This window comes from Ceratocystis lukuohia (genome assembly GCF_044167205.1).
Source record: "Ceratocystis lukuohia strain C4212 chromosome Unknown Supercontig4_pilon, whole genome shotgun sequence".
NCBI lineage: Eukaryota > Fungi > Ascomycota > Sordariomycetes > Microascales > Ceratocystidaceae > Ceratocystis > Ceratocystis lukuohia.
Window position 1 is genome coordinate 2054883 of NW_027263523.1, and position 108417 is coordinate 2163299.

Here is a 108417-nt window from a genome sequence, read left to right on the forward strand (position 1 = left end):
AGCAGTAGTAGTTTTCCACTAGCTGTTTTGTATTCTCCAGGTATTTAGTATGTTAGGGTCTGCAACCCATAGAGGCTTTTGCCTAGGACCTTTCCCTTAGACACAATCCCCCTGAGACAACCTATCCATTCAGGGCCTGTCTTAGATGCAATCACTGGAAACAGCCTATTCATTGGGGCATGCCTTAGACACAACCACTGGAAACAGCCTATTGCAGTTTAGTACTGAATATGGAAGGCAGTGAAGGTGGGTAGAAACGCAGGGGTAAGTGAAGTATTTCACCCTGCTCACCAGCACAACCTTCTAGATAAACTCCTTTCCCTCCTCATCAATCAATAAAGATTATATACAAATCATAGCATTGTGCCTCACCCATAACACAGCCTATCCCTTGGGACATGTCTCAGATGCACTGGAGACAGCCTATCTATTAAGGCCTCTCTCAGACAGTCCCCCTGGAATGGTCCCAGAGGTCTAGACCTTCAGCAAGAAGCAGCACCTCTTTCCACCAGTATAAAGTAGTGTAGAACCCTCCACCATCTATAGTATTAGTTAGCTCTTTCTTCTTCAATGATTATTTCTATTCTTATGCCAATACATCCTTTTGTTTGATTCACTCCTTTACATCACAATCATACCTCTTGCTATTTGAGTGACACTAGCACCACAAGGAATTCACCACAGAACACACAGAACACACAGAACACACAGAACACATGGAACACATAGAACATATAGAACATACAGAACACATAGAACACATAGAACACATGGAACACACAGAACACATAGAACACATGGAACACATAGATCACATAGAAGACATGGAACACACCCTACAATGAACCCCCAAGTGCCAGAGAATACCCCTGAGGCTTCTTTCATAGAAACAGACCCCCTAACAGTAGCTCAAACCATTGTTCTAGAGTTAGTAAATGAAGTAGTCAAAGCCTATATAAACTACCTCTGCTATATTATATAGCTCTAGGCTGTAGTTAAAGCTAAGGGACAGTTATTCATGTAATTCAAACACCTCCTAGGCTTGCCTATGTTAGGGTCTGCAACCCATAGAGGCTTTGCCTAGGGCCTTTCCCTTAGACGCAATCCCCCAGAAATGGCCTATTCATTGGGGCATGCCTTAAACACAACCACTGGAAACAGCCTATCCATTGGGACATGTCTCAGACACGCTGGAGACGGCCTATCCATTAAGGCCTCTCTCAGACAGTCCCCCCAGAATGGTCCCGGAGGTCTAGACCTTCAGCAAGAAGCAGCACCTCTTCCCACCAGTATAAAGTAGTGTAGAACCCTCCACCATCTGTAGTATTAGTTAGCTCTTTCTTCTTTAACGATTGTTTCTGTTCTTATGCCAATACATCCTTTTGTTTGATTCGCTCCTTTACAGCCTATGTAGAAGACTATAGGGAGCACTACATACTACCCTAAGATAGAGGCCCCTATATTTAAAGGGGATCTTAAGGATTTCCTAATATACTACTAATACCTCTAAATAAAGTAGGAGGTTGATAAGGAAGTCCTAAACACTGATAAGGAATCTATCACTATAGTAATTAATAAACTTAAAGGACCTACTACACATTATACTATTGTATAGGTCTAATGCCTAGATATAGCCTACCTCCTCTTAGGAGAATCTTTCCTGAAAAAAATACATAATAAGTATTATGACCTAATATTAATAGGTAAGGCCTACTATACTCTACACTAACTCTACTAAGGAAATAAATCATTTGACACCTACCCATAGTGGTTTGAAGAGCTCCTATACCCCTTAGGTTATAACGAGTTCAATAACTACTAAAAGATTAAACTCCTAAAGGCTTCTATCTCCCTAAAGATTATAGATATCTTATATTACTATTTTATAATCCTACCTAAGGAATATAATATATAGGTACTATAGGTCTAAGAGCTTTGGCAGGAGATATAGGTAGTTGACTAGTATAAAGCCTACTATATAGCCTTAGTATTATCTTCTCATCCTAGCCTATTTTAGAGGGCCCTACTAGCCCCTAGAAAGCCTCCTATAACTACTAAAGGAGAAGACTATATAGACTAGATATAGATATATATAGTATATAACTCTAAAGGTAAATACTAATGAGTAGTCTAGGTCTTAGATAAAGTCCTTACCTAATACTACTAGGATAGACTATATTTCCACTATAGGGCCTTAGGATATACTATTAGTAGCTACCCCTATACCCCTACTATTCATCTATTAGAAAGAAAGGCTTAGGTGTCTTCTATAATAGCCTAGCCCCCTTTAGTTATAGACTCTAATACTAAAGGTTTAGAAGATGAGTCACCTGACCTATAGGCTAGGACCCTAGGAAAAGAGTACCCTCTATAGATAGTTACCTTTAGAGGAAAGAGATACTACTAGAAGAGCTACCTATATATTATAAGAAATTAGAGGTTAGAGGTTCCTTAGAAGTAGATATAGTAGTTAATGGATTCTATCCAACTACTACTTTAGTAGACTTAGGGAATATAATCTCTATTATTATACCTGATTATATATGTAAATAGCTTGACCTATATAGATCTACACTTATTACTCTACTCTATCTAGCCCTATTTAATGACTAACCTACTTTAATAGTAATAGAAGTCATATACTTCCTTATAGACATTAGTAGACTAGAGGAATAGGTTTTAGCTCTAGTCATCCTAAATATAAAATAGAATGAAATCCTTATTAGCTACCTATAGTATAAAGTGTACTTAGCTATGATTGACTACAAGTATAACTGACTAATTTTCCCCTACTTCTCTATTCCCTACTCCTCCTAGGCTAAGGTACTAGGGAGACCCTAAGAGATCTATATAGTATAGGTATAGAATAATATATAAACTATAGTATAATAGGAAACCCTAGAACACCTACTAGTATTTATAGTATCTCTTAAAGATATTAACCTAGCCCTTTACAAGTTAGCTAAGGAGGAGGGACTAGTTGACTTAAGCTAGGTAGATAAGATTCCCCTATAGGTGACCCCTGATAACTATATTACTTTTAATGCTGAAGCCCTATATATACACTGACTTCCCCCTTTGAGAAAGGGAATGAACTATAAGATCAACCTCATAGTTCCTAATAGTAAGGCCCCCTAGGGCCCCCTATATAAAATATTACATAAGGAGCTACTTATACTCTACTAGACCCTCCTGAACCTATTAAAGAAGAAATTCATCTGAATCAGTAGCTCTACTCCTACTGCCCTAATCCTATTTCTCTAGAAACCTAGGGGAGGCTTATACTTCTATATTAACTACTAAGTACTGAATAAATATATAGAAAAGGATTATTTCCCCCTTCCTAAGTTTAATAAAACCCTATATAGAATCTATAAAGTATAATAGTTCACTAAGTTCAATATAGTCTTAGTATTCTACAACATCTATATTAAGCTAGGAGATAAGTGGAAGACTATATTCTACACTAGGCTAGGGAGTTTTGAGTGGAATTGTTACAGGCTGTGTGCCTACAGTCAATATGGATCACAGAGCAAGGAGTGCATAGACAACTGGTGACCATGGATGACAAATAGTGCAGAGAAAACTCTGCTAGAGGGAAGCAAGAAATACAAATAGGACAATAGGCACTTAGTTTTAGTTTTCTCCTTCCTTCTTTCTTTCTTCAGATTTTTCTAAATAAAACACTTTACAGTATTTTCATTGAGCAATCAATGTCAAGCACTAGTAATAATTTAGAAAAATCTCATTTATCATTTTCTTTTACTTATGACTCCTGACTAAACATTTACTACCCTTTCTGTATGCCCCCTAAAAAAAAATATCTTCAATGCCTTTTTTTTTAGCTACCTATCTATATGCCCCCCCCCCCTTTTTTTTCAAAAAAAAAAAAAAAAAAAAAAAAACCTAGTTTTCTTTGACTACCTTTTAGAATCATAGACCCTATAGATGTGAGTAAAGAAACACAACCACCCCTAATGCCAGCTCTGCCCCCTATATAAGCAAGGCCTGCCAATGCTACTCCCCTACTAGTGCCCCTAATAGTACATATAATAGTTCTATAGGACTAACTATGACAAGTTCTCTGTCATGGTACACTAGTGTCTTCTGCATGACTGTTACAGTACACTAGTGTTCCTGCATGATGTAACAGCACACTAGTGTCCTTTGCATAACCACCATCTGTCATAGCATGATACTGTTGTCCACATGACCACTGTTTCTGCATGACCACTGTTCCCACACTACTTTAGTGTTCCCTGCATGACTGCTGTCCTGCTTAATGCTAGAGCCTCACTCACTGCTACCAGCCTCACACCCCACTGTAGATCTTGTCAACTACAACCTGTGTAGATATATAGACTAGATAGAACCTCCCTCTATTACCTGAATGTTGCTCCCTAAGCATATCCTCATCTCCTACCCTGAATATACTGAACTTCCTGTCCCTGTCTTCTGTCCTGGTATCTATTACTATCCTGAATATCCTATCCTGCCTGTCCTCATCCCTGTCTACCTGTCCTGCCTGTCCTGTCTTTGAGCTATTGGGTTAGTCTCATAGAACCTTCCTGCCTGCCTATGACATTATATTGCTTCCACCTATAGACACTGATGAGATGTCTACCCACCTAGAACCCCTGATTATGCCTGATAGCTTTGAGAGCTTTAGTGAAGGGGTTACTAACTACACTAGTGCTTAGTTTGAATATATCCACTCCTTATTTTCATATACTGATGAAAAAGAACAACTGCCCCTCCACCAGACCTAGATGCTATAGACCTGTCCTATCAATGCTATGCCTCCTACTGAGAAAGGGGTGAATGCTACCATTACAGAATAAAGGGCCACCTAGTAGGCCAGTGCCTATAACCTGATAACTGACAGCTCTGCTTAGCTGCACTATCCCCTTCCTCTACTGCTGTGATACCCCAGGTCTCCTGCTCCCACCACCACTATGACTCCTTCTCATCCTTCCACTCAGACTGCCCTAGTGATAGACTAAAAAAAAGGAGCTCACCTGGAATAAGCTGCCCCTAGGTAGAACCTCCTGGCATAACCCTGAACTAGATTATTCATATCTCAGCCACTGCTATACATAGTCTTCTAATTGAGGAAGAATACAATCAGTAGTCAGATCTTATGATCCTCCCTATAGAACTGTCTCTTCAAGACTATTCCTTCCTGACATATACCCTGACTGACTATAGTGTAGAAGGAAAAGCCTTCATTGATGCTACCTAGGTATCCCTGCACTGAATTCTGACCTACCCCCTCCATTCTCTATTTGGAATCAAAGTATTCAATGGAAGAGAAATGGAAGCTAGAAAATTGAATACTGCTGAAACCACTATAATATTCCTGGAAAGCCTGAGAAGCTTCAGGCCTTACACAATGTCCCCTATAAAGATCAACCTAGTAACTTACCCCTATAACCCCTGGCCCTTCATAACTTGAACATTATCCTGATCTTGAAGGAAGGTGCTATTGCCTATTCCTACCAGTCTACCTATTGACTATTTGTAATGACACTGGAAGAAATCAATTGAATCCTGAACTGTCCTGACTCCCTGGACTCTACAAGTCCCTAGAAACCTGAACCCTTTTCCCTACCTACTGAATTGTCAGATTTCATTAATGTTTTCTCCCCTCATGAGGTGGAAAAACTACTACTACACTGACCCATGGATCACTATATCCCCCTGGTGGAAGGTGTGAAACTGCCTTTCAGGCCCCTGTACTCTATGTCCTGAGATAAACTGAAAGCCCTCTATGAATAGCTTAATGAAAATCTCTGGAAAGGTTTTATCTGCCCTAGCTCCTCACATATTGCCTCTCCTATTCTATTCATAAAGAAGACTGACAGAGGACTGTGTTTCTATATCAATTATTATGCCTTGAATACTATGACTATCAAAGACTAATACCTACTGCCTTTAGTCAAGGAAACTCTAAACAATCTATATAGAATACACTACTTTTCCAAGATTGATATCATCTCTACTTTCAATAACCTCTGAATAACTACAGGAGAAGAATACCTGACTGCCTTCTACACATGCTTTAGCCTCTTTGAGAGCCTGGTCATGCTATTTAGACTGATAGGAGCCCTGTCCTCCTTCCAATGATATATCAACTCTTCCCTAAGAGAATATCTCAACCTATTCTACATAGTGTATTTAGATGATATCCTGATTTATAGTCATACCTGTGAAGAATACACTGAATACATCTATATAGTCCTTGAATACCCCTATACTACTGGATTATATACCTAGGCTCCTAAGTGTGAGTTCTACTATACTGAAACCAAGTTCCTAGGCTTGATTATTAGCTATGATAGTATTCAAATAGACCTAGCTAAGGTCATAATAGTATGTAATTAGCCTACCCTGAAATCCCTGATAGATACCTAAGCCTTCCTTAGCTTTAGTAACTTTTACTACTACTTCATTCATGACTTCTCTAGCTTAGTCACCCTATTGATATACTTAATAAAGAAAGATATCCCTTTTGTATAGGATTCTACCTGTGAATTAGTATTCTAAACCCTGAAAGACCACTTCTCCTCTACCCCTGTCCTAGCCTATTTCAATTGGGATAAAGATATCATCCTTAAGACTAATACATCTAATTATATGTTAGCTAGTGTTATATCCTAATATAATAACAATAGTAGCCTCTACCCTATTGCCTTCTTCTCTAAGAAGCATTTAGCAGCTGAGTGCAACTATGAAATCTATAATAAAGAACTCCTAGCCATCATCTGCTATTTCAAGGAATAGTGTCCTAAACTAGAAGGTACCCCTTCACCTATGAAGGTTATCACTAACCACTGAAATCTAGAGTACTTCATGTCTATGAAGTAACTCAACTACTATCAGGTCTATTAGTCTGAATTCCTGTCCTGATTCAACTTCTATATCATTTACTACCTAGGTAAGCTAGGTGTGAAGCCTGATTCACTCATACACCAGTCAGATGACTTACCTAAGGAGGGTGATGACTATCTTCTACACTAGAGCTAAACTATCCTGAAGAATCATAACCTACCTGATACTAGCTGCTAGACTCACCTGAATCAGATTGTCCTACTGATAAATCTATAAGAACTCTTCTGCACTATATATGATTCTGACCCTATACCCTATACTACCTTAGCTATAATCCTGAACCCTAAAACAAGCTGCCTACTCATACTCACCCTAGCTGAGTGCTCAGAGTATAAAGACTACTTATATATATAAGACCACTTATACATTCCTGAAAGTAATGCCCTAAAACTAGAGCTCCTCTACCTATACTATGACTCTCCTGTCTCAGGACACCTAGGTCATTCCAAGACTTATGACCTCCTGTCCTAGGAATACTATTAGCCTGGTATAGTAAGATACATCACCTACTAGGTTTACTAGTACTATACCTACCACTATACAACACCCTTCTATAATAGCTAGAAAGGCCTGCTTCACCTACTGCTAATTCCTAAGAGAGTATAGTATAATATATCCATTGATTTTATCACCTACCTGCCTAAGAGTAATAGCTATAATACTATCCTTGTGATTATAGACTAGCTAACTAAGATATATCATCTAGTTCCTTATTATAGTAACTGTAATACTAAAGACACTGCCTATCTATACCTGAAGAATGTCTAGAAGTTATATAGCCTTCTATTGACTATTATCTTAGACTGAGGACCTTAATTCATTACTGAATTTTAGAGGTGCCTGTCTTAGTCCTTGAGAATTGAACTAACCCTGTCCTCTACCCACCACCTAGAAACTAATAGTCAAACTGAAAGAATGAATTCAGTCTTAGAATAATATCTACATGTGTATATAGTATATCTACAAGACAATTAGGAAGATTAGTTACTACTAGCTGAGTTCTCTAGTAATGCACATTACTCTGAACCCACTAATATTTCCCCTTTCTTTATGAATTATGGATTCCAACCCCAGATGGGATTTGAGCCAATCTCTGACCTGCCTAATTCCACCTAGTCCTGAGACACTACTGCCTTCACTGCCTGAATGGAAGAGATAATAGAACTGACCTATTCTGAAATAGTAATGGCCCAAAACTTCCATGAAGAGCAGGTGAATTAGTACTACTAGCCACCTCACCAGTTCTAAGTTGATGACAAAGTCTGGCTTAATGCCTAGACAATTCAAACCACCTGGCCTCAGAAGAAGCTAGACTAGAAGAACTTAGGACTATTCTATATCTATAAGATCATAAGCCTATATACTTATAAACTTGAGTTGCCTGCCTCTATAAGGATTCATCCTATTTTTCATGTGTCCAAGCTCTAATACACTAATACCTCTAATCCTATCCCTAGTCAAGTTTATTAGAGGTGACTGATAGATGTGTTGTATCTTGAAAGAGTCTCTAGGAGATTAAAGGGAAGAAGAAGGAGGAAAATGTGAAGGTAGAAAGAAGAGGAGGAATAGCTGTTAAACTTGATTTATTAGATATCTAGTTAGAAGAATATATGGTGGAAAGGCCAACTATTTATGCATTTTCAGTCAAGTCTTTTGGTAGGTCTGTAGTCAAGACTGAGTTCTCCGAGGTCAGTGATTGTGCCATTTAATCTGCTGAAAGTCATTGCTGAGTCTCAATTTCCTAAAGTTCTAGATGAGTCTATCAAGTCCTTCAGATCCTTCAGATCCTTCAGATCCCTCAGATCCTTCAGATCCCTCAGATCCTTTAGATCCTTCAGATCCTTCTAAAAGAGTGGGGTAGAAATAGGCATGTGGAGGAAAAAATAATTCTGGCAGTAGACAGGTTTGAATCCATGACTTTCAGAAAGAACAGAACTAGTTTACTAACTGAGCCTTGAGACTTTTCTCTGGATTTGTTAGAAACTAAGAATGTAGATTTCATATAAGAAGTATAGTCAGTTAGGAACATCTGGTCCTAAAATACTAACAAAGTTCATCCACCTCTACCTCACATTGAAGTAGCTAGACAAACTGAGTACAAAGTTGAAGAAGTCTTGGACTCCTTCTGGGAACACTATGGCTATAGACACCACCCCCACTTGAAATATATTGTTCATTAGACTAGCTATAATGACCTAATAACTGAACCTACTGAATACCTGGAGAATACAAAGCAGCTAGTGGAAAACTACTACTGCCATTACCCTGACAAGCCTGGCCCCTAGGTGAACCCTCCTGGTTACCCTCTTGGCATTGATGGAGCTCTGCTGTAGAGAGGGGGGTACTGTCATAGTACACTAGTGTCTTCTACATGACCATTACAGTATACTAGTGTTCCTACATGATGTAACAGCACACTAGTGTCCTTTGTATAACCACTGTCTATCATAGCATAATACTGTCATCCACATGACCACTATTTCTACATGACCACTGTTCCCATACTACTTTAGTATTCCCTACATGACTGCTATCCTGCTCAATGCTGGAGCCTTGCTCACTGCTACCAGCCTCACACCCCACTGTAGATCTTATCAACTACAACCTATATAGATATATAGACTAGATAGAACCTCCCTCTGTTACCTGAATATTACTCCCTAAGCAATATCCTTGTCTCCTACCCTGAATATACTGAACTTCCTGTCCCTGTCTTCTGTCCTGGTATCTGTTACCATCCTGAACATCCTGTCCTGCCTGTCCTTGTCCCTGTCTACCTGTCCTGCCTGTCCTGTCTTTGAGCTATTGGGTTAGTCTCATAGAACCTTCCTGCCTGCCTGTGACATTCTCCCTCCACTGAATTGTTTTGAGGGAGACTGGCTGAAATATATGTGTTAGTGGTTTAATATAGAGAACAAGTTGAGTATAGATGGGAATGCCCTAGGTGACCCCCTAAGTCAAATTACTTACTTATTCACATACCTAGATAGTAAGGTGAAACTAGGCTGCCTGTTACAGGACTTGTAAATACTACTAAGTTTGCCGATTGATGACTTTATTGTCAGATGAGGAAGAAAGGAAGAAACTATCTAAAATGCTTGCTGGCCGTGTGTCCTTTACATGTCCTCCCAGGTTTCATGCCATCTTTGACCATCTTCCTCATTTAGCCTAGCTCCTCATCTTCTGCATCTCTACCCTGTAATGCTGCCTCCTATATATAAAGAACCTCTAGTAGAGTCAAAACCCTAGCCCTTTCTCCCTACTAGAGTACTTAGATAAGATATATAAAGATCCTACCACTACCTAGTAGAACTTGGCTCAGCTATAGTAACCCTAGGGAAATAGGTCTTTCCAGGACTTCTTCCTAATATTCAAAAGCCACTTAGCCTAAGCAGGTAGGCTTAACTGGCCTGACTAGTCTAAAATCATATATCTTAATACAGTGTTAAACCTAACCTTAAAGGCTCTCATATCCTTTATGAATATTAAGGGTATGACATTTACTTAATACTATAAGACTACTATATAATGTTCTCTAAACCCTAAAGGGCTCTAGGTCATACCCTGAAGCTTAACTATAGTACTACTAGTAGTACCTAGAGGTAAGTCTATAGATTAGTCCTATATGTATACAAGTAATACACCTAGGGCTAAGCACTAATGACCTACCTATAATGTGAAAGGTATCCCCTATACTATAGATCAGGAGTTATAGGGAGGGTATATGAAGTAGGTGATGAAGGAAGAGTTAGCTATATACTGAGCAGCTAGAGTCTACCTATAGTGTATAAGACCAGGGTGTTATAGGCTGGGCGCCTATGAGAAGGTTGAGCAAGGGTACAGGAAAGGATCATGTGAAGGGGAGACATGTCCTTGGCAAATCCTCACAATACTTCAAGAGGGGGAACACTCTAGTTTTTACTTCTTTCTCTTCTTTCTCTTTTCTCATTAGTTTATTTAACAATAAAATGCTTTAAGGTATACTTCTTGAGACATCAATAGCTAGCACCAGCAACACTAGTGTTGATAGGAATTGTATTCTTTATTCTATATGTTCTATGATTTTCTTATAGTTTGAGTCTTTATTTATCACTGTGCTCTATAGTTCTCCTAAGTTTAAGTCAGTTTCAAATAGGTTTCTAGTTTCCACTCCTGTCAATGTAGATTCTTCTGTGATGGACTATTGTATAATCTCAGTGTATTACATTTCCCCTAGGTCCTAACTCTCTTTCCAAAGGCATTTAGTTCTACTTTCATCTCTTTCTTCCTTATCAAAGAATTCATCCTTTCTCAATAGTATGTCTAGTACTATAGCTAATTTTCCTAGATAGTGAATTGTAGTGAATGTTAGTAGTGACTCCAGTTCTTCCATCCACCTTATTTACCTTTCAGATAGTAGTTGCTTTATTCTGAAGTATTATAGGTTTTTATAGTCTATTAGTAGTGTGAACTTTTCTAGCCCTCTTAGTTCTCCTCTCCACTTTCTTACTACCTCTATGACTACTAGAAGTTCTTTGTCATATATACTATAGTTCATTTCCATTGGGGTCATCTTTCTAGAGAAGAAGGTGATTAGTTGTTTTACTACTTCTGGCCCTTAGTTCAAGACTATGCCTATTCCTACTCCTGAAGTGTTAGTCTCTAGCTATATTTGTACTTCTGGATCCTAGCTTGCCAGTATATCTCCTTTCACAAAGGCATCCTTCAGCTTAGTGAATACTATTTCCTCTACTTCACCCCACTTGAATAGTATGTCCTTCTTCATAAGTACTACTAGTAGTGCTATCAATTCTATATAGTCTTTAATGAAGTCTTAGTAGTAGTTAGTAAAACCTAGGAAGCTATAGACTCCTTTTACTATTATAGGCTATTACTAATCTTATATAGCTACTACTTTCTCAGAGTCTATTTTAATACCCTTTCCTACTATGATGATTACACCTAAGTATTTGACCTTTTGCACTTTAAATTCACACTTATCAAGGTTAAGTCTTAGACCTACTTATTGAAGTTTCTATAGGATACTATAGACTTTTTATCTATAGTCTTCTAAAGATCTATTAGAGTATATAATGATATTGTTAATATAGGCTAAGGTATAGCTATCTAAGAACTTATCTAACACATAGTTGATGAATCACTAGAAGACAGAGGTTCTATTTGTAATACCAAATAGTATAACCAGTAATTCATATGATCTATATTATATATGAAATGCTATCTTCCACCCATCCCCTTCTACTATCCTTACTTAGTGGAAAGCTACTTATACATCTAACTTAGTGAGCTACTTAGCTTATAAGATTACTCTTAGAGTTTCTTGGATCAGTGGTATTAGGTAATAGTCCTTTTTAAGTATAGTGTTCAGTGCTTGATAATCAATACATAGTCTTAGGCCTCCCCCTGGCTTCTTCATGAATAGGACTGGGGCTCCTCCTACTGAGTTACTAGGACAGATGAACCCTTTTTCTATCAGTTCTGTCAAGGTTTTTCTCAGTACTAACAGCTCATCTCATGACATTTGGTATAGTAGGGACTATAGTAGTTCTTTTTCTCCTTGAAGATCTATTTTCATATCTAACCAGGGTCAGTGGGGTAGTAGTTCTTCATTTAAGTGTGTAAAGGTGTCCTATAAGTCTATGTATTATGTTAGCAGTCTTTCACACAGTTCTACTAGTGATGTTTCAGGTTTCTTCTTCAGTGCTTTGTTGATATCTTCTATACTAGCTATGAAGATTTTTGTTATATTATTACCTTTTCTCTTGGCTATTCTCATCATCACAGTGAATACTTATCTATTGACTACACTTATTTTCATTTTTCTATTATTCTTTTTTTTTAATCTTTCCTCTCTTACTCTAAGTTTTTCAACCACTATATTACTAGAGTAGATAATCATTCTATCCTCTTGTGTAATGATCTATGGATCATGTATAGTTCAGGCCTTACCCTCACCCCCCCTTTCTCTCTCTAGCCCCTTTTCCTTACATCTTCCCCTAGTCCCCCCACCAAAGTGCATCTTTCCTAATGTACATACAAACCACTTGACCACTATTATTAGCATAGCTCCCTTTAGTTTCTTTTAGAACTTATTGAGTTCTTCTTAAATACAGAGCTGTTATACAATTGAATCTTCTTGTATCTCATGAAGCCTTACATCTTGGGGTATATAGATAGCTCCTTGCTTTTTGATCTATAGCAGCCTAAGTGTCACATTGTAGTCATTGCTAGGTATAATATATATAAACACTTCTTTTTCTTCATAGCCTTTAATATTAATAGATATATAGGCTACTTCCTTAATCACCCCTCTACTTCCTATTACTCCTTTCATTATATATACTAGGATTAGCATGTACTTTAGTTAAGCTTATTTTATAAATGAATCAGATACTATATTATATATAGATGAACTAGGGTCTATTAATATAGTTATCATATTCATATCATTAATCGGGACTTCTACTAAAAGAAGACTATAGTCTATTGTTTCTTTCTATTCTCTTAACTAAAGTTTAGTTAGATCCTCCTCTTAGTGCCCCTGCTCATGACTTTATATAGGGTTCAGGCTTTTCCCTGATCATCTACCACTGAGGTTTCTTCCAGTAGTAGTGTATTCCATTCCTTAACTGTAGTGTTATTGACTTAGGTATGAATAGGGGCTGGCCTTCTTACTGGTTTCAGGGGGCAAACTCTGGCCTAGCATTTAGGTCATGTATAGTATAGGCAGACATTTGCCTGGTGTCTTCTAGACATGTCTTTATTACTGACCTATTTTATGACTCTACCCCTGTACTTATAGTTGTCTAGTAGCCTAGGGCTGGAGTTTTGTGTTGTCTTAGGTCTCAGGGTAGAGTAGGACTATATATAGTTCAAGTCAATGTCTATTAGGTCACTGTATTCTCTTAGGATCTTATTATACTAGTTTAGGCTACTAATATATATACTGAATTTATTAAGGTTTTTATTTCTCAGGATATTTATATACACTTATCTATAGATTTTGATTTCTTCCTCTAGTGTTTTGCCTAGAGCTATAGTGAGTATATAGTATATCACCTTCCTATCTAGTCCCTTATAGAAGGCATCTATCTTAATCTCCTCTGGCTATACCTGTCCTCTAGCCTCCTGTAGTAGTTTGTAGAAGTCTGTTATAGGCTGGGCACCTATGAGAAGGTTGAGCAAGGGTACAGGAAAGGATCACATGAAGGGGAGACATGTCCTTGGCAAATCCTCACAATACTTAAAGAGGGGGAATACTCTAGTTTTTACTTGTTTCTCTTCTTTCTCTTTTCTCATTAGTTTATTTAATAATAAAATGCTTTAAGGTATACTTCTTGAGACATCAATAGCTAGCACTAGTAATAATTGTTAAATAAACTCACTTTCTTATTATATAGTATTTTAATATCTACTTTTATCTCTTTGATTATTTACCTCTTTCATACCCCCCCTACACTATGGAAAATAATAATATAGAACTATACTATAATAGCTCCTAAGACTTAACCTTTTATTCAAGCTAGTCCTAATTTCAAGGACTACCTACTATAATGATAGCTACACCTATAGTAATAGGTGCCTGACCTCACAAGCCCCACCTACTAAAACCCTAGAAAACCCACTAGCTCCCTAGCCTCCCTAGATCATCTATATATAACTATATCCCTAGCAAGTACTCCTACTATTATATATATTTGAAGGAGACTATAAAAAGTACCTAGACTAGTGCCTAGACATAGTAAATAAGATCCTTATAGATAGGGAAGCTATAGGTATACCTTTAGTATAACTTATTTATATTGTCTCTTGCCTATAAGGAACTACTAAGGCTAGCTGCTATAAGTTCACTATAAGGCTCTAGAGTGAACCTAACCCATAGGTGGCAAAATTGTTCAAACACCTAGACAAGGTCTATAAGGACCTAGCTATACAGGACTATCACCTAACTATATTGTAAACCCCCTAAGGCAATACCCTGTTCTAAGAGTTCTTCCCTGTGTTTAAGGGTCACCTCTCATAGGCTAGAGGTCTAGTCTAGTATAAGGATATGAAGATTACCTAGCTGATAAATATTATAAACCTAGACCTATATACCCTTATATCACTAATAGGAATAGAGGGCCTGACCTTTGACTAATACTGTGATTTAGCAATGTATTATTCAATGAACCCCAGAGGCCTGAAAATAGTCACTAGGAGTAATCAGCCTCTACCCCCTACTATAGCTAATAGAGAACTAATGGACTAGATATACTCTTATCTAGTATATTCCATATAACCTACCTATGACTCATTTAGAAAGAAGTTTCCTACTAATTAGGAACTTAAAGGAAAATAGGTAAAATAGGTATTAGTAGAAGAAATTATAGCCTGAAGAGCTACTAAAGTGTATTTATACTATACCTACCCTAGGTATAATACCTCTAGATACCCCTTATCAGTAGTGATCAACCTATCTAGACATACTAGGGCAAAGGTAAACTCTACCTAAGTCTAGTCATAGTAGAAAGCTCTAGAGGTAGAAGACATTGTAGAGGACAGAGAGGAATTAAGTATAAAGGTGGAAAACTAATGTATATAGCTGAAAAGCACCTGTCATATAAGACATGAGAATAGGAATAGATATAGTTTGAAGATAAAATGACTAGCTAGACCTTCTAGACCAGTGTAATTATAAACTCCTGATATACAATCATAGTGTTGATAGATAATAGCTATAACTCCTTTACTATAATCAATGAAAACACTGTTTCCCTCCTGAAACTAAAGTATATTAAGATAAAACCCTATACTCTTAAAGGTATAAATAGAGAGTTAGTCTTAGATATAGTGGTATACTTAGACTTAGACATTAGTAGTGCCTAGACATATAGAGCATTTACATATATAGTACTAGGCTAAAGTGAAAAATTAATTCTAGGAACACTATGGATTAAATAGAATAGTGCTATAATCTCCCTAGATAGCAGTATCATAGAACTCCATCTCCCTAGTATAAGCTATAAGGTTTACCCTATCTCCTAGTATAATAAAGTGGAAAAACCTAAGGTAATCATAGGAGCTATTATAGTAGCCTAAATACTAAGAGATAGATATAGAGTATATGAAGGGGAAGAACTAGTGGTTTTCACAGCTACCATTGTAGACATCAAGAAAGCCCTATAAGTCAAGAGCAAGACAGACCTAAAAACAAAAGTTCTACAAATGTACTAGAAACATTTAGGAGTCTTTGAGGATAAGTAAGATGAAGAAATCCCCTACTACCTAGGAATCAACTTAGAGATCCACCTAGAGAAAGATGAGAATAGTAAAGAAAAGTGAGCTCCCTAGGGCCCCCTCTATAGCATGTCATAGGATGAACTGCTAGTCCTGAGAAAGACCCTACTAGAACACCTGGACAAAGGATATATATAAGCTAGTTAATCAGCTACTATAGTACTAGTTATATTCACTAAGAAACTAGGAGGGGGTCTATGGTTTTATATAGACTATCATAGGTTAAATACAATCACTATTAAGGATAGATACCCTCTCCCCCTTATATATAAAACCCTCTGCTAAGTAGCTAAAGTATAATAGCTAACTAAACTAGATATATATACTGCTTTCTACTGTATTAGAGTGAAAGAAGGTGATGAGTAGAAAATAGTATTTAAAACATACTATAGCCTCTATGAGTAGAGGGTAATGCCCTTTAGACTTTCAAATAGCTCTATAGTATTCTAATGCTATGTTAACTAGGTACTAAGGAACTATCTTAATAACTTCTATTTAGTATATATAGATAATATTTTAATTTATATAAATAGGATAAAGCAAGAGCACTAAGAGTATATACTAAAGGTGCTAGCTGAACTAGAGAAAGCTAGGCTCTAACTAGATATAGATAAATATGAGTTTGAGGTTAAGAAAACAAAGTACCTAGGGTTCATTATAGAAGTGGGAAAGGGTATTAGTATAGACCCTAGAAAAATCAAAGCAATTACCACCTGGGAAGCCCTAAAGACAGTAAAAGGAGTCTGATCCTTCCTTAGATTCATAAACTTCTACTAGACTTTCATTGAAAACTTTATAGAGCTTACCACCCCCTTAGTAGAGTTGATAGGAAAGAATAAGCCCTTTATCTAGAGTGAACACTAAGAATAAGCCTTCTAGATACTGAAGGACTACTTCTGCTATAGAGGTTTACTAGTAGGATAGGACCTAGACCTCAAGGCAGATACAACTTGTTGCCGGTGCTAGCTATTGATGTCTCAAGAAGTATACCTTAAAGCGTTTTATTGTTAAATAAACTAATAAGAAAAGAGAAAGAAGAGAAAGAAGTAAAAACTAGAGTGTTCCCCCTCTTTAAGTATTGCAAGGATTTGCCAAGGACATATCTCCCCTTCACATAATCCTTTCCTATACCCTTGCTCAACCTTCTCATAGGCACCTAGCCTATAACATCACCCCCCTCCTTTCTTAGGATAATGTCCTCTAGTTATAGGCAGTCTATTATTTTCTGAGATTAGGCCCTATTTAGCTTCCTAGTGGTCTAAAGCTTCAGTGTCTTTGATGTTGTCTAGGGGTACCTATGTTGGGTCATCCCAACCCAACCACTTTACCAAGGCTTTTCTAGTACTTCCTTTTCCTCAGGCTCACACTATGTCCTCCACTGTCCATTCTTCCTCTCCATCTTCATTCACTATGCCTAGGGGTTCCTCTGGCACTTATTACTGACTGGGAAATAGGTCTTTTATAGCTTTTTCTATATAGTCTACATGGAATACATTATGTATTTCCTTAGGGACATCTAGTTTCACTGTCAGGGGAGTTAGTATTCCTATGACTATGAACTTACAGTATAACCAGTCTAGCTTATAGGATATTCTTATCATCTAGAGGTTCCTCATAGTGAGCTAGACTTGATCCCTAATTTAGTATAGCTCTATAGGGCATTGAGGTTAGTCTTCCAGGTATTGTTGAGCTACTGCTAGGGCACTGGCTATCAGGTCATTTGTGTCTACTATACACTTAACTAATACTTCTACCCATCTATAATTTGAGCCTTCTACACTATGCTCTCCTTCTGGAATAGCCACTTGGACTAGGTCTATATAGTACCTATAGCTTATAAAGAAGGGGCTGATGTTTACTCATAGTGCTGATGGCCAGTTATTGATAGCTAGTATAGCTGATAGGAGTAGCTTATCCCAGTCTAACTGTGTAAAGTTGATAAATACTTGTAAATAAGCCTGGATTTCCTGGTTTGCCCTCTCTATACCCCTATTTGACTATAGATAGTAGGCTATTATTAGTTTCTACTCAATCCCTAGTAGTTTATATAGGTGTCTCTAAAAACCACTTGTGAATTAGGGTCCTCTGTCTGAGATGATGGAATCAGGGAGGCTATAGTAGCTATAGTGACATTCACTGAAGTGAGTGATAACTATGTCTGTCTAGATGTTTAGTAGGGCTCATAGAGTAATACTTCCTATAAGCCTATTAGTGATGACTATGATATATTCATTACCTGTGTTATCATACTTTAGGAGGGGACCTATAAAGTCTATTGAGACCTGTTTCCATTGTCAGTCAGGGATAGGGAGGGGTTAGAGGATGCCTTACTTCTTCTGTCTCTAGACTTTTCCTTTGCTATAGATGTTACAGTTGTATATAAACTGCCTGGCATCTGAATTTAAGCCTGGCCAATAAAATTGCTAGCATAGGATCTTGATTGTGCTATCTCATCCTAGGTGGCCTATCACTCAGCTATCATAGGCTTCCTGTAAAAGTCTAGTTCTCAGGGGTTTAGAGCTTGGTATCTATAACCTGTTTCTATAGAATAGATAGCTATCTTTCTCAGTAAAGTCTCCTAGTTGTCTACACATGTCTTTAGGCATTTTGGTGGAGTCTTGATTTCAGAGGGTATTCTAAATAGCTTCTATGTCCCTGTCTTCTTTCATAGCTTTTTCCTATAGGTTCTAGAGGTCTGCTTTTTCAAATAGGTTGTTTAGGGCTTGGGTAGGTATTACATAGAGATAGTTGACTTAAAGGGGTTTCTACAGTTGGAGTTCTCACCCTTCTTTCAGATCTTCTGGTTCATCCTGTTCTCTCCTGGAAAGTGTATCAGCTACTTGATTGAGGTATCCTAGGTAGTGTATGACCTTGAAGGGGGGAAGGGATTATAAGAATTCAGACCATCTCACTTGTCTTTCATTTAGCAACTATTTCTTTACAAAATATTCTAAGTTCTTATAGTCTATAATGAGGTTGAAGCCTATAAGGCCTCAGAGCATTAGATACTATTCTTTGAAATAGCCTATCACTCCTAGTAATTCTTTATCATATATAGGGTAGTTTTGTTTAGCATCATTTATTTTTCTAGAGAAGAAGGTGACTAGCAGTCTATTCTATGAGAGACATCCTCTAATACTAAAGCCAGAAGTATCACTCTCTACAACAGTTACATCTACCTCAAGGTCTAGGTCCTATCCTACTAGTAAACCTCTATTGCAGAAGTGGTCCTTTAGCATCTAGAAGGCTTATTCTTAGTATTCACTCCAGACAAAGGGCTTGTTCTTTCCTGTCAACTCTACTAAGGGGGTGGCAAGCTCTATAAAGTTTTCAATGAAAGTCCAGTAGAAGTTTATAAATCTAAGGAAGGATCAGACTCCTTTTACTGTCTTTAGGGCTTCCTAGGTGGTAATTGCTTTGATTTTTCTAGGGTCTATACTAACACCCTTTCCCACTTCTATAATAAACCCTAGGTACTTTGTTTTCTTAACCTTGAACTCATATTTATCTATATCCAGTTAGAGCCTAGCTTTCTCTAGTTCAGCTAGCACCTTTAGTACATACTCTTAGTGCTCTTGCTTTATCCTATTTATATAAATCAAAATGTCATCTATATATGCTAAATAGAAGTTATTAAGATAGTTCCTCAGTACCTAGTTGACATAGCATTAGAATACTATAGAGCTATTTGAAAGTCTAAAGGGCATTACCCTCTACTCATAGAGGCTATAGTATGTTTTAAATACTATTTTCTACTCATCACCTTCTTTCACTCTAATACAGTAGAAAGCAGTATATATATCTAGTTTAGTTAGCTATTATACTTTAGCTACTTAGCAGAGGGTTTTATATATAAGGGGGAGAGGGTATCTATCCTTAATAGTGATTGTATTTAACCTATGATAGTCTATATAAAACCATAGACCCCCTCCTAGTTTCTTAGTGAATATAACTAGTACTATAGTAGCTGATTAACTAGCTTATATATATCCTTTGTCCAGGTGTTCTAGTAGGGTCTTTCTCAGGACTAGCAGTTCATCCTATGACATGCTATAGAGGGGGCCCTAGGGAGCTCACTTTTCTTTACTATTCTCATCTTTCTCTAGGCAGATCTCTAAGTTAATTCCTGGGCAGTAGGGGATTTCTTCATCTTACTTGTCCTTAAAGACTCCTAAATGTTTCTAGTACATTTGCAGAACTTTTGTTTTTAGGTCTGTCTTACTCTTGACTTATAGAGCTTTCTCAATGTCTGTAATAGTGGCTGTGAAAACCACTGGTTCTTCCCCTTCATACACTCTATGTCTATCTCTCAGTATTTAGGCTACTATGACAGCTCCTATGATTGCCTTAGGTTTTTTCACTTTGTTGTACTAGGAGATAGGGTGAACCTTATAGCTTACACCAGGGAGATGGAGTTCTATGATACTGCTATCTAGGGAGATTATAGCACTATTCTATTCAATCCATAGTGTTCCTAGAATTAATTTTTCACTTTAGCCTAGTACTATATATACAAATGCTCTATGTGTCTAGGCACTGCTGATATCTAAGTCTAAGCATACCACTATATCTAAGACTGACTCTCTATTTACACCTTTAAGAGCATAGGGTTTTATCTTAATACACTTTAGTTTCAGGAGGGAAATAGTGTTTTCATTGATTATAGCAAAGGAGTTATAGCCATTATCTATCAACACTGTGATTATATGTCAGGAGTTTGTGATCACACTGGTCCAGAAGGTCTAGCTAGTCATTTTGTCTTCAAACTACATCTATTCCTATTCTAATGTCTTGTGTGACAGGCACTTTTCAGCTATACACATTAGTTTTCCACCTTCACACTCAATTCCTCTCTGTCCTCTATAATGTCTTCTACCTCTAGAGCTTTCCACTATGACTAGACTTAGGTAGAGTTTACCTTTGCCCTAGTGTGTCTAGATGGGTTGATCACTGCTGACAAGGGGCATCTAGAGGTGCTACACCTAGGGCAGGTGTAGTACAAATACACTTTAGCAGCTCTTCAGGCTATAATTTCTTCTACTGATACCTATTTTACCTATTTTCCTTTAAGTTCCTGATCAGTAGGAAACTTCTTTCTAAATGAGTCATGGGTAGGTCATATGGAATGTGCTAGATAAGAGTACATCCAGTCTATCAGTTCTCTATTGGCTATAGTAGGGGGTAGAGGCCAACTGCTCCTAGTGACTATTTTCAGGCCTCTAGGGTTCATTGAATAATGCATTACTAAATCATAGTATTAGTCAAAGGTCAGGCCCTCTATTCCTATTAGTGATATAAGGGTGTATAGGTCTAGGTTCATAATGTTTGTCAGCTAGGTAATCTTCATATCCTCATACTAGACTAGACCTCTAGCCTATAAGAGGTGACCCTTAAACATAGGGAAGAACTCTTAGAATAGGGTGTTGCCTTAGGGGGTTTACAATATAGTTAGGTGATAGTCCTGTATGGCTAGGTCCTTGTAGACCTTGTCTAGGTATTCAAACAATTTTACTACCTATGGGTTGGGTTCACTCTGGAGCCTTATGGTGAACTCATAGCAGCTGGCCTTAGCAGTTCCTTATAGGTAAGAGACAATGTAAATAAGTTGTACTAAAGGTATGCCTATAGCTTCCCTATCTATGAGGATCTTATTTGCTATGTCTAGGCACTAGTCTAGGTACTTTTTACAGTCTCCTTCAAATATATATAATAGTGGGAGTACTTGCTAGGGACACAGTTGTATATAGATGATGTGGGGAGGCTAGGGAGCTGGTGGGTTTTCTAGGGTTTTAGTAGGTGGGGCTTACAAGGTCAGGGCACCTATTACTATAGGTATAGCTGTCATTGTAGTAGGTAGTCCTTGAAATTAGGACTGGCTTGAATAAAAGGTCAAGTCTTAGGAGCTATCATAGCATAGTTCTATGTTATTATTTTCCATAGTGTAGGGGGGGTATGAAAGAGGTAAATGATCAAAGAGATAAAAGTGGATGTTAAAACACTGTATAATAAGAAAGTGAGTTTATTTAACAATTATTACCAGTGCTAGCTATTGATGTCTCAAGAAGTATACCTTAAAGTGTTTTATTGTTAAATAAACTAATGAGAAAAGAGAAAGAAGAGAAAGAAGTAAAAACTAGAGTGTTCCCCCTCTTTAAGTATTGTGAGGATTTGCCAAGGACATATCTCCCCTTCACATGATCCTTTCCTATACCCTTGCTCAACCTTCTCATAGGCGCCCAGCCTATAACAAAGGGTACAGGAAAGGATCATGTGAAGGGGAGATGTGTCCTTGGCAAATCCTCACAATACTTAAAGAGGGGGAACACTCTAGTTTTTACTTCTTTCTCTTCTTTCTCTTTTCTCATTAGTTTATTTAACAATAAAACACTTTAAGGTATACTTCTTGAGACATCAATAGCTAGCACTGGCAACAAAGTCCTAGACATAAACTTCATATATGTCTCCTTTCTGCTTCAGGGTGTTCAGCTTTATATGTATAGCATCTATATATCCTAGGTCTTTGAACCTATTGTCAAGGACCTTCTATGCCTCAGCTTCCATTACTCCTGTTGCCAGTGCTAGCTATTGATGTCTCAAGAAGTATACCTTAAAGCATTTTATTGTTAAATAAACTAATGAGAAAAGAGAAAGAAGAGAAAGAAGTAAAAACTAGAGTGTTCCCCCTCTTTAAGTATTGTGAGGATTTGCCAAGGACATGTCTCCCCTTCATGTGATCCTTTCCTGTACCCTTGCTCAACCTTCTCATAGGTGCCCAGCCTATAACAACTAGTCCCTCTAGGCTTAGCATAAGCATTAGACTATTCAGTGAGAGATGGCATTATATACCACTGACATGTAATATAGACACTAGACTATAAAGAGCTAAAAGGGGAACTACTCAAGAGGCATCACATTGACCTAATATCAGGACATAGGGGCAGGGATATAACAATAGTAGCACTCTATAGATAGTTTTTCTAGCTAAAGATGATAGAAGACATCAAATGACTACTGAGAAATTACAATTAGTGTAGTAGAATAAAACCCTAGAGAGAGAAAATCCATAGGTTATTGACACCTCTACTAGTTCTATCCTAGCTATAGCAAGGAATTTCTATAGATTTCATAATACATCTGCCTAGAAAGTTCACAGACCTACCTATAGTTACATACTGACTCATAGGTAATATCATTTTAGTACCCCTAGAAGACATAAAAACCATGATAGTAGTCAATACTATCCTAGCTAATGTATATACACATCATAGACTACCTAAATAGATCATTAGTAATAGAGGTCCTCAATAGGTAGGGGAGTTATAGAAAACATTCTATAAAACCCTTAGGGTTAAGAGAAGACTATCAATAGTATACTACCTATAGACAGATAGTATAACTGAGTGAGTAAACTAAGAAGTTCAGATCTTTCTATATATAAGAATAGCAATAGACTAATAAGACTAGGCTAAGTGGATCCCAGCAGCATAGATAGCCCTCAACAACAGGCTATAGCTAAGAAGACATAGGGTAAGCCTATTCTTTCTTACTCATAGCTATAATATCACTCCTATCTAGATATATAAGGAAGTCAGTACAAGTATAGAAGGGAGTAAAATAGTAGATGTAGAAGCCATCAAGACTAAACTTAGAGAATTAATAGAATAGGCCTAAGTCATTACTATAGATATATAATAAAACATGGAAAGACAAGTAAATAAGCACTACACTATAGTACTAATATTCTAACTAGGACAAGAAGTATAGCTAAAGTTGAAGAATATAAAACTCAGATAACCTAACTATAAACTCAACTAGCTCAATATGAAATATAAAGTAATAAAGCAAGTAGTACTAATAGTCTATGAGCTAGATATACTAAGAGGGATACACCTAATATTTCATATAGATCTACTATAGCTAGTAGGAGAAGACCTATGGCTAGGACAAAATATAGACTCTGATAAGACAACCCTACTCTTTAATGAAAAAGGAGAAGAAGTATAGCTTATAGATGATATCCTTTATGCTTTTGGAAAGAGGAAAGAGAGGGTAGTATAGATAAAGTGGAAAGGGTTTGAAACACTAACTTATAAACTAATTGACAATGTGATCAAAGACAATTTAGAAGCCCTATACAGTTGGGAAGTGAAATAGGGACTAATAACCAAAAATGATAGACCTAAAGAAACTTACCTCACACTAATAGGCCAACTGAAGAGCAAGTGGAAGAAGAAGGAAGGGGAGGAGAAGGAGAATGATATTACAGTTTAGTACTGAATATAGAAGGCAGTGAAGGTGGGCAGAAACACAGGGGGTAAGTGAAGTATTTCACCCTGCTCACCAGCACAACCTTCTAGATAGACTCCTTTCCCTCCCCATCAATCAATAAAGATCTTATATGAATCATAGCATTGCACCTCACCCATAACATGAGTAGTCTTGAAGATACTCCTCATTGAAGACATAGGAGGACATATATTCAACACACTAAGAAGTGAAATGAAGGAGGAAGAGGAGAGGCTGATATAAGGGCTATACCTGTATGTGTTAGGGCAATGCCCTTAGTCCATGCAAGACCCCACTACACAGAGTCCACCTATAAAGAGCCCCTCTCCTGCCAGTATAGTCTAGCTAGTTATTCCCTTTCATCCTTAATACATGTTCTTTGAACCTCTGAACCAGCTACAATGAAGATCTTGTATCCAACCCATGACAACTAGTGACCATGGATGATAAATGGTGTAGAGAAATCTCTGCTAGATGGAAGCAAGAAATACAAATAGGACAAAAGGCACTTAGTTTTAGTTTTCTTCTTTCTTCTTTCTTTCTTTAGATTTTTCCAAATAAAATGCTTTACAGTATTTTCATTGAGCAATCAATGTCAAGCACCAGCAACAGGCAGGGCCTGAACCATACATGATCCATAGATCATTACACCTAGCCTATAACATCTTCTACAACTCTACCTGTATTACATCCTAACAGTGGGAATCTTGCTGTTTAACATAAACTACCAAATGAGATTTTCAATAGGAACAATAATTTGTTCTTCATCACTTTAATGTGAACAATGTGGAAAAGATGAACACCTTTAAATGCCATTTCTCTTTTCAATTTATTGAAAAACTTTCATTCACTACACAAGCCTGATCAGTCTACCTGATAGCCTCCTGGCTAATTAGTACTGCTTACAGCAAGTCTAATTTATAAGTTAGTATTTGCACTTTGTCCAGTTTTGAAATATCACAAACTTACTTCATTAAATGTTCCATGAAGAACTGCAGAGAAACGTCATCTGTAAAAATAGTTTGTGCATTTTGTGCACCAACACCACCATATGAGCTTGATGTATGAGTTGTTGAAGGGTTGAGTTTTGATAAAAGGAAGCGTGCCTGAGAGCCTCCTGCATCACACACAATGAATCGGGGAAGTGGGAACCGATCAGTGATTAAATCCTGTATAAATAGTTAGCAAACTTGTCATCCAAATTTCAAAATGAGAAGTCCTCTATGAGCTTACCCGCGCGTCTTCTTTAGGTTGCTCTAAGAGAGCAGCAAAGTTTTCATATCCTTCCTGATCCTGGTACCCAGCCTTACGCCATTCTGCAATGGTCTCTCCATGGAAAATTAGGATATGGAAAAATGTGTCAAGAAGCAAAACATGAGTAGGCTGGATTGATGACGAATCCAGCAAAACAGGCCGTGCGCCGTCTTGGTCGAATGTGTAAGAGTCCAACGTCGGCTGGATCATCACTAGCGAGTTGCTCACATCCTCATGATTCAGAACATGGCGGTAGAAAGCAGTTTCATCCGGCGAATTATTGAAGACCTGCAAGAACTGACTGCGGCGTAGATGGAACATAAACTGTGGATAGAGAGTAAAGTTCTTATCTAACCTGAAAGAGCTTGGATCATCTTTGCGGTAATCAGCAAATCGGGAGCAAAGTCGAATAAGCATACGATCTACCCATCGTAGCACATCAGGTCCATCATCAACTTCTGCCTTGAAGATGGCAATTCTTGACATCAATACAGCGGCAGCCTCCTGGTCAAAGGATTGGCCGATTGCGGGATCTCCAGCCGGGCCACTTAACTTCCGGGAAATGGTAGTGACTCTCAGATGATATTGACCGGATGAGTGTTGATAATAGGTCAAAAACTGAATGAGGCCTTGCTGGGGTTGTTGGTGAACAGGAGCATTGTTCTGATTGGCGATCTCAAAATAAATACCATAACTGGATGTCGGATCGATACCACACATTTTCCAAGAGCAAGTGTTGCCAATGCCACATTCAGTCTCGCCAACAGAGCTGGATTTCTTGTTCAATGATATCGCATGTCCGATCAAGCCAGTAACCTTCAACTCTTTAGTCGTAAGAACCTCCAATACAGCATTAAAGCCCATGAGGAAGTTATTGTCTCCGTCCTTTTCGAAGACTCTTGCAAATGACTGCTTGAACATAGAAGATGTGAAGCTATCGGTAAGGATGATATGGCCGCCTGTATTGTTGCAGAGCCCCTTCATTTCAAGAAGGCCAACTTGATCCAAACATCCTGCGAAGACATCGATGATGTGGCCATTATGAGCCGAGCGTTTAGCCAAGGAGTCGTAAAACTAGATAGATGATTAGCTAGCCGTATTGTAAATCCCCAGTCGACAAAGAAAATCGAAATTACCTTGATAGCCTTCTTGTAATATTTAACATTATCACGGTCGATGTCATGATGAGAACGGACAGTTTCTCTTAACTCGGGACCAACAACCATGCCAGGTCCCTCTGTAGCTGGGCCAGCAGCAAAAAGCATAATTCTTCCACCGGCATTTTGGAATGAAGTTTCGAGTAAGCCAATTGCAACACTGAGCGCAACGCCGGTACAACGGAGGCTTCTGCGATCATTGGCGACGGGCCAAGGATCGCGCTGCAGCTGCTCCAATGCCTTTGTAAGATGGAATTCACACTGCTCAACAGGCATAAGAAACCGGGATGATGGGGCCATAGGTGCAGGGCGTCCAGGTTGAGAAGGCGCAACTCCTACACGACCACTAGGCGAGTTAAGTCCCAGCATTTCCTGGACTTGCTTAGCAGTGTAGTCCTTATTTCCGCGGAAGACATAGGACTTTGCACATTCTGTGTAGCCGATTTCGTGAACTTGGGTCTTTTAAAATGATATGATGCGTTAGTTTTTATATTATCAGCGAATTATACCGTAAAACGGACATACCATAGTTCCAAAAGTAATCAGACCAACTAGGGAGTTAGGCGGAAGAAGCCCAAGGCTCATGATAAGGGATTCTTTAAGCGCAGCAAGATCTTCTTCTTCCTGGCATAAGTCAACCAGATAGAGAAAGATCGGGGGAGCGGGTGCCGGTCGTGACAGGCGGTATTCAATTGTAGTGTTTGCATGATGCAGTTCCGGGGGAATAGCATCCCGAGTGATATCTTTATAATGCGATGGAAGCTGGTTGCGTGAAAGACAAAATGGGCACACCCAAACGCGTGCTCTTGTATCAACAGTGCTATTGATTTTCTTTACATCAGTATTCAAGTGCCAGAATTCTTTTCATTTGCGAACATATTGGTCAATAACGTACCAGAAAGGATTCAGAACAGCTCGGCAAGGCTGTTTACAAGTCAAAGGTTCAAATTGAAGAAGAGGGGTTTCTGGCTTCTCTTTTAGAGGAGTATAAACTGCACCTATAGGAACAACAAGACGAGAAGCTTCCTGTCACCAATGTAAGTCCAAAAGAGCTGATTAAAGCATGTCGGCCGATAATCGCGAGCTTACCATGCGAGTGCTAGGTAGCACGTTCCAACTTAGACGAACACCATCACGATCCTCTTCGTTGCTCCAATGCTCCTTCAACGACTCGTAATCCATGACGACAAAAGGACTAGAAGCCAAAAATGAGATTGTTATTAAAACTGTCGAGAGTTTTGAGAAAACAAGAAAAAAGAAGAAAAAATTGCGACAATTCCGGGAAGTAACAACTTTCAATCAACGATGGTATCAAGAGTCAAGTTACAGCAAGTTCAAGTGTTGCCTACACAAACTCCAGACAAGGATGTTTGTTCCCATGTAAACATAAAGGACAGTTAAACGCTTTCTCACACACCTGCCCCACGCCTTATCTTTCGCCTTATCGAGGAGGAGGAGCACAGGATGCATATTAGACATTATTAGTAGGTATTTCAGCATAAGGTTACATAATCCGTCAGCCACAGCCCTGAGCATAATGTGGCTTAGCACGCCCTTCAGCCTCAGTGCGTGTATCTAGGGCTACTCGCTTATCGATTGCGAATGCCAAAAATTCAGCCCACACAATCTTATTCATATTTCCTATCTCTACTTCTGTTGATTCCTCTAGCAATATTGAATCATTTGAGGCTCAATCATCAGTCGCAAAATTCAGCACAATGGGTAAGTGCTGATCATATCACCGCTTAATTCATATTTTGTCAACTACTAACCACACTTACCATGAAATAGCCAAGAAGTTCGACCCTAACGAGATCAAGATCATGTTTGTCAACTCCCTCGATTCTCTCGCCCGAACCCAAGCCCGCAAAGCTTAAGAACATCATCGTCTAATTTTGATAACTAACAAAACTCTGATAGCCACCTCCGGGCCACTGGAGGTGAGGTCGGTGCCTCTTCGGCTCTTGCCCCTAAGATTGGTCCTCTTGGTCTTTCTCCCAAGAAGATTGGTGAAGACATTGCCAAGGCGACTGGTGACTGGGTATGAATTAAATGAGAACTCCCTACGGCCACACAACGCGTTAAAGTGATTGATCTCTAACAACCTCATAGAAGGGCCTCCGCGTGACCGTCCGTCTCACCATCCAGAATCGTCAGGCTGCTGTGTCTGTCGTCCCCACTGCCTCCGCGCTTGTTATCCGTGCCCTGAAGGAACCCCCGCGGGATCGCAAGAAGGAAAAGAACATCAAGCACAACAAGTCTGTTAGCCTTGAGGAGATTATTGATATTGCGAGACAAATGAGACACAAGTCTTTCTCCAAGGATCTCAAGGGTACTGTTAAAGAGATTCTTGGTACTGCCTTCAGTGTTGGCTGCCAAGTTGATGGCAAGAGCCCCAGAGTTGTCAGCGATGCCATTGAGAACGGCGAGATAGACAGTACGGTTATACCCATTTCCCTTATCTACACGGCTACTAAATTATAGTTGAACGAAATTTACTAACAGCCTCTCTCACAGTCCCCGAAGAGTAAAAAAGACAAAATTAATCGAAATGGATTATGGTTTCCTTAAAACACACCTTTAAGCCTCCCCAGGTCCATCTCAGAAAAACAAGGAGAAAGTACCCGCATCTGCAATTGCGTCACAGCTCCAAATCATATTGCCCGTCCAAACTAAACCTTCATTTTATGGCGTATGATGGCTAGCAATGACTGGGATCCTTTTGATACTTTTGAACGTGAAAATTATGACATGATAATACGTGAATCATGAACCCTCCAATACACTCTGGCCTTAGTTATCTGCTCTCTAGCTTGGGCCAATTTTTTGACGAGGAATATCAAACTATAGTCCATTACTCACCGTAGTGTTAGTGTAAATACTTTACATTTGATAACACTGACGGTCCATATCCTCCGACAACATTTCTATGCCTATCTCATAATCTTAGTATACTCAATAAACACACCACCAGATATGCTTTCGTTAAATAAAATATTTCCGGTCCTGAAGCAATAGATGATGTGTGGGGATTATACTTGAAACAGACAAAGTAATGCGAGATTTCCACCTCATTTACACCTGCTATAGACAAGCGTTTCGAGAATCAAATAGATTGGAGTAAAAGGAATAGCCAACTCTATATAGCTTTGAAAAAAAACGTTGACAATTTATCTATTTATTCTCTGATTTGTCCAAACGGCCAGGGATGGGATGGGGTACGGCGTTTGCTGATGGGAGTGCACATAGCAGCCCATTTCAGCCAAGTGCTTCCTTATTTTTGTAGAAGGATGAGTCAGCAGGGAAGAGGAGAAGAAAGTACGTACTTAGCATTATTACGTTGCAATGCTTCTATTGGGTGATTTGATCTGTGAGTTCCCTTGCCTTGTTGCCAACAAACTCCACATTAGTAGATGTCTCGGCCAGCCTTCTCTTGCCAAGTTCAAAACAAAACCGACAAGTCCGCCACTTCTAATCCAGTCGCTTGTACAGGTTTTTTTGCCTAGGATATTTGCCCTTCTCCTAAGCGTTTATGAGCTGAATCGCCTTTTTCTTTTCCCTTGATTTTCCTATTGTTCTTTGTTTCTTTACTGTATTGCTCACCAGGGCTCCATGGACAAACACCACTTAAAACACTAGTCTTTCTCTGTTGGCTAGCTAGTTAGCTAGCTTCCTTTACCTTCCCGCAAGCGAGCGAGGAGCAAGCAACCTGGTCTTTGTTCTCTTTTATTCCCCTCACGTTTACCTACATACACATAGCCTTGGGATTCAAGTTCGTGAAGCAGCAACTTCTCTACCTCCCAAACCCAGAGCATCTTCGAAATACATCATTACTATTCCTTTTCTGACTTACACCCGTCTCGCCTTGAGCCCCTTTTGCCTGCGAGGTCCCTCTTCTCTCACCTCGGGACGGGACAGGCAATAATGCAGAACACTTCCCTGGAAAATGGCATCGACGCCCGCGTCCCTGGCCTCGCATTTTTCGAAGAAACTCCTTTTGAAGCTCTGACCTGGATAACAGTTATTTGAATCCAACCATGGATTCTTTAATTCAACAATATTGCATGGTCCAGCCACAACAACGAAACGGCAGTTCCACCTTAACTCACTACATCAATTCCCATCAAAGCTATGGTCAACAACAACACCAACGTCATCACTCATCATTGAGTCACGATGCCAATCCACTTGTCAACTCTTATGCAAATCGCAGTATGAACCCATGGCTCGAGACAGCTCCTCCTACCTTTTTACTTCAAGAACACACCAATACCCAATTTCCTGCAACGGCTTTCCATCCTATTCCGATACCTACACCGCAGGTAACGCAAAAGCCCTCTCTTTTCTCATCCCAAGGCCCAGAGTTTTCCCAGCACCAGTTGCGACGTAAAACCCCCAGTGGTACTGTTGATGCTGGATATGATGGTTCTCATGTATATATGGACCCAGGGCCACCTGCGTATAAACATATTTTGCTACCGGCTTCCACCATCACACCCCGACCATCAGGTGGGACATATGCGTCAACCCCATCCCATCCCAACCAACAATCATTACATGCCAATCGCTTCGTTGATACCCACTTTAGCGAATGGCTAACAGCACCCACGACTCGATCTCAGTATCTCCCCTCAGCCTATCATCGAACTAATAACGACTTGTTTGCCGTGATACCTGCCACCTCCATCGCATCGAACAGCCTCAGTCAAGTATGCTCGGACTTTTCTCAAACTGTCAATTTACTAAGTTTTGGTCACCAACCCCAAGTCTTAGGAAATTCTTTGCAGAATTATGGTTATGGCCCACCTTCACCCGCTATTGGTGCGCCATTTCATCCGGGACTACTCCAACCACTATCTTCTATCCCTTATCCCCAAGGCTATCCTTTCCACCAAACTATTCCACAGACTCAAGTATACCATCATCTAGAGCCGACTGTAGTGCAGCCGTCCATAGCTACAAATGGGGCCCTCTTGCCCTTGGGCGCTTGGCCAGCCGGTATCACTCAGCCAGGATCAAGTAATTTTAAGCCGACACACAGCCACAAACTCTCCAGCTCTACATCGGAAGTCTCAGGCTCGGGCTCTGGTGGACATTTCCCAAATGTATGGGCCGCGGGATCATTGAACCTCTCTCAAGATGAGGTCTTAATCAAGGCCCACCGTGCCTATTTTGTTTTGCTCGCTCACATTCAACAAACACGCAAAGCGAACAATGCCAAGTCTGGGGAAATGTCAAAACAATACGTCTTCCCAAAACCCCCTCGATCATCGCAGTTCCCCAAACACTTAAACTCTGATAACTCTAATCACGATCCAAACGTCAGTCAGATCAAGAGTGAAGTCAATGCAATTGAAGCTTTAAACCGAGGTGCAATGGCAGTATCATCGACCACACAGGGGTCTGGCGGAAACCTTTCTACCAACCAGTGCTCATATTCCACCGAACCGACCTCCTTTTTCGCAGCCACCTCATCTAGGGTTTTAAATTCACCTATCTCTGAAGCCCAGTGCTGCTTAGAAACTTTATCTGTTCTTTGTGAACAAAGCAGATGGCAATGGATCGATGGAATTATTATTGGTGGTTGTCTTCAATATGGCCTCGAACGATACAGCGATGCTATAAAATGGTTCCAACTTGCAATTTCCGTGGACTCGCAGTAAGTTTTACTCCATTTATTTCTTTCTCGACCGTCAAGACTAACTATCACTAATTTCGTAGGCGAGTAGAAGCAGTTTCAAACCTCGCAGCAACAATGTACACTATTGGCATGGTGACAGAAGCGGAGATGGAATGGCAAAAAGCACTTCGAATTTCCCCCAATTATCTCGACTCGGTAGAGCACCTCATCGGACTCATATACCATCGCAATCCAAAGGAAGCCGTAAGTTCAATCGACTTCCTACAGAATTCACTACGCATAAATGGCCTGCCATCTTCACAAGAGTCCAACACCTCCTCTAGCTTTGGTACCAGTGGATATTCTATTCCTGGATGTGACAACGGGCGACTTGTTGGGCTTATTCATGCCAAAGGCTCACTCCTTTACTCTTTGAAGGACATAAAAGCAGCTTTGCATGCCTTCGAAGAAGCGGTTTTGATCAGTACTGGAAAAAAGAACGGCAATATATATAGCCTTGTCAGGAGCATCCAAAGTGCCCTCGTCTCCAACAATCAGGGACTAAACGGCCCCAACAGCCCCCTCTCAAGCCCACTTCTTCTTCTACCAGAAGTAGCAAAGAGAACCTCTCACTTTTTGTTTGCTAATGAAGGGCAGCTTCCAGGTCTCACGTCTGTGCCTGATGGTAACCCTCGAAAAGCAGCTATGCAGGCAACCAGCAGCTCTTTGCTTTCTCTTGCAAAAATCCTCCAAGACTCTTTGTCTAGCAACTTTGGTGTTATTACTCAACCAGCAGGGGTTGGTGATATCCTTGCCCTATATTATCTTTCCCTTTCCTTGCAAGAAAGTCCGTCTACCGCGAACAATGTGGGCATTCTTTTAGCAACTGTCCAACAGCCTGCTGGCCACCAAACAACAGGCTCTAACATGCCAATCACTTGTATACCGGGCATAACCCCAGGGAGTGGTCTTTCATTTGCGCTTGCATATTACGAATACGGTCTAAAACTTGATCCTCATCACGTACATCTCCATACTAATTTGGGTAGCTTGCTGAAAGATATTGGCCAACTCGACACAGCCATCAGAGTGTATGAAAAGGCAGTCAGCTGTGATGGCACATTTGACATCGCTCTGACCAATTTAGCCAATGCTGTCAAAGACAGGGGCCGTATTCAGGATGCCATTGGGTATTACAAACGAGCTGTTGCCGCCAATCCATCCTTCGCTGAGGCTGTATGTGGTCTTTCAACTGCATTAAACTCGGTTTGTGATTGGCGAGGACGAGGCGGGGTCATGCTCGGCGGCGGTAAATTTGACCAATGGCATGTAAGTGAAACCGGAGGTCTGCTTGCTGCTCACCAGCAAAATGAAGGCAGCGGCCTGGCACAACGGGTGTCTAATATCGTCCAAAGACAATTAATGGACGCCTCAAAGTGGGGCGAAGGTGTCATGACAAATGATATCGCACTACAGTTTGCTCACCAAATTGGACGACTCTTACAAGATGCCAGTATCATTCCAAATATTGCCATCAAGATTCGGCATATATCTACTTCTCCTTTCGAAGGCTCTCAAATCATGAGGATTGTAGAGAGATTTACACGAGTTGCCATGTGGCACTGGTATATGGATCGGAAAAATGGCAAAGAACGCCCTTCTGAGGTTTACTCTCGACTACCCGTTCCACTAGCGTTAACAGTTCCTGCAACCCCTACAATTCTCCCTTTCCATACTTTCACCTGTCCCCTTGAGCCGCGCCATGTTCGTATGATATCTCAAAGAAACGCCATGCGCACTTCATGCTCCACATTGCGTTCGCCCTGGATTCCAAATAATGTATATCCTCCACCACGGTCTCCTAATCCACAATTAATCGTCGGATATGTCTCCTCAGACTTCAATAATCACCCACTTGCACATCTGTGAGTTTTCAGTGCTTCCCAAAACCTAGTCTCATTCTCATACACTTTCATTAACATAAATATGTCTTTGTCAGTATGCAATCAGTTTTTGGTTTCCACGACCCTACAAAAGTCAAGGCCATCTGCTATGCTACAACAACTAGCGACCAATCATCTCACCGACTGAAGATTGAACAAGAGGCTCCTGTTTTCCGTGACGTAAGCTCATGGTCTTCCTCGCAACTTATTCAGCAGATACTTGATGATGGCATTCACATCCTTGTCAACCTTAATGGTTACACTCGTGGTGCGCGAAATGAGATATTTGCTGCTCGTCCCGCCCCAATTCAGATGTCATTCATGGGGTTTGCTGGGACCATGGGAGCAGAATGGTGCGATTATCTACTTGCAGATAAGAACGCTATTCCACTCGAAACCCTTCGCCCTAGCCGCAACAACATGACGATTAATAGCGTATTAAGTGATGAAAATGACAAGCCTGAAGGAGATTGGATATATTCGGAGAATATCATTTTCACCAGAGACACCTTCTTTTGCTGCGATCATGCTCAGTCTGCAGCATCTGAGGAACGGCATGTTACTTGGCCCGAAGAAGAGAAACGTCGCTGGGATTTGCGCCGAAGTATTTTCCCACAGCTAGCTGATGATGTCATTATAATGGGCAATTTCAATCAACTCTACAAGGTACACAGGCACCCCAATTGGTCCCCAAGTTTACACGTATCCAAACTAACCAAATCTATAGATCGATCCAACTACTTTTCGCACATGGCTTCGCATTCTCACACGAGCCCCTAAAGCTATTCTATGGCTCCTAAGATTTCCTGAACTAGGTGAAGCTAACCTCAAGCGTACAGCCCAAGAATGGGCCGGTTCAGCTGTAGCCAATCGCATAGTTTTCACAGATGTTGCCCAAAAGCAACACCATATTTCCCGGGCTCGTGTGTGTGATATCTTTCTTGACACTGCTGAATGTAATGCCCACACCACAGCTGCAGACATTCTCTGGTCTAGTACTCCTTTGTTGACACTCCCTCGATATCCGTACAAAATGTGTTCTCGCATGGCATCATCTATTCTCAAAGGAGCCTTCCCACGTACCTATGAAGGCTTCGAAGCTACAGCGGAGCTAACTGTGGCTAACGAGGAAGAATACGAAAACACAGCCGTCCGATTAGTTAATTCACTTCACTACACTACGGCAAAAGAAGGCCATAAAGTCGGCCATGGTCGTTTAGCAGAACTACGACACCTATTATTTAACAACAGATGGAATTGTGGTCTTTTCGATACCCGTAGGTGGGTTCGTGACTTGGAAGAGTCTTTTTCTCTCGCATGGGATAGATGGGAACGGTTTGAGCCTGGCGATATATTTCTTTGAGTATCTAAACTCAAACTTTGTAGTATCAGAAGTTTGTTTGGTGTTTGTCTGCTTTGCTTTATTTCTTTCATACATTTCTCATGAACAATGAAACTTGCATTTTGCACTGCTAGTTTATCAAAGCTGAAAAAGTAGAGTTCAAGAAAAAAACACTAGCCTAACCAACCTTATTCCAACCCGGTAAGTCAATCCAGTTGTACTAATAATACACAATGTTTATTTAAATCCAACATGTTAACAGAGGATTTTAAGAAAAACATGTATAATATCATTCACCAGGCATCCTCAGCTCTTTGGCGGGATAATCCTCTTCCTTGAAGTTTGTCCTCAAATAGCTCTTTTCCTGAGTTTCTAGTGAATCTTGAGGGAAACAACTCTTTAACATTTGATGTCGCTGCCCCCTTGATTGCGAACCCCTTAGTAACCTTTGATTCAATTAAAGCTTCATCTGGGTACCGACGACTTTTGTCCAAAAGATCCATCTGGGAACCCGAGGCTTGGGTTTTTCTACCGATAATGCCAGGGAACAAATCCTTGCCTCTGTTTTTAAGGCGTTGTTGGTCTCTGATAAATTGGTCACGATCCTTGTTACGACTAGATCGGTTGCTCGAGACATCAACAGCAATATCAGCTTCTTTCGTACGGACTGGTGAAGCCGATCTATCGCGACTAGAAGCCTTATAGCTACCCCCAATGCGATCAGGGAAAAGCTCTTTTCTTTGATTCAGATGGCTAGATCTATTTGGAGAGCGAGAATATGTTCGTTGACGGTGACGACGCGATAGATCTCTGTCATCTTCAAGGTCGTCATAGAAGTCATTGCTAAATTTTTCGATTTCATCGTCGTCATCGCGCTGGAGCCGATTTCTTTCACGGTAGTTGTTGTGTTGGAATTTTCTATTCCTTAGATTGTCGCGCTCATGGTTTTCACGGCGCCGCAAGCGTTCTTCTGGATCGTGCTCGGGATTCAATAGGTAGAAACGACTTCGTGCAGCAGCACCGCTTTCCTTTTTATCAGTAGTGAATGCGTAACGCACCATGAGATTATTCTCTAATTTGCTGGTGAAAGGTTTGGCATGGTAAAGCTGGGCGGGGCTTGGGTCGATTGTATGATCAATAGTAGCAACACTAAGAGAATTCAAAGCATCAAGAGCGATTTCCTCCGAAGAGAATAAAAGGTTTGCAGACGTGTCGTCGATCCATTCGACGCGATCGACCACTCCAAAATGTTCTTTGACATAGGCTTTGATGTCAGACGTAGTGAGAACATCTAGACCGCGAATGTGGACTTTCGTTGGCGCAATGACGAAGCTGTGTTTTGTGTTGTTCATTGAGTCCTAGAGATGGATCTTTATGTTAGATTACAATTCGTAGCAAGAGCCTCTGACAAATTTAGCTACCTCATCGATCGCGTTTTCTTGGTCGTTAACCGCGGTAGTAGTTTCTACCTCATCCTCAACTTCCATGTCCCAGTCCATAGTATTCAACGACATGATGAAAAAAAAATATATGAATGTAAATTAACTGTAACACTAAGTTAAAAGGTGTTCGTTGTGTTGGCTGATTTATCCAACGAGGATAATAGAGTTTGTTGGATGAAAGCTAGGAAGCTCAAGATATATTTCTCAAAGTGCAAAGCCGCCTACAATGTACAGGGTATATAGACAGAAGCTTTGGGTGCAAACAAAATTTAGTATACAAAAAAAAGCACAAGGGTTATAATTATAGCAACCCTGAGACAAAATCTTCCATTCATGCAAGGCTGAAAAGCTAAGCTTGTGGTGGTCCTAAAATGATGTCATTAAAGGTGAAGGGAGATTGTACTGAACCTTCGAAATTTTAAACTCGAGTACTAAGAGATAAAAAAAAAAGAATAACACATGACATATATCATTGGGTTGGAAAAATTACAAATTTGTACGAAATGAAATAAAGTACTCGTGGACGCAAAAATATGCGATGTAATAATATCAAAATAAACAAACCACCCGAATCTATATAGTGCTAGAAGTTAATGCGTAGAGGAGCATGGAGAAAGAGAAATAAAAATATGAAATATAAAACAAAGGACAAGCCAAAGTCAGGGTCTTGGCGTGTATTGTGAAATGTGAAAATTAATGATTTTTTGCGAGACAAGACAAGAATGTGAAGAAGTTGGGGAAGAGCAAATGCTAGTCTGAGCTTGTGAGACAAGAACTTTATATCGTCTCAACGACACGCGGTACTTCAGATACTTTCCCAAGTACTGCCGTGGTCCTTGAGATTTTGGCGCGAGTAAATGTACCATCTATTGAAACTTGCGAAGTTGATGGAGGAGCAGTTGTAGAAATTGCGATTGTTGGGGCTCGAGATATTTCCGAGGCTGTGCGCTTTTTTAATGGAGTGCCTAACCCAAGATCACCTACAGTCCCGGAATCATTATCCAAATACTGATCCGTCTCCCAGGACGAATCAAGGCCTGACATGAAAACATCGCACTGCCGAAGAAATTCCCACGATAGAATATCATCTTTCATGGCAATGTAAAGGGAGTCGAGTTTACCTCCAGGACACAGCACAGCACAATGAGTACGAAGGAAACCGAGATCGTACGGCATGCCTTGCAAAGACGGGTCTAACTGTCGAAGCATAGGAAGCCCCTGAAGATCGTGGACATCGCAGAGTTTGGCCTGGAGGGGCATCCAGGGCCGACCACAGAGGAGAGCTCCAAAGGCGTCTGTGACAGCTTGATTAAATGCTGCGGCATTGTGATCAGCAACAACAACACAGCGATGGAGGCCACGGGAGAGGCATCGTTTATAAGCGCGAGTGTCTTTTTCAAACGGAAAAGGCTGGAAACGATTGGGAAGCAATGAAACATGAACTGTCCAGGACTCTGGTAGACTTGAGGTTATAGGGAATTTAATGCTGACCGGCTGGAGGGTTTGCCGGGGCGGATTAGAGTCATCACGACGAGGAGCTTCGACAGCGGGTAGAATTGTAGATGTAGGCCGAGAGTTACGTGCTGGTGTTGTATCAGGAGTAGATTGAATGTGTGGGGATGATGAGTTGGATAGCTGTAATTGTTGCCTTTCAAAGGGTTGGTGGTTGGACGTATGCTGTATTTGCATTTGCTGTCGTTGACGTTGCCGCCGCCGTTGATCCTGATGGTAATCTTGATCATGCTGTTGATCTTGTTCACGTTGCTGTGATCTCGAGGGACATGTTGAAGTAGACGATTGATTGAGAGTAGATGGAGAGCCTGTATTGGAAGACGATAATTCATTGCTTTCCAGACACATGATACGTTGATCCAAGGCTTGAGTTGACTTGGCCAGCTCTGAATAGTTGGCATCGACTCTGGTTTCCAAAGCCTTCATTTGATGGGCATGGAGGGGGAGAGTGTGCATGATTTCCCTACCGCGTTTTTCCAGCGTATCAACCTGCTGCCATACACACCCAAAACGACCATTCGATTCTTTAAGGCGTTGATCTAAATCATCATAATTGCGTTCAACGTGCTCCTCAAGGAGACTGAGACGAGCCAAAAGGTCGACGGATGAAGACTGGTGGTCTCGTCGGAGCTGTTCGTCGAGGAGACGGACTTGTTCTTGGAGCCTGCGGAGCTCGCTTTTTTCAAACGAGTGATGCTCTACGGCATGGTAGCAACTCATGTGACCACAGTCACAAATGATGGCTGGGGATGTGGAATTTAGTGTGAAGTGGGTGCATGGACAGCGATAACCCGAAGTAGCACCACGGCTAACAAGAATAGCCTGGCATTGGCCTTGGGGGAGACGTGATTGAGAAATAGGAGTAGGTGGTGAATGCGGCGGATGTAAATTTGATGTCGATGGAGAAGAAGGCCCATCGTGAAGGGTGTCTAGGGGGAGGGGAGAAGGCTCCATGGCGAAACTACCGGTGTTGAAGAGACCACCGTGTGTCATGGGACACGATGTGGAACGAGATGAATGAGTACAACGAGTGAAATGGCTGGTTGCTGGAAGATATTGTATAACGTGTGCGTTGACAAATAATTTATACAACAAAAGAGGAGGTACAAGGGAGTGGAGGAAGGGCAATGAAGGTTCAAAAGAAGGTGGAGGAGGAAATAGTGTGGGTAGTGGTATAGTGGGATGGACTTCACGGTTCAAGACGTGGGAGCTAAGGATATCTCCCTGCAGTGATGTCAGAGGAGCACAGAGCCTCAATTTTCGCGCAGATAAGACCAGTCTTTGAGTGATGGTGACAAAAAGTGACTGGAGGGTGGGAGAGATGAAGAAATAGGCTGAGGCAAAATCAGAGAAAAGGAACGCCGGCAAGACACTATTGAAGATACTTGGATCGTCTGATGGATTGCACAGAGAAAGACAATGAAAAGCAGGCAAGGAAGAGCGGTGGAGCGAGCAAGCTCAAGAAGTTGGTGGACAAGACAGAGCAAAGGGAGAGAGTGAAGGGATGGGACGAGCAGGAGATAGTGTTGTATAGTGCTTTATAGTAGCCCACTTATATATGCAGGCGACAATGTCAAGATAGGAAGCCGCAAGAAAAAAAAAAAAAAGAGTCAAGGGGAAGAAGGATGGACGCAAACTGGAGAAAAAAAATGCAACGCCACGCAGTATTCTCCGCTTCTTGATGTGTCTGCTTTTTGGTCTTTTTAGGCTACTGGTCTTACTTATATTTGGGTATCCTTATCCCTCGGTGTCTCTGGGTCGGGTGGTAAAGACAACGGACTGTAGCGTAAAGAATAGAAGAGAGAAAAAAAAGCGAATATGGAATGGCTCAACCGCGTCGATAAACTGGGAGGTAAAAGAGACTTGCGTTTCAACAGGCATACCAATCTCGCGTTGTGCAGGGAATATTGGCTGTAAGAAGCTCGAAGAGGAGTGTAGTGCCTATACGTCGGTACGTATGTACAAAACACATGTATTTGTACAGATGGGTCAGCGCAGGGGATTAATGTGTTCTCAGAAGATACGGCATAAAAACAGCGCTAGAGGCAGAGATAGAGATAGCTAGGTAGATAGAGCGATGACGATGAAGGTTCTAAGACAAGAAGACGAGGGATATAGGGGAGAGGTAAGAAGGGAGAAGCGAGCGTATTCACATGAAACTGTGCGAAAAGGAAAAACAGGGTTTGCTGCGATCTCCCCTAAAGTAAATAAGAACAGAGAACTAGCTAGCACGATATCTATACAAGCAAACACACCAAGAAGGCAAGGAAGACAGAGACAAGGAAGAAGGAAGTTAAGGGCGGGGGGGGGGGGGATCGATTGGATGTGGGATTGATAACAACGGGCCTTCGGATCTAAGTCTATCAGGGTCAGCCAGGCCTAGCTTTGGTGTGATTGATGCGAGTGTCCCATGGCTAGCAATCATATTAATAAAGCGTGCAGATTGGCTATGGGGTTGCTCCGATAGAGCTATGTACATATATACATGTACCCTGAGGGGGAGGCTCTGCAAAGGAGAAAAAAGAAAAGACAAGTACAGATACAAACACAAACGTGCACTATAGATATAAGGTACCAAGTACCAGGTACAAGACTACACTAAAAGAAACCAGGGCAAGTAACATAGAGAGCAGCACAAGACAATAGGAGTTGTTTTGACGAGAAAAAAAAAAGTGTGCTTAAAAGGCGAAGCCAATCGCAAGACGTTGGCTAAGCAAACAAAGCGATACAATCAAACAAAGGAAACAAAGAAGAAACTAAGGGGGAGGGAGGTGGAACATGTGGAAAAAAGATAGCAGGACAAAAACTCGCGCTAGCGAGGCCATTCCCTCGCTCCTTTTCTTGTTGATAATGATCAGGGAAATGTGGCCCATTGGTCTGTGAGACTTTCCTGCTGCGGGAAGGCAGAGCCTCGGCCAATTTGTGTTGAAAGTTTAAGCCGCCACGAAAAATGAGACAACTCCAACATGATGTAAAGGCAATGCACACACATCCACAAGCATTGCCATTCCACGCCATGCATGTTGCGCCAGAGAGAAAATTATTTTGAGTGTCTGCTTGTCCGTGTTTCGGCGCTTGTGCAGAAGGAAAGAGCCCGCAGATGGCACAATTCAATAGGATTATAAAACGGCTCATTTGCTTACTAATAAGGCCTATGATGCTGCTGCTCTCTTTGGTTTCTTTTTTCGTGGCTCACTAAATATAAGCAATTGCACAATCTGCGCTTTCTTTGCTCACTATGTCGACAGTTGCATTAGACAGATAGGTAAACCTGCAGTTTTTCTCAACCCCCACGTCTAAAATCATTCGTCTTCGTGTGCATTCTGTTTTTGTATAACTGATTATAAAGTGGCCCTGCTATTATGGTGTCACATTTTAGCCAGAACTTGTGGGTGGGTTGGTGGGTGTGGGTGGGGTGGGCAGCAACAAATCCGTTCGCCCCCCACTGTGCATCTACTCCTGTAAAAGAAATATTAGCCGTTGAATTCCCGGTGCAGCTCGTTTGGCCAACCAACCCTAAAGTCTCTTTCCCCTCTTTGCCCCGCTCTCCCATTGCTTCCCAATCACGCAGTATCAGGATTTCAGCCTTGCCTTGACTTAATGTGCCTTTTTTTGTCGATGCTAAGCACAGCTTTTCTATATTTTTACAATACTTAGCCTCTCTCCCTGCGACGCCTGCTATACCCTATCACCCTCACCACATAATGGCGCCTTCTCTAGCTGCAGCTCTAAAAGCTGCTACTCTCAACGATCATGAGGCAATTCTCGATGCCGCCAATGCCAGCTTGAAGACCTCTAAGAATGATACTTTTGCCAACCACACTCGTATTGTGGCCTTGCTGAAGCTCGACCGTTTTGAAGATGTTCTAAGAACTGTGTCTGGACTTGGCGAAAACATCAAGTCGCAATTTTCTTTAGAGACTGCATACGCCATGTACAAGCTAGGGCAATTGGATGATGCTGCCCAAGTTTTGTCCACTTGTACTCCCAAGACAGAAGCAGTACAGCAATTAGAAGGTCAGATCGCATACCGTGCTGAGCGCTTTGAAGATGCCTGGAAGATGTACAACAGCCTGGAAGATGGCAACTATAGTGACGACTTGTACATTAACAAGACTGCCGTTCTTGCGCAGCTGGGATGGCAAGGAAAGGGGAGCGACTGCTGCGTCGCGAATCCTAAAACTATCACTGCGTTTGAGGTTGCCTACAATCTTGCTTGCCTTCAGATTTCAAAGGGAAACCTAATGAGCGCTTTACATCTTCTGCAAGTCTCCAAAAAGCTATGCGATGAGTTGGATGATTTATCAGACGAGGAGAAGCAGAGTGAGCTAGTGCCAATTTTAATACAGCAAGTATACGTGTACTCGCGCTTGGGATTCATCGAAAGGGCCAAAGAACTCCAGGAACTACTTGTTCTTTCTGAGTGAGTATATGCCACACTTCTCACCGTTGCATCGAAAACACCGTACTAATCGTGTTATAACCTTCATAGCGACTGCGGCGAAGATACCAAATCTTTGGCAAGAGTCAACTCGGCTATCCTGTCGTCTATTGAGGCCTCGAACCGATTCCTTGCTCAACGCAACATTGAAGGTCCCATATCAATAGCCAATGGACAAAAGCTATTCAACTACCAACTATCCTCACTCCGACAACTCCAACTAGTGCTTGACCTTAGCATTCAAAAATATAAAGGTACCGATAGTATTGCCAAAGCAAAGTCCAAGTCAGGCCCAGCTACCTCAGCAGCCGTAAATGGCTTTGCTCCCATTGGTGTTGCTGCCTTATCTTGGATGTCACCAGAGAAGCCACTTGCTATTGCCACCGACCTCCTTGAAAAGAGGCCATGCGATGTTGGCCTGGCTCTCACAGTAATCCAATTGTGTGTGAAAGAAGGATTGACCGATGTGGCTATTAGCCACATGGAAAAGACACTCATGAAACTTGATGCCATGAAGGAAATCGGGGCTCTGCAGGTCCGCTACTCACCTGGTTTAATCGCTGTAGTAGTTTCCCTCTACAAATTGGCTGGCCGTAACTGTATGGCCCGTGCCGAGCTCCGGAAAGCATCGTGCTTTTGGCAGAAATATCCTGAAACAACTTCTAAATCATTACTTGTCGAGGCTGGGTTAGAGTTGCTCAAGTCGGATAAGATGGAGGATCACATGCTGGCCAGTGAGACATTTTCTTTACTTCTGGCTTCCGACGCCAAAAACAACATGGCAATTTCTGGTTTAGTGGCTGCAGTAGCAGGTACAGACCAAAAGAAAGCTGAAGCTTTGGCAGTTGAGATTCCCAGTGTGAAGGCCCTCACCAACGATTCCAATGTTAGCGCTCTTTTGGAGGCTGGTGTTGCTTCAAACACCAAGATAAATTCTGGAATTAAGCGTGGACTCGCTATCTCTTCCGCCTCTAGTGCGCCAGTAACGAAGAAGAGAAGACAAAGGAAGTTACCTGCAAATTTTGAAGAGGGCAAGATTGCCGATCCAGAACGCTGGCTCCCTATGAGAGATAGAACATCATCGCGCCCTAAAGGTGGTAAGAAGGGTAAAAAGAAGGCCGAGGCCTTGACACAGGGAGGCTACGTCAAAGGGGAGGAAACATTAGAGTTGGTGGGCGGAGTTGGTGCTGTCAAGGTTGAGAAGGCACCTCAGGTGTCAACAGCGGCTAAGAAGAAGAAGAAGGGTAGAAAATGAGGGCTAGATTGGCATGGAAGGTAAATTGGGGCTAACTATAAATTAAGTAATGACTACATTGAATGCCAACGTGGTATGGGAGGGGGCGCATTTGTTCACGTAAATATGTAGTAAATGTGTATAAAAGTTAAGTGCAACAAGTTATGCATGATTGATGAGTCTAGAGCTTATAAAGGTAAATAAGAAACAAGGAGAAGCGGAAAATAATTGTTGGCTGTACACCACATGAAAACAAAAAAAACTTGGAATTATGATTTCTAGAAGCCGCGGAAGAATGGATGATAGATGAAAAAGACGAATGGAAATGTAAAATATCCACACAAACAACGTATCGGGGAAATAAGGATGAACAAGAACAAAACATGGATTAGAGAAGACGCGATCAAGATGCTATGTCGATATCAGTGTCATCAAGGAAACCAAATACTGCAACGAAAAGAACAATGAATGAGAGGCAAGGCGGACAGAGGAAGAACCTACGGGTATACGGGAATCTATCCAACCACAACACAGAAAACAGTAAAAAAGATAGGAAAGGAAGAAAACAGCGCTTGTTCATCCAAGGTACAAGGTCGGATGACAAACAAAGCAAGCCATAAGCTAGAGTTCCAGGCCCCAAAAGATGGCAATGGCGCCTTTGAAGCCCATTTCAACATCAAGATCGAACTAATCATCCTCGGGAACATCCTGAGGTGGATTTTCGGAAGGATGCTGTTCCTGTTTCTGTGCTTGATTTTGAGCATGGCCTTCATGGAGTTCGGCATCCTTGGCGTCACTTTCTATATCGCTAGAGTTTTCAATCGGAGGGAGTGGTGTTCTTTGACCTTCTGAAAAGCTCACAGCAACCTCACTTTCGGTATCTGAAGGCGCAGCAAGCTTCCCTGGTGTGCTGTGGGCACGGGGGGGATGTGCTGTCGAGTATTTACGATGCAGCTCACGGAAACTTCGAGCCGTTGCAGTGCTAGCACTAGCGGTCGAGCCTCGTCGTTCGCGCCAGTCATCGAAATCGCCTTGAGCAGAGTGGAAATCGTCGTCTTCAACAACATCGAGGCTTGATGGTGACATTGACAGGTCCGTTTCCGTTCGCTTCGATGGCAAGTTGTGTAGTTCACTGCCAAAGTTGATAACCGATGCCTTTTTTCCATGTACAGTGAAACTGCCGTTACCACGGGCTAGGCGTTCTTCCTCGTCAGTTACCTGTGCTGGCTCCTTGCCCTTTTTGGAGCGAGTACCTCCCTCACGAAGGGTACGCTGCAAGCTACGTCGAATCTTGCTACGATCAGCCTTTTCCTTCTCAGGATCGACGTCAATGCCACCATGTTGTACACTGGATGTGGTACTTTTCCAATTGCGAGTAGTAGATGACCGAAGAAGGCCGGCTTGCTCTAAAAGATTGTGTTCCACAATATCATTATCATCCCCGGATTCTTTCTCAAGTTTGTCTGCATCCGACTTTCGCTGAGGTGACGTGGTTGAAGATGAGGAGGTGGCCTGGAGAGTTCTTTCAGCAGCACTAGACTCCTCATTGGGACTAGAGGCGCTTTCTGATCGATAACAGTTGTCATGAGCGGCTGTTGGAGAGGCCGTAGCCTCATCATCTTCGCCTTCAATATTTGAGGAAAGATTAAGATCGCTAACGCCTAGTTGTGGCGACAAGGAGAGAGATAGAGGAGTCTGTATCTTGGTACTAGCCTTTAAACTCCCCGAGGTAATGGGAGACTTGCTAGGATGGCTATCGTTGGATGGCGTTGTGGGGCGAGAAGCCTCGTGTGTAGCATATGCGTCTTCTTGAACTGATCCAAGTTTACTTGACCCAGGCGGACTGATGAGAAGTCGCTCTTCTTCCATATCTTGCATCAATATATCCCGGTGACACTTGAGACGCCATATTTCAGCCCGTGTCCACTTCAGCTGAGCAGACATACGGGCAGCAGACAGAAGCACCTGCTCACGTGTTTTTACTTGGATAGGAGCCATGATTTGTAGGTGGCGGGCATTGCGTAATTGGAGGTCCAGAAGCTTTTGGGCGACGCTCAAACGTTCGTCAGCCTCCACAACCTTGTCAAGTATAACCTGACGCCGTGCTGCGGAAATATCCTCGGCCATTTTGTGGTCTATTCGCCCCCTGGTTATTGAGACTTCGCCACTGGGGGTTTGTACAACCTGTGCTCCATCTGCGGAATCAAGGCGACGGATGGCTCGCCTGCTTTGGCCATCATAGTTAGCCCCTACAACCCCACGCATCCGCACCCCAGAGGTCTTGAATGCGGCAGCGTAGTTCAGCTTAGCAAGCCAATCGTTCATCTCCATTTCATCGTCAGCCAAAAGAACCTCTTCAAAGCCACCGTGTCTGACATAAACAAAGGCATGTTTGTGTTTTTTGTATGACATATCGTGCAAAGCAACTGCACCATCAGTGGACATCAAAGCATCGGGTTTGAACTGCTCTAAAGGCGGCTTGAATATGACAGGGACATCATCATTCCCTTGCTTCATGTGGGTTTCGAACTGGTGCATCAAGCTTTTGATCCACGTTGTGTTGCGGAAGAAATACAGCTGAGCACCAGTGAGGATGGCACCCCATTCCTGCCACGGCGATCGTGTTTTCTTTTTTTTAGCATCCTTCCTCCACAAAAGGCCAACTTTCGTCACCTTGATATCAACGATGCCTGGATGGGCCACTTGTGGATTACTGGCGGTCTTTTCTGTCAAGAAAGCATCGGGTCGGGAACGGGCAGAAACAATCTGCAAAACACCAGTTCTGAAAAAGGTTTTTTGAAGTTCTTTGAGGTCTAGTCGACTAGCGGTCCCCAAGTATGTATAATGATCTTCGAGACTCATGACATCTTTGAAGCTAGGCCTAAGGTTGTCAAGTTTACCGTCAAGGATAAGTGTGTATGGATCAATAGGCTCTTTGCTTTTCTTGGGTATTTCGGGGGGTGCGCCGGGGAAGATCGGTCGTCTTCTGCCTTTGTTCTGATGATGACGTTCGCTGTTTGAATCGAAGTCATCCTCGACATGAATGAACGGCGTATATGTGATGTTGTCATAAAAGCAGTCAAGGATATCATCGTAAACGCCCTGCTCACGTGTGTTTTTTAGATAATCGGCTTTTTGCATCTTGTGTTTGTTGTTCTTGTTGAAGACATCAGTGTGCAAGATGAGGAGAGAAAAGGCAACAAAATATGCCTGGTCTGGATTGGCATAAATTCCAGGATTGCACTCATGGTAGCGATTGGCAAAAGCCACCAGACAGCGGTCAATTTGCTGAGTTTCTTTGGGTAGTTCAGCTTCCATCAGTAGTTTTCGTAGAGCCATATCCATAGGATCACCGAAGAAACTAGATTTGCGCATGTAGCTTCGTAATACAGCACTATAAAAAGGATCAGAACTCTTGGATAAGGCACTAGCAATGCTTCCACGTGGAATATGACCTTCAACCCGGGCAAGATATTTGACTGGCGTGTCGTCTTCCCGCTTCTCTGGAAGAGTGAATTCTTCACGGACGAGTTGTAGAGAGTTGTTTTTAGAGGGAACAGAGCCAGGGGTTATTGGCGTTAAGTTGCCTGAACGTCCGATAGTGGCATCGGAGTTTTGACGAAGACGACCTAGACCAAAAAGATCACCAAAGCTTTTGCGACCGCTATTGAATGAGGGACGAGAGCTGGGAGGGGCAGGATTTTCGTCATTGGAATCATGACCAAGTGAACTAAGTGTTGACGATCTGCCTCTACGCGTTTGAGACCTGATTGGCGAAGAGCGGCCAGAGTGATTGGACTGCGGGCGGAAGAGTGCAGTAGCAGGCGAAGGGGACAAACTTGGAGCAGCAGCAGTTTTACTACGAACAGAGCGCGGTCTGGGTGTATGCGGGGCATATGTTTTTGACCTTGAAACGGGACGATCAGTGTTTGGTGAAAAGGATAGTGACCCGTTATTAGGGATATTGAGTGAGTTGCTGGTGTCAGATTCAAAGTGGCTATCGTCACCAAGGCTAACCTTGGGCTTCTGGGGTAGGTGGCTTGTGGGGAAGAGAGGCTCTCCGGCTCTCGTTTTCCGACGCGTCAAGCGGAATATCGAGGATGAGGATCGTTGGTTCACACTTTGTGGTTTAGGGTCGGCTGAGCTGACATCGGAGGGTCCGGATGAATCAGACCGACGATTAAGCGTGGTAGGATAGGCCATAGTATCGCCAGCCTGGCCATCTAGAGTCGGGGCTGGGGAAGACGAAATAGGGTCTATTGAATCGAAGCTGGTATCTGCGGATGGCGGACTGCTGGACAGAGGGGTTTGGAGATTGCCATCTAAGTTAGCTGAAGGATTGAGAGCTCGAGATGGTTTACGGGATAGAGAGCCTGAGCTAGGCCCGGGTCCAGAAGGGTCAGAGGCGGAAGGTGGCCCTGTTGTTAGTCTTGAGGGAGACGGCTTTTTAAGAGTGTTGGTTGATGCATTCTTTGACAGGCGGAAACGAGGCAGCCTCAGCCGAGATGGCTTCTTTTGCATGGCAACAAAGTCGCCAGTAGGCGCAGTGGTAATAATTCCAGGGGCTAGATGAACAAGAGACCGAGGTATCGAGGGTTAGAAAAACGGTTTCTCTGGCTGGCTTGTTTGCTTATCCATGTGTGGGTACGGTATTTGATGTGATAGCCAACAGGATACTTTCGATTCAGGGGGTTTGCGGTGGAAAAGGCATGTTTGGATAGGACAACGGTGAGCGAGGGAAAGGGAGAGAAGGACGGGGAGGGGGCATATGGGATGACAGTACATACGAGGAGCAGGAAGAGGGGGCGGTGGAGATTCGTCTAATTGCTTTAAACGGAGTGGAAGTTGAGAGTCAGAAGCATTGCGAAAGCGTAGAGAAAAGCGCCGGTTCTTCGTGTTGTCGCTAGCAGCTGTGGAAGAAGGCGAGAAGGACGACTGGGGGATATCGTGACTGCGACGTGTAGATGCGGCAGGGTGCTGACAAGTAGTAGCAGCCAAATTGGTACGATGCGAGGCTCGATGGGTTGTACGACCGCGACTAAAGTCTTGCTCATGCGTATTGTTGGCACGGGATGCGTGAGAAGCAGCGGGATTATAACCGGATGTATCGGTGTTGTCGGTATTTTCGATAGCGATAGTGTTGTCGTCTTGGGTATGGGGAGCTGCTATTATTTCGTTCTTAAAATCAAGATGACCAGCTGCGTCAGAGAAGGAAGACAGACGGCTGGATGGGAGCCGAAGCTGTAGCTGTAGGGGCCCGTCGAGTTGAGATGATTGATTGTGGTTGTCCTCTTGTGGGAAATTGACTATAGCATCGTTTAGAGCCTTGGAGGCAGAGTAAGAAGCAGTGCCAGAGGAAGCATTGGAATCAGTATTTAGGTGGGATCGGGGCGAAGGCACCTGGACAGCATGAAAATCGATCTCGCTCCCGTTGGCGTCCTGGTTTGGTTTTGGGCTGGAACTCTTTTCCAGGAGCTGGCCCGGATGATGATGATCACTGGCATCTGCCGTAGTGAGACTTTGCGGTTGACTGCTGTGGCGTCGCATATCGGACTCGCTGGCCATGATGCCGCGACGGCGAAGGAAAGGCATGGCGGGCGCAATTTCTCATGATAATGGCAAATTGAAAAAAGGGAGGAGGGCGCAGAAGTAGAGCTAAAGAATCGAACAGGGGATAGAGAGCCCGGCCAAGCCGCAAACAGCCGGTCCTAGCTAGCAGCTCTGAGCCCTGCGAATCTTGTACTCGTTGGCTTGTTTCTTCGGGGACTACTTGTTGAGAGGTGAGCCTCTTTCGCAGCTTCTACTATACACTGTGTATCGCGAGATAGATCAGATGCAGAGCGTAGTTTGGTACGGGATAATATCGAGGGTGGTCAGTCGGTGTTTTTAGGCCATCCAGCCACAATTTTGGTTTGTGAGCGAGTAGGAGGTTTTTGTCCTTTACGTCTCTCTCTTGCGAGTGTGATACTGGTGGGAAGCACGGAGGATTCTGGTATAAAGGGAGCGGGAGCCAAATCGCAGAGAGCTAGTTGAGTCTAGAGAGCAACAGCTTCGCCCTATGGCAAATTTACGCCTGAGTGAGTGGATGTTTTGGATGAATATAGATTGGGGGAGGGGGTATATTCGTTCAGCTTGCGACAGAAGATGGAGGCATGCACATGTACATATATGTTACCACAACGGATCCATAAAGGGGGACAGGGATTATGATCAAGTTTGAAGGAGCGCGATCAACTTGGGAAGGGAAGAGAATTTGCCAAGATCCAAGGCGGGAGGATAAACATATAGATGGATCTCCAAAATTCCAAGAATACAAAATAGTATCAAAAGGGGTGAATCTTGGGAACTGGGAATTGATAGTTATTGGCAGTTGGAAAAAAATAGCAGGGAAAGAAAGCGGGAAAGTGTAAGGGGCGGAAAGAGTTGAACCTCCCACTAGCTAGAAATTTGCAGCGCTGTGTTCTCTGTTGATGTCTTGAGATATTAGCACGGAGACAGTTTCATTTGCTTGGGCAAAGTAGCCACATTTCCCATTTCCCATTTCCTAAATCCAAACCTAGCAACTACCAGAATATGAGATCACCACCTGCTTTTTTAAGGTCTTGTTTTCTGATTTTTTTTTGTTGTTTTCTTTCTTTTCTCGTTTGGAAGCTCGAGCATACGTAGCCGTGCATTGAGTTTATAAAAACTCGTCATCTTAACAACCATTTTATTCAAGTGAAAATCAAGAAAGAGAACAGCAAGTATTCATCATATAATAGATGTACAAAGTAAACCTGCAACTGGCGTTATGCAAGCTATTAAGGAGCTGAAAAATAAAAGGATGCCTGTTATCATTTTACCTTTTTTCCCTCCTTTCCTTTTCTCTTTTTTTTTCTACTCAATTCAGCAATCTCCTTTGGCCTAAGCCTGCATTTCCAGATGTGGCAAGTACTGTTATGGAGGACACTTTCCCTTCTGTCCCCTCTGCCTTGCACTGTTTTCTTTTTCACTATGGTCGCTCAGCACCTGTACTCGAGGTATCCTTGCCCTATAAACGCGTCCCTCCCCTCTGCTAAATCTTGCCTGCCCATACACCTCGTGACCACATTTCCATCGTTAGGCACTTTTACTATGAACCGGAAACCTATATGCGTGCGTGTCTTCTAGCTGCTTGGTCTTCAGCCCAATTGTTTTTGTCATTATTTCGATGCTCTATACATATGTGTGTCGTGCCTAAACCGCTGAGGGAGCAAAGGAGGCCCATCAGTCGAAATAGCGTGTCTTCATTTCTCTAATCAGCGGCGATATGATGCCCATATTAATAATATCTTTAGTGTGCCTCCGACCCACTGTGTGCACTGTGCAACATCGTAGCGCCCGCACTCAGACAACGGCCAGTGACCTGGTTCCCAGCGCACTGTCCTGCGACAAACTACCTTTCTATAGCCTGTCAACCAAAAGCGACACAACAGACTTGGCCTGGGTTATCTCCATATCACCTTCTCATACGTTCCCCAAGTTTTGAGCACCATTTTCTAGCGTGGATCTTCATGGCTGACTTTCTGGCATCTTTCTGAGCTTCCTACTCTGTCCCTCTCCACTTGTCGCATCTGCCCCCGCCTGTCAATATGCATTTTCGCAATGCTTTGGTTTTTGCTGCAGTTGTCGGCGCTACAGCAAATGCCAATGACCTTTCACAATCTGCCACCCGGCTTCGCGCTGCGCCGTCTTCATCTCTATTAACGTTGTGGGCTTGTAGATCTCCACTAAAGTCTTTATTGAAAAACTACTGCGACGATCGCCTTGATTCCGGGGTTCCGAACGATTACATACTGTCAAAATACTCGAACCATATGCTCCTACGCTTCGACATATCGAATGCTGAGGAACACAAGGCTTTCTACGATGCCGCCAATGCGCTTCTGTTGGATGTGTGGTCTGTTTCCAATGGCCATGCCGATGTCAGAGTGCGTTTCAATGACGTCAAGTCACTAATAGGTCTACTACCTGAAACTATGCAACACGGCATGTCAACTTTGTCTCATGACCTAAGTGAGAATATCGCAAATACATATCCAAAGGCATTCCTAGATCAGTTGCGCTTGTCACAAAATCGCAACACAGCTGCATCTTACTCCGAAAGTGTCGTCACCGCTATTACAGCCACAAACGATGTTTTCTTCCAGGATTACCAGCCGCTGCCTGCAAGTAGAGCCTCCTATTACATGTCTACATGTTCTTTCTGCTAACTAAAATGTCACTGCTGATCCTATAACAGGTTATACACAGATGGATTGACCTCCTACAGGCCATGTTCCCGGCCCACGTCAATTTAGTCAAAATAGGAACGTCTTTTGAAGGCCGTGAAATAACCGGTATCCGTATTGGAGTCAATGCGGACCCTTCAAATGAAGCGCCCCGCAAAACCATCTTGGTGATAGGCGGCCTCCATGCTCGCGAATGGGTTTCGACATCAAGCGTTAACTATTTAGCCTGGGCTTTTGCAACTCGCTACAACAAAGATCATGTTGTCACCAAGATTGTCGAGTCCTTTGATATTATCTTTGTGCCCGTCCTAAACCCAGACGGGTTTGAATATACATGGTCTAGCGACCGTCTATGGCGCAAGTCGCGACAGCCAACTGGCTCGCAAGACTGCCACGGCTTGGACCTAGATCACACCTTTAGCTTCGGCTGGGAGGGTTCTTCAGTAATGCACAAGAATCCGTGCTCCGAAGGTTTTGCCGGTGTCAAGCCGTTTGAAGCGATAGAAACCCTTGAACTTTCAAACTGGGCTCGCAACGTCACCCAAGACAACTCAACCCACTTCATCGGCCTGATAGACTTACATTCATACTCGCAGCAAGTGCTCTTCCCTTATTCACATTCGTGTCATGTTGAGCCTCCCAATCTAGAGAACCTCGAGGAACTTGCTGCTGGCCTGACAAAAGCAATTCGACTTTCTGATGGTGGCATGTATACTTTTGCGTCCGCTTGCGAAGGCTCCATCGCTAGATCAGGTCCCCATCTAGAGACTGGAGGTGGTTCTGCCATCGACTGGTTCCATCATGAGATGCAAGCCCACTTTAGCTACCAGATAAAGCTGCAAGACACCGGTGTCTATGGATTCCTTCTTCCTCGCGAGTACATTATTCCCAGTGGGGAAGAAATGTTCAGTGCCTTGAAGTATTTTGGAGACTACCTTCTTGGAAATAACGGAATTGAGCATCCTAGCCTTTCCAGCGCCACCAAAGATAGCCAGGATGTCTTGTCTGCGACAGACAATAGCGAACTTAAACTCCGCCATCGGAAGTAGCAAGTAGGTGTACAAGACTGAGCTGTACCTTTGGGCTTACATTCATTTGCAGTAGTCCAATGTAGCTTTTGAATATGAATTAATAATTTAGCCGAGAATGAGTACGTGACTTCTATGTGATAATGTACGTGTCCGTTTTTATTAGAATATGTTCGGAATTGTGTTGGAAAGTTTTCCATGTGTAATGTTGTACGGAATATCGTGCCATTTGCCAGTATAAAACCTGTGACACTACCAATAGGTAGGTGAAATAGCGGGGTATTTCTAGTAGCCTAGAGCAAACATGACGCTCGTAAACATAGCCATTGACTTGATGGCAATGTCAGCAAAGAAGCCAAGGTAGGCACCTCCAAGACGACCCTCAGGACCCTTCACGGCATATCCTCTGCCATACAACACGCGGCTAACGATCCACGCTGCGCCGAACGAAGCTGAAGCCACAGGGTAACGCAGACCTGAAATCAGCAGGGCGCCCAACCACGATGTATGAGCTTCACAGTAGTTCAAGTGAGCGCGTTGAGCTGCAGACATCGCATAATTAGTACCTAAACATATTTTTAAGACAGACGAGTGAGATGGGGAACGAGCTGCCATCATCATAGTAGCACAGTAGCACAGTAGCACAGTAGCACCTCAGCACTTACCACAATTGAACTGGAAAGCCTTGGGATCCTTGGCCGCAAGTTCATCATTGGCATAAGCAATAGGATACTTGATGCCAGCAGCCTTGCGATAAGCCGAAACCTGGAAACCCAGAGCAGTGTTCAGGAAGAAGCTAGTAGCAGCAACGCTAAGAACGTAGCTATTGAACCAGGTTAGCCATAGTCATATCTTGGTTTATTCTTGCGTCACAGGATGAAAAGGTACAGCTTCGTTTAGAGATTTAGTTTTCAACATACCCAAACTCGCGAGGAATCTCGGAAATAACAGACATTGTAAACGATTGATTACAATTGCGCTTTTTTGAATGATGGTAAGAAGTTATCGAGTTAAGAAACCCGAGAGTTGGGAATGCATATGTCTGACTATTTATCCTAATCCCCTTTTCTCTTTCCTATGGCCAGCTTGTTGATTAAGATGCCATTTTAGGCAGAAATCTCTAGACATAGTCACGATTATTAAGCATAGTCCTACGAAGGAAAAAAACGGCGTTAACTATAATGAAAATATGGTTCCTGATTCTGTAATATGAGTTGAAATGATGACAAACCTTCAAGGCTCTTGTTAGTAAATGATTGGAAATGTCCTGGCTACTTCCCCAACAACATTTCAATAATTCATAACCATCATTGACTATCAACATCGATCATACAAAAAGCCTAAAACATAGCATCGTGAAACAGTTGCATTCCTGGAGGTGGCACGCAAACGAAGAAATACCGTGTAGTGAAAAGATCAGCCGTACTTTGTTTAGTAAGAAATTCAATGCTACATCCTCACTTTAATTACATACTATAGTCTATACATCTTCAAACTCCATATCATCATCCTCGCTTTCGTCGGATACAGGTTCCTCCAGCTTAACCTTCTTAGCCAACCTACCATCATCTAAATCTGGCACTGCTATAGATGGTGCATCTATTGTGACAGCCGCAACGACATCTTCAAAGTCATCCTCATCTTCATCGGATCCTTCCTCTTCATCCTGCAGTTTGAGGCGTTCCTGCTCTTCTTTTAGACGCAGGAAGTAATCATCAATTGCGGCATGGTCCTTGTTTGCATCCGCCTGGGCGGCCAGGGCCGCCTTGTCATCTTCCTCGGGTTTGATTACCGGGAGGGAGGAGTCGTCGTTGGCATTTGCCGAGAAAGAATCACCAGTAACCGTCGAGTTAGACATCCAAGAGGGCAAAGCGTTTTGCTGCGCAATCTTTTCCTTGCGTGTTTTTTCCGCAGCAATTTCAGCATCAGTAGGCCCATCTGAAGCAGAAATGCTGACTTCAAGTGACTTAGGCCCGGTGTTTGCAAGGCCCTTGACAGCGGTTGGTCTTGATATACCAATATCTACGGGCATAGAAGTAGCGCCTGGATTAGATGTATCTCTCAGCACTGGCCGCGAGTTGGCTAGCGCATGTTCAAAATTATTGTCTGGCACAAAGACGCCATCAATTTGCTGTAGCCTTTCTGTGATGAAGTTGATCTGGTTGTTCATGCGCGTAGATTGTTCATGGCCCGTAGCGTTGCGTTCAAGATCGTGGACAAGTGGGCTTCCACATCTCTCACATAAAAAGCCTGCCGATTCATCGAACGAAGAAAACACTTCAAGATTTGTGTAATCGGCGCCACAAGTATTGCAGAAATATTCCTTCTTTTCTGTTATCGTAATGGAATTCCCTTGGATGTCTTTCGTAATAGTATATACACGCCACTTGATTGCATCAAGAGTTTGACGATAGTCGATGTAGTAGTATGTTTGGGTGACCGGTCGTGTTTGACCTTCGCGTAATTCTGGACGGCCAAATCTGTAGGATGTAATTAATTAGTCATGGACAAACAACATATGAGTTCAAGTTTAGTTTGGGGATATATCAGCATACTTGTGAATTAGGCGCTCCTCCAACAGCTTGCCTACTAGCTTGTGGAGATCTTTGATATTCATAGACATGATATAGGCGAGGTCATTGTCGCGAAGGCTGTAAGTGAGATTAGGTGATTAGTTTATCAGCCTCAGGATAGATTCGGAGGCAGAGAAAAAATGGCATTATTTGACGTACGCAGAGTGCGTGATAACAGCATCCACGATTATGATGTGCCGGGTCTCATAAAAAGCCCGAGTCACCATGCGGACGAGATTTTGGGCGAGATCCATTGCGGGTGTGTTCTTGATGATAGAAAGCTTTAGAGAGCACGATGATACTGAGTAATCAAGCCCGAATAGGTTGCGATTTTCGCGACAAAAAGAGAGGACGTAGGTTGAGCCGAAGCACCAGAGGCGCAAGTAGATAAATTTTTATTGTCTTTGGTGAAGAACAAAGATTAGTGAGCTTGAGCGTATAGAAAGAGAAAATAAATGGACGAAAAAAAAAAAAAGCGAGCAATTCAAAAAGCCTAGAACAAAGAAACGAGTGTAATATATTGAGTGTCTCCTGAACGGAGAGAAACAAGTGATCTGAATATGGAAGTGTAAACGGCTATTTTAAAGTTGAAGTTTGGATGGCCTTGGACGTGATACTCAAGTTGCTTCCTCAGCCTTGCTCCACTTTAGACGTCATTGGCTGCTCGTATAATACAACCTAGCATTTTGGTACAGTACACACAACTACACATAGCAAAACTAACAAATAAAATGCGCCAAGGTGCAGAAAAAAACAATAATTTATTGGTTTCGAGATCAAGTAAGCTTGACCATTGCGAATATCAAATATCACACTTGAGATGAGAAAAAAAACAAAAGACCTAGCTCCTGTGCATGACATCAAACACACATCCACACCTGAACGCCATGTAGTCCACAATCGACAGCATACACCTATAAAAACCCCTTCTCCATCAACCTCAGGTATATTTGCGCAACTATAGGAAAGTATGTTAGCATAATAAAATAATATGGTGAATATGAAACAGTAAAAATAAGAAAAAAACTTACATCCAAGGTCATGGTCTTCGAGCTGTTGACATCTTGGTCGCGATACACCCCAACCAAACTCTCGCTGTCTTGGAATAGGCCAGCCTTCAGACTAATCACAATGAACTGCATACCAGGGCCCGCATGCTCACGAATATACTTCTTGATCTTTCCCACATTGGCGTTGTCCAGAGCAGCATCAACCTCGTCTAGCACGAAGAAGGGACTTGGTTGGTAGCTGTGAATGGCAAATAACAAAGCCAAGGCAGCCATTGTCTTCTCACCACCCGAAAGATGTTCCATATCACGGAAGCGTTTAAGGGGGGGCATGGCATGGTATTTGATACCAGAGAGGTAGGGTGTGTCAGTATCTTCTTCAATGTCGAGATAGGCCTGTCCACCAAGGGGATAGGCTTCCGAGCGAGTAAGGTCACGGTAAACATTCGATATTTGCTCCTGAATATGTGTAAATGCCTTGCTGAAAAGTTCAAAGCGGAGAGCCTTGATCTCGTTGAAAGCATCACGAGCCTGCTTGTGCTCGTTTCGGGCATCCTCAAAGTCGCGTTCGGTAGACTTCAGACGACCTTCAACACTTTCCAAGCGTTCAATAGCACGCATGTTGGGATTGAGCTTTTCAAGTTCCGCAGTCAGGGCTGCAACCTTCTCTTCCAGCCCTTCCTCGACACTGGGATCGTCTGAATCCTTGAGATCGTCATCTAGGTTGTCGAAATCAATCTCAATACCGTGATCTTGCATGGCAGCATCCATCATCTGTTCATCCTCATCCTCTTCGTCTAGTTCCATAGCATCGGGATCAGGAACAAGAAGAATGTTATCTTGGTTGGGGAGGTCATCCAAGGAACCACTAGCAAGAGGGACGTTGATCTGCTCCATTTTACAGCGACGCAATAGATTGAACTTGGCATTGCCTTGAGTTTGAACCACGCTTTCCAAAGCACTGATTTCCTTCTGAAGTGCATCGATCTCTCTGCTGCGTTTCTGGAGCTCCTGGCGAGCCTCGGCCACTTTTTCTGCCTTTTCATCAAGCTCAGAGCGGTACTCCTCAAGAGTTTCCTTAAGTGCATCAAGCTCCTCTTCGGCCACAGCAAGCGACTTCTGAATCTTTGTCTTTTCGCTATTATATCCCTTAAGGTCTTTCTTGCGCTTTTGGAGTTGGGCTTCAAGGTTGGAGACACGAGCCTTTGTGGCATCACACCTGCTGTTTTCCCAGTCAAGGTTTCCGTTGAGTCTTTGCTTCTGGGCGCTAAACTTGCTGCGCTCCTCGGCAATCTCCTGCTCCATGCTACCCTGCTGAGCATCATAGTCTCGGATATCACTGTAACCAAGACGTTTGCAAAACTTGGCAAAAATGCTATCCTCAACCACGGATATTTCTTTCTGCAGTTCAGCAACCTTTCCACGAATTCGCGCGAGAGCGGTACTTTTATCAGCGAATTCAGGTTCCAGATCCACCAGCTTTCTTTGTTCATTATCGGCGAGTTTTGTCACGTTAGCAATGTTCCTCTCTAGGGCGTCAAGTTCATTCTTAGCTAAAGCATGGCGCTGCTGGAGACTAGAAAGTTCGTGTTGAAGGGCCTCCTCCGCATTACGCTCGCGACGGGGCAACTTATCAAGCTCTTCTTTGGCAGCCAGTATGGCGCGTTCCAAGTTTTGGACGTCGTGCTCTTCAAAACGCCTTTTGCCTTTTTCTGGGCCACGCCCTCCAGTCATAAGTCCTGCCTTATGAATGACATAGCCCTCCAAAGTGACTGCTTTCACTGGTGTTTTGAGCGTGACGCGTCGGGCGATTTCCAAACTGTCACACACAACGGAATTTCCACAGGCGTAAGCCATGGCACGCTCATAAACAGAATCAAAGTCAATGGTGTCAATAGTAAGACGAGCGCCATTAATACCCTTGATAGCAGTGTTAACCGCATTGACCTTAATGTTGTCTAGAGGAATGAATGTTATAGGAGGAAAGCGATGCTCTTTGAGATATTGGACACACGAGATACCCGTTTTTTCGGTATCAACAACAACCGAGTCGAAGTCGCGGCCAAGAGCAACAATAACAGCTTCATCGAACTTCTTTTGCTTGGGCTTGCAAAGGCTGCCTATACGACCCTTGACTCCAGGATAGATGCGCTTGAGAGACACGACCATTTCCTTCATGCGAGCCTCACGATCGTTTTGTCGTCTTCCATCATCGGCTTCACGGAACTTAGCAGATAGACTTTCAATCTTCTCTTCCAACTCCGTCCGTTTTTGATTTGTCCGTACCCGCTCTGATTGCATATGGTTGAACTGCTTTTTTTTGCCGTCAATTTCCTTTGCAAGTTGCTTCACAACAGAATCAGTAGCGGACTTGCGTTGATTCAAGGAATCAAGTTCAGTCTTATGCTTTTCCAGAGCGGTCTTGGCAAGATCAATCTTGCCTTTGAATGTGCTAACTGTGCTTTCGTCAGTCTTTTGTTGACGGACAAAATTGGAGAGATTTGACTGAATTGAAGATGTTTTCGTGTTCACTTGGTGTCGTAGAGCTTGATACTCTTTACGGTCTCCGTCGGTGACCTCCTTGCCTAGCTTTTTCATGCGCTCGCTGTACTCCTTTTCGTAAAGTTGCTCGGCCTTCTCCACAGTAGCAAGATCAGACTTTGTTCTGTTTACCACATCCTGATATTGCTTGACGTCTTTTCGAGTCGTTTCAAGGCGGTCGGTGAGATTGGCATACTCTTGATTGATTGTTTGGATCTTTTCTTCGATGGGAATTAAGCCAGTCTGGCTGCTTTCCATGTCACGCTCCTTGAGCCGGATTGCTCGCTCAATCTTGCCAATTTCTCTACTAGTTGAGGACTGATCCTTCCTAGCTTCCTCAAGCTTCCTCTCAAAGGAGTCTACGTTGCGTCGGTGTTCTTTGAGATCTTCCTGGTGATTGCGGATCTTGGTCGTGGACTCGTCCATAGTGGTTTGGATATGGTAGAGCTTCCAAAGGGTTCTCGTCACAATCGCATCGTCGCGTTCGTCGGTTTTGCGCTGGAAATTTTCAGCTTCCTTCTTCTGCTCCTGGTATTGCTTGATCTCGGAGTTGATGCCACGGCGGCGCTGGAGTTGGTGGTTCGCGTTTTCGGCAGCAACATCGGCTTCAGCTTCAAGTCTCTCATACTCAGCTTTGTAGTCGAGACTGCCTGAGATTTGCTCGATTAACCTAGTCAAATCTTGAGGCGATTGGGCAGCAATAGCCTCTACGTCACCCTGAAACACGAGGAAGTTTCGTGCCTTGATGAGAATATTTTCTGCTTCCAAAGCTGCATTATACTGCTGCGCCGTGACAACTCGTTCGTTGATTCTATATTCGCTTGATCCTTGAGTGGTGATAGAGCGCTTCCATCTGACCTCCTCGCCTGCATCATCTTCATAAACGGCCATGACCCATGCGGTTCTAGGATCATTTCGCGAGGACTTGTCGGGAGATTCGGCGTCTTCGGCATCGTGTGTTTCCTCAGTTGTAGCTGAGCCGTCATCGTTAATCTTGGAAGTTTTAAGGACACGACCTCGATACACCAGATCTTTCAAGTGCGCGGATCTAAGATGGGATGACTTTATTCCTAGGACAAAGGATATAGCGTCCATACTGGGGTAATTTGTTAGAAGATGGACTAACATGTATTGGCGCATTGAAATTTGACAAAGCTTACGAATTTGACTTTCCAGATCCATTGGGGCCAATAATAGACGTAAAATAAGAGTCGCCAAATAAGAGAGTATGATGGCCTTTATAAGACTTGAAATCTATAAAGTTACCATGTTAGCTTCAAATCATAAATCATCAAAAATTGAGTGACAGGGCAATCAATTAGCTTGAAGCAAACGTACTGCAAAGCTCGAGTCTAATGAGCTTGCCCATTTTCGCGGGTTAATCTTAGGTGTAAAACTAGATAGTGAGCTAGTAGCTTTCAGGAGCAAACGTCTAGTGCCAAATCCAGTGAGAAGACCGACGACGCGCTTTCTCAGCTGGAAAAAAGGAATTGGCGAAGTTGGTGTTGAAGCCGAGTCTCAAGATCGCGGGGTGGGCTCTCGAATGCGCAACACAGGCTGCGCAGGGAAGCAACAAGGGGATTAAAATAAGGATTAAAGAAATTCAGAAAGAAAAAAGTCCTGTGAAGACGAAGTATGTCGCATAGAAAGCAAAAACCTGCAAGAATGTAAAGCAAAGCAATTTTTCGTTCGTTTATCGTCTTTGCTAGTTATTGCAGAAACCCGAAAATAGAGCCAGCCTGATAATGGATCATTGACAAGTCTTTGAAGAGAAGACAGCGCGTTTCGCGACATATTTAGGTATGACATATAGTAGCAGTAAACGCGCTTTTTTGTAGCTAAATGGCAACCTCAATTTGGTACTCATCCCTCAGCCTTGTCTAGAAAGTCACATGACCTGGCAGCTGGCAGTGAAGGAGAGCTGCTTGTTAAAGGCAAGCTTGGGCAACATTGTAAGGAAAAGCATTAGGTAATATCAATTGACATCATCAACCGCATTCTAGTGTTTTGTAGAGTTTCAGCCAGAATTTCTAGGAAACAATTGAAAGTTGCATGTGTCGAGAAAACGCATTACACGTAAACTTAAAACCCTTACTCAAGAAGTTCAAATGGCAGGGCGCAAAGTTGTGGTGGGTGTAGAGGGGATGTACCAGGGCTGTGTCCATTTATGACGCTTGTCATGAAGCTCTGTTATAGCTCTTAATAGAGAGCATGGCAAGCCCAACTGAGGATCATACATGCTCGCATGAGTATCTGCACTTCAACTTTTAAGTAAATTTTATTAGGCTCTCATAATTAGAACAGTATAGTGGCCAAAAAGTACCCATCTAAACAAGTTGTAGCGTTGCTAGCTTCTTCCAGTCCTTATTATCAAGGTAGCTCTGTTTTAGATTATTGTGTCTGTTTAGCCCCTCCCTTGTCATACATACAAGACATGATTTCTACACTCTCATTTGAAATCATTTATACTGTGTCTTGCTGGCAGCACACCACACCACTCTTACTGCTTGCAAACCCATTAGCTGTCTTCTCGATTAGACTATTATTTCACCTTACCCCCGCATCATCTTGCAAACAACACGAGGACAATACCGATTTTGTGTACCAGTGAACTGGGGTACTCAAGCTCAACCCTGCCGTAAGTATTACCAATATATATTGTGGCTCAGCCCTACTTTGCCATTCGTCTTATTTTGAGCCCTTTAGGATAATTAACGTCACCCTTTTGACTGTAGCTTGACACTCTAGCGAAGAGATCAGACACAGAGTAGAAAAAAGCTGATTCACCTTGGTATATTTGTTCAACATGGAAGCAAGCAACCATGATTTCATAGCCGCGGATATCAAATCCTCAACACCGAAACCCCCATCTTCTTTCGGCGATCGGGACCCTTCGATAGCAAACAATGGGGATCCAGAGCATCAGCGGTCGTCGTCTGTCGATACTTCGGATGATGCACAAAACCCAAATACAAACAAGCGACCCCGAATCTCTCGCAATTCGTCCTTTTCTGCCGAGAGTTCATATCAGGACGAATGGGAAGGCTTCCCTCCTCTTGATCGCTTAACAATTTTGGATATACTTGACAACTTCGCGCTATCGCAGCATTTCGAAAAGCTTCAGAGAAGCATCTCGATACAAAGGGAAAAGGTCCGCCAGTCCCAACAAGCCTTGAAGTCACATGGTAGTCATGCTCGTGAACGCATGGTTGAAGAATGGAGAAGACGAGCTCCATCGGCTGAAGAGCAGTTAGAACGCTATCGCCAACGTATGCGTCGCGGCGTTGAAGATCTAGGCAATCGTTGGAGTGATACCAAGGCTATCACTGTACGTGAAAAGATATCCTTTATCTGTGGAGTTATGAATGTTTTCATCAGCGGCTACCTTCTCGGCAGCTTTCCGCAATACTTTCATATCTGGTACACAGCACAACTCTTCTATTTCATGCCTATTCGGGGTATTGCCTACCATCGCCGCGGCTATCACTATTTTCTCGCTGATCTTTGCTATTTTGTCAACTTGCTACTGATTTTGAGTCTTTGGGTGTTTCCCAATTCTAAGCGCATGTTCACTTCTGTCTACTGTCTTGCCTTTGGGAACAATGCCGTTGCTATTATCATGTGGCGAAACTCGCTAGTATTCCACAGTTTTGACAAAGTGACATCTCTCTTCATCCATATCATGCCATGTGCCGCTCTGCACTGTATTGTGCATCTGATATCTCCAGATCTACAACAGGCTCGATTTCCAGCTGCCTATGCGATCAAGACAGCCCCAATTGACTCGCCTAACAATTATGCAACTCTCACATCAATGTTGGCTTGGAGTAGTATCCCTTACGCCATCTGGCAATTATCATACTACTTTCTCATCTCCATTCGTCGGCGTGATAAAATTCTCGCAGGCCGTCCTACGTCGTTTACTTGGCTACGCCGCTCGTATGCCAAGGCATGGATTGGGCGAATTGTCCTAGCTCAACCCGAGTCTCTCCAAGAGCCTATTTTCATGGTGATCCAGTATCTCTATGCGGTTCTTACCATGATACCATGCACTCTATGGTTTTCAAGTATGATGGCATCTACACTATTCTTGAGTCTCATGTTTACTTGGAGCGTTTACAACGGTGCTACTTTCTACATTGATGTGTTTGGAACCCGGTTCCAGAAGGAGCTAGAGGCTTTGAAGGCCGATGTAGCAAGATGGCAACATGCTTCAGAAGTTGAGAGGCTTTCTGGACCTGGTCCCATTGAATATCCTGCAGCCTCAACGAATAGTAGCGATGATCCTGGCAATAAAGAATCTCATCAAGAAGCTACAGACACCGGCACCAGTAACCATACTACCGAGGGTACTTCTCCAAAGATCGTTCCGCAACTTCTAGTCAACGGATCGACCAACCCCATCTCTTCTAGCATTGAAGGTAATACAACAGGCGGTCTTCAACAACGAAAGTAGACATCCTGTAAGCTAGACGTTTCATGCTAGGCATATTTGTGTGCTGTGGTTATTTATTTTCAACTAAGCGCGAGGGTTCTTCCACTGCGATAGTATAATTTAGTATATCTTTGTTTCTTATCATTCACCACGTGCATCAAAGGAGACAACATGTTCTGGGTTAGTAATCATCGTGAGTTCATTAAATGTTGCTATTTCGTTAAGAGGAAGCGTCCCAGGGCCTACGCATAGCTCCCAGCGGTCAATAATTTCTCTCGTAAAGATATTGAGAAAATAAGAAACTGCTTCTCATACATTCCCAGTTACTTGCCCCTGGCAACGGCGAAAAATTCGTTATCATCGAATTACGGCCCAGTCTGATATCCTGCCACTGCTTTCGTCTTCTTCCTTAGCCCCAGGACGTCTGCCAAAAATCGACCAGAAGCGAAGAGTTTCGTCACCAGCCCCGGTCACCACAACACGGCCATCAGGACTCATGGCCAAGTAAAGAACACGATAGGTATGACCTGTGAGACTGGCAACTTGAGTCATGGATGGGTACTTCCATACTACAATCTGATTTTGGCTATAGCCGTGGGTGGATACAATCTCGTTGGAGTTTTTGGACCACGCAATGTTGCAAACTTGACTTCCTGTGTCAACTTGATTGGTTATCGTCCCATTGATGGTGTCGTGGAAGATGATCCGCCGATCAGCAGTACCACCTCCAGACGCAAGTAACCCGCGTTGGTGAGGAGACCAAGAAATAGCCTTCACGGCGGCCGTATGGTCGGCAAACTTAAACAGGGGCGTGTCCGAGAGCTTATCCCATACCATGAGCTTGTTGTCATTACCTCCACTAGCAAGCTGGCCATCCTCACAATTCCATTTAAGGCCACAGACTTCTTGCTTGTGGCCGACCAACTTCTTTAGCCACTGGTCAGGAGCTCGGACGTCGCGATGATAGATAAGGCGATCGCGGGACCCAGAGCTTAGAATATGTGTGTTCCATGCAAGCGAACCAACGCGGGCTGTATGGCCCGTCATAGTACGGAGTCTTCTAGTTCTTTCCGCGTCCCAAATTTGTACCAAACCCTTACCAGTTCCAATAGCAAGATGTGTGCCCTTTTGGATCCAGGAAACGCTGGTTACAGTGTCGTCTTCAAGAGTGCAGAGTTTGTTAACCCTACTCGTTTGTGCATTCCAAAGATAAACACTTGATCCCAGCCCCACACCAAGTACATTTGCACTTCCCCAGTCGACCAAATTCAGATAAAAGTCGTCGGCTAGCTCCGGTGCGTCCAGCACTTTGTATGGTATTTTGCTAACAGCGCGGGGCTGCCGTCGAGGACTAGTAAGCATTTGCTGGCTTCCAAGTCGAACAGGAGACAAGCTGTATATTTCAGCCCGGGTGTCCAGGTTTGGCCCATGTCGTCCTTGGGGCGTTTTAGATGGCGTGGGATGGCCTTCGACACTATGGTGTGCAGGCGACACATACGTAAAGAGGTTTTTGCTCGGTGTAGAAGGGGATATATTTGAAACCGCGCCATTTCCCACTGGTGCTGGTGGTGTATGGGAGCGCATGCCTGACCCGCGCATTGCAAAGTCATGAGGCACACTGCTTTCAAAAAGCTCCGCACGCAAAAGCTTGGAAAATACCCGGTTTGCTTCTTCAGCTGTACAAGTTTATCAGTATTAGGTTTACAACAGCATCAACAGATAGAAATCTCACTCTTTTGGAAGTCTAATTCACCATGTGGCGTCCGCTTTTTTGGCCGGGGCGGAGTAGCTGGTGAACCTTCTTCATGTAGCAAACTAAAGCTAGCCTGAAGGTCTTGTCCTGATCGTGTAGGTATGAATCTGCAACAGTACGTTAGTCAGTTTTAAAATAACGACATAGCAGGAGACTTGGCAAATACACACCGGTCGCCGTTTATGCGCTGTCGCTTACGATGAGGGCTTGTTCCAAGCGCCGATCCATTTTCACGAGCCTTTCGTTGGGCTTCCCTCAAAAGCGCATGGTCAACAGCATCAAGTTCAAGTGATGCCTGCCCATGGCTTTGTCCAGTACTAGCTTTAGCTGTGCTGTTTAAGGATTCTGCCGACTCCCCCATAGTCATCCTCCGTATATCCGATCGTGATCGATCATGTTGTGGTCCAGTTGGGACGGTTGGCGTGACCCTGGCTGATGGTGAAAAGGGCTCTTGGGGTGAGGAATTGCGGCGTTGCCTAGGTGGCTTTTTACGAGAGGCGCTACTTGTGTCTTGTCTTTGATCCCGTGAAAGTGTCATGACACAGGCAAGGTGTTCGTTTTCGTAAGGAATATCGGCGTCAAAGAAGTGCAATATCAGACGAAACCGTATGAGAAAGCATGAACGAAGGGAAAGTTGCTACGTGACCTAGATCATCAAATTGCAAGGCCAGTTTTTCAAGCCCACGAAAAATGATTGTTTTCAGGGCCAGATACGCAACACAAGGCCAATAGCGAGATATTGCGTAATGGGGTTTTCGATATCGCGTTGCGGAGGCCAAACGTCAAACAGGCAGTCTAGTCACAATGTATCGCAGTATAGATTGACCTTCGTCGATTTATATTGGGAAGCGAGGTTGAGGTGAGTTGAAATATCAGTAGGTACGACGGATGATGCGGATATAACGACAGTGTGTGGTAGTTTCAATAACACATCAATCAATCGCTTATCAATGCGAGCAGAATTTACGGTCGATTGATCGAAGCAAGCTCGTCGTATGATGGAAGAGGTGCCAATGCTGAAGGTCGTTGGCGTTGAAGAAATGGTGGGACAAAACGCTGGGGGAGAAAAACAAACGCTTAGGCGGGTTGTCATGCGACAACTGAAAGTAGAGGATTTTTAAGACTACAGGGAAAAGATGCAGAGGCAGCGAGAAAAAGATACTTCAAAATAATAATCTCATTGAGGGGCGTAGGTAAAGAGTGTATGGAGAAAATTCAGGTATAGGCTGAGAAAGGAGGTGGATAAAAGATAAGTTGTAAGTTGTAGGCCACCGGCTCGAGGTAATCAATCAGACAAAGATGGAGACAAAATAACTGAAGGAGCGATGGAAGCCGTGCTTTGGCTATTGGATGAAAATAGTGAGGCAAGAAGGAGGGACAGTATGGGCAAGAACGGGCGAGGGAAGGCGGGAAAAAGATTAGTAACCCAATGAATGCTACGTAGATTTAGAAAGGCTACTGCTTTACTGTTACAATCTGTTTCTTTGAAGAGAGCAATTCCCTTGTGTTTCTTTGAAGAGCAAACGCCAGGCTGATTGGGTAGCTCATAATAACAATATCTCATATAAAGCCACTGAAATCACAGCACATCCCACTAAAAAGAGCTCTAAACATAAAAGGATTTTGAGTTGATAGAAAACAAAAGCAAAGCACCCCATTAGCGCGCGTACTGTGGGACAATAACAAACAAACATAAAGGACAGGCAACGGCCAAACCTATTAAAGAATGAATCTGTCTCATGCCAGTCGATGCTCCAGAATGTCAGGGATTTTTCAGTTGTTGATAAACACCACACTTACTTCCCTCCACATTGAAAGCTATCAACATCAATCCGTTTCCACGGTATTATTGCACGAATCTTAGGTAAGCTGCTCCACGTACTAGAAAACACAGAAAGAAACACTGCTTGATATGTTAGCGTCTACCCTTTATTGATTTCCAATGCACATCTCATCGTGGTGATTTTTAGTTATTGCCGCCATAAGTCAATTTACATGCACAAAAACATGTCAGTCACAAGCCCCATATTGTAATGAAAATATTTATAAAAAAAAGTTATATAGATGTTCATTTTTTTTCCTTGGCATGAAAAACAAGTGCAAATTCATGTACTGGCATCAATAAAGCATTACCCAAATAACAACCAAAAAGAACCACGAGGATATGATAAAAACACCAGTCATACACATGATAACGCAAAAACGCAGGGAAACCCCCATTGTTGATACCAAGAGCTAGGCTGCCACTCTAAGCTTGATGCCAAAATAACAAAATATTACTAGTACCGTTAAAGATGGCGAAAGCCAGACTGAAAAAGAAAAGTCTTATCTTCGGGCCCACGCTCCTCTAAGTCTGGGCCGACTCGGCCTGAGCTAGAAGCCTGGCTCTCCAGTCTTCACAGACTTTCTCAAAGCCACCAACAACATCCCCGCATACAGAGGCACATTCTCGATTCTCCAGGCGCTGTCCCCAATTGCCCCGGGCAAGCCATCTTTCGCCTTCTTCTCTAAGCTCATCATCATGCTTCATTTCAGCTACTAGTTCTCTCGTGCTTTTTAGTCGTCTTGTAGCAGTGGTTGTTGTTTGACGAGACATGTGAAGAGTATCGGTTAAATAATTGAGCGTCTGCACAAGATCACTAGACATGGCGTGCAAGGCAGTTATAGCGCTTAAAGCCTGGGCCGAAGGCCGGGGCATCGAGTCGGATAGACTGACCAATAATGGAATCATGTCTTCAATTATTTGGGGGTCCGATGGAGGGGCGAGTGGTGATAGCAAAGGAAACGTAAGATTATGAAGTTGTCTTGTCTGGTGTGACAGATGTGTTGTCAGAGCTGAATGGGCCGTGATGAGTCTGTAAAGCGCGTATAGCTGGTCAGCATGATCTACCATATGAATACGTGGATTCAAGCATTGCAACGAACCTAGTGGCTCCTCCTTCAACGCCAGCCTGAGATCCCAGGTCTTTCAAGCTCTCTGTTACTCTAGCAAAAACACCGTCTGCAGGACCGCCCGTGTTTTCAATTCCTCTTCTTGCCAGAGATTCAACAGCATCCATCTTGCTAACGAGACCAACCGACATGGTCCCTGGTGTTTCCAGGTCTGACTCTGACCCAAATTCGCTTCCGTCATACTCACTACCAGCTCGCCGGTGGCCCTTTCGGTTGGGCGATGGTAAATTCAACATTGAGTTTTTTGTCTTTGATTCCGGGTTATTTGGGCTTGCTCTATCCGAGCTCTCAGAGGCATCATGTTCTACCTGAATATCATGGTTACCATCATGAAGTTCGCTATCAACTTGGGGGGTATCATCATCGTCGTAGTATTCGTCGTCGCCAGATTCATCAAAAGCATCAGCAAGCTCATCAGCCAGGTTTCCTAGGCCAGAGCCGCTACCCATTGCACTGCCTCCAATCTCAGTAATATCGAAAGAGTCTCGCTGAGCAAAGCTACTTCGGTTGGGTGTGGTGGGGTCTTGGAGTGAAGAGTTGCGATTTTGAGAAGGCGAGTTAAATGGACTCCCCTGAGTAATTGAGGCGTGCCTCGAATGTATCGGAGTATGAGACATGATAAAATGGTAAAAAACGGTAATCAATCGGCTCGTTCTAGGAAGCGTGAAGATGTAATGTCGAGATACTAAATAATTTAGAGTTGCGACAAAACGAGGGGGGAGGGAGCACGATGGAGCCTAGGGAGTAGGAAGTATTGCAGAAAAGCCTCTAACCTTGTATCAATGCGGTTGCGGCAGATTGCAAGATAGGAGGTAGTAGCCACCTTTACGGCCAAATGACAATTTGATTATAGAGAGTAGTAGAGACAGAGAAACAAAAAAGCCAATGAATAAAAAAGCAAGTCGAAAGATAAAATCAATAGAAGCTGCAGGACGTTATTGGAGGAGCCAAGAAAACTTGCTGGCTGCTTTGTGAGCAAACTTAGATTCAATCAGGCAGGGCTGGGCTGGCTAGCAATAAGTTTCAAGGCTCGTAGAAGAAAACGGTCAGGTCAGCGTCGGGGCTGGTCCAATCCAGGCTCATCGCTTAGTATGAAGCAGGACAAGGGGTTGTTTGTATAGGTTGAACTTCAAACAGCCAACTACAATGACAAAGACCTCTGCCTTTGCTCTTTGATCAAGGCATAAAATACAGGCTTGTTAAGGCAGAGGCACAGGCTCAGTTAAGCAGCTTGTGGTCGTATCTTGCTACACAAATGAGAGAGAACTTTCAATGCAAAAGAACCCTTTGAACTCTAGCAACAAAACCCCAGTTAATCCTGCGCATGTGTTTGAGGCCTGAGACATGACATAGGTGCCATGATGATTATAGATTAGTCATAGCTGCCTATTAGCATCATGCCACAGAATAAATATCTTCAACGCCCATCCACCTTATTGCTTGCTAGGTGCAAATGCAAAACATCCAGTCGTTGTGTCGCTAGAAGTGAAATAGAGCGGGGCACCTGGTACTAAAGTTAGGGAGTCAAGGCATTTCAATATACTTGACATGCAAATTCTTTGCCCCGCAGCCTCAGGTGCTGGCTGGCACTTGGACTAGGAAGGCTTGATGGAGATTTAGTTCTTTGGTATCTTGCGAGCTACAGAAAATCCAACAACCCACAGACTTTTTGTCTTTCACTGTTTATCTTACCCTGCTTATCTCATCATTACAAGCCCAGTCGGTTAGTCCTTTACGCCTTGCTACGGTTTTTCATAGCCAACCTAGATTGTTCGCGTCCGGCTACAAACGTCGTACATCATGGCAACATTTCGAAGGTTCAAGCCAGATGATCTAAACAAATTCTCTAAATGCAATCTTGATCCTTTGACGGAAACCTACGAGATCAGTTTCTACCTTCAGTATCATGCAACTTGGCCCGCAATGTTTCAAGTATGCGAGGACGCTGATGGAAACATAATTGGATACAGTATGCCATAGTCTTTTCCTCATTGTGATGACCAATGCCCTTGTCTTCAACGCACCATCACACGAATACTTGCTAATCACAATCGTCTGTAGTCATGGGCAAGGTGGAAGAATCGCCTTCCATTTACAAAAACACAGAGCACTACCTCCCTTGGCACGCTCACATTACCGCTTTAACGGTAGCTCCATCCGCTCGTAGATTGGGAATCGGCAAGATTCTAACAGACCAGCTTGAGCGTGCGGCCGATGATAATGATGCTTGGTTTGTTGATCTTTTTGTTCGGAAGAGCAACAAGAAAGCTATTGCATTTTACGAGGGTCTTGGTTATAGTATCTTCCGCACCGTAGAGGCCTATTATGGAGACCATTCTACAGATCCCACCGCGACTAGTGAAGATGCTTATGACATGCGCAAACCGATGAAGCGGGATATCAAAAAGGAACATATCCGAGAGGATGGGGAGCGGTTCATTGTGAATCCAGAGGATGTCTGGTAAAAGGGGGTCATGCACTCTATTGGAATTACGGGTGTTTGTTTACATTGTTTTGACCACAAGAAAGCGATTTGGCCGGCAGATGTAACAAATTATGTAGAAAGGTAACGAGATCTTCATGTTATGAATTAAGACAGTTCAATGTTGAGCAACCAAAATATTTTGTTTGCTTTCGATTTTCACTGTTTCAGACATTGAAGAAGGCTTTCCATCTTTGTTTGTCATCTATATATAGGGTTGTACCCTTGACAATGACAGACCAGCCCTTTTGGTGATACAACTAGTGGTTGGCCAGGCTACAGGATTTTCCCCCTGGAATCAATAAGTTGCCTTGCTTTGCCCTGACTCTCTGCCTTCCTGTCAGCTGTTATAGCGCTTAATCCATTGATGCTCCCTAAAGCCACTTCTCTTTTCTTGCCTCGCTTCTTTTTTTTTTTTCCCTTTCTAAAGAAGCGAAACTTTCTCACTTCTATTCAAATTTCTCCTGCAAGGCCGCAGCATCTTTTTTGCTAAACTTTGTTTACTGAGTTCACTGAATCTCTTAATTCCTCAACCGCAAAACAAGCAATTCTATTATCGCTTGTATTGAATCCTTTTTCTTTGTTAAAACTGTGCATCCAAAAATTGCAGCGAAAACACGATAATGGCTACCACCTCTATGGATTACGAGGCCACCGGTTCTTACGAGGGTAAGCGTTTTCCTTGTGTTTGAGAAATAAAACCATCAATTCTCTATCGTCATTGAGTCAAGGAAGGCTTCCTTGAACGTAAATCTAACGCGTGTTTATTGTTTCGATTAGATGAAAATCCGCGATATGAAAACGACCGTCGCAGCGCTTCGCCTCGCCCAAGTCGCGATGATGGTGATGTTGATCGTCGTCGCCCCTCACCTAGTGCTCCTAGCAAGTATGTAATTTCTACACCACAGTGATTCTGGCCTCGGCTTCGACCTCTCAGCATTGTACTGATAATTTTGAATAGCGGAGGAGGCAAGGATGATTCTCGCGAGGACGATGGTGCTGTCAACCCTGGCTCAAACCTATTCGTGACCGGAATTCACCCTAAGCTTTCAGAGACTGAAATCTCACAAATGTTTGAGAAATACGGAGAAGTCGAGAAGTGCCAAATCATGCGTGACCCTCATACCAAGGAGTCCCGTGGTTTTGGTTTCGTGAAAATGGTGACTTCCGAAGGCGCTGATGCTGCCAAGGAGGCTCTTCAGGGCGAACAAATTGATGGCCGTACCCTCAGCATCGAGAAGGCTCGTCGCGCACGCCCTCGCACTCCTACTCCTGGAAAGTATTTCGGTCCGCCTAAGCGTGGTAGGTTCCTTCTTTGCTCTCTTTAGCGTAGCTTCATGGGCACTAACGTTGACTCAGAGCCCCGTGGCCGTTTCCATGACCGTGGCGATGACCGTCGCCGCGGCGGTGGCGGTGGTGGTGGATATGGCGGCTACCGCGATGATCCGTACCGTTACAGAGGAGGCCCTCATGGTGGCGGCTACGACCGTGGCTACCGTGAAGAACGCGGCTACGATCGTGGATACCGTGATGATCGTGGTGGTTATGACCGTGGCTACCGTGACGATCGTGCCGGCTATGATCGCCGTGGTGGTGGTGGTGGTGACAGAGATGATGGCTACGGAGGTGGCCGTTTTGATAGATACAGTCGCGATGACCGTTCCCGATACGGCTCTCGTGGCGGAGATGACCGCCGCGGCGATGACCGTCGTGGTGGGGGTGGATATGATCGCGACCGCTATGACCGCTCGGCGGATAGAGAGGCTCCTCGTCGGGACCCACCGCCTCCTAGCTACAATGATGGTCCGCGACCTGAGTAAGTGGTAACATGGAAACGCGGTACCTCTACATAGCAAGCAATCTGGTTGGTATGGAGACTAATTACCTTGGGTCTGTCTAAAAACAGGTATTAGTTTGTGAGGTCCCTAGAGCCTTGGTAGCTACCCTACCCAAACTCTATCCCCCATCACTCTGAACACAATTCTATTTCTTCGGCCTTCGTGACGTTTCATCTGACTTCGCTCACGATATATTTGCTCTTTCAACTCGCTTCGCAAAAACCCAATATCAATTTCGACTCGGTACTTCTCAGTCATTATTCTCGACGGATTCGAAAAAAAATGTGTTTCTTTTGGCGAATGGTGATGCACAAATTCATTCACCTATTGTTGGAATATGACAATATCCCATTTCTGTGTTTATCTCGGCATTACGTTCGCTTTTCCTTTTCCTTTTTACTTTTCCCTTTCCGCATAAATCAACACTCTGTCTCTACCCTTGCCAATAACCTCGACAAATTTATATTCGGTTCGATATTGGCAACCCCTCGCTCTAGATAAACATTCTTTTCGCGCCCTATTTGTCTTACCGCTTTGCCCTTTTCTATGTGGTTGCCCCCAACTGTCGACGTTTATAAACAGCAATTGTCAAGTGCATGCTGTTCCGTCATAGGCTCATTTCAAATTCAGCATATGCTGAACTGAATTATAGCTCCTATGTGTAAGGGCCGCATTTTGTCAAACGGCTTGGTTCTGAAAAATTCAAAACCCACCCTCCTTATCACGGCTTCTTCATCTGAAATGTGGGGTGTTTTACGGCATTCGGCTCGGTCTATGTACGACTCATCTGTTTACATCTTGATTTTTTCTTTCCCGCCTGTTTTGAATGAATTACGCTCTTGTCGCCATGTCGTCTCATGAGAGGGGACAGATCTCCCCTATCGCCAAAAGTACAATTGTAAACGCCACATACAAGTCAACATACCGCCACATTTTCAAACACACATATTCGCTTGTCTATCCTTGTTTCCCCATCGACCTTTAGACCAACTATCCGCCTTTGTAACATAACCTATGCGCTTTAACTCGTGTCAATTCTCGGCGATGACAAGATTGATGTGTCTTTTTTATTTTCATGTGGCGGTAGAGGTAGGTTTGGCTAATCAATAGTAAACGGCAGTTATGACAGAGTAAACTGGCTATGGGTTAAGCCACACGATGCTTCCTTTTATGCAGGCCACGCTCCGTGCCTAGAGTGGTTGCGTTGCATCATGCCTTTTTTTCTTGCACAAAAACTCTTTGCTAGGTAAACAAAATTACAGGTGGGTTGGTATTATGAAAACAAACAGGGCATACACATATGAAACAATCTTCGACATACAAGGCTACAGATTGTACAAGCTTCATGACTTTCTGGAAGGCTATTTCGCTTGTTGCACGCTGTAAATAAGGTGTACTTACTCGTGTATGGCGAACATGACAGGCCTTGGGGTTGCTATAAACTCTCGAGCCAGTCTAAATCCGCATTCATAGCTTTGTAAATGAGCTGTGATTATGCCCTATGTTTAGCAAAACAACCGGTTAACAGGTGATGTTGTACAAACAATCTCAACGTCCTTTTATCGGAAGAGGGCTTCTTTCATGATGGGAAGGAAGCTGTCACTTCTGGCAAAGTAATGCTCACAAGGGAAAATGGCCCAAGATATTTATTGGTTCCCTTACATGTGAACCTTTGATTGGACTCGCCAAACATCGAAATGGCTTTTCACGTGGCATTATTCATTGATACTTCGAACCAACAACGTGGTTGGGTAGTATGGAGAGAATGTTGGAATATTAATGAATCTAGTAGGATCTCACGATTTAATGTTGATATCAAAACAAGTGAAAACTGGAACTATGAATAACTTTTATCTTGCCTTGTGCTTGTTTACTGGTTATTGTGCTTTAGTTGGTAAGATTAGTGTGGAAGCTGAGGATAGAATAGGCTTAATGGGTTCTGTATTTTTGATCTGCTCTCCTTACACTCAATCTAAGGTCTAGACTAGGAAGGCGATTTGGAATGACACGACGAACCCTCATGGTATGTAGGACTTGTTCGAGTTGATGAACAAAACCTCTTGTGATAACAATGCTGGTCTCATATTGATATTGTTACACCTGCTGTGAGGCATGTTTAATATGCTGAGAGAACTGTTTGGAAGGTTTGATGCTTGGGCAAATGTCTAGATATTACAGGCCTGTAGAAAGGACATCATATTATACATGTTTAATAGCAAAATCACCACTGGTGATAACTTCCATAACGTTGTGATAATTTTTTGCTTGCGCTGATTGGGCAAAGAGGTGAACATGAGCTCAATCTAGAGATAACCCGAGGAGAATCTTGTGATTTTGAGGTCCAGTGCCCTATGGGAATGTGCCAAAAGCCGTTGGCCTTTCCCTTCATCAAAACCATTCTTAGACATAGCCTGCTGAAGGCTATAGCCGCTCGCAAGTCACTCGAGCCCTGGTCACTACGAATAAACGGGCACAAGTTTCTGGAAACCACGGACACGACGTTTGTATCTGAACAGCTAGGTTTAAGCAAAAGTCTTATTGATGTATGCTTATAACAAGGGCCACATGGACCAAGCCCAACTCTTGGGGCAACTCTGACTGTTATTTGATCATCTCTGTTTCGATTTCAATTGATCTGTATGTTGTTTGTCTTCATGATAAAGTGCCAATTGCCACACAAGAAAAAAGGTAGCCTTGCTAGCTTAGCGTAAGTGCATGTCCATCTGCGAACCATTGGACTGAGATAGTTTGAAACCATCGATCGACCCGGATTCGCTCAAATGTAGATATGGAGCCGGGGCAACTTATAGATCTTTCCGTAGTTGTGTGCTTGATGTTGGGCGCTGGCAGTTTATTCTTTACGTATCAAGCCTAAGCTTTCGATTTGTTCGCGAGATGGGGTCATGGCTTTACGATCAGCAGCCTCGGCCGCGCGGTAGGCCTGCTTCATAGCCATGACTCTGGCGATCTATAAGGAGGGGGTTAGACAGCGTCTGGGGTTGATAGGAGAGCGTGCATGTAACGAAGTCTTCATGTGGAACGCACCTCCTTCTTGTTGTGTAGACACTCATAGTAATCCTCCATGGCTGGCGCACACTTCTTCTTGCCCTCCTTGTCTTCGGATGAGGAGTTGACGACATAGCAGGCTAATACTTCCTGCCAGAAGGGGAAGCAGCGACCGACGCCTGAGAGAAGAGTTGCCATGATTAGTAGGTAGAGCTTAGAAGGTAGAAGGAAAAGTAATTTAAGCATGGAAAATATCGCACGAAGCAGAGCCCCGGTCCCCAAAGCCGGAGTCATTAGGAAGCTATTGATATCGGGGGTCGGTATTTATTTGGGAAGAACAGGATGTACGTACCGCCATTGAGCCCGTAGCCTGATGACATTGGAACAGAATCAAGTGAAAAAAGACGCAGAGGAGGATTATACGTAGACAAAATGGAGTTGCGCTCGACTGGAGACGGGTTGATATCGGGAATATCGTGATGATGGTGAGGAACTGTAGGAACCAAGCCGGAGCTAAAAGGCAACCAGCACGTAAAACGTAAAACTCAAGCGCGGATTGGCTCAATAATTGGGGGAGAAAGTTATGGGGTGGAATGAATATATGGGGCGGGTGATAAAGTGCATAGCTAGAAAAGTTCCATTCCCCATTAGACCCACCATTGCGGCTCTGCCACCTGGCAGAGACTGCCAGCCCAACTTAGTCATAGCTTTGAGCTGCCTTGGTAAAGCTGTATACTATATAGAAACCTTGTCAAGGCCCCATCGTCACACATCACACAACGCTCAATCATTAATCGAAGCTGGTCATTTTTCGCTAGGGAAATGATTCCCCATCCTGCTGCTAGCGTATAATGAGTCTTTTATTTTCCCATTGCCTCTCATTCTAATAGTTTCCAACCATGGACTCGGCGCTTTCCAACGCTAAAGTCGTGCTTCTTGCTGTCCATCTGGCCTCCATCGCACAAGTCGATGCCCTGACCTGCCTGATATCTCAGAATGTTACCGTACTAAGAAATGATATAGCCCTTCGAATCTTGCTCACATTTCTGCCGGAGGAAGTGTCTCCTGCCCTTTACGTTCCTCTACTAAAGGAACTGGACAGTGGCGTTTTGGAGAAGCGTAACGAATGCATTGATGCAAGCTTCGTTCAGTCTCTTTCGGATGAAGAGGCTGTTAAGAAGGGCCGCAAGTTGAAGCTTTCCCCTATTGTTTGGGACTCACCAGCAGTCGATGTCCAGGGCAATCATGTAGGCCTGTTCCTCTTGAAAAGAGCCTATCAGATTGGCAAAAACCCACGGATCCTAGGCCTACTTTACGAACTTCTTCCCCCATTCTTTGACCGGTTTCCACCTCTTCGGCCTTGGTATATTTCCCAAGTTTTGCCCTTGATAAGACGCAACTTTGAGTATTACCCACAGTCACCGGCAAATATTACCCTAGAACAATTCCAAGACCTTTCTGAAACTCAATGTGTTGAGCTTCTACTGTCACAGACAGGCATCAATGCCGACGAGAGAACACTTATTGGGCGTGACTTTAGAGGAATGATTGGGCCTTGGCTCCAAAGCTCCCGCCACTTGAGCCGGTTGGACGAGGATGGATGCATTGTTTGTCCTGCTTTTGTCGAGGTACTGGAGTGGATACTCCATCAAACAAGCAAAAGCTGGCCTGTTGCTATACAGGCTTTGGTGCAATGGAACGGGTTCGATGACATCGAAACAGGCGACTTTGAAATGCATTTGAGTGTTGACTCGAATCAATTAAGGATATTGAAGCAAATGTATCTACAGGCTGCCATAGGATGTGTTTACCTGATGCCAGAAGGTAGAATCCCAGCCTTGTATGCTACCCATGAAGTGCTTGCGAAGGTCACTCGAATTCTTGGATTCTCGGAACTACCTACCCTTGAACAATCAAGCTCCAACTTGGAGACACTACAGTCTTTTCAAGACTCTTCATTTATAGTGCCAAAACTGTCAAGCTACATGCGCAGTGGCTTTCTATCCTCCTCCAACTCCCTTACTATTCCGTCCCACATTTCTGTCCACCTTTTGCAAAACTTGTGCATAAGTGCCTTTCTTTTTGCTCGTCTTGGGATACTACAAAGTATAAAGAACATGGGAGATCTTGTCTTTTTTTCCGATAGTCAAGGTCAGCAGACGCTTGTCACGCGATATGTTGCCGCTATTGCCAACAGAGTGTCGCATAATCAAGAAGCAGATTGGGCCAAGGCCAGAGAAGAGCTCATATGGCTTCGGTCATGGGGACAAGAGGACAAGGGGCGCTCTGTTGGTGTTTTTGGGTCTGTAGGGAAAGAATTCATAGAATGTGAATTCCTTAAGGCGCTTCTTGCATCAACCCGTGAGTACTTAACCTTCATAAATTGCTTGTACAATATTGCTAACGTTTCGTAGGTCACTACAATCTCGCGCGTTCCCTTTACGAAGAGAACGTCCCTAGACCCTTAGATGCCGATGTCTTAAAACGGAACATCGTAGCTCAAGCCTTGAATGCATACGATAATGCTACAAATCCTAATCGAACACGTGGCGGCCTAAAGAAATGCGACGAGATTATACATGCGTTCCCACTTACTATTGGCAAGAATTCGCCTGAGATGGCCCGTATTGAAGCATTGCTCAAAGCAACACATGCGCTCAGCGAGTACTCTCTGGTATTGAAGAAAGGAGAGCCTTTCACTCCAGTTATTTTGAGAGCTCACGAGGATCCTACTTTTATCCTAGAAAGGGTGTTAGAACAGAATCCTAAGTCTTATACAAAGCTCCAGGACTTTGTAGATATTGGCACTGATTTGGTACATGCTGGTCTCTGCTGTCCACAATCTAAAAAGCCATCGCATCAGTCCACTCCACTTGAAAGAGAAGAAACAGCCTTTCTAAAGCGTGTCGAATGGCGTGTCATTTCGATGTGTGTGCAAGCCGCCCTACAAGAAGATGATTTTGAGACGGCCTACTCTTATGTAGTTAACAGGCTTTCCACAGTCACATCTCCCGAAATTGCAGGAACAAAAGACAGTTATGCATGGAAAGCTGCCCTCCAATCTGGAAACTATATACGTACACCTCGAACGGTCCGACCGACACATGTTGGCACCGCCAGTGTCAATCCTGATATCCGACATCTAGAACAACGCATAGAGTGCCTGTCGACAGCACTGCGTATTGCGCCGGCCTCACAGCTTGAGGAGATCCTTCAAGTCTTCAGTCAATGTGAGGAACAGCTCGACACAAGCCTCAATGCTGAAGCGGCTAGTGAAGCCGCTTGGGAAGCGGCAGGTGAAACTTCTGCCATTCCTGGTTCATTCGTGCCACCTCCACATCTCGATTTGAGGCGAACTGATTCCATACGTAGCAATCGATCGACACGCTCGACTGGAGGAAGTTCTGGCCACGTCGAAGGAAAGGAGCCTGAAGAGTCAATGTCGCTATTTGATCTTTCCAAGGCTACGGCTCGCCTTGCGACACGCAACTTCACAGCTTTGTCTGGCTTTACAGCAGGAACGAACTCGCCTGCTAGATCTATGTCTCCTTCCATGGCTAATGAAGGCGCGACAGGCTATGAGGACGCAAGAAATGATGATGCGCACAGAACTCGCAAGAGAGACCAACTCCGTGATGCAGCAGTTGGAACTCTTGTGTCTGGTGTCGGATGGTTGATCAATGCTCCAGCCTCCCAGCAAAAGGAAGATGGCGAAACGCGATAGTATGTATGCAGCTTATAATCGAACCGGCATTCAACTAGTAATTCACGATAGGATGACACTGATGCTTATAGGGCATGTTTATCGATGATGCCCCTTTCCCTATTCGTTCGGTAGAATCTGCTTGTAGCTATACACTTGTCATGTTCTAGAATGTGAGTTGCAGATGTGTATTATTACAGAGAATAGCTTAACACATGTGAAGAAAACTGCATAAGTTACGGGAAAACATTGAGTGGAAATAAGCCAATCTCAAGGACAACTTCTTATTGAACGAAAATAAACATATAGCCCTTTGAAGATATTTTGTATTCCAAAAAAAAAGTACGACGTCACAAGTTATTGTCGCTCTTGTGATCATTATGAACTGCTGGTGTTGATATAGCTTCGAATTATGCAGGCTCTGACCAAGCGAATTGCTCCTGTACTGGACCACCGGCAGAGTGCATAAAGGAAAGACGTAGACGTAATCTCAGGGCCTGCGGAAATGTTAGAATCATGGTGCGGAAGAAATAGCTGAGGAAAAGACTTACACCTGTGCATCCAGAAACGCGGATGATTTGGGTGGCCTCGCCGCCAGGCCCCAAGTCGGCATTAGAAATCGCTAGCAACTGCAGTTTCTGAGACTTGGGTACGGCGGTCTGCAAACTGATCCCACTTAGGGACGCTGAGCTAGAGGTATTGGCAAATTTTGCAGTAGCCTGAATCAAGCCTTCGGCTGAACGCTGCACATGGAAGGCAATGCGGAGGTCCTTTTGGTTGTAGCAAACATGTTCAGATGGACTAGGAGCTGCAGTAGGAGTTGGCGACGCCGTAGTGGCAACTGGCATACCACTTCCCAGTGATGACATTGCATCCATATTCGACATGGGAGCAGGGGCAGCAGTACCAGCGGGGGTAGCAGGAGAAGGAGTCGAGTCAAATAGGTCCATGATGGCATTCACATTAGAGCTCGGGGCAGGAGACGAAGCAGTTGGGGATGAGATTGAGGCACCGCCCAGAATATCAGCTAAAAGATCGGTGTTGGAAGTAGTGTTTGTGGGGGTATTGGATGTAGGTGATGCGCCTGAATCCATGAGGTCGAACAGGAGATCCTGCTCGGTGGGCTTGACAATTTTGGACCGTCGGTTAGCAGCCTTAGACTTCTTGCCAGTCGTGGCTTGACTAAAACCGCGGGATTCATCCTTGATCTGTGGGGCTGGCATTTTCTCTAAAACACCTCGTCTAATCTCATCGTGTGAAAAGAGATTACTGTACTCAACAGCACGCTGCTGGACCTCAACATCCAAACTGGTTTGATGAGTCTGTAGTGACCGACGAATGCGCTCAATCTGCCCAGCATCAGTGAAGCGGGTAGTTAGTTTCATCAGAGCCGTCACGATGTACTCTGTTGTCACGCGATTGGCATAGCTGCTGTTGAGAATGAGAGAAAGTAGATCAACAATCTCATCTTCCTTGACAACCTGCACAAGTTCCTCTTCTTCATATTGCCCGCCGCGCAATAGTGCGTCGGCATATTCGCCAATGCACCAGGCACCAGCCTGGGTCAAACTTTCTTGAGTGATGTCCTTCTTTAAGTTGGCAAAGAGCTTTTGAACAGCATAGGTCTGAAGCTCTGAAGTAGTGGCAATTAAGCGTATAAATGAGGACAAAATAGGCTCTTTGACATAGTTGCCAGCAAGTGTTAGAACACGTAGCATGGTATCAAAGTGCCATCTCTTGTTTGGACCAAACTTATCAGCAGCAATGCCAATCTGGGTGGTCATGGTCGGCTTGAATTCATTATCGGCAACTTCTAAGAAAGCAAGTAGCTCACGAATCAAGACACGTACATTGCTTTCATTGATGAGAGTGAAGCTAAGGTCCAGGGCACGGCGTCTAATGCTGATATCAGGGTCACGAAGACACTCAAGGATTGTGTTGCGGTGACGTTGCACAGCATTTGGCTCAATAGCGACCACTTTTATCAGCGTGTTGAGAGCAACATATCGGATGTTGTTGTCACGGTTAGACAAGAATTTGCCTAGGATGTTGACACCTAAAACACGTAGGCCAGAGTCCGCCTCAATGTCGAGAATAGTGAGGACGGTTTCGTATAGAATGGAATTGCCAACATTTTTGCTTGAGTCGGTGTTGGTTGCCACCTGAGCGAGAATGTCATTGATCTTTTCGCTTGTTTCAGAGTCACCAATGGCTAGGACACGCAGTAGGCGTAGGATCTTGACTTGGAGAAAGGGGTCACAGATGCCAGTAACATCATGCTCTGGGTTATAGCCAGAAGACGCCAGACTCTTGAGAATTTTGACCAGATGAGGCACGTATTCACGGAACTTTTCAACCAAGCCTTCCTCGCCTCCCTCCTCTTCATCGGCTTCGCACATGCTAGAAACTAGCGTTACGCCGCAAAGCAGGACGCCATGGTTGCGATCACTAAGTAGCTTAGTTGCCTTTTCAATGAAATGCTCTTGAAGATCAGGCACCTTGCGACATATACGCATAGCGCAGAGTGCAGCCTTTCGGCTAATATAAGGGTTCGCAGTAGTGATGAGGTTTTCGATTTCTGGAAACAGGTCTCGTGACATTTCGACAGAAGCAATGTTTCCAAGAGTGCAGAGAGCTAATCCAACGATGTATTGGTTCGAGTGCGCAAGGTCACTATAGAATACAGGTCAGCGTAGCTCAACCATCGGTGAACAGTGTTGAATTAATAGCAACCCAGGCTCGGGAATCATACTTTTGGAGGGAATTGGTGACCAAGGTCAAGACCTCTTGGTTTTCATCAAGCAGCAAGCTAGTGGCTAGATGTCCAAGGCGCTTGTCAGCAAATCGCGGTGATGCTAGAAGCTTTAAGCATTCGATTTGGCCGAAGTGGGTGCGTTCTCCTAGCGTAAAGAGATATAGAAGCTTGGCGACATTGTTGCGACTAGAAGGGCAAAGAAGCCGTGTCAGCGGAATCGGAATGCTATAGAGCACTTGGACCATCAAATCAATCAGTGTAAGGTGTGGCTATACCGAATGCTGTGGTCGGCGCTCTCCTCTCGGAAACTGGCTCGGATTGCAGCGCTTTCTTTCTGGATGACGGCTCGTTCGTCGGCGATCGTTTTGGCAGCCCGCACATTGCGGATAAATTGCTTCACTAGAAAGACGAGAAGTTAGCAACTGGGATTGGAGCTCTAAACAAGAATGAGTCTATCGTCTTTGTGCCGTTGATATCGCAAAGACTGGTAGGTAGGGGAAAGGAGAACAAGCAAAGGGGGATCATGAACAAGGCGGGCAGCATACACGAAGCCATAATGGACGGCTTGCAGGTTCAAAAATAATAAGGAGATCGCGGAAGAATAGATAGATTAAGAGTAGAAAGAATGACTGAAAAATACAATATCATAGACGATGGCGATATTCAATGTGGACCACGAAATGGGTGAGAGGGGGTTTGTTGGCGGGCTAATAACATGAACAAGAATGAGGTGTACTTGCTGCATCTTATGAGTAGTACTAGGATATTTCTCGTGGTAAATTTGCCGCTATAAATTTGGGTGGTAACCTGAAGCTGGCCTACAGCCCACTACGCCAGCCTGTATCAAGAAAGCGTTAGTGCCTACTACCGCTACAGAGGAGGGCTGGCTTCATGGAACTTCGTCGTTTCATAGTGCATAGCGTCCCAAATTCCAAGTAGCTCAAGCTGATGCTCTGTTATAGTGGGGAACTTGTTGCGCTGTGATTTTCGACACAGCACTATAACACAACACCTGGCCAGAGCGTCAAGGCAAAGCCTGCAAGGCTCAGGCCCAGGTTTAAGCGTTTTGGTTGGCGGAATTGTCAGCCACAATTGGCCATAACACATTCAGGAGAACGCCACAAAGCCCCCTTACGGAGAAGCATACAATACGAACTATCTATATGCCAAGGTACTATTATCATTTCAATGAGACGAAATGCAAAAGAGACTGGCACGTTGGGTTGGCTACCAACAAGATCATGGACTCTAAGATGCATCAGTTAGGCTTTGTGTGGCCTGGCTTGCCTCCTTGGTGATCAGGCAAACTAAAAAACATGTCTATATATCAGGTTGAATCATTTTTTTTTATCTCGTGACATGTACATATATGTACATAATACTAGTAAATGCCACGAATCATGGTCGCTGATTCCCACCACCTAATGCGGGGCTCAGGACTGAACAATATTAAGGCGGTGTTACACGCTTACGAGTGACCCAAGTCCTATCCCAACATGAGCGTACATGCACATCGACAGGTATTGGCAACATTAGAAAAAAAATTAGTTTGTATATCAAAAGCAGTGAAGTCTTCATACAGAACGATCAGGTACTTCACAAATAAACGCAAATGCAATAGCTATAGTATTGTTCTAACCCATTTCCTTATTTCTGCATCATCAACTGGACAAACTCATTGTCTGAAGCAATGACCATATTAGCATTGTGTTTGATTAACCATGTTGTTGCGATGTAACGTGGAAGAGTGGGGTGGGGGAGCTTACAGTCAATACGACCATCGCCGTCCTCGTCGGCTTCGTGAATCATCTCATCGACCTCTTCGTCAGTAAGCTTCTCGCCAATGGAAGTCATGACATGACGCAGCTCAGCAGCAGAGATGAAACCGTTGTTGTCGCGGTCAAAGACCTTGAAGGCCTCACGAATCTCCTCTTCGGAATCGGTGTCCTTCATCTTGCGCGCCATCATAGTCAGGAACTCTGAAGGCGGGGTTAGCTAGGCTAGTCGATATCTAGGCTTCTAAATCGCTATCATTGTTGGCAACGTACCCGGAAAGTCAATGGTGCCGTTGTTGTCTGCATCAACCTCGTTGATCATATCCTGAAGTTCAGACTCTGAGGGATTTTGGCCCAGCGAGCGCATGACGGTGCCGAGCTCCTTGGTGGTGATCTGGCCTGTATACAAAATGACCATCAGTAAGAGTTTATCGCTTTGTGTTGGACAAATTTTAATTAGGCATTAACGACGACGCAGCATGTGATGAAGGTAGCAAGAGTCAAGGAAAACCAAAAGACCCGTTACCAACATTGGCGCAAGTAGGCATTTGGAAGCCGAGAGTTTGATCGTGGCGAAGTGCGCATCTGAGGTGGAATATCGGTGGCTCGTAAATTGCGGGTTCATGGGGGGAAAGGCTACTAACCATCGCCGTCCTTGTCCTAATTGTTGTGATGGGTTTAGTTAGAATAGGTATCGCGAGACAGAGTTGCAGAGGTAACACGAATATTCATTTTTGAGGTCGTGGAATGGGATAGCTTGAACGTCGACAAGCTATGGTCACCAACTTACAAACAGGGAGAAGGCCTCCTTAAACTCAGAGACCTGGTCTTCAGTGAGAGAATCAGCCTATAACAATGGAGAAAATACATAGTTAGCTTTGCGATGACTCTCTTGGTATGGGGGTTAGAAATCAGTCTGTATAGAAGCTCGGTGACCCCTCCAGAAGCCAGCAGCGTTGGTTTGGAGTGTCTAGGCATCCAAAACTGATGAATTTTGAAAGCTCTAGCATCTTTAATAGCATGTTTTTAAAAAATGAGAAGACTTACCATTGTGGATTGGAGTACAGATGTTCTTCGTATAAATTGTTGTTGTAAAAGTGGTTGTAGGAGGTCGTGAAAAAAGACAAGTACAGTTTTCTTTGGATTGAAGTAAAGGGAAGAAGTCCAGAGGAGCTGGATGTGAATTGGGGATCCGACAAGAAGGGAAGGGGGGGGGGGGCCGAAGACAAGTGCAGAGGGAATAATATATGTGTTTAGGTTTAGGGGGGTTAGTTAAGCGGACCCAGAAAAACCTCTTGGTGCCTCTCCTAACTTTGCTACTGGTACCTAGCTGTATGTGGCTCAACAAGGCAAATCTATACTTTATGATCTTTTATTTATCCTATTCTTCTTGAACTCACCACATGATATGTTTCGAAATAGACCCCTCATTTTGTGCTTGACCCGGAATCGGAGTAATGTTTACAGAATGCATAAGCCTAGGCTTGCACAGTCTTGAAAGAAAAATCAACTTGGGTCCTAATCTCAATTACGCGTTGTGCATATACGTGTTTTCTATTCGTTTGTGATCCCCGCTCCGACCAATAAAGAAGGTTGACTTGACAATTTCTCCCCGGGTGCTATACATTCCATTCCGCTGTTGCGGGGCTCCGTTTAGTGAGCTTGGATCGCTCGTTTGGCTGGAACGAAGGCAATGGGGGTTTATTTTATCATACGAAGATGATTAAAGATAACGACTTCACGTGATCTCCCACCTCGCACGACATGACGTGGGACACCTCCTCTTTTTCTCCCTAATTATCACATATTTTCTAGATTGTTTGGGTCTACTACACATTTTGTGTATTTCGAGGGAAGCCTATATCCACTCTTGGCTACGATCTGGTGGATGATAAGCTCATCCGGAGTATTTACGGATAAATATCAGTTAATCCACTAGTGACAGGACAGGCCATGGCCAGATTAACCAAACAAAAGCTTAGAGCTTTGCCATGACGAGTTGCGTAGTTATAGCTGTTTTTATCTATGCATAGTGTCCCGAACTCGTTGTCAAACTTGCAAAAAAATAACTCCCATAAGACATCACAAGTCTACCGGCTGTTTGTTCGTGTATTTGCTCAATCTCTTCTTTCTGTCATACCCTTCTCCCTAGCAACCAGTAGCTTTTGCGCCTCGACTACCTAAACTTGCCATTTACGTTCCATCCACCTACCTATCTTGACGCCTTCAACGATACAACATCTTGACTTATTCTTGTTCATTACCAAGGACCACAAGTCGGTCGCATTGATTAGCGTGTCGCGATTCGACACTAACACTTAGCCGTCCCATTAAATCTATAGGGCTACACATCATTAAACGTGGATTATAGCCCTCACATTTCAAACCATATCGGAAACCCAGGCGTCTGCTATGTGGCGTGACCGCACGAATCTGTACGTGGGAATTACCCTTTCAAAATCACCGGCGCATAACTAAGAAATGGCCCCTGTAGTTATATTTCCTATCGCCAATCCTATGCTCACCATCCCACGAAACGATCCAAATATGCGTCGAACCCGATAGGCCGACTTGGCAGCCCCATTCCCGATACTTTTCCCGGAACTAGCAGCGCGGTATCAGATGATCGACGGGGTCTTTTGTCTGCTGGAGCTTTTGAAGATGACGGTGATGCTGTCATTGAAATGGACCTTCTTCCTCCTCGATGGGCTGATGTTTCAGACGAGATAACGGAAATCATCGGAGACATTGCGCGCAAAGGGCAAACATTAGAGCGATTACATCAAAAGCATGTTCTTCCTGGATTTAATGACGAAGAAGCTAAAAGAGAACAAGAGATCGAGATTGAGAAACTTACTCAGAGTATAACACGAAGATTCCACGAGTGTCATCGATGTATTCAGCGCATCGGGCATATGGTCACAGAGTCTCAAGATGCCGGAACTTTGACCCGTGCTGAGGAAACTATGGCAAAGAATATACAAATATCTTTGGCTAGTAGGGTGCAAGAAGCCAGTGCGAGCTTCCGCAAGAAACAGAGCCTGTATCTTAAAAGTAAGTCGAGACATGTGTCTTGTTTTCTGTTAAAATAATTATATTAACGCCAATATGATCGAAGAACTCCGTGGCATGAGTGGGATAGGGGATCGTTCTGCCTCACCAAATCCAAACTCTCAAGCATATAACGCCGACCCGTCCTTATTTGAGTCCGATGCCGACCGTTCATTCTGCCAGTCAACATTGCGTGGTATATCAGAACAGAAGCAGCTACAGAAATCCCGCGGCGCAAATGATGCTATAATATCTCAACGCGAACGGGAGATTGAAGAGATTGCGCAAAGCATTATAGAACTGTCTGATTTATTTCGAGATCTTCAAACCATGGTCATCGATCAAGGAACGATGCTAGATCGAATTGACTATAATGTTGAGCGTATGGCAGTGGATATAAAAGCAGCGGAAAAAGAACTTGTGGTGGCCTCTGGGTACCAGAAACAACATATTAAACGGAAGATTATTTTACTACTTTTGCTCTTGATAGTAGCAGCCATTATTCTTTTGGTCATCAAACCTAAGAAGAACAGCTAAAATAGCCGTTTGTTAATCAAGAAATTACATTTGCTATTATTAGGCGAATAACAGAAAGTTTCTTTCTAGATTTCCCCATCTGGTGAAAATTCACTCTCAGTATTAGCATCAAAGGGACTCTGATTCCAAAAAATCAGCATATCTTTTCGCTCTAATTTAACGAGTCCGCCCATTCTTAGATCCAGGAAGAAAGATATAGAGAAAGGCAAAAGAACACCGCTCGCATCACATGTCATGGCGCACTTAATACTTGATATTTGTTCTTGATCTCAAGACTATCTTTTGTAGAACTGCCGAGCCATTCTCTTGTATTCTTCATCCCTCGCTCTCTTGCTTTCCACAATATTCGTCCTTGCTTCTGTTACTGCTTCGCGGAAATTAGCTATAGATGGAATAATTTCACTTCCCCATGCTTTGTCACACATAACCTTGATATCCTGTAGAGAATACGCCCTCCAATGTTTTGTCAAGAGGAGAGAGTACTCAATCTTCCAAGGCTTAGGCTTCCAATCAAGGACTGCATAAGTAATAGCAGATTGCACAAAGCTCTTTTGAATTGGCACACCATATTCGTGCAAAATGCGCAAAAGACGCAGACCGGCAGCAGGCCCAAAGGCCGAAGGTGGAGGGGGCTGCGAAGAAAAAACGGACATTTTGTCTGCATAGGCAGCCTCTGGTCGACCAAGGGGTGAACGAAACCCAGATGATAAGATATCTATGACGACTCTTTCATTGAAAATAAGGCGAAGGGGATGATACTTGCTGGAGAATGATGTTGAAGCAGGGAAGGCTGTTCTCCGATATTGTTTTGGTTGTTCTTGCCTTCGGAATATGGCATCTGAAGAATGCACCCGAATAACCCTCCCTCCTTGTTGAAGCTTCGTGTAGTAGGAAACAAGCTGCTCACTAATTGATTCGATTTCTTTGAGCTGGCTAGTTCGCGCTAAAGATGACAATATAATGGCCCAGATTTTTGAAGGTATAGCGTACCCACGTTCCATTGCATCCAAGCAAATGGACACTGCCACGCCACTATAAACACGGAATCCAGCTGAGCTCTTCCTCCGAGAATCATCAATTAGGGTATTCATGAAGGTATTGAAGACTGACAGTCGGATTCTGGTGGAATTGCAAGTGTCATTTTGTAAAAGACGAAAAGCTGCTGCCCACCTATGAGGACTTTTAAAGCAGCGCATTAGAGCATGGCGATATAGCCTAGGAGTAACGTCTTCTGTGAGATGCGCAAGTATGATCGTGAATAGACGGTGCTTACTCCAATCTCCAATGGCGGCACTCGCCGTTAATATTTTTTGAAGTGTAGGAACGTCTTCAAACACATCAGGATGAACATCGCTTTGTAAGATTTCGAGGAGCTGTTGGTCATTTTTGCTCCGTGCTGCTCTCAAAACGACGCTAGAGTAGTTTGACTGTGTTACTGTAATTCCAAGACCCTTGAGCTCTTTCACCCAGGACAAAAGCTCAAGACAGGAGTTGCAGCGTAGGCCTAAGGACTGCAATGAAAACGAACCAATCTGCTTAACCCCCAGCTTCTGAATCACTGTGAATGAAAACCCAATGCTAGACCATTCACTAGCAAACCACCTTGCAATGAGCCTATCGTTTGGAGGAGGTTTATTGCAAACATAGTCCGCTGAGTTAGCCATAGTCCCGCGCCCAGGAGATACCGGAACAGAGTTTCGTGAAGTAGATGGAGGGTTTAATACCATCATTTCTTCTTCGCAAAGGCCTTCGTTGGGGAAGTATCGATTGAGGAATCGAATAAATGGACTAGAAACCATTGATCTAGGCCTATCATGATACTGCAGAAATAAGGACCGCCAATCTCGAGCAGCAACCTCTTTTCCACGGCGATGGAGCAGTGGAACAATCTTATCATACAAATCGCGATAATTGCTATGCGAGTATATAGACTTCAGAGCTGCTTGGCATTCGGTATCATGATTTATCACGAACCGAGTTATGATGTCGGCAAATACTAGAGGGCCTGGGTCGAACATTGGCGCCAGCATTTTATGGAACTCCACAGCATCGGTGTATCTCTTGTTTTCAAAGAAGAAGCGGACACTTGTGGCATATAACCGAGGCCACGCCGCGTTGCGGACTTGAACGACTTTGTTGGCAACTCTAACCAATTGATGAAAATCCTGGTCACAATCCAAAGCTACGGCAGTCATTGAATCCCAGAAGAAGTCGGCAATCTGGCCATCTAGCGCAATATCGGGTTGTCGAGCCAAGAATAGCTTGAGGACTTTTGCGGCACCTTTTCTGCGGTTCCATCTTAGAGAAACATCTAGCAAGCAAGCCCAAAGAGCAACGTCATCACACCAATCAGGGTGATCAATCAATAGTATGCCCCCATTAGACGATACTTCCGAAAGTTCGGAACGGACCCTGTCATTGTCCTCCAAAATAAACCTCCATTTTCCATACAAAGATTTATCTGGAGTTCGAGGTAATGGCACTGGTTTGTGCTTAATCGGTTTTGCTTCAGGCCTTAGAGGCAGTGACGAAAGGATTATCGTTGGTGATGGTGATGGTACCGTCGGTAATGGTGTTGGATTTTTATCTTGGATCGGATGCTTCCGATAAAAAAATGACGGCAGGTCTTGAAATTGAGGCGAAGATATGGAAGCATCGGCATTAGCAGTCGCGCTATGCGTAGAATACTGCTGTCGGTAGACTTGATAACCTAATGTCCTAAGCTGAGAACATGGCCATGTCCAAATGCAAGGGTGAGGAGAGCGCAGGCTCATTCTCTCAACCACAAGGACAAAATCGCAGTTCTAGAAACTTGGCCCATAGAGCTTCCTTAAGCCTCCTCATTGATTGGAGACCCCAGATGTAGATTGAAATAGGAGTTGATGGTCTTTCTGTCTCTCTTTATTCTGATTTCATGGTCCTTAAAAACCAAGCCAAGTCGTCTGGGAAGAACCACTTTACCTACGAAGGCCTGTCCCATTTTTAGCCATTACAGCTTAGTCATCAAAGTCCCACTTGTTGTGGTGATTTTGCATAGAGAATATATTCATTTTAATCTATCTACAGAGAATTCTAGGACTAGGTATAAATATGTGATGTGGGTCGGTCACGTGGCTGTGCCACAGTGTGGCTGAAACTATGCATCACTACACTCCCCCTTTCTCATGCCTAATCGACACAAGAATTCCTCAAATTTTGCCTTGGGCAACGCCTTTGTCAGCCCGTCCGCAATCATTTGGTCAGTGGGAGTATATGTGACTTTGATCACACCTGCTTGTATCGCCTCTCTCAGAGATGTCTGCTTGATGAGGAAATGCCTGTTACGCGTGGATACTTTCGAGCCGTTGGCAACCGCCAAGGCGCTTTGGTTGTCCATCTGCGTATCAATCGGCGCCTCCTCCTCGATTTGAAACACCTCTTCAAAAAGCGGCTTTAGCCATGTGGCCGTAGTTGCCAGTCCAGCTGCAGCGACATACTCAGCCTCGCAGGTACTCTGCGCTGTAAGGGTCTGCTTGCGCGCCCTCCACATAATCGCTGACCCGTTTATCGTGAATACGTTGCCTGAAATAGCGTGTGGGGAAACATTGTTACCCCAGCTGCTGTCCGTAGACGCCTGAATATCATGGTCGGGATTCTTGCGGAACACAAGTGAATAATCCTTCGACCTGTGTAAGTATCTCAAGCAGTGTTTAAGTGCCTGGAGACACGAGGTCGTGGGATTGTGTGTCCTTGATGAAAGCCTCATCACCGTGTATGATATGTCTGGTCGCGAAAAAAGTGAAATGTGGAGCAGGGACCCAACAATACTTCGATACCGTTCGTGTTCGCTTTCCGAGAGTAGCTCAGATTCCTGATCGATGAGATTGTCGTCGCTGATCGGTAACGATGCTCCTCTGCACTGAGAGAGATTCATCTTCTCAACCAACTTCTCGATCTTTGGCTTCTGGCTAATGCCTAATGCTGTAGGCAAATGTTCCACCTTAATCCCGAGAAAGGAGGACACTGGACCGAGATCACGTAGTTGGAGGGTGTTAGACAAACTGGAGATTGCGTCAAGTGTATCACTGACTTCTTTGGACATAACGAGCATGTCGTCGACATATACCGCAATCCAAGTTGTACCGTTGAAGAATATCGTCTTGTCATTCTTCAATGGTGTAAAGCCAATGTCCACAAGACGTTTGTTCAGCGTCTCCTGCCAGCGCTTGGGTGCAGACCTTAGACCATATACAGCTTTCTTCAGCTTGAGTACGTGGTCCTTAGGGAAGCCCATGTGCGCAGGTGGTTTTATGTACTCTGGGTTGTCCAATTCTGCGTTGAGGAATGCCGACTTGACGTCTATGTGATGACACACCAGATCACGCGAGGCGGCTAGGGCTAACATCATCCTGAGCGATACGCCATTCAAGACTTCAGCGCTTATATCTGTGTGTATCTCTTCGTCGTAGCCGCAGGCACACCATCTAGCTTTGAATGACCCATCTTCTTTCTTTTGAAGAACCCATTTGCTGTTCATCGGTCGACGTGGAGCTGAATGCGCTGGAACTACTTCCCATGAGTCAAACGACTCGAGGGTCTGTACTTCTTTGTGCATGGCTTCCAGCCACTTATCCTTCTCAGGACCGGAGAGCGCCTGGGCGACGGGAAATTCCATCCGACTTTTCAGAGCCATAACTTGCGACTTTAGGGGAAACTCACTATCTATAAACGTAACGTCACGTCGCGAGATGACACGCTTGTTGGGTCCATCTTCCAGGACATAGTAGGAGTTTGAGGAATGGAAACCGAGAAGTATGCCAGATGTGGCCTTCGGTTGAATCTTATCCCTCTTTTTCACTTCTATCGGCCAGAATGCACGGCAACCGATAGGATGAAGGTGGCTGATATCCGGAAGTTTGCCGTAAAGCACCTGGTATGGAGAGGTTTTGGCCACTGAGTTGGCTGTCCTGTTCAGAATGTATAGGATGCCCTGCAGTGTTTCTGGCCAAAGCCTGCTGGGGAGGCTTGCGCTTTCGTGAGTCGCGCAGAGTGACTCACAGACAGTGCGAACGCTTCTTTCAACGATACCGTTTTGTTCGTGTGCGTAGCCTGCACTTCGACTCCATGTAATGCCGCGCCGTTCAGCTAGTAGAAGACATTGACTGCTCTTAAACTCAGAGGCATCATCAGAGTGTAATGTTTTTGGATAACGACCCATCTGATTCTTGAGTTGGTCAAGGAGTGTCTCTATCAGTATCGACACGTCCTTCTTGCTGTGAACAGGAAACGCCCACCTGTACAAGGAGTGTTCATCTACTACCAGCAAAAACTGATTGGCAAGTGGGAAGTCGGTCGAGGATGTTGCGGGTGGTAGGGAATTCTGACCTCCAACCAGATCTAGATGTAAGTACTCAAGGGCTTGATTCGATCGACGTAACCCTGTCGAGGACGTCGGGCTGTGTGTGATCTTCGCCTTGATGCAAGATTGACATTTCTCGCTGTCTAGTACCGCTTTCAATCCGTGTTGTGCGAGGGTACGTTGAACGTAGTGGTTGTTAATATGTGCGAACACATGATGCCAGTCTGTCGTGGCCTTCAAGGCTGAAACCTTGGGAAGTACATTGTACCATTTCCTGAGTCCCCTCCAGAGCGTTGATAAGGTGGAGCCCCGACGGTTGTCCAAAAAATTGGTGTCATCGGGATGGACATTCCACCTGTATCCAAGCCGTTCAAGTTGTCCTTCAGACACGAGGGGTTGAGCACCAGGAACGTGTATAACATTTTCAATTTTGATAAGAGCTCCCTGGTCATCAGGGAATTCAAAGGTGCCTTGGCCCAAACATTTCACGTTTGTGCCACCCAGGGCCTCTGCAAAGGAAGTTGAAGGGAAGTAGGTGGAAAATTGTTCTCTGTTTGGTAGGACTGACGTATCTGCACCGGAGTCTATAAGAATCTCCCCAGTGTATCGAAGCGAGTTAACCTTCGGAGTTGGCTTGTCATTCCCTTTCGTTTTCTCAGAGTCCTTCTTCCCAGCCCGTTTCTTCTGCCTGCACACTTTCTCCACATGACCATTTTTGCCACAGTAGCCGCACTTTTGCTTTGACTCAGACGACACGAGCTTGGATTCCAGTTCAGTCAACTCGGTAAAAATTTCATCCGACGTACCGCACTCAAGTACCTTCTCTGCCACAGCCCTGTCGAACTCAACCAACTGGGAGTATACAAATATAGCTAAAGAATCAGAGAAGCTCGGTATCTTGATTTCGCATAGAGGTACGCGGGGCCGAAGGTAGGAAATGAACTTCCCTAAATCGTTGAGACTGGTCAACCTCTGAGAGTTCACTTCCAGGTAGGCAACAGCAGTGGTAGCAACTTCCGAATCCTTGCACCTCTTGTGTATCGAGCGCAGAATGTCGGGAAACGGAGCGTCTTCCGCAGCCGACCGCAACGGCGCGCATCGACTCAGCTCTTTGCGCCAGGTGTTCCGAGATACAAGAATCTGGGTTGTCTGATCTTCCAACTTAGCTTCATCAAACAAAGCCGACGTTTTCGTGATGATGATGGCATCCTGGAATTTCTTGCACCACTTGCTGTACGGAACCTCGTCGATGGTCGGAAGTTCCAAGTCCAGGATCCAGTTCCTGACTGCTGTGGGGTCAACTGATTCTTCCTTATTCTGAAGCCATGTTCGAGAGGTAGCGAGTGTAGCCGGGTGGACAGAGATGCCAGGTGCAAGAGTCTTGTTGGCCATGGTGGTTGGGTTGGTTTTAACTCAAAATTTGAAAATCGTGTGAGGTTTGAAAATTGTACTTGTGCACTGTCGCTATTGTGTAGAGCGGATGGTAAATCTAGGAATGGAGGGTATCTGAATCGATCGAGTTAAGGGCTCATAACCTGTTGTGGTGATTTTGCATAGAGAATATATTCATTTTAATCTATCTACAGAGAATTCTAGGACTAGGTATAAATATGTGATGTGGGTCGGTCACGTGGCTGTGCCACAGTGTGGCTGAAACTATGCATCACTACACCACTTTCATCACACGGCTGAAATGACTTTCTCATGGTGTGACTTTTGAAGCCAATATAGATCAAAGATTATTATCGCAAATCTCCTCGCGACCACTATTCATATCTCCCAATTACCAAGCTGCAAGCACAAGTTTATAATCCCAAAATGGCGTACGAGACCCTCGCACTTTAAACACATGTGTTTCCCAACTACCTGTCTTTCCAATTGGCACTTTCGTCCTTCCACTTTTCCAGTCTTGCGATCAAGAAAAACATCATTATTGTACCGCCACGGACTCTTGACTAACAAATTTCTCGGATTAACAGCTTCGTCGATGCTAAGAACCGGGTGCCCACCCTCCAAAAGACCTATCAGGCCGCCTACAAGAACCACACCCGTCTCTGGAAGATCGTATGTGTTTTCTGATGTACCCAACTTCTATGCATCATGGCCCTCATCATCTCGAATCTGTCACATCATACTCACATTTTTGTTGCATACAGAGCCCCCGCAGCGGTCTGCTTGTTGCCCCGTACACCGCTATTCTCTTCGGAACCACTGCTGGTATGTGCCCTACAATACTCCTACCTAGAAAGTTATCTAGCTAACATATCGTTTAGCCTGCATGTATGGCATGTCCCGCAAGGCCCTCGGCTACAACTCCTGGTTTTAGATACTGCGTACGCTTCTCAGCTCTTCGGTAGATGTATACAAAGTGTTCGATCTGCAATTGCTGATGAGTGTAGAATGAGGACATTGGCTCCATGTCACTATGTAGGAGTTATTTCTAGGCAGTTCCTCAATAGAATACGCATTTCCCCCTGAGTATATAGTTCAACCATAACGTCTAGAATATGTTTGTTTAAACACGATGGAGTTAAATGGGCTGGTACCAGTTTTTCCATGTATCACACCCCAAAGAGTCCGGTTATGAGTCTCGCTCATAGAACCTTAACCATAGAATGGTTTCGTCCTATGCTGTGAAGAGGAGTAGCATTAAATAAAGTCATTTACACTGGTTAGTAGCCGGAAGCACCAGGAGCATTCTCGTCCTTCTTCAGACTAACCAGCAGTTCCCGGAAACGCTCCTTGCCGGAGCCACTGGCACCACCCTTAACACCTTTGCCACTAACATCTACCAATTTGGCAATGCGCTCCCAGCTGGTTCCCCCCGAAACGGTGTTCTCTCGGTTAGCCAGGAACTCTTCTGAGTCTTTCTGGGTCTGTGAAATTGTCTTGTCCTTCTTGAGGTTGTAGTTCTCGTAGAAATCATCAATATTTTGCCGAGCCTCCTTGATGGTCTCTTCGCGCTGCTGGGCAAACTTCTCGGCTCTCTTGGCATTGTTGGCATCGCGAGTCTCACGCCACTGTTTGATCACTTCGGGCTCTTCTTCTTCCTGAGCATATGAGGAAAAGCCTGAGTTGTAGCTAACCGAGGGGCCCGCGCCAGTTATCGTACCATCGTTACTGACGGACTGCATACTATTAGCACTTGAATGTATGTATTGGAAAATGGAAAGGATGTACCTGGTTGGCGGTAATATCGGGGAACTGTGATGTGAAGGCAGCTTCAGGACTGGCAGCTTCATTTTCGGCAAGCAGATCGTCGTCGTTTGTAGCGAACTGGTCGGCATCGTCACCGAGAAGTGCTTTCTCGCGGGCCAAGAAGTCGTCGGTGGAGGGAACCTCACCACTAGTCTCTCTAACTTGAGTAGCTGTAATTCGCAAAGAAATGAAACTTGACGTTAGTATGTGTATGGCTTTGAATGCAATGGGACCAAAAAGGTATTACCTCCAGAGTCGAACTCTTCAAGAGACGGGAATCTGTCAGCCATGGCAACGAATGATCGTGAACTTTGGGAATCAACGCAGTGAAGAAGCGAAACTAAGCAGCAGTATACGACACAATTATTGTTTGATTGTGGTGTTATCAATCGAAGTTGTTTGTTCTTGGGGATATGTGGTGCTGCAACTAAGGAGAGATATGGATATGCTGAGGTTTGTCAAACTGTTGTTGCCAGGTTCCTGAATGGGATGCGCAGTTCCCAGCGCAAGGCACACAAGGTAGGTAGGTATGCACTATAGCCTAGCTTAACTAACTATAGCGGCAGCTTTACATTTGCTTAGAGTATATACCCGTTTGTTGCATATCTCAATAGCGAGGCGAGATGCCTCACCCAGTCTTGTTTTGTTTGCACACAAAACTGTGTGCTTCATCTCCAAGAATCAATCCAATCCTCAATCAAGGCCACATTTCTAGATTTCAGGAGAACTTCCAAATCTGCGTCATTTCACATTTAATATGCTTCTTTTATGACCTAAGTTTGCTCTCCCAACGCTGTTTTTTTCTCCTTGCAATTGCGAAGTTACTAGGTTGACCTAGGTCAGGCTTTCTCATTGGCCAGATTCAATCGCTTAGATGCTTTCTTTCTCAAATTGTTATTTTACCAATAATACCTTGTGAAAGTTGGTTGTGCAGAAGTCAATAAGCTTCACTTCTGTTTTTCCTTTCGCCTTTTATCTTGTAGCGCCAGTCCACCATTACCGCATCCCCATTAAGCTCCTTCGGAAACCGTCCCTATCGAGACTTCCATCACCAGCTGCTGGCATATATGCACTCAACCCACATTAAACTAGTGTCTGGTATTTGATCTTAAGCGTCACTAGAATTCCTAGCTGTTGTCGCGTTGCTTGCCCGTGACATCTTATCTCTAGTAACAAGTCCCGTGGCGTGGAACACCAAATATGGCCTACAACGATGATTCAGTGCTGGCAAAACTATCAGCGGTTAATGAAAGCCATGAAAGTATTGCAAGCTCAGCGCAATGGATTATCTTCCACAGGTAAACAAACACTGATACATGTATGGAGGAGATGCGGTGGCATCCCGCTTCTTCCGCGCATATTCCCGACTTTCAAACGACGTACTGACCTTTGAATCAGGCGATATGCGGATAGAACAGTTCATCTCTGGATGCAAAAGCTCAAGAACTCATCCAGCAGCAAGCGACTAAGCTTAATCTACCTTGCAAATGGTATATGCGATTCATTTTTGCAACCCATATCTAGCTACCATGGCTAGCTATCTACTTGTTATTGACTTCTAACGCCCTTCTTGACAGAGGTTTCTCAGCAGTCCAAGGCACGCAACAAGCACGAATTTATTACCGCATTTTCCTCTACCATCGCCGAAGCTGTTTCCACGGCCTATAAAGGAGCCCCTGCCGAAGTGCAAAGCAAGCTTAAACGGGTCATTGATGTATGGAGAGATCGTCGTGTGTTTGACGACGCCGTCCAGGCAGATATTGACCGGCGAGTTTTTGGTTTGTATCCCATCGCCTGCAGGTTGCGAGCCGTCTACCATGTATAATATACAATGCTAACGCTTATTACCAAGACCTTGACAAGTCTAGAGGCACCGCTACCATCACGGGCTTTTCATCTCTCAATTCGAATCAAATTCCGAAAGATCTTGCTCCTCTCGTTCCCCTTCACCACGCCGTCTCCAGCCGCAGCCTACCAGTCAAAACTGCGTTCAGCTCCGCCGATCAAGACTACAAAAAGTTGAAGGACCCATCTGTGCCTACGCCATCGGCCCCAGTCTATGCTGCCCGTCTAAATGGTCTTCTCAAACTTCTCGGAACTGCCGAGAGTGTAGTTTCAGACTCACTGAAAGCGCGCCAAGAACTTGTCTCTGTAATGGATAAAATCCTGGAGGCTCAGCGCCTCTCTCTTGCCGAAGAAGAAGCCCTTTTAGCAGATGTTCAGTCTCGAAAGAAAGAAATATCAACCACCCGCGATGAAGTTGAGCGCAACATCATGAACGGCTTAACTAAACCCGAACATGAAACTGACCCTGCCGGGCTTACTGCATCAAATGGCAATTCGGAGCCTGATCGCCCAGAGATGGAGGCTCTCACCCCTCCTCCCATTGATATGAATGTTGATGAATCTAAGCCCATTAATCTGGGGGCTTCGTCTCCAACAACAAATGGCTCATCTCACATAGGTACGTCTGGAATCGACATACTTTCGAATATGGCCTCTCAGTATCAGTCTCTCCCAACTGGTGAGAATGGATCAAACAAGAGACGCCGTCTTGAGGACGATGAGCAAAGTCCCTTAGCTGTTGAGGAGCATGTCGCCAATACTGAAACCAAGGATTCCATATCAACTACAACTGAAGGCATTAGTTCAGCATGAAACAGCCGTTGGTCCTATTTGCGAAAGCAATAAGTGAGTGTTGGGATTGGCAACGGGGTGCCGTTTTACGATGCGATTCAATATGGCTCAAATATTTCTGATAATTCTGGTTTCTTAAGCCTTTAGCATCTCACGCACTGTTCAAGATGAAATTAGTGATAATTCCAATGTACATTGTCCTCTTATTCTATTTATCATTCATCGTCTATTGCATATCTTAACTCAAAGCCAACGTGTCTAGCCCTAAATATGCTTTAGGGTTAGATATTGCTCCGACTTTCACCCGTCTATTCAACAACCAAAAATGATGTTTCGAGCTGGCCGATGACGGGCCCAAATCAACTTTTGCTCTAGGCAAGGCTAGGCTTACTTTTATGGGAAAAAGGTCTTCAGGATCTCTAATCTCTTTCAAAGCTGCGTGTAGGTAAAACTGTACAGGGAACGAAGTAATGGAAACGTCCAATTTTCCTTCTTTCTCATGATATATTCTTGATTGCACGACCTCATTAATAGTCTCGTTATTGATGTCCAGCTAATAGCTCGTTTTGACTTTGACAATGAATTTGGGAGCAGCGCCCCGATTGCTGCTCCTCCACGGATGCGGGAGTGTGCGGCGTTCGCAAGCTGTGATACCATTTCCGCTGAGCAGTGTGGGCCTACAAAAACACGCAAATTCTATTGCTATGCCTCTAATCCCGCCTCTAAATAATCAGGGATGCTTCTATTCCTCAGCTCAAGCGTTGCTCTCAAAACAGCCCTTCTCAAAATCGGTAGTGACTACAACTACTATTAGACAACGTCATCTGCTCGGACTTCGAGTTCACAATGGGCTCGACTCGGCTTCGTCAACCACAACCCAAAGCCGGAGAATGTTTGGGTTTCTCGGCCTTCTATCAAAACCTCGGAACAAAGAATCAAACTCTACAAATGTAAACTCAACCTCGGCCCTGCCTCATGCGTCAACCTCAACCCCGACCCCGGATAACTTAGTTGATTCTAAAACGGCTACGATCTCAACTAGACCTAAGGATAGCGATTCTGAACTATTGGAAGCCGCCGGCTTTGAACGCAGTGAACGTGCTGCCAAAGCTGCTCAGGTCAATTTGAGTGCACGGCTTGCCAAGGATGGAAAACCCGCGAACACCGACTACAATGATCTTGGAAGACTGCTTAGAATCGCCCGGCCTGAAATAAGCTGGCTTATAGCAGCATGTGGCCTCCTGGTGGTCTCTTCGTCTGTAACAATGTCGCTGCCATGGGTCATCGGACGCCTCCTGGATATCATGAACAATGCCAACCCCGACGAAGTACGGATATTGGGACTCACCTTAAACTACTTCTTCATTGCTCTAGCATCGGTTTTTACTCTTGGCGCATTGTCGAACTTGGGTCGTATCATTTTGCTTCGAATTGTTGGTGAAAGGGTTGTTGCGCGCCTACGCTCTAACTTGTACCGTCGGACTTTTATACAAGACGCCGAGTTTTACGACGCTAATCGTGTTGGCGATTTGATTTCCCGCCTGGGCTCCGATGCAGTCATTGTTGGAAAGTCAATTACCCAAAATCTAAGTGATGGCCTTCGAGCTTTATTTGCCGGTGCCTTTGGCTTCAGTGCCATGATATGGCTTAGCCCCAAGCTCTCTGCCCTACTGTTGATTGCCGGCCCCCCCGTCGCTTTTGGCGGATTGCTTTACGGACGCACAATCCGCAATATAAGTAAATCGATCCAGAAAGGTTTAGGAACTTTGACCAAGATTGCAGAGGAACGCCTTGGAAATGTGAAAACTAGCCAAGCCTTTGTAGGAGAAATCCAAGAGGTTCATCGCTATAATCATCAGGTCCGCCGGATTTTCACCCTTGGGCGCAAGGAGGCTATTACCGCAGCTACATTCTTTGCCTCAACGGGCTGGGTCGGTAACATGACCGTTATCGGTATGCTTGTTGTTGGAGGGAACCTAGTTCGCAATGGATCCATGAGCACTGGTGACCTCACCTCTTTCATGATGTACACCGCGTTTGCCGGTAACAGCTTATTCGGGCTTTCAAACTTCTACTCAGAACTGATGAAGGGCCTTGGTGCTGCTAGCCGACTCTTTGAGCTACAAGATCGCAAGTCAAGCATCCATCAAACTGTTGGTACCAAGGTCAAATCTGCACAAGGCATGATTGAGTTCCGGGATGTCAGCTTTTCCTATCCTACTCGACCAGCAGTTTCTATTTTCAATGGTCTAAACTTTACCATCCCCTCGGGCAGCAATGTCTGCATTGTCGGACCTTCTGGTGGCGGCAAATCAACAGTGACTTCGCTACTACTACGCTTTTATGCCCCTACCCAAGGTTCAATTGCCATAAACGGCGTTGATATCAGCACTATGAACGCCAAATCATTGCGTCGCCGCATTGGCATTGTTTCCCAAGAACCTGTTCTATTTTCTGGGACCATTGCCGAGAACATTGCTTACGCTAAACCCAACGCCACTCGCTTGGAGATCTACCAGGCCGCTCGTAAAGCTAACTGCACCTTCATAAGTGACTTACCAGACGGTCTTGACACCCAAGTTGGTGCTCGTGGAAGTCAGTTATCCGGAGGTCAAAAGCAGCGCATTGCCATTGCTCGCTCCTTGATCAAAGACCCAGATATCCTTATTCTAGATGAAGCTACTTCAGCTCTTGATGCTGAGTCTGAAACTCTTGTCAATGAAGCCCTCGTTGCTCTTCTCAAAGGGCGTAATACCACTATCTCCATTGCCCATCGTCTCTCTACTATCAAGCGTTCGGACCAGCTCATTGTTCTTAATAGTGAGGGCTCTGTTGCTGAGATTGGTAGCTACTCTAGTCTATCTGCGAACCCGGAGAGCGCTTTCAACAAGTTGATGGAGTGGCAGATGAACGGTGGCGAGCCTATTGCTATGGAATCTCGGCAAGGTGCCATTATTACTGAAGCAGAGGAGATCCAAGAGGATCTTGAGAAACTCGAGCAAGAAGAGAAGACTGATGTTGAGATGGAGAAAGAAGAAAACACAAAGCCCAAAAAATAATTTTCAGAAGTTGTGCACTCGTGTTCAACTCGAGTATGGGCTTATCTATCGCCCGGGGGTTTCCCCAGAAATTCCACACATATACATATATAGGTATCGGTGTGTGGGGAAAGCTGTTGATTGTAGATGCAGAGATGTCTATATCACATATAGATGAGGGTTGACGCTTGGTGGGAAGTGGTGGATTTTTTTAGCCTTTGGGCTCCTTTCATTTGCCCGAAGTGCGTGTAAATATTTACGGCATACATCTATCCGTCAAGTTAGATTTGCCTTGTGTTAACAGTTTTTTGTTTTTGTAATACTTATTGGCTACTTTATTACACTATGTTCTTTCATTTTTCAACAGCTCAATCAAGAAGTTAACAGTTTTTCCACCACTTGGGCTTGGCCACTACAGCTCAGCGCCAATGAAACGCATATAAATCCCCGTACTATGTACAAAATAATGTTGGGCTCCATTCTTGAAGTCACAGTACTTTGCTTATGCCATGTATCCTCATGCATCTTGCTCCTTCTCTTTTTATCTATATAGATTTAAAGGGCTCCTCCCCTTAGTTAGGAATTTTTCCACATGAAATCCTCATAGGAGCTTCCAAAAATTGGAGACAATAGCCGCACACACTCACACACACCTTCCTCTCGATCTAGCACTTTGTGACAGCAATATTTCCTGCCCTTTCGCAAAACCATTTCATCGCTTTGGCGTCCATAATGCCTGAAATTGAGGGAACTTTTAATGTCGGGGGTGTGGCCTTGTACACCAAGACGTGGGTGGTATGTCTTAATTCACATTCAGACAACCTCTATCCGTTATATATTATACTAACTGATGTGCCGTTGACATAGCCCGTGGATCCCGCCACAGCCAACCTCATCTTCTTTCATGGATACAGCGATCACTGCAACTGCTACCCCGATTTGTTCGCTTCATTGAGTTCTCGTGGAGTTGCGATTTATTCCTTGGATCAACGCGGTTGGGGCCGTTCAGTAACGAAGCCTCAAGATCGGGGCCTCACCGGCCCTACAACCCAAGTCATTGCCGATATGGTAGCCTTTATCGAATCGGTATTTGCGCAATCAGACACGTTGCCCACTTTCGTAATGGGAAACTCGATGGGTGGTGGTCAGATTCTTACTCTTGCCTGCACTCCCCAATACAAAGAACTAACAGGTAAAATTCGCGGTTGGATTGCCGAGGCACCTTTAGTTGCATTTCCGAGCGGCTCCGAGCCCATGAAGCTAGAAGTCTTTGTCGGCCGTCTAGCTGCTAAAATACGCCCAAACTTCCAAATGAAGAAACCACTCGATACCAACACCCTTACGCGTATTCCTGAAATGGCCGAAAAGGTTGAAAAAGATGAATTATGTCATAACACTGGCACTCTGCAGGGTCTTGCCGGCATGCTGGATCGTGCCGCAAATTTGGATAGTGGCTCTCTTAAACTGAACGATAACGTCACTGCTCTCGCGATTTTTCATGGCTCAAGTGACAAAATTACAAGTCACGTTGCGAGTCGCAAATTTTTAGAGGCTCAAAAGCTACAGGACCGGGTTTTCAAGGAGTATGAGGGTGCCTATCATCAGTTGCATGCTGACCTGTGTCGTGAAGAGTTCAACAAAGACGTCGGAGATTGGATCCTAGAGCGCCTCGAGTCTAAACCCCATCTCTAATCAGACTACACTAAAGAAAGTTGCACTCTTTTACTTTCTGTCGCCTTATCCTACTTAATTATCCTTGTTATAGTAATCGTTACACTTGTTGAAAAATATTTCATGCTATAATTGTCCGAGTTTCGATAAGGGCTTAAATCGATGTGAAAAAGTTTTCTAGTCTTTTATTCAAGCACCGCAAACCACAGCGTACGGGTTAGAATGTCTAGTAGATGTTAGATTTGAAATATTATTGCAACTATTGTTTGAGCACAATAGGGTTAGGGTAGTTTAAGTCACGAATGACTAAGCACAGCCGGGGGCAAAACACCTAACCATCATGAATGATGTTTCCTATGGACTTCAGGGACCAATTGTTTACTATTTACTAGAAAAATATTATGTAGGCCGTAGACTAACCGTATGGCTAACCTTATGTCTAATGCGATCTAGTACGTATGAGCGAGGGCTTGGCACGGATGTAACAAAAACCTCCTTATGTTAGACAAGGCGCTACATGTCAAACTTTAGATCTAATTTTTCCCCATTTCAAATTTAGAAAGATACTTTTAAAAGTCACAACGCCTCGTTGCTCTGATCAGTTTGAACAAATAGCTGCAAGGAAAATCGAGGGGTAGGAGGTACATTCATAACCACAGGAGTACTAGGCAGCGTGGGCAAGGGCGCAAAAAAATCAACGAGTTCCATGTTTAACCCAGGTTGCATGCGGTGCTGAGCTTTCCCTATAATTCTTTCCCTTAATTCAAGAATTGTTCCTAGTTTCTTTAACAATTTTATTCGGTTTTGTCTTGGCAACGTTTAAGCAGAGATCAGAGCCTTGCGAACACGGGCACCACGCTGTCTCGAGGTCAGGTGAGCGACAGAGGTGGAGGCCTCGGCCTTCTCAACGGCCTCCTCAGCCTCGGTCAGGATCAACTCAATGTGGCAGGGGCTAGACATGTAAGGGTTGATCTATGAAACTGTTAGTTTATGTGAACCTTGAACTTAAGAGTCGCTATTTCATGACTTGTTTGGAAAGATATGACATACACGACCGTGAGCACGGTACGTCCGTCTCCGCTGCTTGGGGGCCTGGTTGACCTGGATGTGCTTGACAACCAGGTTGCCAGTGTCAAGGCCCTTGGCATCGGCGTTGGCCTCGGCGTTCTTCAGAAGACCAAGCAGGAACTCGGCCGACTTAACGGGCCAGCGGGCACGGGTGACGCCAAACTGCTTGCCTGTTGAGATGGATGAATTAGTTTACTAGTTGTGTACGAAATATTAGGGAAAGCGAGATTGCTTCTGGATGCGACAAGTCCCCCATCATTATGCGAGATATGATGCTTGGGTGTGATGGAAATTGTATGCGGGGAGGGGCTATCGGGAATAATCGTCTCAAGTGTTCGTACCCTGGGCGGTGCGACCGATCGATCCGCAGAATCTACGGAAGGGAACGGCCTCGGTCTTGGTCTTGACATTCTCGAGGAAAGTCAGGGCGCGCTGGAGCTTCCAGCCGTTGATGGCCTGGGCGGTCTCGCGGGTGTTCTTGAAGGACACACGAAGGTAGGCACCGCGAGCGCGGGCAGACTTCGAGGCCTGGATCTCCTGGGCAGCGTACCGGGTCTATCGATCGGGGGAAAAATCGGTTGTCAGCATGGTTTGCTCGGCTGTGAACTTTTTTTGATGGCTGTTTCGATTTCGGTGTTTGAGTCCTAGCGATAGTTTCAAGAACCAGTCACGAAAGACATTGTTGATGACTTCTAAATCGCTGGAAGGTAACAGAGTGTTTATCTATGGCTGGAAGAGCTCAATCTCAAGGGAGTCAGGAAGGGGACAACATACCATGTTGCTGTCGTTTGTGGTTGTTGATGGGCTTCAACGTCGATAACACTGGAGTTGGAGGAAATTCAGAATATGTTACCCACATAGCACAAAGGCAGATTGAGAGATTGAGGGACCCGCTCCAAAAGCGGTAACTGGGCCTAGCTTAGGGCAATTCAACCCTCCACTGTTGTGGCGCGGCAGAATCTCGGCAGAACGATACCAGCTTGGGGGAATGGTAAATGAGGTGAGAAAGTAGACAAACCATACCTAGTTGATGCTTTGAGTTCGAATATTTTGTGCAAAATTGATTAGAGCTTTTGGTTGATTGTCTCTAGCTAAAAGTTGAAGTTTCGAATGGTTTTCGATATTGAAATATTGCTGAAATGTGCGGCGTCATGTGACCCACTTTTACCGCCGCCAAACGAAAAAAAATATTTAAGCTTAGTCATTATTCTCACGTGAGAAAGGTCTGGCTGGCCTTCACCGAGGTGGAGCCATAAAAGCCAATCACAAGCAGTATGGCTGATCTATGGCTGAAATCCTTATCGTCCAATGATATTTGAGATCGAGGCCCCGCTAAAAAAAAATTGGCTAAGCTTGAAGGCGTAAGAAAAATTTCAGAAACTCGGTCTCCAATCAATTTTTTTTACTTAGAGATCGCAAAGATATCGCAGCCTTTCCAACGACTTTTTCTTTGATCCCATCTTTTTTTTTTGCGAAACTGTTTTCCAATTCTTACGCGGCAAACAAGCGGAATTTGATACTCTATTTACGTATCCAATACTTTAATCGACCCAATTGTCTGTCTTAAGAAGCCTCGAAAGCTCTTAGGACCCTTTCCCAACCTTCTAGTCTTCGCAATCTAAATCTTTGAGATGGCTCCTCCCGGACGTGGCGGTGGTGGTTTCCGCGGTGGTCGCGGTGGTGCTGGTGGTCGTGGCGGCGGTCGTGGCGGTGCCGGTGGTGGCCGTGGTGGTAAGTCGTTTCCAGCCCTCAGTTCTATTGCTGATTCTACTGTCCTTCGAAGCTGTAGTTGTCTAACTAAGTCTCAATAGGTGGACGTGGTGGCTTCCGTGGAGGTCGCGGTGGTGCTCCTGGCGGCCGTGGTGGCGGCCGTGGTGGTGGCCGTGGTGGTGCTCGCGGCGGCGCTCGTGGTGGTGCTGCTGGCGGTGGCAACAAGGTCGTTGTTGTAAGTTCTCCTTTTTCCTCAACCTCCCAAACATTGAAGTTGTCAGACGAAGTAGTGCTTGCATCAGGGTCAATGAACTAACAAACAATCTTCCATTACAGGAGCGTCATCGCCACGAGGGTGTTTTCATTTCGAGAGGCAAGCAGGATGACCTGGTTACTCGCAGCTACGCCCCTGGCATTGCCGTCTACGGCGAGAAGCGCATACAGACTGAAGAGTCTACCAAGGCTGAGGATGGCACTACTATTGTGAACAAGATCGAATACCGTGTTTGGAACCCCTTCCGCAGCAAGATTGCTGCTGGTATCCTGGCTGGTGTCGACAACCTGTACATTGCCCCTGGCAAGAAGGTCCTGTACCTTGGTGCTGCTTCCGGTACTTCGGTCTCCCACGTTTCGGACATGGTCGGTGCCGCTGGCCGTGTCTACGCCGTTGAGTTCTCCATCCGCTCTGGTCGTGAGCTGCTACAGATGTCCATGAAGCGCAACAACATCAACCCCCTGGTCTTTGACGCTCGTATGCCCGTCAAGTACAGATTCTACATTGACGGTATGGTTGATGTCATCTTCTGCGATGTTGCTCAGCCCAACCCTGCCCAGATTGTCTACGACAATGCCCGCATTTTCCTGCGCAAGGGCGGCTATGTCCTGCTGTCCATCAAGGCCAGCTGTGTTGACTCCACCCGGCCACAGGAGGAGGTGTACGCTGATGTTGTTGCTCGCATGCGCAAGTTCAACTTCAAGCCTAAGGAGCAGGTTTCCCTGGGTAAGTCTTCAAAGCCACTTGATCTTTGGTCCCCTTTCTCAATTTCAATACGATTATGCTGACCTTTTGTTTTTCTAGAAACCTACGAGCGTGGCCACGCCCTTGTTGTCTTCCAGTACAACCCCGACTACGCCTGGTAAGCAGCGTTAGCTCTTGTCCTGCATTCTCACCCTGTCTCATTGCCGTCTACTTGACCCTGCTCGACTCTTCCCGACTAGCCCCGCGAGTTGCTTCGACGATCAACATAACATACTATACGACATAGCTTGGTGCCTTATCATACATATACCACGGGCACATTAATGGGCAGTGAGACCGTCTGGCACCAGACGAGATGAAATGCATTCGAGGTCTGTCGTTCTTGCTTGGGTACAAAACTGGGGGTTCTGGCGTTCCAGGCGCAATACATCTGTTTTTTTTTGCTTGTTTTAGTTTCTTTGCTCTGTTTCTTCTGTCATGTAAACAACTTCTTCATAGGGAAGCCTGCGTTGCATCTGGTGGTATATCTAGTTTTCCTTTTATTCATTTTCTTTTGGGGTTTATATGGGTCCTTCCCATCTGCTTGTCTGCCTGCCATGTATTGTTCTTTCACCAAAACATAGGAAGGATGATGTGGAGAGAAGAACTGTAGCACTAAGATAATAACCCTTATTTCACATGTCGTCATGTCT

The 108417-nt window shown here is 44.1% G+C and overlaps 28 protein-coding genes across 28 annotated transcripts; 14 read left to right on the forward strand and 14 right to left on the reverse strand.

Moving 5' to 3' along the window:
- Window positions 1-25344: 25344 nt before the first annotated feature.
- HOO65_040494 (Protein transport protein SEC23) lies at window positions 25345-28049 on the reverse strand (the record flags this gene model as incomplete). Its single annotated transcript, XM_071002590.1, has 7 exons — window positions 25345-25369; window positions 25426-25625; window positions 25690-26784; window positions 26847-27326; window positions 27393-27687; window positions 27763-27893; window positions 27957-28049. 7 exons carry the CDS (start codon window positions 28047-28049, stop codon window positions 25345-25347), a joined length of 2319 nt encoding a protein of 772 aa, XP_070859337.1.
- A 536-nt stretch (window positions 28050-28585) lies between these two features.
- HOO65_040495 (60S ribosomal uL11 domain-containing protein) lies at window positions 28586-29398 on the forward strand (the record flags this gene model as incomplete). Its single annotated transcript, XM_071003004.1, has 5 exons — window positions 28586-28589; window positions 28659-28692; window positions 28788-28908; window positions 28980-29304; window positions 29352-29398. 5 exons carry the CDS (start codon window positions 28586-28588, stop codon window positions 29396-29398), a joined length of 531 nt encoding a protein of 176 aa, XP_070859338.1.
- A 1683-nt stretch (window positions 29399-31081) lies between these two features.
- Window positions 31082-35793, forward strand: HOO65_040496 (putative tetratricopeptide; the record flags this gene model as incomplete). The annotated part of the gene is made up of 4 exons (XM_071002478.1): window positions 31082-32526; window positions 32589-34412; window positions 34556-35096; window positions 35158-35793. The coding sequence occupies 4 exons, from the start codon at window positions 31082-31084 to the stop codon at window positions 35791-35793; spliced, it is 4446 nt and encodes a 1481-aa protein (XP_070859339.1).
- Window positions 35794-36065: 272 nt separating this feature from the next.
- HOO65_040497 (uncharacterized protein) lies at window positions 36066-37286 on the reverse strand (the record flags this gene model as incomplete). Its single annotated transcript, XM_071002869.1, has 2 exons — window positions 36066-37104; window positions 37159-37286. The coding sequence occupies 2 exons, from the start codon at window positions 37284-37286 to the stop codon at window positions 36066-36068; spliced, it is 1167 nt and encodes a 388-aa protein (XP_070859340.1).
- A 705-nt stretch (window positions 37287-37991) lies between these two features.
- Window positions 37992-39680, reverse strand: HOO65_040498 (uncharacterized protein; the record flags this gene model as incomplete). The annotated part of the gene is made up of 1 exon (XM_071000672.1): window positions 37992-39680. One exon carries the CDS (start codon window positions 39678-39680, stop codon window positions 37992-37994), a length of 1689 nt encoding a protein of 562 aa, XP_070859341.1.
- Window positions 39681-42430: 2750 nt separating this feature from the next.
- Window positions 42431-44422, forward strand: HOO65_040499 (Signal recognition particle subunit srp72; the record flags this gene model as incomplete). The annotated part of the gene is made up of 2 exons (XM_071002695.1): window positions 42431-43149; window positions 43219-44422. 2 exons carry the CDS (start codon window positions 42431-42433, stop codon window positions 44420-44422), a joined length of 1923 nt encoding a protein of 640 aa, XP_070859342.1.
- A 666-nt stretch (window positions 44423-45088) lies between these two features.
- Window positions 45089-49993, reverse strand: HOO65_040500 (Arf guanine nucleotide exchange factor sec74; the record flags this gene model as incomplete). The annotated part of the gene is made up of 2 exons (XM_071002477.1): window positions 45089-48966; window positions 49189-49993. 2 exons carry the CDS (start codon window positions 49991-49993, stop codon window positions 45089-45091), a joined length of 4683 nt encoding a protein of 1560 aa, XP_070859343.1.
- A 2243-nt stretch (window positions 49994-52236) lies between these two features.
- On the forward strand, window positions 52237-53699 carry HOO65_040501 (zinc carboxypeptidase; the record flags this gene model as incomplete). Its single annotated transcript, XM_071002806.1, has 2 exons — window positions 52237-52350; window positions 52662-53699. The coding sequence occupies 2 exons, from the start codon at window positions 52237-52239 to the stop codon at window positions 53697-53699; spliced, it is 1152 nt and encodes a 383-aa protein (XP_070859344.1).
- A 264-nt stretch (window positions 53700-53963) lies between these two features.
- Window positions 53964-54633, reverse strand: HOO65_040502 (glutathione S-transferase; the record flags this gene model as incomplete). The annotated part of the gene is made up of 4 exons (XM_071003028.1): window positions 53964-54190; window positions 54245-54286; window positions 54344-54501; window positions 54599-54633. 4 exons carry the CDS (start codon window positions 54631-54633, stop codon window positions 53964-53966), a joined length of 462 nt encoding a protein of 153 aa, XP_070859345.1.
- Window positions 54634-55158: 525 nt separating this feature from the next.
- HOO65_040503 (TFIIE alpha subunit) lies at window positions 55159-56505 on the reverse strand (the record flags this gene model as incomplete). Its single annotated transcript, XM_071002837.1, has 3 exons — window positions 55159-56158; window positions 56234-56329; window positions 56411-56505. The coding sequence occupies 3 exons, from the start codon at window positions 56503-56505 to the stop codon at window positions 55159-55161; spliced, it is 1191 nt and encodes a 396-aa protein (XP_070859346.1).
- Window positions 56506-57191: 686 nt separating this feature from the next.
- On the reverse strand, window positions 57192-61168 carry HOO65_040504 (Structural maintenance of chromosomes protein 1; the record flags this gene model as incomplete). Its single annotated transcript, XM_071002505.1, has 4 exons — window positions 57192-57209; window positions 57283-60895; window positions 60960-61053; window positions 61138-61168. 4 exons carry the CDS (start codon window positions 61166-61168, stop codon window positions 57192-57194), a joined length of 3756 nt encoding a protein of 1251 aa, XP_070859347.1.
- Window positions 61169-62605: 1437 nt separating this feature from the next.
- HOO65_040505 (uncharacterized protein) lies at window positions 62606-64255 on the forward strand (the record flags this gene model as incomplete). Its single annotated transcript, XM_071000673.1, has 1 exon — window positions 62606-64255. One exon carries the CDS (start codon window positions 62606-62608, stop codon window positions 64253-64255), a length of 1650 nt encoding a protein of 549 aa, XP_070859348.1.
- A 336-nt stretch (window positions 64256-64591) lies between these two features.
- Window positions 64592-66348, reverse strand: HOO65_040506 (Fizzy-related protein -like protein; the record flags this gene model as incomplete). Its single annotated transcript, XM_071002739.1, has 3 exons — window positions 64592-65910; window positions 65967-66094; window positions 66158-66348. 3 exons carry the CDS (start codon window positions 66346-66348, stop codon window positions 64592-64594), a joined length of 1638 nt encoding a protein of 545 aa, XP_070859349.1.
- A 1986-nt stretch (window positions 66349-68334) lies between these two features.
- Window positions 68335-69556, reverse strand: HOO65_040507 (uncharacterized protein; the record flags this gene model as incomplete). Its single annotated transcript, XM_071002868.1, has 2 exons — window positions 68335-68842; window positions 68913-69556. 2 exons carry the CDS (start codon window positions 69554-69556, stop codon window positions 68335-68337), a joined length of 1152 nt encoding a protein of 383 aa, XP_070859350.1.
- Window positions 69557-71002: 1446 nt separating this feature from the next.
- On the forward strand, window positions 71003-71404 carry HOO65_040508 (N-acetyltransferase 5; the record flags this gene model as incomplete). The annotated part of the gene is made up of 1 exon (XM_071000674.1): window positions 71003-71404. One exon carries the CDS (start codon window positions 71003-71005, stop codon window positions 71402-71404), a length of 402 nt encoding a protein of 133 aa, XP_070859351.1.
- Window positions 71405-72044: 640 nt separating this feature from the next.
- HOO65_040509 (putative RNA-binding protein C25G10.01) lies at window positions 72045-73241 on the forward strand (the record flags this gene model as incomplete). The annotated part of the gene is made up of 4 exons (XM_071002878.1): window positions 72045-72090; window positions 72202-72307; window positions 72383-72723; window positions 72781-73241. 4 exons carry the CDS (start codon window positions 72045-72047, stop codon window positions 73239-73241), a joined length of 954 nt encoding a protein of 317 aa, XP_070859352.1.
- A 2869-nt stretch (window positions 73242-76110) lies between these two features.
- Window positions 76111-76463, reverse strand: HOO65_040510 (NADH ubiquinone oxidoreductase 11.5kD subunit; the record flags this gene model as incomplete). The annotated part of the gene is made up of 2 exons (XM_071003062.1): window positions 76111-76227; window positions 76305-76463. The coding sequence occupies 2 exons, from the start codon at window positions 76461-76463 to the stop codon at window positions 76111-76113; spliced, it is 276 nt and encodes a 91-aa protein (XP_070859353.1).
- Window positions 76464-77164: 701 nt separating this feature from the next.
- HOO65_040511 (secretory pathway protein Sec39) lies at window positions 77165-79989 on the forward strand (the record flags this gene model as incomplete). Its single annotated transcript, XM_071002574.1, has 2 exons — window positions 77165-78626; window positions 78680-79989. 2 exons carry the CDS (start codon window positions 77165-77167, stop codon window positions 79987-79989), a joined length of 2772 nt encoding a protein of 923 aa, XP_070859354.1.
- Window positions 79990-80378: 389 nt separating this feature from the next.
- On the reverse strand, window positions 80379-85548 carry HOO65_040512 (AP-1 complex subunit gamma-1; the record flags this gene model as incomplete). Its single annotated transcript, XM_071002469.1, has 9 exons — window positions 80379-80465; window positions 80520-82641; window positions 82721-82909; window positions 82999-83122; window positions 84490-84702; window positions 84772-84897; window positions 85143-85158; window positions 85289-85345; window positions 85546-85548. 9 exons carry the CDS (start codon window positions 85546-85548, stop codon window positions 80379-80381), a joined length of 2937 nt encoding a protein of 978 aa, XP_070859355.1.
- Window positions 85549-86910: 1362 nt separating this feature from the next.
- HOO65_040513 (syntaxin 16) lies at window positions 86911-88086 on the forward strand (the record flags this gene model as incomplete). Its single annotated transcript, XM_071002884.1, has 3 exons — window positions 86911-86933; window positions 86993-87552; window positions 87641-88086. The coding sequence occupies 3 exons, from the start codon at window positions 86911-86913 to the stop codon at window positions 88084-88086; spliced, it is 1029 nt and encodes a 342-aa protein (XP_070859356.1).
- A 275-nt stretch (window positions 88087-88361) lies between these two features.
- On the reverse strand, window positions 88362-94816 carry HOO65_040514 (Retrovirus-related Pol polyprotein from transposon TNT 1-94; the record flags this gene model as incomplete). The annotated part of the gene is made up of 7 exons (XM_071002452.1): window positions 88362-89029; window positions 89197-89256; window positions 89360-90000; window positions 90061-90372; window positions 91048-91057; window positions 91237-91751; window positions 91902-94816. 7 exons carry the CDS (start codon window positions 94814-94816, stop codon window positions 88362-88364), a joined length of 5121 nt encoding a protein of 1706 aa, XP_070859357.1.
- A 426-nt stretch (window positions 94817-95242) lies between these two features.
- HOO65_040515 (uncharacterized protein) lies at window positions 95243-95750 on the forward strand (the record flags this gene model as incomplete). Its single annotated transcript, XM_071003047.1, has 4 exons — window positions 95243-95247; window positions 95404-95488; window positions 95581-95641; window positions 95698-95750. 4 exons carry the CDS (start codon window positions 95243-95245, stop codon window positions 95748-95750), a joined length of 204 nt encoding a protein of 67 aa, XP_070859358.1.
- A 346-nt stretch (window positions 95751-96096) lies between these two features.
- On the reverse strand, window positions 96097-96912 carry HOO65_040516 (Clathrin light chain; the record flags this gene model as incomplete). The annotated part of the gene is made up of 3 exons (XM_071003003.1): window positions 96097-96552; window positions 96605-96777; window positions 96870-96912. 3 exons carry the CDS (start codon window positions 96910-96912, stop codon window positions 96097-96099), a joined length of 672 nt encoding a protein of 223 aa, XP_070859359.1.
- Window positions 96913-97822: 910 nt separating this feature from the next.
- Window positions 97823-99280, forward strand: HOO65_040517 (UPF0400 protein; the record flags this gene model as incomplete). Its single annotated transcript, XM_071002808.1, has 4 exons — window positions 97823-97920; window positions 98021-98112; window positions 98200-98400; window positions 98475-99280. 4 exons carry the CDS (start codon window positions 97823-97825, stop codon window positions 99278-99280), a joined length of 1197 nt encoding a protein of 398 aa, XP_070859360.1.
- An 825-nt stretch (window positions 99281-100105) lies between these two features.
- On the forward strand, window positions 100106-102318 carry HOO65_040518 (ATP-dependent permease MDL1; the record flags this gene model as incomplete). Its single annotated transcript, XM_071002647.1, has 2 exons — window positions 100106-100209; window positions 100302-102318. The coding sequence occupies 2 exons, from the start codon at window positions 100106-100108 to the stop codon at window positions 102316-102318; spliced, it is 2121 nt and encodes a 706-aa protein (XP_070859361.1).
- Window positions 102319-103029: 711 nt separating this feature from the next.
- Window positions 103030-103989, forward strand: HOO65_040519 (alpha/beta hydrolase; the record flags this gene model as incomplete). Its single annotated transcript, XM_071002967.1, has 2 exons — window positions 103030-103092; window positions 103165-103989. The coding sequence occupies 2 exons, from the start codon at window positions 103030-103032 to the stop codon at window positions 103987-103989; spliced, it is 888 nt and encodes a 295-aa protein (XP_070859362.1).
- Window positions 103990-104787: 798 nt separating this feature from the next.
- On the reverse strand, window positions 104788-105813 carry HOO65_040520 (60S ribosomal protein uL22; the record flags this gene model as incomplete). The annotated part of the gene is made up of 4 exons (XM_071002942.1): window positions 104788-104940; window positions 105019-105206; window positions 105378-105591; window positions 105811-105813. The coding sequence occupies 4 exons, from the start codon at window positions 105811-105813 to the stop codon at window positions 104788-104790; spliced, it is 558 nt and encodes a 185-aa protein (XP_070859363.1).
- Window positions 105814-106667: 854 nt separating this feature from the next.
- Window positions 106668-107886, forward strand: HOO65_040521 (Mediator of RNA polymerase II transcription subunit 36a; the record flags this gene model as incomplete). The annotated part of the gene is made up of 4 exons (XM_071002870.1): window positions 106668-106767; window positions 106848-106981; window positions 107083-107746; window positions 107825-107886. 4 exons carry the CDS (start codon window positions 106668-106670, stop codon window positions 107884-107886), a joined length of 960 nt encoding a protein of 319 aa, XP_070859364.1.
- Between the last annotated feature and the right edge of the window lie 531 nt (window positions 107887-108417).